Below are 144,179 nucleotides of genomic sequence, written 5' to 3'. Positions count from 1 at the left end.
CCCATTGGCCCGGGACGGCAAACCGCGGCGTGGGGGCCGCGATCAGCCGAACCTGCCGCGTCAGCAGGTAGATAAACTGGCCCAGCCCGCTAGGGTGCTTACCCTGGCGAGCCGCGTGCCAAATGTTGACGACCCCTGCCTTAGTTAATAGAGGGAAAACAACATCTGTAGTGGATTAAGTTTTCTGCGGGAAAGGGACGGGGAAATCTGTGTGGGTACATTCACCACCCCAATATGCTGTAATTTTGCTGGAGCAAAAAGCTTGAAACAGGAAATTGTGCCTCCTCACCATATTGCTGTATAATTGTAAAACAAATTACAGGAACAAAAACTATTGGCAGATGGTGCTTTAGCTTTCATTATGTGCCTTTTAAAATTGTGACATTATTCAAATAATCACTGAAGCAAAATAAACAGAACAAGATACCCAACTAAACAGAACACCAGCAAAGCAACATGTATTATTTCCGGCTTTTTGAGTAGAGCTGTGCAAATAACATTTTTTTTAGTTTGCTGGCAATTCTAAGAAATTGGGGGGAAATGTTTCATATCTGATTTTTTTTTTTAGTGAAATGAGAAGTTGGGGGAAATATTTTGGGTCGAACAAAACATTTTGCTCAATCAAAAATGAAAGGTTTCATTTAGATATAGATGAATATACATGTGTGTATTTCAAGCTTTTTTTAAAGTTTTGTATTTGAAGAAATAAAATTGAAGAAAATTTCAACCCAAAGTGATTCAATAAGAACATATGAATGGCCACACTAGGTCAGACCAATGGGTCATCTAGTCCAGTATCTTGTCTTCTGACAGTGCCAGCTGCTTTGGGGGACCCCGTTGTCCAGTCATAGCTTTTGGCTGTTGAAGGTATAGGGACACCTGGAGCACAGGGTTTCAAACCAAAAAAAGCAAAACAATTCATCTGAAAAATTTCAAAATTTTGATGTTTTCAGTTTTTTCTGACACAAATGTGCAAAATACTTGTTGCCAAATCTGCATTTTTCACCAGAAAACATTTTGACTGAATTTCCCCCCCAACTTCTGTTTTCAAGGAATGGGAAACATACATATTATAATCTGAGGAAAGGTAGATGATGATTCAGTGTCTTGTCTTACTATCCTCCATTTTACTTATATATGTAAATGGTCTCTAAATATCTTCTGCACCGCTATATTGCAACTTTTCACAGCTGCAATACTAGCACCCTGTTACTGAGGTTTCCTTCACATACCTGTGATTTGCCTAGAAGCTAATTAATAAAATATTAGAAATAGGTATAGAATCCACCCACACAGATGATTTCCAACCAGCCAGTATGGATCTAGCCAAGCATTAACATCAAATTAGTCATGTGGGTGCTACAGTACTTCTCTGTAAACTGTTGTATAACTATCAGGGCGAGATTAACGAGATTGGAGGCCCAGGGTTTGTTTTTTCATAGGCCCAGTTTTCATGAGCACTATATTAATGAAAGCAAAAATAAGTACTCATAACAATCAACAAGTCATGTATATTATTGAATAAACATGAAAATAATATCAAAGACAATGAACAAGTTACTGTTCATACTACCTGCATAAACATAAAACAGTGAGTCAAATGGAATGGTGCACATTTAAACTGGCATTGCGTATATTGCAAATTCAGTTATTGTTTCCTCAAATGCAGAGATGAAAGTAAGCCTGTTTGGTCTGGTACAATGTACTGGCCCGGACCGGCTCACCCAGGCTGGCAATTTAAAGGGCCCTGGGCTCCCGGCAGCGGCCGGAGGCCAGGGCCCTTTAAATCGCCACCCGAGCCCGGCTGCCGGAGTCACGGGGTAGCGGCGGCAGGGCTCTGTCGGTGATTTAAAGGGCCCAGAGCTCCACTGCGGTAGCAGCAGCCAGAGCCCTGGGCCCTTTAAATAGCCCCTGAGCCCCGGGGTTCCCAGCCGCCTCTGCAGTTGGTAGCTCCGGGGGTGATTTAAAGGCCCCGGGGCTCCCAGCCACAGCTGGAGCCCCAGGGCCTTTAAATCTTGATTTAAAGGCCCCGCCTCTTCCAGCTGAGGACCCGCCTCTGCCCAGGACTCCAGCTTACCGGTAAGTCCTTTTACTTACTTTCACCCCTGCTCAAATGACAGTATATGAATTGCAACAAAGAATCCTGTGGCACCTAACAGATGTATCGGAGCATAAGCTTTCGTGGGTGAATACTCACTTCGTCAGATGCATGAGTGTGTGAATTAAATCCCATTCAACTGTAATGATGGTAGAAAAGAAGCTTAATGATCCTACTAAGTTGACCAAAGACAACTTTTTTAAGGCAAGCTTAGAGAACAATTGGTTGGCAATGGATAAAGTCAAATAGTCTCAGTGGCATGAAACTATTCAGGAAGACATTACTCAGATCTTTGTCATGCAAAAATCTGATGATTCCAGTAGCACTGTTATCCTGCATGTTGCAATAAATGCTGAAAATTGACAAATTTTGGTGTGAAGCTCAGATCTAGAGCGATCATTAGGGTGAGCGTTGAGCAATGCTTGAGTGCACGTTTTCATCTCTTCACTTTGTAGTTGATCAAGAGATGTAAGGAAGCCAAATCTTGCAGATAGTTCAGTATAACACTCACTTTTTTTAGTTCCAAACTTAGCTTGTTGAGGATAACATAAAAGCACTCGGCCTCGAATTTTCTTCTTCCTCAACTTATGTCACTTTTGCCATCTGGGAAATTTTTTTGCATGCTACTCAAAATCATCAGACTGAGACCATAAGCTTGTGGCAAACTTTTGCTAGGAAGTCCGCATATTAAGAGCAACAACAAGATCCAAACCTGGCTTTAGAAGCTTTCCACTAGTTTTGTCAAGCCTTTCTAGTATCGCATTCTATGAGATACTCATAAATGAAGTTTTCAGTTTGCACATTTTCATGTACAATGACTGTGCTTCCTTTTGAGTTTCACTGTTTTGTTTCAAACCATGCTGAATGCCCTGATAGTTCACTACAATTGTTTTACGAGATTCAGCAGGACAGGACCATCTCATATCTGACAGAATTTTAGGACAAGGAAAGTTCCTTGTTCACTCTTGGGAAGGTTGTGGCACAGAAGCTTTCATTGCCTGAGTGATGCCACAAAAAATCTAGTGTCTGAACAAAACTGAAAAAGTTTATGGTTTCCTGTGACAATCAGCATCGTGGCACTCCAGGGGGAGAACATGGGATCTGAACCCCAGAGAATATAAAGTTGAATCAACTGATTGTATGCAATATTATTCTACTATAAAAGTAGATTGAGCCAGGTTGGTTATGAAAGCTGGTGACCTGTTGATTATGAATATCCTTGTGTGAGGTGTATACAGGTGCCACACATGATATTGTGTTTGTCCAGTAAGAGGAATTGGATGCTACAGAAACATCTCTGGGGATCTCAGGAACTGGGGTTCACTGTTACCTGCAGGGCAAGGTTAAGATTGGCAGTGTCTGGAGGAATTTGCTGGTGAAGTAGGACGATTGGTATGGTAGGGAGTTGACACAGAGTCTAATCTCCAGCAAAGCTCACTTTTGCTGAGGCAGAGAGATAACACAGTGGCTTACAGTTCCGGGATGCCCTGAGGAGGGCGTCATGCTTCCATGCAAGAAGCAATTCTGCAGGTTTCAACTAAGTTTGGAGATTGAGCTCTGCATGCATCACAAAGCACAGCTCGTGGGGTTCGTCTTTTGATCTGAGCTTGAAGACCTTCATAATTTCCAGGCATGTTACTTGTATAAGCATATGACTGATCTCTGCAGTTTTCAATAGCAATGTTGTTTGCATCTGGAAGAGCAACTTGCCTGTGTGTGACTTTCATTTGGTATAAACCCAATGAAATGCTCATGTATGCACCATATGGCACCATGTAAGCGGTAATATAAAATGACAGATAACTGATCGACAAGAGCGATGTCTGGAGTTTAATCTACTATCAAAGAGTAGTATTTCACCTGTTTGAGGTCAGTTACAGTGAATTTCAAAACCTTACATCCCATTAGCTCAACAATGAACTCATCACAGATTTTTGACAAGTAGGAGGGGTTACCTTTCCCTTTTGTTCCCATAACATTTAATATGGTCACTTAGAAATGGGTCAAATTCAGCAATGGCTTCCTTCCTTCCTTTAAATTCTAATCCACGTTCAATAAGAAGTTTAACTACGGTCACAATACGCTTTAAAACTTCCTTCCATAAGCTGTTTGCGTTAGTACAGCTGCTTCCATCTTCCTGTTGATGTGATTCTTGCCTTGTGAACGTGCTAGCCATACAACCATGGCATTGCAATGTTCCACGCTGTTTTCATAAGAACAAGTTTTCTCCCCTGCATTTTCCAGTCAGAAAAGCCTGTGGTTATGAAGATGCTAAGACATTTAGGCGGCGAAAAGAGTTTACACACAAAACAGAATGCTGCTCCTGTGGATTTAGAATACGGCCAACAATGCCTCTGGCAACTCTCTCCCTTTGGTAGTTTTCGTTGGAAAAGAAGAGGTGGGAGATACCATTTCTGGTGTTAGTATTCAGGTGTTATAAATGTGTCATAGTGATTCTGAAAATAGAGCAGACCTTTCCTGATGCACTGTGTGTGAAACTCCTCTGTTATCAAAGAAGGCCATTTAGTCAAAGCTTGTCTGATGCTAACAACAACATTATCTTCTTTATCACAACTATTCTCTCCACCTTTTGTACAGACAGATGGTAGGAGAAGTGGGTTGTCTCTTTCACCATTACTTTGGTCCTGGATTTCAGGGATCCTTGCCTTTTCTCCTGCCCTCTCCTGAGGGAACACATTCATATCCATATCTTCACTTTGATGATCATTTCCTGAGAAAGACCTCTTTGGAAGATGATTCTGAAGCAGCACTAGCAGAGAAACTGTAAGTTTGGGTAGCTTGCTTACACTTTTCTCTCCTCCACTTAGAAATTGTCAACCGTACATCTTGTTGAAGTGAGGTTAAAACAATAGTAAAGAAGTACTAAGCTGTCATTAGAAGCCAGTGACCGGTGATTAGTACCACCCATTCGCACTCCAGTCATCAGCACCTGAAAATCTGAAAAAAAAATTAATTAAACTTTAACTGTGAAAGCTTAAGAAACTGCGTCAAAATCAGTGTCCGCAGGGGACATTATTGTTTGTTTCTTTTCTTTTTAGCATTAGCATGAATGTGATTTAAAAAAATCTCCATTTATATAGTTCCCTTTTCAAGGAGTGGAGGCGCTCCCAGAAAATCAGAGGTCTAGGGCTGCAGCCTCTAAGCTCCATCCCTCCCTCCCTCCCACCCACCCACCCCCCGCCGCTTTGATCAAGCACTGAACTACACTCATAGGTGAGGATGCTAATGTTCAGTTTAATGTTCCTTCACTGGCAGGGGCTTTAGGGTTAATCGTTATCTTCTGCTCCTTTAGAGAGAAATGTAAGCAGTGGCTTTTTTGCAAGGACACTTTTTTCTATTACTTTTAACATCTTCTGGATCCTGTTTAAATCTAATGTATACATATGCTTGCAGCAGGTTGGCAATACTAATGATTTAGTTGTAGTAGAATTTGGAAGTTTGGTTCATTTATTCATTGTAGCTTCTGAGTTTAGAAGGATATCCTAATGCTGAACTGTAACCCATCCATCAGACATCACTAAAAGGTCATCAGTAATTTGTATCAAATTTCGCCCATTCAGGTGTTTGCAGGCATATCAGGAGGTAACAAAAAGAAAAGCTAAGTTAGGAAGAGAGAAAATCATAATGGATATATTTTGGAGAAAGAAAGTCATCCAAGGTTTAGTTCTGTGTATTGGATTTTATGCAAGGTGGACAAAAGAGCTACAGACACCAATATAAATAACTACCTCCTCTACAATGGAGTACTGCTTTCAAGTAGTATAACTAGATAGGTGATATGTTGCTGGGTTTGTAAGTAAGTAAAGTCTCATCAGGTTTGCTTTGGATGTAAAGTTTTTTACGCAGCTCAGGGCCCATCTGTGTTCTCACAAAATTCTCTGCTTAAGTAAAGTAAAGGCATCTTCATCTTTCTAGGGCCTGATCCAAAGTCCATTGAAGTTGATGGAAAGACTCCCATAGATTTCAATGGGTTTGGATTGGGCCTCTAATCAGCAAGACAGTGTTGCCAAGCAGATCTGCCTGAGACCTGAGGAGTTGGTCAACACGCTTTCTTTGTTTCTGATTTTCTAATAAAGGGGTTCTCCACATGAGTCATGACTCCCAGAGAAGGGGGAGACAAGCAGGTGTCTGAGGATCACAAGCAGCCTTCTCATACCCATAGGTTCCAGGTAGAGAGGAGGGGGATCCTAGTACAGAAAATGGAGTCATGGCATGGGAAGGATTGAGAACCTCTGTTCTAATGAAAATTAAAGCCTACTGTTTCCAACTTTTGCTTATACTATATACTAAAGGGAGTCTGGTAATTTTCAGCTAAAATCCTGGGATGAAATCCTGGTCCCATTGAAGTCAGTGGGAATTTTCCCATGACTTCACTGGGGACAGGATTTCCTCCCTGATCTTTTACATATTTATGGTGTTAGTATTATCTGTAATTGAAGGATCAAATATTATTTTAAAGTATGCCTAAAAATAAAGGTCCATATTCAGTTTTGTAGCAACTAATGAAAATGGTTTATAAATCGCTTAAGTATAAACCAAATTTTGTCCTCCAGTCTTATTCAGATTTTAAATTCCCATTTTCTTCTTTCTCCCATCGCAATATTTCTTTTTAACTGCAGTAGCTTTGTCGTCATTGTTTTATGGAAACCAAGTTGCATATGGCATCTCTTGCCGTCCTAAATGCAAATATACTGTTGTTAGAAGTTGTAAAGCCATCGGAGAATGTTTTTTGCCTGCCTGCTCTGCTGTAGCTTGTTACTTTGATAGAATGACAGTATTACTTGTAAGTATGTGCTTTTGCATCACATATTTGCATTAGATTCTGACTTTTAAAGGAAAAAAATTATAGTGTGGAATTCAAGAATAACATTGTTTAGTTTTAGAAAGAATATGGTGGGGAGGGATCTCTCAAATCTATTTTCAAGTCTATTTTTTGAGGGAATTCTTTTCTTTGTGGTAATAGTGTTACAGAAATCTAATTTTCTTCTCATCTGTTAGAATAATTTAGAACATTTGGAGGAAAGTATTAGATAAGGGTGCAATGAAAAAATAGTGTAGAAATATGGATTTATTTCAATTTAATATCCATACATACACAGTCCTTAAAAACCTCTGTTGGTCTTTCTTTTGCGATCGAAAGCCATTGTTCTAGCCTCAGCCACAGCTACGGTGATATAGGTCCTAATCCAACTCTCATTAAAGTCAGTTGAAAAGCTCCCAATGACATAATTTGCAGGGTGGGGTGGTGCAGGTGGATCACTACTAGAATAGTGTGCACGATCCTGAGCAGTTCCATTGCCTCCAGTCAGACTGCTGAGGGGCATAAGCACTATGCCCAGTAGAAAAATGTTTGCAGGACTGAGCCTTTGGTGTTCTTTCACTTATTTAAAGAAGTCATTTTGTCTTAATAAAAATTATATTGATGGTTATTTCCTTGCTTTATTTATAATCCCAGTGTTGAAACAGGAAACAGAATCCAAATCCTGTTCTGATTCACACCAGATGCAGTACATGGGTTTTCTTACACTTCAATTCCTTTAATTTGATAGGAGACCCAGCCTTCTGATGGAAGTGAGGTATGGGGCAGAGGAGGTGCCCCTTACTGTGCCGGAAATGAAGTAGATCTCACTCTCTGCCTGGTTAGACAGGGAGCCTAGAGGAATGGCAGGTGATGAATGAAAAGTGTGTGTAGGGAAGGAGTTCAGGTGTCTCAAACAGGGGGAGGGAGTTCTTGCAGTAAAGAGTCATCTTAGTGTCTGCAAATGCAAGATTGCTACTCTTTGAGGCAGCTGTTTTTCTGTTCTGGGGGGGAGAAAGACCTTGATGATTCAAAATGGGACGAAGTGCTGTCAGGTGTGGCTTAGTGTCTGAACTTGGGAGAAACTCAGTGAGGAAGAGCCTTGGTTCTCCAAATCAGGGAACTTTGCGGATGGCCTCTTCATCTCCTATCAAATGGGAAGCCCCATTTTGAAGGGATGGGAATGGGCCTACGCTTCTCAACTGATACTTCTCTCCTCTCATTAACCATCAGCCTCCCCAAACGACATTTCCTGGAGTACAGCTTGTATCTTCATTTTCTTTTGCTCCAGGATAGCAACAACAGATAGGTATCTGTGTTAGATGGAAGATCTGGTTTTTGCTCCCCTATAGTATATGAAAAACAAATCTGCTGATGCAGGGTGCTGGCCTATTCAAACCAGGTTCATGAACAAGCCCTGATTTATCCAGTTTAGCATCTGGTGGTTAGCATTGCAGCTATCTCACCCTCCCCCGGTTAACATTTGAAGCACCAATTCTCAGAGGGCAACATGACATAGCAAATCAGATGTCTGCCAAGCCCAAAGCAAGTTTGCTTTGATTTTTTTTTCCTCCAAAGCTTTGCAAATCAAATTGATGTTTTGTGGACATTTTCCTCCTGTCTCTGAAGCCATTATGAACATGAGCAGTAGGAAGCTGTCGTGTACATTTCAGTTTTCCAGTCCAAAAGGATGAGCCCCCAATTAACATTTCAGAACATAATCAAAGAAAAAAGAGAGAGAGAGAGAAACTTTTTTCCCCAGGAGGTAACTTTCAGACTATCCTTTTTACTGCTACTTTTTAAATCTGTACTACATGAAAAGTAAAGCTTATTAGTATGTGTTCTATATTGTTCTGCATAAGTGACTTGAATAAAACAGTGTAGTACAGTAATTAAATGATATTTAATGTCTGCTTGCATTTAATGATGGGGGATGTAAAATCAAACGGCACCTTTATTGGGCATTGCATTGATATACAAAACAGCTTTGCCAAAACCTTTATTTTAAGTTCATGACCTTAACTTATTTAATTTTCTTTCAAAAACCAACAAAGGAATTTTTAAGTCTCTGGAGGAGCAATCTAAGAAAATGTTCATTGTGGTTACTTAGGGCCCAGTCGTGCTCCTTTTGAAGTCGGTGTCAAAACTTCCATTGACTTCAATTGGAGCAGGCTCTGACTTGCTTTTACAGTTCTGGAACTGGAGAGAAGTACAAAACCTCTAGTCTAATATGGAAAAGAGCAGTACTGCTCTGTCGGAATGTGACTGCATGCTAATGTTTTAGATCTGCTTTGCAAAACAGAAACAACATTAACATTTTATCTGCAAAGCTAATTTGGACCCTAAAGCAACTGTTTCTGCTGCCGCTACAAATGACTTGTGAGCCAGAAAACTCCTTTTGTGTGCCATGCTCTGTACTTTATGATGTCATCATACTTCACCCCAAAACATGCCTATGACACAATGCAAATAACAATTAGCAACATAAAATGACATTGTGACATTGCAGCCATGTAAACATGTGCACTTTATTTCAGAAAGTGTTGTTTTTAAGTGTGGGGAGAGGGAGGGAGAGAATGTCCATCCACCCCTTTGGAGAACTTTCCCAGAAGTCCCCTCACATGGATTTGTTTTCTCACCAGTTGTTGGTTTTGTTTATTTTTGAATGTGTATGTGACTCTACTTGATAAGCTGATAAGAAAACATGGGCCAAGCTATCCTCTGTATGTTGGGGATTGCCAGATCTATATTTCTATTTCTTCTAATGAAGGTTATGAAGTTTTGATGCCACCCAAGAGTGTGGCCAAGATTGCAGACTAGGTGGGTGGGTGGATGGGGAGCGTGTTTGACCCTCAATCTGGAAAAGTTGTACATCTTATTTGTACAGTAGGAAAGTGAAAACCAAGTGTGAATCTCACTTGTTCGTTGGCAGCATTATCTGATGTTAGAGAGTACTTCAACAGGCTGACAAGGTGCATCTCTTGAAGGTGTGAGGGATTATTTATAACCATGAGCCAGTCAAAAGCCTAGGTTTCAGTAGTGTTCAAGAGAGGAATTTTTCACCTCTGAAATATTCAGAATTTGATGTTCCTTCTCACAACAAAAGTTCATAGGTTGCATAATGGTAATCATTGCATCAAAAGAATTAGAACTGTGAAGCTAATAACTTTTTTGAAATAACTATGAGACTGGAACCCATGTAAGGGGTTAGCAGCTATTGTAGGCACACCCAACCTGACACTCAGTTTAGTTAATTGGTAATGAGAAGATATGCCTTTGAACTGGACGTAGTGTTAGCGGCAAATGCCTAAGACCTTGTGTTTAAGATGAATGGTTGATAATATCTGATTTTGTGTGGATTTTTTCTGCTGTACAGCAGTGAAGGTCATATGTTGGGAGAAGAGGCCAGGCACTTTGGGAATTGGAGTGTCCAAAATCAGTGTTTGGGGAGAGAAGCAATCAAGGAAAATATCAGAGCTGTTCTATAGAGAACTGAGATATAAGTGGCATATTAATTTTGCCATCTAATATAACTGTCAAGGAGTATGTATATTTGTATATAGATTAGACAAGAATGTGGTATTTCTCTCCCAACAAGGAAACAACACATTCTGGAATCCAGCTGTACCAGACTACTTGGAGACCTCAATACACTCTCTATTTGGGATTGGTCTTGAAAACTAGGTTGTACCCTAAGTTCCCTCTAAGCTGCGTGGCCATGCTGCAGCCTATTAAGTGCGGTGCAGGTACTCAGGGCTGCAGCAGGGAGAGATGCCTCTCTCCCAGCCCTGGACCTGCCGCGGCCGGGGGAGAGGTGCCCCTCCCCCCCAGCCCAGGCTCTACTGCAGGGAGAGAGAGCTGTGAGGAGTCCTCTCTCTCCCCGCCATAGCCCTGGGGCAGCCTGCAATCCAAACCCCTCATCCCTGGCCCCACCCCAGAGCCCCCAGCCGGAGCCCTCACCCCTTGCACCCCAATCTTCTGCTCCAGCCCTGAGCCCCCTCCTGCACCCTGAACCCATCATCCCTAGCCCCAGCCCCAGCCCAGAGCCCACACCCACAGCTGGAGCCCTCACCCTCCCACACTCCGAACCCCTTGGCCCCACCCCCGCCACATTAATTTTGTTATGTTCACCAATACGGAGGTGATGTGTCACACATCACCTCCATATTGTTGCACATAACAAAATTCATTCCGCACATGAGTGGGAAAAATTAGAGGGAACACAACTTGTACCTACTATAGAATCTAGCAGCACAACTGCTAAAGGTTCCATGCATGAGAGCCAATGAACTTCATATCCTATTCCAAATTTATTTGAATTACCTTAGTGCCTAGAATGTTATCCATCAAGTGCACTATCCACCTAACTATTCATAATGTAGATAAAGCCTTAATAGGACCACTCTATCTGAGGGGCTGTCTGTTACCCTATTTAGAGCAGTTCCCATCAACACAGATAGAGCTACTGACCGTCCTACAGCATAGTCATGGGAAGGTGCTTTCCTAGTTTGTATGTGTAGAAGTGGGATGTGTGAGGTGGTGTAGTATTTTTTCACCCTGTACCAGAGTTATTAGACTCTAGCCTTTGGACATGAAGTGTGGTATACATAAAAAATGCATTCTTATTTTCATCTTGTTATTGTTTATATTTGCAGTGCCATAAGAGTGTATGCCAACTACAAACACAGGTTTATAACCTAAAGACCTGACTCTGATAATATTAAATCGAAAGTGGCAGAAATACTTCATACAACACACAAGGGAGGAATGAAGTTTTCACAAGTTAAGATCAGGGTAGTTGGTTGATTTTTGTAGTGTACATGTCAGTGCCACTTTTTCATCGTTTTTAAAATGTAATTTTGTTTTTAAATGTCTTTTCCCTATTGTTTTGAGGGAGGACGGCATGGCGTATCCACTGGCCTACAGGACTGGGGAAGTTGTTTAACATGAAGTGCGGGAGAAAAGAGCAGAGGCAATAAATGGGAAAAGACTATAAGAGTGAAAGGTAGTGGAGCTGTGCAGAGTGCAGGGCTCAAAAGGGCTAAATTCTGCTCCCAGTGACACCCACACATCCCCACTGAATACACTGAATACACATCAATATTATTGAGAGTAGAATTTCTCTATTATGAACAATGCACAGAGGAGCAGCAGCCCACACACACTCATAATATAGCACAATTATATGGCTATAATTTTTGAGAGCATATTCTGTAATTTTCCATTGAAAAAGTATGAGTATGAGAAAAAAAAGTTTGCAGTTTTTGTGTTGAATGTTGTTTAACTCCTAATTCAAATAGACCTGTTTTTCTCCTTGTTTTCACCAGATTTAAATGCATTTTGTATTAGCATTAATTAAATAAGTAAGCATGCAATACCTTTACCAATGCATTGTTTCAAAGGAAAATCAGCAAAAGTGCAAGAGACCATCACCTTCAACACTTTATGACTTTTAAAAGTAAATATAAAGTCAAGGGAATAAATTTTCATTTTGTTGTTATGGAGATTTAGTTTGATAGTGTCACAAAAAAGCTGAACAATCCTCATGAGCCGTCTCTGAGTTTCCAAAGAAGTTGTATCAGGCAAAATGGGTCTTTGCTTTAAGATCTGTATTAAAATTAATTTACATAAAATAGAAACATGGCAATAAACAATCAAACCACTAGAACCATAAGGTCGCAAGCTGGAGTCTCGGTTGTAATGTCCCTCAAGAGCATTAGGCATAATGCCAACTTGGATCTACTCTATGTTGTAACTCTAAAGACACATCAAAAATATTAATCAAAACATTAGAAAGGCGTGTGCTCTGAGTTTGGGACTTAGCTAAATTCTGTCAAACTGGTTCTAAGCCTCCTCCTTTCTCAGTGCTTTTCATGTCATCAGGATTAATTTTAAGTCCAATACGTTCACGGAAAATATAGTGCACATTTAAAACAAAAACAGCATTTGAAACTCACACGTTTACAAATATTCCAGCCTGGAATAAAAATAAACCATGTAATAATAGCTGCTATCTGCTGTGGTTCCGCTTGTCATTTTAATTATTGTAACTGATGTGCATGGCTGCCTCATTGCAAGGTACTATTGAAATCTATAAGGAAAAAAAAGTCTCTTTAAATACTATTGAGTTCTTCATAAGGCTGATAGAACCTCTCACTTAAAGGCTCATGTACATTATGCTGCCACTGATTCACCCTATAATGTGCCATATGAACAGAGATTCCCTATTTTCCATCTGAGGGGATCCAAATACCTAATGAACAGTAAGTAAGCCTCACAATACCCATTTTGAGATTGGGGGTAGGGGGTGGGATAGATTACTTTATACTCTAGGAGTGGGAATAGTTTGCTTCATTCTGCTAGCATTATTTCTTGTATATGCAGGGAACAGCAGGTTTACTCTGTGAATGGCTGACTTTGGTGGTATGTCTACACAGCAATTAGACACCGGCAGCTGGCCCATGCAGTGGGCACAGACCAGCCGTGGGTTTCTTTGCAGTGTAGCCATACTGTAAGAGTACACCAGAGACACTGTACCTCAGGCAAATGCTCAGGGAGCCATATAGTTTCTCTCTGAGTCTTGGCACATGTTTGGAGTCAAGTGACCACATGTAAGAGGGCAAACCTTGCCCTCTTCACTTAACTGACCAGTGGATTCAGCTGCATCTTCACAGTCTTATGTTTGCTGCTGTTATCCATATTATTTACCTCCTTACATCTTTCATTTAGGAGAAGGCTGATGCCAGGTAAGCCTTTTCTGTCGATAGTGGCTAATTGGGCCAATGTGTGACGGCTGCAGAGAGATGTACTTGTATGATTATTAGATTTAAAAATGCAGATATACAGTTCTGCAGTGCTTTTGAAATTTTAATCCACATCTTAACAGCTTCCTTTCTTCCTGATGAGTATCAGCAGGGCCGGCTCCAGGCACCAGGCACCCAAGCTGGTGCTTGGGGCGGCACCTGGAGGGGGGCGGCGCGGCGCTCCGGCCGCTGGGGAGAGCGGGGCCACAGCCGGGGCTCGCCGCCCTCCTCCCAGGGCTCCGGCCGCCCTCCCCTCCGGCGCCCTCCCCCTGGCCGCCGGGGGGAGAGCGGAGTCCCCATTGGGGCTCGCCGCCCTCGCCCCGGGGCTCCGGCCGCCTGGGGCGGCAAAAAAGCCAGAGCCGGCCCTGAGTATCAGGTACTGGAATGAAAACCGGAGAAGGAGAAAGTGAGAAGGCACTATTTTAAAAATGTATTCGTTTTAATGTACCCAAAGGCAGTTGTTCTCAAAGCATGGCCTGAGATTCAAGGGCCCCCAGTGGTCCATATAGCATTTGTTGGTGGGATCTGGCCTGGTTACATGATACTATCTCCTTATTTCCAGCTGGTAAATCATATTTTAAAAGACCACTAAAAATATGTTGCATTATTTCCTCAAACAACTTTCCCCCATAAGTAATTGCTGTAGTTGCTACTGGGATATCGTGCTCTTGTAAAAAGAAAGAGAGAAGGTTCAGGCCATTAGAAATCAGAGAGGAGTTGTTCTATGAGATAATCTCTCTATTAAGATGTGGCCTGCACTTATTAAAAGGTTAAGAACCCCTTCACTATGGTTTCAAGACAAGTGAAAAACCTATCTGGATAGCTGGCATTGTCTAGAATTGACTTTGCTAAGCCTCATTGGTCAGATTTATTTCAGGAAAGTGGTAAACAGGGTGGTTTTGTCCAGGTCTTGTTCCATTCAAACATTCCAATTTCAAGTTTGGTGGAGAGAGGTTTGGAGAAATAGTTCCAGTTTTGGCCCATATCTATTCTGAAAAGAGAGGGGCAGAACTGGAGGACTGGGTTTAGTTTAGTAAAATCTCAGCAGTTAGATTTGCTTTGTAGAAGTAAATCCAGGGGAGATTGTATCTGGTTCTCATTTTATCTGAAAGCTCCAAATTTCAGGGGGAAAAGGCAGGAGTCAGATAATTTGTTCTTGTTTTGGCCCTGGCCCATCACTATTTTTATTAGCTCTGAATAGAAGTGCATAGGTAAAAGTTATTTCTGCATTTGTCACATGAAAGAAGAATAGAAGCTGAATATACTAGTCATGATATAAACAGACCTTGTACAATCCACAGGGGCAGCAAACAGTTGAACCATCTCTTTCATGGTAGAGCTCTCTGTTGACTTTATAAATGAAACGTGACTTGCAAGGAATCTAGTAAATGAAAATCTAACAATTCCCTATCAAGGTGTAATACTGGCCTTGCATTCTTTGCTATGGGATATAGCAGCAAATAATTTAAATAGTGCTTTTTAAATAGGAGAACTGTGAGGGGGAAAGAGTTTTCTCCTTCAAGTCATGTCCTAAAAAACTCACACTGGGTTTGATGCACTTTTTTGGCAGACATGTAAGTGGACCAAATATGCTCTAAAACTAGTCATTTGAATAATCTACAGCTAGTTTAAAACCATGGATAATTCATTACCCACATCTCTCTAGTAGTTAAACATAGCATAAGGATTACAAGTGAATCTGAATTGCTTACTGTCACTTCCACTTTACTACCTTTAGCTTTGGCCTTACTTTTAGGCCTTCACAATTAGCATGCATGCTGTCTCTGCACAAAGCAATTTAACTCACTCAGGATGCCTGATTACCAGTTGCCTTTCTGTTGAAGGCTTCCCTGTTGATGTGGGGCTGACAGTTCCAGGTTTTTGCCTCAATGCCTCCTATATTGTGCAGGTAATCTCTTCCGACATTCCACCTATTTTAAAATAATCTGCCTCCTTGTTTTTTCATCCTTCTGTTTTGACTCCTGACAAAAGCAAATATTCCTCTGAGGGGAAGTGGTAGGGCGGGGGTGGGGGAAAGGAAGCTCATTAGAAAGAGTGAAAACTTTGTTTAAACTGTATGAATTAATCCCATATCACACAAAGCAAGTGCAACAAAATTGCTTGTTGTTATCAGTCGTTAAGCCTTGAAAGCTATTGTGTGAGAGAAGTGAAAAGCACATAAATAATAGAAATGCACTCCTAAATGCGGTGTGTGTTTGTAAATCTATTATGAACCATGTTCTGGCGTCTCTGGAGCAGCCCCTCCTGTGATGCTCCTGCCAACATGGCAGCCGGAATGTCATGCCTTGTATGCTAACTAGGTGACACCCGTCACCGTACCACCTTGTAACCCCCCTGTGAGCTAGGGAAGTATTATCCCTGTTTTGCTGATGGGGAACTGATTCTTAGAGCGATGAAGTGATTTGCCCAAGGTCATACAGCAAGTTTGTGGCAGTTAGGAATACAGCAATGGTTTCCTGAGTCCCAGTCCAGTGCCTTAACAACAAGACCATCCTACCTCCTTCTGTTTGAGTGTATAGGGGGATAATAGCATCACCAGGGACACTAGGCACCCCAAAGGGGTAGCACATGGGCCACCATCTGGTAACCTGGAGTGAGGCTATAGTCAGTGGGATATGCTGCTTTCTCTCAGAGTGCGGCTGTTTCAGCTCCTGCATACCCAATGTCCACAGAAGCACTCTTTTCCTCACCTGTCTGCAGGCAGAATTCCTGGGGCTACAGGAGCTGCTGGTGCAGTGCCCACCCACATGCCCCTACTAGGTTAGTGGCTTCTTTGATCGTAATCAAACTGCAGGGATATTGCATTACTCCTGTGAAAGTCCCAAATTAAAATCAATCAAAAACAATGGATCTAAAACCATTCCTTAAGACCAGAGTGTCTTCAGCATATTCGTAAATATATATATTTTTCACCAGCTGGAATTATTAAATTAATTAAATAATTATTAAATTATTAAATTATGTGGGTGATGGGGGATATGATAGAGATCTATAAAACCATGAATGATGTGCAGAAAATGAATAGGGAACTGTTATTTACCCCTTCACTAAACACAAGAACTATTACATTAATAGGCAGCAAGTTTAAAACAAACAAAAGGAAGTATTTCTTCAAACAACACGCAGTCAGCCTGTGAAACTCATTGCCAGGGGATGTTGTGAAGGCCAAAAGTATAACTGGGTTCAAAAAAGAACTGGAAAAGTTCATGGAGAAGAGGTCCATCAATGTCTATTAGTCAAGATGGTCAGGGATGTAACCTCATGCTCTATGTCCCCCTAAACTTCCAACTGTCAGAAGCATCTGGCACTAACCACTGTCTGAGACTGGATACTGGGCTAGATAGACCATTGGTCTGACCCAGAATGGTCATTCTTGTGATCAATATGGGTTAAATTTTTCACAGGCAGGTCAGCAAGTCATTTTCCATGTAATCTCCGCATCTGCCTTTGAATATGAGGCAATACAGCTTGATTTTTTTCAAAGGTTTCAGTAAACATGCTAAGGGATTTGAAGACACTGAAGACAGCATTATAGACGTATGCTTATTTGTTTCTGCGTTTTTTCCTGCAGCCATACATCTTCTGCACGCTGATTCTACACTGCGATTTTCAGAGTTGATTAGCACACATTTTAGTTGCTCATTCTCTCCGGGTTGAATTATGCCTTGAGATATGTGAACACTACTTTTACTGAAGTCCGTGGCTGTTGCTCATGGCAGAAATGAGCTCTCTAAGTTGGATCACCGATTCTTCACAAAAAAATCTTTAGTAGGTAAACACTCCCTTGTAGAATGACTGGGCCTATGTGCATATGCTCATTGGATTGACTTACTTTGTAAAGTGATGCTATCATAAATATAATCACATTCAGTGCTGTGCATATTGTTTAACAAAATGTACACGTTTAGGATACATTAGAAAACTTCCTGACCTTTTTATAAATACTGTTTCTTTCAAGTCTGTCCTAAATATTGTAACTGTTATCTTCTGGATGACTAATTCTAGGAATTTGTCCATTTCATCCAAACTATGACATTTTTTCAGCACATGGTATTTGCAGCTTTGAACAATGAAATCATTTCAAATATTTTTTTCAACTGCTTTTTATTTTCAGTTTGAGCCAAATGGTGATATGGCTAAAAAGCTTATACATCATTTACTGGTGCTGATAATTAATAAAATCCATTCATGCTTTGCTACCTCCGTTGTATGTTGAAAAGATAACATTTCTGACAAGTTCTCAATAGAATATCATCAGAATGTTGCTGCTGTTTCAGCTAAAGACTTCTTTGCTAAAACATTACAGGTAATTGGCATCATTTCAGGTAATGCAAGGCTCTGCTCTGTTTGACTTTTAAAATCTTCTTTTAGAGATCCAGGATAGTCTGATTGTCATATCTCTATCTGAACTTTGTTCTTCTGTGAGGTGTAAAAGGAATTGCTACTATATTCCTAGCTATCAGTATTGCCCCAGAGAGAGATTATCATCCATCTAAGGGTTCTTCTTCATCTAATCTAACCCCCAGAGGCATTTTAGCAATTAAAATGAGTGACTAGATGCTTTCATGCTTTAATTTATACACTATTCAAACATTAGGCAATGCTTTCATTTGGCTAAATTTGCTTGAGCGTAATGGAAATTTCCCAGTATTCCTTTGAAAATTACAAACACACCACAATAATAGTCTCTCCATACACTCTCCACGAGTGATTTGCATGGTGCAGAAATAGCCATGCATCTAGATATGTGCATATTTACACTAGTGATGTGTAAAAGTCAAAAGGTCCAGACTTCAGGGTCAATACAAAAAAAAAAGTATTCAAACAATGGGATGTTTAGCTGGACTGTTCAAACCTTGCTGGTGTGCAATAGTGGGCTGGAAATCACATGAAAACAGCCTTTCCCATACTTCCACTTTCAGTCAGGCGGGTAGGTAATACTTTCTTGCTGTAATAGAACTTGCACACCATGGTCATTCAGAATTCCACAGCAACAGTGAAGATGGAAATCGGATGCTACTGCTCCAAAACATGGGTCCTTTCCATTTATTCCAATGGATATTAGCAGCATAGGATCTATGAGACACAATTGATCAATCCTGAATCTATACAGTAAAAGGCAGCAATAAAAAACCACACCAGGCTATTGTTTTGTCTTAAATACCACATTGGCAATATGATGGAAGAACTTGTCTCTCAAAATTATTGGTTATTTAGCCATCTGAAAGTGAAAATACTTGCATTTTCCAAAGGAAAGTTGAAGCCATGTCCCTCTCAATTATGTTGTCAACGAGAGCAAGAAATAAATCCCTACAGGGTAAAATATTGTGGGTCTTTTTCTTTGGCTCACCAAGGAATTGTATTTCTCAAGCTCAAAACTATATATTTTATGAATTAGTATCTAAATACCCACTGTATCGTGGGATCTACTCTAACCAAAATGTAGTTTTGTTGTATTTCTGCTGCAGGCTTCGGCTGTCTAGAGAGTCCAAAGGAGGACTATTCTGCACTAAGTCAAAAGGGACAGGACAGTTGGATAGGTTTTTGTTCCCCTTTCAAAAGAGCGAATACAAATTAAATCAGCTACTTGCCATCTGCATGTTAGAGATTCGGGAAGAAGTTAGCGGTAAAACTGCTTAGTATTTTTATATGAATTGTTTTACATATCGTGTTAATTCAGTTCAAATGAGCCAAATTATTTAGGCTGGATTTTCAGAAGGGATCATCATCCACACTTGGGCCAGATGTTCCAAAGCACTAGGTTCCCATTTAGGCACCAAAATGAAGTAGGTTTTTTTGTGAGAGCAGAACTTTGGCTGCTGGGCTCTTGAGAAAATCTGGCCACATGTGTGTCACAATGGGAGCTGCTGAGTGCTGAGCGCTTTTGAAAATCTGTCTCTTATTCAGGTGCGCAAATGGAAGCTGAGCTCTTCTGAAAATTAGGCAAAATACCTACCATAAAGAGGAAGTTAAGTCGAACCTAATGTTTTAGCAGTATAACTGAACTGTTTGAGGGGCATAAAGAGCGATAGTTTTTGCTCAGGAACGTGCAAAAAACCTTTTGTTCTGTGTTTGTACAGCACCTAGCACAGTGGGGTCCTGGTCCATGATTGGAGCTCCTAGGCATTACTGCAATACAAATAACAAACAAGTGAATACTACTGTTACTAATAAAAGGAGGTTATCACTTTTTACGTGCTCTAACAAATGCACGTCACAGATTGCTCTGAAAGACAGACTGCTGACAAATTGTGCTTGCATAGCTTTCATGATTTATATTTTCTTGTTATTCAAACATTCTTTTAAAAAGTAGACTTGGGTAGGGAAAATACAGTATGTGTGTGTCTATTTGTTTAATCTCATTTATTTTCATTAGTTTGCTTACTTGGATGTGTGATGTAGATATCTGAAAAATAAATGCTAACACTTTAATAGACGTTTCTGACCGTGCCTAACTATTGTGCACTGTCTGGTACACCTACAGAGAGACTCTGGATTAGCGACATTGGTGAGCATAGACTTATTAGATATGGGAGAGCAAGAGAGTGTGAAACAGATTTTGTGCAAGTTTCTGCTGTGTATCTGACTCTGCCCGGTTAATAGATTTTTCACTGGTGCTGGATCTTAATGATCACAACCTGCTGGGCACATCTGCTGCTCTTCTTGCCACTGGCTGACGATGGCTTTAATGACAGCCGATTGCCCTTCTGTGCTTTTACCTTGAGCTCTGGCCTACTCAATGAAGGGTGACACACGCACTCACTCTCTCTCTCTCTCTCTCTCTCTCTCTGAATTTTGCTGGTCTTAACAACCTGAAAACCTGGAATAACCTGAAAACAAAATCGTGAATTAATCTGCAAATGTGATAGGAGTGAAAGTCCCAAGTAGTGACAAAGTTAAGTTACAGAAACAGGAACTTCAAAGGCTAGGCTAAGTATAGGCAGAAAATCCACACAAAACCTAAATCCCCATACAAACAGGATTTAATTCAGATCAGAGAACACATTATTTACTTGTGTTTTTTTCCCTTAAAGAAAAACAATATAAAGACACTAATTAAAAATTAGCTTAGCTTCGAGGATATTTTAGACAACAACAAATAGCTTAAAGAGGTGACAGTTTGGGAGTTTATTTCTGCCAAGACAATGCATCCTCGATATGAGCAATTTACTCATGTTCCAGAGCCCCTCTGGGAATAGACACTCAAGTACCATGATGTGAAAGTAATATTCTCATATTGTTTTAAAAATTCATGTTTGTATATTTGGTTGAAAATGTATTCTTTTCTTCTAAAAGATTGAGTTTTAGGCAGTACAGTTGGCTCTCCCATTAAACACTGTTGGTTAGGTCCTCAGTGGGTGTAAATCGATATTGCTCCATTCACTTCAATGAAGGAAAGCACCCAAATTGTCAGTCGACAGGAATAATCACCCGAATTGTCATCCCTTCAAGCTATTTTTGGCAACTAAAATAGTCTCAAAGCTAACTCAATTTTTAATTAGTGCATTGATACAACAAGATTCTTCAACCTAGCTATGATGATTTACCCCAGGTGAGGATCTGGTTCTGGCTATTTGCTTGCTGAGAATGTTCTCTATCGCTCTGAAACACACAACAGTAACAGCCTGTAAATACCCCTGTGAGGCCCTGATTACCTCTTTACACTGCATTTGTGCTGAATTTCCCATAGTGTTTGCTGTTACAAGAGAGCTAAAAGGATTACATTTAATGTACTTTATTTTTAAACTCTCTTCTTTAGTACTGCTTTCCCACATTGAAGGATAACATACTCTTTTCACCTTGAAAATAGTTCAGGTTGGATTACAGGGCCTATACTCAGCATAGCAATGCCTAAATACATTTAAAAACCCAGCCCTTGGACTTTCTCCACTTGCGTTAAAGCTTGTTTTCATATTGTGGAAACTAATTCAGACTGAATTTTGCCTACATTTATGTGGAACCTAGGTTTGGTTGGAAACCAGTGTGTGTCAGAACCAGTTTTACATGAATTCAGAGGCCATAATGCTAAAAAATAGTTCAAGTTCAAGTTGTTATCCCTCTTAATAAGATCCTGCTGGTTTTTATTCTATTGGTATAAGGCAAAGATGCCACATTTATTGTAAATATAATAAAGCAAAAGATAAAAATAAATGTTTGACTACTTATTCCTTATATATATATATATATATAGATAGATAGATTCATTCACACAATTATTCATTCAAGTTCTGTATAGGTGTTATAGTTACCAGCCTAGCAGTTGCTCATGCCAAGTTACTGGCCAGGTATCTTGGTCATGAGGATGGAGCCGAGTCCGTGTCAGGTGCACCTGATGCTCCTGGAGGTTGGCAGCAGAACCAGAGACTCAAAGTCCTCAGTCTTTAGAGTCCATTCTTATAGGAATTAATTCCTACGTTAGTCTATGGGAGCTGTTTCATCCTGCTGTTGCTGACTCAGTCAGCAGATGGCACATTCCTGGTGGCTCCACACTGTCCAAAGTGGCACATTCCTGGTGGCTCCACACTGTCCAAATTTTGTGTTTCTCATCCTTCCAGGTGATGGGGTGGATCCCAGTTTACCCTCCGGGGGTTGTCTGGTGATCTACTTGACACATTCTTCGGCCGATGGATACTCCCTTTCTAGGCTGACACCTCCCTAACCATTCATGTACATCAAGCATTCATCAACATACATTCCATATCTTAACCATATTTTACTGTCTCCACCACTTTCGGGGTGTGTGCTAATTCATTTGAGACTCCTGGCCCTTTAATCACAGAGGGTGGGAGTCTGTTCCTAGGAGCCGTTGCTGTTACAATAAAGTGAAAGTCACTTAAAGGCTTATAGAGTTTGTTTACCTAGTATCAGGGGTGGTAACATAGTGTTCACTTCAAGAAAAAAGTCAATTAACTTGTTTGTAAGTTTTACATAGTAATAAAGTATTTTTCATAGGACAGATACAATCAATGGTTTCTACAGACAGTAGCTTACAAGTTTACTTGGTGAAACTGTTGGATTTTAAAGTATGGGGGACAAATTATGGGGGGTCACTGTCACTTGGGGGAATCACTGTTAGTACCTTCTTTAATATCCCTACAAAATGAATCTAATTTTCCCTCGGTGACTTTTGTTGCAAACCCATAGGCAAGGTTCAGTTTTGATGGGTTTATACCCAGGTTCACTCAGAAACCAGAAGCAAGGTTAGATTTCAACTCTTGTTTAACAGCAAAATAAAATGAGACCATTCCCAATAACACTGCTCTACAGCCAAAATGCTTCTGAAATAAATGTAGTCAAACTTTACTAATTCTGGGTCACTGAGAATGAAAATGATGCTTAAAATTGTTGATTGGCTCTAGTTTTCAAGATATGCTATTGGGTCAGTATATACGACCCTTAACTTGGGAATGGCGGAGGATAAGTGAGTTATAAAGGGAAGGGATCTCAATTTAAACCAGAAATGACTAAAATACATCTTTGACTGGAACTATGAATAAATCTATGACTGGGTTTGGACAGTACTTGCTTTTTAGGCAAAACAATGAATGATGCAATCTGAAGCTGATATTGCATCATACATGATATGAATTGCATCATGTTATTCCTAGAAGTCATGGATGATGCAATCATAACGAAGCTTACATCACTCTGCTGAACAAATTGCCCTATATCAGCTCTAGAAATCATACAGTGTCGTGCTCTCTTATTTGTCAGTGTTTGATTTTGCAAAGGGACACATTTCTGTTTAGCCAAAGTGAGCAGAGATGCCTCGTACTTGTGTGAACAGTGCAGATAACTTCTGCTATGTTTGTGGTGAAGTGACTTTTGCATCACAAAAGCGCAGTATAACCACTATGGTTAAGAAAGCCTATCACCTTTATTTTGGCTGCAAAATTGGAGATCAGGACAAGAGGTGGGCCCCACACACATGCTGCAACACTTGTGCAACAAATCTTCGCCAGTGGTTGAACAGGAAAAGGAAATCTATGCCTTTTGCAGTGCCAATGATTTGGAGAGAGCCAACAGATCATACCAGCAATTGTTACTTCTGCATGGTGCCTCCAGTTGGGAAAGGTGTGTCAAAGAAGAAAAAGTGGACTGTGCATTATCCAAACATTCCATCAGCTATATGCCCAGTACCCCACGGAGAAGGACTGCTGGTTTCTGATGCACCAGAATCATTCTCACTTGAGTCAGACGAGGAAGAGGATGAAACTTCTGGTCCTGAACCATCAATGTCACAGGACCCACATTTTCTCCCATCCTCCTCCTCTGAACCACACCTCATAACACAAGGTGAACTGAATGACCTTGTCAGGGATTTGGAACTACCCAAGAGTAAGGCAGAGCTGTTGGGCTCCAGACTACAGCAGTGGAATCTCCTGGCAGGTGATGTTAGGGTTTCCATGTTCCGTGACCATCGAAAGGATCTTGTCCCATTCATAGATTCATAGATTCATAGATTCTAGGACTGGAAGGGACCTCGAGAGGTCATCGAGTCCAGTCCCCTGCCCGCATGGCAGGACCAAATACTGTCTAGACCATCCCTGATAGACATTTATCTAACCTACTCTTAAATATCTCCAGAGATGGAGATTCCACAACCTCCCTAGGCAATTTATTCCAGTGTTTAACCACCCTGACAGTTAGGAACTTTTTCCTAATGTCCAACCTAGACCTCCCTTGCTGCAGTTTAAGCCCATTGCTTCTTGTTCTATCCTCAGAGGCTAAGGTGAACAAGTTTTCTCCCTCGTCCTTATGACACCCTTTTAGATACCTGAAAACTGCTATCATGTCCCCTCTCAGTCTTCTCTTTTCCAAACTAAACAAACACAATTCTTTCAGCCTTGCTTCATAGGTCATGTTCTCAAGACCTTTAATCATTCTTGTTGCTCTTCTCTGGACCCTTTCCAATTTCTCCACATCTTTCTTGAAATGCGGTGCCCAGAACTGGACACAATACTCCAGCTGAGGCCTAACCAGAGCAGAGTAGAGCGGAAGAATGACTTCTCGTGTCTTGCTCACAACACACCTGTTAATACATCCCAGAATCACGTTTGCTTTTTTTGCAACAGCATCACACTGTTGACTCATATTTAGCTTGTGGTCCACTATAACCCCTAGATCCCTTTCTGCCGTACTCCTTCCTAGACAGTCTCTTCCCATTCTGTATGTGTGAAACTGATTTTTTCTTCCTAAGTGGAGCACTTTGCATTTGTCTTTGTTAAACTTCATCCTGTTTAACTCAGACCATTTCTCCAATTTGTCCAGATCATTTTGAATTATGACCCTGTCCTCCAAAGCAGTTGCAATCCCTCCCAGTTTGGTATCATCCGCAAACTTAATAATCGTACTTTCTATACCAATATCTAAGTCGTTAATGAAGATATTGAACAGAGCCGGTCCCAAAACAGACCCCTGCGGAACCCCACTCGTTATGCCTTTCCAGCAGGATTGGGAACCATTAATAACAACTCTCTGAGTACGGTTATCCAGCCAGTTATGCACCCACCTTATAGTAGCCCCATCTAAATTGTATTTGCCTAGTTTGTCGATAAGAATATCGTGCGAGACCGTATCAAATGCCTTACTAAAGTCTAGGTATACCACATCCACAGCTTCTCCCTTATCCACAAGACTCGTTATCCTATCGAAGAAAGCTATCAGATTGGTTTGACATGATTTGTTCTTTACAAATCCATGCTGGCTGTTCCCTATCACCTTACCACCTTCCAAGTGTTTGCAGATGATTTCCTTAATTACTTGCTCCATTATCTTCCCTGGCACAGAAGTTAAACTAACTGGTCTGTAGTTTCCTGGGTTGTTTTTATTTCCCTTTTTATAGATGGGCACTATATTTGCCCTTTTCCAGTCTTCTGGAATCTCTCCCGTCTCCCATGATTTTCCAAAGATAATAGCTAGAGGCTCAGATACCTCCTCTATTAGCTCCTTGAGTATTCTAGGATGCATTTCATCAGGCCCTGGTGACTTGCAGGCATCTAACTTTTCTAAGTGATTTTTAACTTGTTCTTTTTTTATTTTATCTGCTAAACCTACCCCCTTCCCATTAGCATTCACTAGGATAGGCATTCCTTCAGACTTCTCGGTGAAGACCGAAACAAAGAAGTCATTAAGCATCTCTGCCATTTCCAAGTTTCCTGTTACTGTTTCTCCCTCTTCACTAAGCAGTGGGCCTACCCTGTCTTTGGTCTTCCTCTTGCTTCTAATGTATTGATAAAAAGTCTTCTTGTTCCCCTTTATTCCCTTAGCTAGTTTGAGCTCATTTTGTGCCTTTGCCTTTCTAATCTTGCCCCTGCATTCCTGTGTTGTTTGCCTATATTCATCCTTTGTAATCTGTCCTAGTTTCCATTTTTTATATGACTCCTTTTTATTTTTTAGATCATGCAAGATCTCGTGGTTAAGCCAAGGTGGTCTTTTGCCACATTTTCTATCTTTCCTAACCAGCGGAATAGCTTGCTTTTGGGCCCTTAATAGTGTCCCTTTGAAAAACTGCCAGCTCTCCTCAGTTGTTTTTCCCCTCAGTCTTGATTCCCATGGGACCTTACCTATCAGCTCTCTGAGCTTACCAAAATCCGCCTTCCTGAAATCCATTGTCTCTATTTTGCTGTTCTCCCTTCTACCCTTCCTTAGAATTGCAAACTCTATGATTTCATGATCACTTTCACCCAAGCTGCCTTCTACTTTCAAATTCTCAACGAGTTCCTCCCTATTTGTTAAAATCAAGTCTAGAACAGCTTCACCCCTAGTAGCTTTTTCAACCTTCTGAAATAAAAAGTTGTCTGCAATGCAGTCCAAGAATTTGTTGGATAGTCTGTGCCCCGCTGTGTTATTTTCCCAACATATATCCGGATAGTTGAAGTCCCCCATCACCACCAAATCTTGGGCTTTGGATGATTTTGTTAGTTGTTTAAAAAAAGCCTCATCCACCTCTTCCACCTGGTTAGGTGGCCTGTAGTAGACTCCTAGCATGACATCACCCTTGTTTTTTACCCCTTTTAGCCTAACCCAGAGACTCTCAACACTTCCGTCTCCTATGTCCATCTCTACCTCAGTCCAAGCGTGTACATTTTTAATATATAAGGCAACACCTCCTCCCTTTTTCCCCGTCTATCCTTCCTGAGCAAGCTGTATCCATCCACACCAACATTCCAATCATGTGTATTATCCCACCAAGTTTCAGTGATGCCAACAATGTCATAGTTGTATTTATTTATTAGCACTTCCAGTTCTTCCTGCTTATTACCCATACTTCTCGCATTTGTATATAGGCATCTAAGATACTGGTTTGATCTTTCCTCCCGGTTTTGTCCTGACCCTCCTTTCTCTCTGCCAATATAGCCCACACTCCCTCTCGTCTCCGACCCATCTCCCAGGTCTCCATGTTCCCCACTTACCTGCGGGCTTTGCTCACCTGTCCCCGTCGAACCTAGTTTAAAGCCCTCCTCACTAGGTTAGCCAGTCTGTGTCCAAATAGGGTCTTTCCCCTCCTCGAAAGGTGAACACCATCTCTGCCTCTAGCAGTCCTTCCTCAAATAGCATCCCGTGGTCTAGGAAGCCAAAGCCCTCCTGGCGACACCATCTTCGCAGCCAGGCATTCACCTCCATGATGCATCTGTCTCTGCCCGGGCCCCTACCTTTGACAGGAAGAATCGAAGAGAATACCACCTGCGCTCCAAACTCCTTCACCCGTACTCCCAGAGCCCTGTAGTCACTCTTGATCCGCTCAGTGTCACACCGCGCAGTATCATTTGTGCCCACATGGATGAGTAGCATGGGGTAGTAGTCAGAGGGCTGGATAATCCTCGACAATGCCTCCGTAACGTCTCGGATACGGGCTCCCGGCAGGCAGCATACCTCCCGAGATGAAATGTCAGGGCGACAGATGGGCGCCTCCGTCCCCCTCAGCAGAGAGTCTCCGACCACCACTACCCTACGTTTCCTATTCGCAGTGGTGGCAGCAGACCTCCCAGCCTTAGGGGTACGAGGCTTCTCCTCCTTTACTGTAGGGGGTGATGCCTTCTTTCCTGTATCAAGAAGAGCATAACGGTTACCTATTACCACAGCGGGAGGGTTCGGAGCAGGGGTGGAGCACTGCCTGCTGCCAGAAGTAACCAGCTGCCAGTGTCCACCCTGAGCCATCTCCTCCTCCACCAGTGGTGTATCAGCAGTCCTGTGTCCTGGGACAGCTACCTCAGCTGTCTCCACATGGACACTGTCCAGGAATTGCTCGTGGATTCGGATGCTTCTCAACCTAGCCACCTCCTCCTGTAGCTCTCCCACCTGCTGCCTGAGAGATTCCACCAGCAGGCACCTTTCACATTGGATGGTCCCCTCAGCCTGGATATCAGTAAGTGGAAATTGCAAGTTACAGTCTCTGCAAAACCACACCAGGATCTGGGTAGAAGCATCCATGCTCAGGCGCTCTGTCTGGCTACAGGCGCAGGTGGAGGAGACAGAAGCAGTGGTGGCACAGGTGTTGCGGGTCTTCCTAACCATCGTAAGCCTCCCTCTGTCAAACTCCCGTCTGCAGCCCCCTGTCCGCTGAAAGGGTTGTTTAAGCAAGAAGTTTAAAGTTTTAAGGGGAATAAAGGGAAAACAGATAGAACCGGCAAGGGACCCTCGCCCCTTCCCACTCCCCTTCCAAACTCCCTTGCGAAACTCCCTGTTAGCAGCCCCTGGTCGCAAACGCTCCCTGGTCGCTTGTGCGCTGCTTTATAAAGCCCTGGCCTGTATGAATGCCCCGCCCACTGAGTAAGGCTCAGCCAATTACCAGAGGCTTCCTGGTTTCAAACCTTCCTTTGAAGCTCACAGCTTCCAACTGTCAGCCACAGCACACGGTCCTTCAAACAACCAAACAAACAAACAGAGTGCCAAACACAAGCTCAGCACACAGCAAGTAACCCCCAAACACAAACAAACACACACTGCAGACAGTCACTTACCCCAAAAGGGTGCTGTATTGCTCCTCCTTCACCTGGAGAACTCCCTTGCGAAACTCCCTGTTAGCAGCCCCTGTTCGCAAAAGCTTCTTCATGGAAGATGATTTTGTAGCCTGCAACTACATCGATGGTGTGATGGCAGCCCTCAACATCGTTCACGATCCAGATGAGTGGAGACTGTTCATTGATTCATCGAAGACGAGTCTTAAAGCTGTTTTACTGCATAATGGCAATGTTTTGATCATGCAGTCCATATGAAGGAAACCTATGACAACATGAAACAACTTTTTAGGTGCATAAACTATGACCAACATCAGTGGCAGCTTTGTGGCGATTTGAAGGTTGCTGCTCTCTTGCTTGGTCTGCAGACTGGATACACAAAGTACTGCTGTTTTCTCAGCGAATGGGATAGTCGTGCAAGAGATTCCCACTACATCAAGAAAGATTGGCCACTCCGACAGTCATTGGAGCCTGGGAGGAAAAGTGTTCAGCATCCACCACTTGTTGAATCAAGGAAGATTTTGTTACCACCCTTACACATCAAGCTGGGTCTGATGAAGAACTTTGTCAAGGCCATTGACAAAACACAAGCAGCTTTCAAGTACCTCTGTGGAAAATTTCCAACGTTAAGTGAAGCTAAGATAAAGGAAGACGTCTTTGTTGGTCCTCAGATTCATGAACTTCTTAGAGAAGATGCATTTGACCATGCACTGCGTGGCAAGGAAAAGACGGCATAGAAAGCCTTCCAGTTAGTGGCAATAAATTTTCTCGGAAACAACAAGGCAGACAACTACAGGTTGTTGGTGGAAAACCTCCTCAAGGCATACAAAAGCCTTGGTTGCAACATGTCACTAAAGATACTTTTTTTTTGCACTCTCATTTAGATTTTTTTCCACCGAACTGCGGAGCAGTGAGCGACGAGCACGGCGAGTGATTTCACCAGGACATTGCAACAATGGAGAAACACTATCAGGGCAAATGGAGCCCATCAATGCTTGCAGACTATTGCTGGACAGTGACAAGAGATGCTCCATTTAATGAATACAAGAGACAAGCCAAGAAGCGCCGAGTAGACACTGAATAGGACTAAACTATGTACATAATAGTTTTTTGCCTTTTGTTTCATAATAAATTTTATTTATATAACCCTTTTGCTGATTTTTAAAGTGTTACATAAACAGGACAGGTGAAATATTATCATGTAAAGCAACCTTAAACACATGAAAAGACCTAGGTTTACAATTTATGATTAAAACTCTACTATCTACACAATATAATGTAAAAACTTAAATATCTTAGAAACAGTAGCCAATCAGTTGTTTTAATTGTCATATTTGAATTCAGCACATCAAAATACATAATAAATAGCACATTTTATCTCTGAAGCAGACAACTTCTCAAATTGTAGACCAGTGTAAATTGAGTAATTATTGAATGATTGTATAAACTATCCCATAAACAGAAAAACTAGGCATTATCTCTGATGCAAGAGATAAACGCTAATATCTAGGAAACAAATGTCCCCTTTTAAAACTGGGTTATAAATAGAGCTGTCAAAAAAAAAATGTGTCCAAACATTGTTTTGGATCAAAAATGTTTTTGTTTTACCAAAATGAAAATTTGAATGGAAATATTTTAGTGGAATTTTTCTCTTTTTGTCAGAAATGTCTGCTTATTTATGGAAAAAAACATAAATAAATAACCAAAACATATTTGGTAACATTTCTCCATTCTCCATAAAAAAAATTCATTTTGGGGGTTTCAAAACCTAATTTTTTTTTTGGTACAAAAATGGCTTTCAGAAACTGAAAATATTTTTGTTTTAAATTTGTTTTTCTTAGAGAAATATTTTTTTTTCACACGGTGGCTTTGAAAAAAAAATTTCCTAAAATTTCCCATAAAAATAATTGTCATTTTTCATACAGCTCTTGTTTTTAGCATGAGAGCAAAGCCATAAAATAACAAGGTGAAAGATCCCAATAACTGGTAATTATAGAAATGGATAGTGTATTAGGTCTTTGCCTGAAAGAAGCTTACAGACATAAAGTCAAGGAGATCTATCTATCTATATATTTTCCATATGCATAAACACCAATTCAACAAAGCACTTAAACACATGCTAAGTACTCTGCTGCATAGGGGCCAAAGTCAATGTTACTTAAGCACGTGCGTAAGTGCTTTGCTGAATCATGGTGCTAGAGAGCATAGTAATAACCGAGGCCCTATGTACTGTACTGCAAAGACCTAAATTCTTTGGCACTCTGGAAATTCTGTGATAGCTTTAGTTAAATTAAAACATGAGCTTTTAATGAATTAAATATGAAAGTGAATGATCCAATTAGTGCAGTGGTCCCAGTGTTTATTTTCATATTAAAATGAATTTATTTTACTCATCTCCACATTTTAACTTTTCAGTATGCTACAGATTTTTGCTTTGACAATATTCAACTGCCCTTAGAAGCTGATAGAGATCAAGCTGCAGATTTTAGCATCTGAGAAGGGCAGTTGGATCTTTTAAGAACATAAGAATGGCCATACTGGGTCAGACGAATGGTCCGTCTAGCCCAGTATCCTGTCTTCCTGTGCCAGGTGCTTCAGAACAGGCAATCATCAAGTGATCCATCTCCTGTTGTCTACTCCCAGCTGCTGGCAGTCAGAGGCTAGAGACACCTAGAGTATGGGGCTGCATCCCCGACCATCTTGGCTAATAGCCACTGACAGACCTATCCTCCATAAACTTGTCTAATTCTTTTTTGAACCCTGTTATAGTTTTGGCTTTCACAACATTCCCTGGCAATGAGTTCCACAGGTTGACTGGAGTTGACAGGGAAATCATGGTATGCAGGTTGAGATTGTGAGGTAAGCACATTAGCTGGATATTTCGGCCAAAATCATCAGTTGCAAAAACGTAAATAATGTTGGAATTTAACTCATCATCTTTAGATTTCAGAGTCAATGTCCCACTGGGATACATGGAGCAGTTCAGACCTCTCAGAGCTATTGTTTCAGGCTGTCTACATTTTATTAGTAATTATCAGCTTCAAGCCCATAACTGCTGATTGAACTAGAGCATATCTATGCTTGGATAATTTTTTTAAAGCTGAAATTAATAAGCACATTTCTGCACCAAGAAGTGAATTCTGTGGAGAATTCTTTCACCACAGAATCATGAAATAGGCTGCATTACTGTGAGGGACCCAACCTTTCTTATTTTGAGAAACCAAGTAAAAATAGCATCCACAATGAGGTAAAGATGTGCTGTTTCTTGAAAGAGATGTATAAAGCCTTGTTCAGCCCATAGCTACCTTGATCCTAGACACTAGGCTAAGAACCTTTAAGAACGTTAAAGTTTTAAATCAGCATCTTGTTCTTACGAAAAGAAAGTCTGAAGGCAAAATTTCCTCCTGCATTTCCAAATGGCTATTAGTGCTGACTTTACACATAAGTGGCTGAATGGATCTGTCAATAATTACTACAACTCTGAGCAATATAGGGTTTTTTTTTAATAATAAAAGAACACTTCTACCCTCAGCCGCCCTATGTTCATGGCTAATTTGAAGAGGAGTGCCAAGTGTGAGGAGAGAGTAGTCTCCACAAAAGATGAGTGAACGGACTCATGACATCCCTCAATTGTAATTAAACCTATCTTGAGGTTCAAAAATTATTTTCCTTTTTCTTTGTATTCACTGCTTTCCTTCCTTCTTTCAGTCAGGACACAAATTAGAAGTTACAAAAGAAAAGCTGTTTTCTGAACCAAACAGAATCAAGGCTTTATACATCTCTTTCAAGAAACAGCACACATCTTTACCTCCTATGAGCCCCTCAAAATCTTTAATGTAGTTATCCTCACAACAACTCTGTGATGCAAGGCAGTACTATTATCCCCATATATTTGTATATATTACAAATGGGGGAGCTGAGGCACTGAGAGAGAAAGTGACTTGACCAAGGTCATACAGCAAGCTTGTGGCAAAGAAGGCGATTGAACTCAAGTGACCTGCATACCGTATTAGTGCCCTGACCACTGGACTATCCTTCCAAGGACAACAGCTCTCATGAGATTTCTAGCCTGAATTTTCAAATAGTTATTTGGACTTTAGATTCTTTAAATGAAACTTTAAACCATTTGAACTTTGCCTGGCAATTTCAGTAAATGATCAAAATAGACTTATTATGTGTGGTTTTCTCTTTCTTCCAGTCAACAATAAGTTAAAGGAAGCATCTAGTGAAAATTAAGGGCCATATTTTTAGAAGTGGCCTTATTTTCTACCAAAGTTGTGCATACAAATAGAGTAATTGCTTGTTTTTCAGCTGCAAATTAGGGATGAGCCATCTCCATGGAGTTTGGGGTTTCGCAACCCTCACAAATAATATTTTGTACCTGTTTGGGCTTCATATAACAAGTTTGGGATTAGTAATGAAATTTGTTTGAAAAATAAAAAGCACCATTCCCATGGCTGTATGGACAGATCCCTGCTCAGCCTCTTCTCAGTGGCCAATGGAGGGGAACAGGCCAGGGGAAAGTATCCCTATGAATAAAGAATGAGGTGAGATTCCTGCCCAGGAAGCCAAAACCATGGGCAGTGGAAAAGAAGAAACCCTTCATATGTGCAAAGCGGACACTCCCAACATGAAAAGGAGCAGACTTCCTCACCTCCGGAATGTATCATGTGAATAGAAACACACCAGACTCCAGATGCTTAAGCAGAAAAACAGAGAATGACCTCTTCCCTAGAACCTACAACATATGTTGCAATTTCTTGATAACTGGAGGCCAAGAACTGAGTTCAACTCATTTCGACAGAATCCAAAACTCAGATAGGGCGACTAAAGGAAGACAGACATCCCTGGTGTCCAACACTGAATGGAGAGGAAAAGAGGAGACCCCCTTCTTCCTCACCCAGAGCAACTGAGCCTTGGGTGGAGGATTGGAAGAGGAATTTCTGCTCCCAGGAAGTAAAACAATCAGGTAGGAAGAAGAGGAGACAACCCTCCTCTCCTTCCTCAGAAGCCCAAATCCTCATCTTGTAGTGACCTCAAGAGTTTTGCGCATCTTTGATAACATTCAGATAAGCAATTAAAGATGAAGGGTGCCTGCTAAACTGAACCCAAATTGCAAATATATGAAGGTTTATCCGTCATTTAGTAATTCAGAGCCCCTGAAATGTCAGATACCTTCAGATGATTTGGGGAAATTATCAACAGCCAATTCATTACTAGTCACTTTTCTCTGCATGAATAATACATTAATTCAGAGAAAAAGCTAATAGGGCTAACAGATTTTTTTTTGGTCAATTATAAAGAACATGAACAAATTACATTTTTACTGGTGTTTTTTTTCTTCTCCTGCTATATATATGCAGAGAAAAGATCATGGATCTGGATGTTTTCCTTTGGTTTATGAGTAAAAAGACATAATCTGAGTGAAACTTGTGAATAAGCATGTTTTCTCCTAATATAGGAACACCCAAAAAATGTAGGTTCAGCTCTTCAACTAGGGTAAATCAGGGCAGCTCCTTTGACTTCAGCTCACCTCTGGACTTTGCAATACTGTTTCTGAAAGCACAACATTGCCCTTCTTCTCTACTAAGTATCCTCATCTGCACGTTTCTCTCTGTGTTTTAGCAGTACCTCCCCAGACACTTCAGGAACTGCACTTCTTTGTGAGCCTGTGTGAAGTGTTAGGTTGAGTTCATTTTCATATATGTTTTATGACTACAGGAATCCATGTTGGTTTCAAAATGGAATTTTATGCTCACATGAGCTATAGGTCCATTTTCCCGTTCTTTAATCTCTCCTGGAGTTGTAAACAACTTCCAGTCAGAACTGGTTTTCCTAAGGGGTTTCCCAGAAGGGGCTTCCTGCCTTTTCTAAAGGGTTTCCCGGGCAAGTGTATAAAAGGCTGCCCTGAACACGACCTCAGTGCTGTCCATCTGAGTGGCAGCCAGGGACAGTCACGGGTCTTACCTGCAGACATCTATCCATCCTAATGATAGAAAGGCTAGGGATTTTCCTCCAACAGCTTCCTCACCTGTAAAGAGAAGAGAGAAGGAGAAGAAACAACACTTACCTTTGTCATCATCCATCGCTGTTCTCCTGAGCGTACCATCTGTTCTGCTTCCCGTGGTCCCAAAGGAACATCAAGGGACTCCTTGGAGCTCCTCTCCAAAGGCTTGCCATAGCCAGAGGATTGAGGTCCCAAGCACCTGCCATCATTTTGATCTGTGAAGAAGGTTTTTATCTGTTTTGTAGGGTTGAGTTTGGGGGTAATCACTGTATTGTGCTATATTGCTGTTTATTCCCCTTCTTATTTGTCCTACTCTTTTTTTTTATAAACCCTTCAATATACTTTATTTGATTTTACCTTTACTGATTGACTCCTCATTATTTAGGGTGGGACGGGACCTCTTTGCAGGAGAAGGGATCCTACCAGATGACAGATGCTGGACAGGGAGGCCGAACCTAGGGAGACAGAAAGACATAAGGGTGTCTTGTCTTATCACACACACACCCCTCCTTTGTCTTTCAGTCCTTTCCCCCTTTAACAGAAGGCAATAGGACTTACATGTATCCTATGGTGGGAAAAATAGGTGTTCTGCTGTGTAGAGGGAGAGGGATATAGTAACTTAAGCACTCTGGGAGTACACATCTTTCTACTCTCAATAAGATGGGAATCAAAGAATATCATCACTTTGTACACATCTCTTAAGGACATTGCCTTAAACATTACAGCACTTAAACCATATTTTCTCATGCCATTTTTTTTAATGTGAGACAGCCCACACGTCTTTTTTACGGACAATTTTTTTTTTTTTAAAGAATGAGATAACAAAGTGTATCGCCAGCAATTGCCCGGGAAGAAGTGCACTTTCATAGCATGCGTAGTAACATTGATGGTAGGAGAATTTTTGGAGGTGAAGAGAATTCCCTGTGACACCTGTAAAAGAGATTTCCTTTCAATTGTGATCATTTTAAATCAGAGTAAAATGAATACAGCCAGGGCCAAGCTTTTTAAGCTGTCATGCTAGGAACAGCTTGAAAGAAATGCAAAGCACGTCAGAGGTCATTTAAGGTACCCAGATATCCAAAGTGTACAGCCACATAAGGCAGTGCAAAATGTACAGCACATCAGTAGGACTGTGATTTAATCAGCTTACTGGAATCATTTCCTATAAATGAGCCATTAATTTCTAATGCATGCTTATCATCATCATAGCTGCATCAGCCACCTTTATAATATTTTGTCAGAATTGCTGGTTGGAAGATGGTCCTTATGGGATATGAATACAGAGTAGGCAGACGGGTTTTCTCCCTGTTTCCAATGATCATATTGACACAAAACATAATACAGGATAATTAGCTGTGTGGACAATCTTTGGTACTGTAGGCTATAATTTTAGTATGGTTTTTGATTTAACATATTGTGTGTGCGTATTTATATATTAAGCCATATCATATATATATGGCACTGTTCATTATATCTTTTAAATGCCCTATCTTGATATAACACTAACCTGAAACTCGACCCAGCTCCTAATGAAGTCAACAGATAGATCCCCATTGACTTCCATGGGAGTTGTATAAGGCCCTTTGGGCTCAAACCTACTGGATACTCAGTTCCTCTTAGAGAATGAGATGAGGGTGCTGAGCATTTCCCAGAAGACAACTGGCAGAATGAGGCTCTTACCAAAATTAAGCAAAATGTTAGATTGGGAAAGGAAACTTCTTTGGCTGTCCCACATTAAGACATTGTGAGTCAAATCCTGTAGTCCACACCCAGGCTAAACTGCTAATGACTCCAATGGCAGCTTCACCCATGTAAGAAGGATTTATGGTCAGAAGTAGCAAGCTTTAGATACATAATCCTCACTTAAACGCATAGCTCTGTGGAAGTCAATGGGACTACAGACATTGAGCACAGATTATTCACGTGCGAGTATAAGGTTTTGCAAGATTAAGCCCTGAATAGAGCCTGCAGGGACTGGTCCTAAGGCATCATTCTTAATCTTCTCATTTTGTACTTTGTCTAGTGGGGAATATTAAGTGGTTGGATCCACCTCAATAGTTACAGGGTGAAAAGGGAATATGGCACCTGAGGAACATGCAGCAGGGAAGAACTTTGTCTGGGGTTATTTTTCAAAAAAGACCTTTAAATGGTTTTCTGAAGTATCAGAAGAGAGGGAAAAACATCACTTAAGGGACAATACTTGTCTCAACTCTTTATCCCTTGCCTTTGGCAGAAATCATACTTGTTTCTGAACTGCAACTCTTGGAATCTGTGAAAGGTGGATCCTCCAGCCATATGGCTTGAGGATGCTGTAAACTGACTGTAAGTGAGGAAAGTGCCTGGGACTAGGATTGTAACCTGTTAAATTTTAGACACTAGGAAAAAGTGTTTTATTTTTGTTTTATTTGTAACCATTTTCTGTTCTATTATCCTGGCTGACTATCACTTAAATCTCTGGTCTTTAACAACAAAGTTAATTTTTGGTTTTACCATAAAAACATCTCAGTGCTGTGTATTAAAGTAGAGTGGGTCTTCAGCTAACTAACAGGTTGGTGTATGCACTGTCTTTTGGAGGCAGTGAATGTAGTGACTTCTGGGAGGGTCCAGTGACAGGGGCTGGATACTGCAGAGGAATACTCCTCCAGGGGGTTGGGAACTGGGGTTCATTGAATGTTACCTGCAAGGCAAGGTGAAGACAGGCGAAGTCTCCGATTTTGCTGGCGAAGAGGACAGACTGGTGCAGCAGCTTAAACTCCAAACTCCAGCACAGCTCTCTCTTGCTGAGGCACAGGGGTAACACAATGGCTTATGGTTCTGTCACACACCCCACTTTCCCCAGAGCCAAATTCTCTTCTCCTCACCTAATGAGAAGAAGTAATCAACACTTCCTCCCTGCTCCTTCTGAGATTCATTTAAATTTCAGGTGACCAACCTGACCCTATAAACTGGTGGGAAGTTACCCTTACTCTCAGCATTTCCCCAAGCAGTGGCTGTACACTTATCTGGGACCTTTTCCATCCTCAGGCAAGTATCATATGTTTGGCAGTACTCTTTACCAACCTCAGTTTCTCTTCTCCCTATAGAGTTTTGACTCTCACTACTCTTCGGCTTCAAACTAAGGTATGTTTGTAATTTCTAATATCATAAACTTCAGAGTTATTTATACTATTTTTTTTGGTAGAACAAGGCTTGAAAAATCTACTTCTGTCCTAACGGGATGGTCTGAGGTTCCACAGAAGATTTCAAAATGTCTATAAAAGTAAAAGTAAAACAAACCATGGATCCAATTTGTTTAATGGCCCTCACAGAGATTTTTATTATTTATTTTAATGATATATGCACCTAAAAGCTCTAGGTGCTAATGGAACATTTCTTCAGTACTTGTCTCAACTCTTTATCCCATTCTTTTGACAGAAATCTTACTTGTTTTTGAACTGCAACCTAAAGCAACTTGTACAGTCCAAGAAAATGTTTTTAATCATACTTCATTAATGAGTCCCTCAAGAAGGGATGCCATAATGGGGTTTGATCCTACAGTCCTTACATGACAAATCACATTGAGTCATATTCATCTCTCCAGTTCATTGAAGTCAATGGGCTGGTTCCTCATTCGGAATAAATTAGTTATTAAAGCCAATTTAAACACCACCGTGACTCCCCTCAGGAGTGTGCAATTCAGGATTTTAAAAGATTCCTCAGCATTTTTGCAGATTATATAATATTCTAAGTATGCAAAATACTAGATATACCAGGTCAATTTGTGACTCTTAGCCTGCATGTGAAATGGCTGCTTCTTCAAATTCCCTCCCATAGCCCCTCTCACCCCCCCCCACGTGCCTGGAGTGAGGGAGTGTATATACTACATCATTCCTTTGGATGGTGGTCCCCTAGCATACCCAACCAATCCAGCTTCCCTAATGTACATAGCACACTCCGCTCTCCTTGCATACCCAACCAACTTCAAGGAGGAGGTGGTGCCACCTCCTCTACCCAATCTGTCCCTTTTAGAGAATGATTTAAGCATCTGAGGGAGCAGGATCTAAGCTCCACAAAGCCTAGGGACCATAACTGTACCTAGCCCATCTGCAGGGGTCAGAAGATTGGAGGAGAAGGCTCCTTGCAGCCTTATCATCCTAGATCATATATACAAAAGCAAAGGACAATTTTGCCAAGTGCTTCAATATTTAGAATCATTACCATACACATCCAGGGAAAAAGTGCTCACTTTGAAGCTGCTTTAACTTTCACTGACTTGCAACAGCCTTGTTGGGAGGATTGTCAGTGGGCAGTGTCAAAGCAGCCACGTTCCTTCCCACTTCTGGTATGCCCCTGACCTGCTGCCTATGCTGAGGGAGGAATGGCATGAAACCATCTATGCTGGTTCTATGCCAGGCCAGGGTAAGCCACATTTGGTGTCCCATTTATGAGCACTTAGCAGGGTCATAGATCTGGCCTTGTAACTTCATATTCATGGCATATGAAGTCAATGGAAGGACTTTGTCTTTTCTTCTATTTTTTTTTCTTTTGGTTGGCCTCCAAAATGGCATCTGTGGTTTTTGCATTTATGCACACTCAAATGTTTAATTGACATTTATGTGCACCAAGGTCTATGTCTGTCTTGCTACATAATTTGTATATGCAAATATTTATTTCTGGGACAACCAATTTGCACATTCAAAATATGGGCACAACTTTGGAGGCAGACTTGAAGCTAGCTGAAAACTTGGCTCTGTAAAAACACTTCTTGCCATGTATAAACTGACTTAATATTGCAGAGCATACGGTATGTAAGATCACACGCTGTTCTATGTCTCCTGCAGTGGCTAGGAACAGCAGGGTGAATTAAAGAGCAAGAGAGAGCATTTATTCTAAATTTCCTGGCATCTTTAGTTGAAGTCAGACCTCCAGACTTCATTAAATTTTACATTTAGTATTGTTTTAACCCAAGCTGACAAATGCCAGGAAGTTGATAAATGCTGTTCTTACTACACCTGCACCAGTGTGGGCAGATACCAGAAACTCATGTCCTTGTTGTAGCTAAGATCTTGAACCTCTCTTAATACCCCTGTATGATAGTGTGGCTTAGGGACAGAGTTCCTTAGAGTTATCTTCTGCGTTTATGTGTATATGGTGTGGAAGGTGAGAAATGAGAGAATCACAAAATGGAATTTTCTATCCAGTTCCAACTCTTAAATTATTTCTATCTGCCTAAATTAGTTGTATCCAAGTTAAAGCATATGTGACTTAAAAAAATCCTTTTCCACACTTTTTTCCCTGAAAGCCATTTTAATGTATAATATATATTTACAAATAGATTATCTACTATACCCTCCAAGTGATCTCAAACTACAGAGGTTAAATCTGAGAAAGCAGTGGATTTAAGGAATCTGCTTTTTAAGAACAAACAGATTTTAGAAATACATCACATTATTTCGTACAGAATTGTTCACACAAACGAACTCCCAAAACCTTTTTGCAGAGTTAAAATGAAAAATAATAGCAGAGGGAGTGAGAAATAAACAGACATGTTGGATAGTGAGAAAATGTTTGATTTCTGATGAGATCCAGAAGGAAATGGAGGGCTAATCACACAGACATAGTGAAAGCCTATCACAGAAGTCAGGAATTCCAGAGTAGAAAGCTAGAGAGGCGGCTGGTGTTAAATGATGAAGGAGCATATGCAGAAGTAAAGAGAGAGAAGGCCTAAGAGAATGTAAGCTTATAAAAACAAGGGTTGACAGGATTCTGAAATCAGTGGCCAGCCAATTGAGTTGTTTGATTAATTAATTTGGTTAATTTGGTTGCTCTCCTTTGTACATGGTAGAAGTTGGACAGCAGCATTTTGTGCATGCTGCAGTATGGGCACAGCTGCATCTTGGGAAGGCCAGAGATTCTGATTAGCAAACTACTAATGCTGAATGTTTAAGTCTCATTGACTTTGGACTGTCTCAAGCTGGACACCTACAGTCATTAGTCACTTTAGAAAATATAGGCCTTGGTCTTTAAGACTATAACAATAGTCTTTAAAATGTAAGATAATTTTATAATGATGCATCATGACCAAATGGCCCAATTTTGTGTTCTTCCCTTAGCATTATTTATTTTAAGTTGTTTTTTTGTATTTAATTTCTTTGACTGGGAGTTGGACTAACGACCTCCTGAGGTCTCTTCCAACCCTAATCTTCTATGATTGTGCGGGCTGCCTTAGGAGAGGCGTCACAGGTTCATGGGTCTGGAGGGAGGAAAGGATTGAAACGTGGTGCTGTGGGGAAGGAGGAGGCGAGATGGGCCGTTGAATACACTGCAGAGTCACCTAAAAGGGTTGGTTCTATTAAATAAATAGTTGCAGCATAGCAGATTCCTTTGGTCCTTCCTGACAAATCATTTCAGTGTTGTCTTAGGAGCAGAGGGTTAAGAAGATGGATTGGTGAGGAGAGCACACATTTTTGGATCGCACTGGTTTGATCTAGACCTGAGGGAATAATCAGTTTTCACAATGTACTTTATAATTCAAGTCCCTTTTAACTCCTCTAATTCCCAGGATAAATAATAATTACAATAATAATTCATAATACTTTGCACTTATACAATGCCTTTAATCTAAGACTCTCTCTCTCTCTGCCCCAGTATCCCTCCCTCTTCTGATCTCTCCACCTGCATAATCTATCACATTAACAAGGCACTATCAATGCACCATAGCCACAGTTTAAAAGCAAACATTCACTTGAAAAGACTGCACTCTCCATTCCTCCGGTGAGACATTGCTATCCAATGGGGTTTCTATTGTTTGCATGACTCCCCAAATCCCTCAGGATGTAGCATCGACCCTGCAAATAAACACGTGACTGGCTACGTGTTCCGCTTTGCTTCCCCACAGTGGGAAACTGGAACTGCTTGCGGACGTGCTGCTGTGTATTGTGAGAAACCCTCAAATTTATTGTGATGCAATCAGATACTAATTTGTGATGGGAATGTCTTTCAAGAGAGGACCTTTTCCCTCTTTCATCTTACAAATGAAAGTTTGTAAATTCATAGTAGAAAAGCTACAAATATGTAGCCTCACGCTATAGTTTTAAAGCTGTATATTAATACTATAAGGCCAAATGCTGTTCTCTCTTACACCTGTGGAATGTCATTGAAGTGAATGGTTACTGAGAACAGAATTTGACCCATTACTTATAGACATCTCTTAGGTGCCTCTCTTAGCCCTCCAGAGAAGTTACATGAACATGTACATTAAAGAACGTGTCTTTATCTGACTGTTATATCTTCCCTGTCTCTTTTTCTTTTGCATACTGTGAGTGAATGAGACTATGGGCCAGACTCACTGGTATAGTCAAGCTGATTTACATCAAACCGACAGTGCAAAGTAGCCATGAGCCGAGGCTAACCAGTCAGTTAAGTTGGGCTAATAGGCACTTTGATAGAATAGCTGTAACATATTGATGGATCTGATTCTCTATCGCCTGCAGTTTGCATTCCTGGTTTGTAACCATCTGCAGAGAACATGGAGGGGAAAACTCACGTTTTAGGAGGAAGTATTTATGAGCAACACAAGGAAGCAGAATGACCGCAGAGGGTACAGGAGAGAACTTGAGAAACTCAGATATAAATAAATTATTACCCAAGTTAAGTGCCTTGCAGTCTAGCATAAGGCGCATGAAACAGGTCTCAGACATAGTCACAGGTACTTTTCTTTTTCAGTAAAGATCAACAAATTACATCCATCAGGAGCCATCTAGATTATCTAGCTGTTCTCATCTGCCACCAAGAAAACATGTGTTTCTTCATGCTTAGAACTTTTCTATAAGAGTAACTGCAATATCATCATTATGAGAGTAACTGGAATACTGATCATCTTCCCCTGAAATTAAGATATGGCAACTGAATAGGGCAGAGGAGTTATTTGCTAGGCAGTATATTATACAGTCCTATGTTCTCCACTAGCTATTATTCAAACGAGGCACCCAGAAGAACTGATCACATGATTGGCCTGATATCTATCTTGGTATTATTTATTTATTTACTTTGAAGTTGAGGACTTTGGGTGTTGGATGTGTTATCCTTTTTGTTTGTTTGCTTTTCTTTTTCTTTTGAGAGCTGGTTTGGCTTCCTGGTTGAAGTCCTTCCTAGAAAATGATGATGATTCTTGAGTGCATCATGTATATCCACCAAGAGACACATCACTTCACACCACTGATGCACTTAGTATCAGCTGATCACTTGAGACATCAAAGCATTTGCTCCCTTTTTGTAAGTGAGAGACTACACCATGTCATTTGTATTCACCTCGGGCAGACGCTGAGCCTCTGCTCATTTCATCAAAGAACTATTTATGAGGCTGTAAAAAAGATGAGTTTCTCCGAATAGTCTCCAAATTAAACTTTTTAAAGTTTAATGTTGGCACACAAGAATAATTACAGTTATAAACCATTAAACATTTAGAGGAAATTTATAGGATTGGAGGGAGAAAATTTACAGCTGTGGCCTAATACAATAAATTTCCTCTGTAAAAGCAGTTCCACAGAAACATTTCTATCAGGGATTTTTTTAAAAAAGTGCTTTATTAACATGACTAAAATGCACAGGTAATATCTTCAGACATGATTTATACAGAACGATGAATATCTTTGCAAGATACTGTTAATTAACCCTGCAAGAAAAAGTCAATATTTTTATTTTTTTTACCTCAGCAAACAGCGTTCTGAGTTCACTTGTATGTACTGTGTAATCCTAGAAGGCCATCCTGTAGTCTATAATTTCCTTCTAAGACTTATGGTCTTGCAATTATCACATGCCCATGGGGCAGTGCACATCTGTGAACCTCATTCAGGGCTTTATTTTTCTCCACTTCTATGCCTGTGGTTTACTATCACCACGGTAGTCTCCCTTGGAAACTCTAAAACTTCCTTTTATCTTTTGGCAGAATTTAAGGGATATATCTCTGCTCGGTCCTCATATTACATAGCAGACCTACATTCACCCCAGATATCATCCATTATTTTAAAGGGTCTCCTCATTTACTGACCTGGGACCAGATCCAAAGCCTGTTGAAGTCACTGTGAAGATGCCCATTGACTTCAGGGGGCTTTGAAATAAGCTATTGTGCTGCTTCTTTCATCTGGCACCTAGTTGTCTTGGAAATGAAATATTAATGAAATCTAATTTTAACAATATTTAAACCCAAATAAATAAATAGAAACCCATAACATTTTTGAGAGATCCCTTGTTTTCATAGAGTCCTCACTTTTGGATATATAGGGCAAATTCATAGCCATGTTCCTCATTAAAATACTTTAATGTGAAAAGGAAAATCAGAGAGGCAATAACTATGTCATATCTTAAATGCAGAAGATTTGTACTGAATATAATAATTGTTTAGACTATGAGCTCTTTGGAACTATATGGACCAGGATCATATGTTTATATAGCACAGTAGGGCCCAACGTAGCTTTGGCTTTTAGTCCTACCACAATATAAATGTTAATAATATTAATAATAAATGTATTACCACAGAAACTCGTCTGATCACTGGATGGCTTGTGAATCCTAAAACCTGACTCTGCAATAATTTCAGTGGGAATTGAGGTGATTTGGCACCTCACGGGATCAGTCTTAAGTCTGTAATGCCAGCACAGAGCTATGTCTTTTATAGCCCCGCCAGTGTCATTGGGGTTCTTGAAGAGTAACTGAGAATGGAATTTTGCGCCAAACATTAGCAAGTCTGCGCTGCAAACACCGATGTGCTGAAACCAAGAAAGGCTGCTTGTGTGCATAAGGTTTCTCATGAGTCTAAGTGTTTGCAGATTTAGGGCCATAGACATGGAAGTTAATAGTCCGCCGTGTAAAGACGTTTAAACTGGAGCAGCTGGAACCGTGCTATTACTTACATGGCTGTTTGGTGACATAAAAAGGAAAATAGCTTGTTTTGGCAATACCAGGATTAAAAAGGAAGGTGAAATAAACCTGTGGTCTGAAGGTCTGTTGACAGCAGCTGTTGGTATGAGTGTTGGTGGGGAATGCCTGAGATAGGTGAATTAGAAATCAGGAAAGAATCATGAATACAGGGTAAAACCCTCCATTTGCCCTTTCCAGATTTAAACTCCTCACTCATTCAGAAGGGTTATTGTTCCATTTTACACCGCAGCAGTCTGCAAACCTTCCTGCTAAGATGCTTCCTGCTTTATGGGCCTCAGTCCATGTGCACAAGACGACTCAGCCATTAGTGATACGCAAAGTAATTTCTCCGTATACAACTCTTAGATACTTATGTCAGGTGGCAGCCAAATCTAAAATTAAGATAATTCCCAAAGAGACTACAGGGAGTAATAACTGTACTAGGCCACTGCTCACAGAGTTAAGCACAGCAGCCAGGAGACTTTTTTTTCCTCTTTATTTCTTCATTTTCCTGTCATGCTCTCCCAGTCTCTCACATATTTGCAAATTGTTATGATTGTTTCTCAGAGCGCTTAATTAAAACTCACCAGCACTCTAAGAAACCCAGTGGAAAATAGATTCTGCTGAGCTGACTCTCCTGCTCCAATTGGGTAGGCTCAGCCAAACAAAGACACAGGAGAAATATCATGAGACGTGCCCCATGACGTGTATCCCAACTATCCCAGCTTGAGGTCAAAATGCACCAGAAACTGCAGCCTGAAGGCATTTGCCAGTGTCCAGATTGAGCAAAAACATCTGTTTAAAGACACATACAACACACTCTTTTGCTGGAGAAACATTGTTCAAACAAACTACTGCTGGTTAGTGGCTATGGCTGGAATTCAAAGGTTGATTTGGAGTACTTTTACAGTTAGAATCAAACAGTCTCCACGGGGCTAAATGAAAAAGAGAGAGGAAATGAGAGAAGATATGAAAGAGAATGGGGAGAGTAGAAGGCTGATCTGTGGCCCGTTGAAGTGAATGGGTGGGAAACGCCCATTGAATTCAGCAGTAGAGGATTAAGCCCTGAAAGAGAAGAAGATGAGAGGGGGACTAGGAAAGAGAGAGAGATTTAGTGGCTTGGGCTCTTAATGCTCTCTCTTTTACAGTCTGCATGCCTGGGATTTGTTGGCTGGTGTAATCAGCTGAAGGAGCAATAGTGATGGATGTCAGATGATTATAATTTCTGTGTTGTTGTTCCAGCCATCATAAGTCTGAAATGTTTTCCGAATTGCTGCAGCTGCAACTGATGCCATCTCTGAGCAATAATCATAACAATTTGCAAATATATATGGATTAGCACGTTCCTAATGGGAAGCTTAGAAACAGGCAAGTTGTGCAGCTGCTCATTTGCAGCTTGTAAATGTCCAGTCTTCTGGGAATTGTGCCTTCTTCTGTATGCGAGGGCAGCTGCCAGAGGCCCTTTTGGAATGGTAAAACTATAAATAATACACGTATCTACCTGAAAAATCATGCTTTTACCCCCTCTCCCTCCCTATAATGCACAGAAAGCTGAAGGAAAATAAAATTTGGGTTTCAGTTTCTATCTTTGTGCAGTGTATGCATGAAACTGCTGATTGATTGACTGTGCTAAGCCAAAGGTAATAATTATGGCTTTTATCTTTATGTGATTGAAAAGCTTCCAGGAAATCTGTGCCCAATAAAAGTGAGTTTTGACTTTCATTGGCTCGATACATAGTCTGCATCAAAGTGTAATAACCCTAATTTCTTTCTTTTTTGCTTCTTTAGCCCAGATACTGCTCATGGAACGATTATAGTCTTTAACGTGTGAAGAAAAAAATATTTCTTTTGTTTCTTCATTTATGCATTGCACTAGCTCCTGCCCCTCTTAAATAACCATTCATGTATCGGGAGAGCATTGTGTATTTTTTTTTAAATAGGCCTAATTTAAGTACTTTGTATTAGTTTGCTGTTCAACCTCTAAATTGTTTCTCTAATTAAACAATCCAGAAGTATATTAAACTTGGAGTTATCTAAAGGGCTTTGGTGTTTCTTGTATCTTCACTTCTTAGAGCAGCAGAGAGAAAGGTACAAACTGATCTAAGTGCTAAATACTGTGTTAGAGAAGCCAGATGGAGGAAAACAAATGTGTAACAAATTCCAGTTGTAATAATAGCTTACCTTTGTGATAGTGACTGACTATTACCAGCACACGCACCATAGATCTGGTCCTTCAGCAGTTATTCATGCCAGTAGCCCTATCAACTTCAAGGCTACTATTAATAGGCAGCGGGTTTGGATCCCATAGGAGCAGCATTTTTGGACATCTAAGCATGTGTAAGGACCTTACTGGATGACTAGCACTATAGTTACAAGCATGGTCAGTTTGTTTGCTATCAGCTTTCCCCTCTCTTGATCACCCCACGCTTCCTGACCCATGGAAGGGCATTTTTAGTTGCCAGTGCTGCCAAGTCACCTGCCAGAGCATCATATTTATTGAGCATGATGCAAGTTAAAATTCTACAGTGATTGCTTAAATAAAAGTTAATTACTTTTTAAAAGTTTCCCCAGGGATGGAGTTGACCGGGATTGGAGCCTGGGAGAGAGGCTGCTCAGGAGGGCAGGTCAAACCTCCTGGCAATGGAAAGGAATGAATTGACCTCCTAAGATATAACTTGGATCAGAAGAGCATCGGTATTGACTCTATTCAGGACTTCTATTCAGCACTCATGAGTGCTGGCTCTCACTGTTAAACCCATTAGAATTGATGCAGCCTATATTTATATATTGCCTTGCATCTCAGAGAATCCCAAAGAACTGTACACGTGCTGACATCTATTTCTCTCTTCCCTTTCCCATTAACACTGGATTGTGAGAGGTTGCATCTGGTACGTGGGGATCTGGATGCAAGGGTGCTGGGACAATTGTTATACTGGGGTGTTGAGAGCCATTGAACCAAACTGTAAACCCTGTATATAAAGGAAGCCACTTGAAGCCAGGGGATGCAACAGCATCCCCAGTTCCAATACCTATGTCTGTATGTAAATCCTTGCACCCACTGCTGAAATGCTGCCACCTCTGGATGAAACTAGGCAGCTGTTTCAGCATCACACAGCACAGCCGGGTGAGGTGGGAAGTGAAAAGAATATTGCAGCCCACTGAAACTGAAGTAGCTGAATTTTAATATTCTTTCCTGCTTTAGGTAAAAAGTTATATTTAAAAATTATGATATGATATGAACTTGTGAAATCTTCTTTCTCACTTCTTATGCCGGTGTGGGGGTGGGAGGTGGGAAGGAGTATCAGGGTACTTTTTGGTTGGTTGGTTTTTATGTGTATTCCTGATCCTGAGGTGCAATTCTTGATATGCAGTCTACATGTTCAAACGGATCAGTTATATTTTATAATACATTGTCCCTGCCTCTGAGTTCTGGACAAATGAAGCTCGATGCAGCTAAGAGGGAAGGACAAAGGTGACTGCACACCATCTTTGTGACTGTGGATTCGGGAACAACTCTAACTTACTCTCAGATACCAAGGGTTCCCAGTGGGCAGTTATTACGGCCAAGAATAGATGGAGCATAGCAGCTCTCTGGCCACATCTCTCATACTAGAGGCTGCAAGTGCACGTGGCAGAAAGCCATTGTGCTGCTTGTACACTGGCCAAAGAACCCTCCTATATCATGCATATTTCCCCAGAGGGGTTGTTCCCACCACATTTTGGCTCCTTTGTGTGGCTGAGGGCATAATCAAGGCTAGTAACCTTAGACAGAATGTACTGAAATTACACTGTAATTATGCTCTGACACTAACTCATATAGTCACAAAGCTAAATATGGGACTGAACCACTTACTCCTGACCTGGGACCGCTGCGTATTGGAGGTGAAGAGGAACAGTGGCTGCTCTCCGAGCCCTTAGGCATCAATAAAAGTCTTGCCTCACTAAAGGATTCAAGAGTTGTCTTCATAGTGTTCCTGCCATGTTCTGAAACATCACTTAAAGAATTCCGTATGATCTGTAAAAGGCTCACGTTCCCTATGTTCTATGAAATCAAGTATTGGCCCAGATCTTCAGCTGGTGTAATTCAGTGTGGCTCTAACGAAGTCAATGGAACTGCTTTAATTTGGGCCAGCTGAGGCTCTAGTCTGTTTATTGTTTAGGGCACTGGCTTCCCGTGGATTCTGTTAGTTGTCTGAAAGGGTAACTTTGGCCTAGATCTCAAATCTATTTAGGTTGAAATCAATGGGTGTTAGGCACCTAAATACTTTTGAGGAATGAGGCCTTTCTATCCTTACTGATTTGGGAACAAACAACTTCCAGCAAGTCGGAGGCCTCAATTCAGGCATAAGCACTGGTACACTGATATTCCAGGCACGGTAAAGGGAAAAAATTATGTCTAAGAGTTCAGCTATTTATAAAGTAAAAAATAAGTCTGTGGTTTTATTAGACACTTGTGTCAATTAAGCATCAATTGACAGTTAAAAGAACATTTATTGAGATTTAATATCTCAATAAATGATGTGTAATCAAGTTAAAATTATAAGACACAAATATAATTAGATTTTCAGTACATAAAAATTGTAAGGAATATTTAGGCACTTAATTGGAATTTAAAAAGCCAGCAATATCGAGTTAATAATTGTGACAACTAATAGAGTATCCAACTAAATGTCAGTATTTTTGTTAATTGATATTTAATTTGCTGTAGACTGTCTTGGTAAATGTTAATTAAATGCCAGAAAATTCCTTATCATTTTAAACTTATTAATAATCTTAAATTATGCCTTTATTGCTTACATAATTGTGAGTTAATTACACAGCTACTAGACTTACTCTACCCATTATACAGTGCTCAGGAGAATCTGCCTTTTTACAGGTCAATAAACTCGCTTGCTTGTTGGCTACTCAAATGGAATGCGAAAAGCTGATCATGAGTAAAAGTGTTGTTACAGAGATGTAGCACAGATCACTTGCCAGACAATTCCCAGCTTGATCCAAAGGGCTTTGGATCAGGCATTATGTACATTTGTATTTTAGGGCATTTATAAAACAAGTATCTTAATTAATCAAGGCTCTAAAGGTTTGTAATTCAGAAAAGCAGTGAGAAGTTAGGGTGTTTACATTACTGGTACTTAAAATCTTGCCAAATGCTTTCAATGATTAAGCAAGATGTGCAGTTAACTTGCCTTAGTATTTGCAGAATTCATGTTATTTATGAATAGGGTAAAATAATTCAAGTACAAAGCAGCATGAATTAATTATATTCAGGTACTGTATCAGTTTATCTTTGGGGAAACTAGTAAGTGTTTATCAATACTGAATTTGAAACCATGGAGACTCCTCCAATCCTCTGTCCACAACAAATCTCCTCCCAACGCGGTGGCTGGTTACCTACTGTTATCCTCTTTTGGCCAAAATGCTTATTTCCCTATAGAGCTCCAGTTGGTGTACGTCAGCGTAAGTCACTGGAGTTGCCAATTTGCATGAGTGAGGATCTGATCCTCAGTGACCACTTACAGAAACAACTATTTATATGTTTTAATCATTTCCTTTTCCTTGTCTTCTTAGCTAAAAGCCACATTCCTCCCTATCCCATCTGTCTTGACACAAGGATAAAGGAGGCTGATTTGGTTCACATTTGGAAATTGTGGACAGATGCATGAGAAAGGAGTGCATGGATAGAGAGATTTTTCTTCCTTTAGAAGTTTAGATGACTGCTCCACATCTGCCTGCTTATTTATTTCCAAAAGTTTGGACTCTCCTTGTTTGCAGAAAATGGACAGTCCATAGATATTGAATCCTGCCATAATCTATTATGTAAGTATCTACTGTCTTGTTTTAATATGTTGATTGTTACCACCTAAATTGTTCATGAAGTCAGTGGGTATCTTTCTGCTGACTTCAATGGGCTTTGGGTTCAGGCCCTTAATGAACCATTTGTGCAATAATTATTACTGCCCTATGAGATGTGAAGGATGTAAATAACTAACAGGAACGCAATATAGTTGTTGAGATTCAACAGTTCAGAAATATCGACCCTGTTATCCCTTTCATGGATGCCCTGAAAAATAGTTCATTATGCAAACTACAAAGATCCACATCCTGCCCCATCCTCTTGCAGGAGTGGACAGCTTTAAGCACAATGGAACCACTTCTTCCATGCAGCGGGAAGGCATGGCCCGTGTGCTCGAGAGCAGTTGCCAAGTCCGGTGTATGTGCAGCAGCCTGGGGGGGGGGGGGGGGGCGGGGATCTTTATGCAGAAGGGAGGATCACGGCATGGCAAGTGGATCTGTGAATATGTGGATCCACTGACCAAACCTCCACGTATAGGGGGAGTGGAATCCTCTACTACAGTAATAGTGCCCTAGGAGCAGCAGTGCTGTTGCCCCATACCCTTCAGAGGAGGGGTTTTGTTCCCTTGATCTGTGCTGAGATTCCCTAGGCAAGGCCTGTTTACTCAAGCTTTGCTCATGAGGTCAGGATTTGAGCCAGAGATTCTACTCTGTATGTTGCACTGTCCAAATCAAAAGCAAAGCGGCCCAGTTGAGAAGGGCTTGATATCTGCCATGTGTTGTGGAAATCAGTGGGGGGGGGTGTTTAGCGACAGTGTGCACTCACACACAGGGGCTTTGCTCTCCTAAATGCCTGAAGATGTTCTGAGAAAGTATGTCAACTGAGTGAAAACTTTGCCATCTTGTTGGGGAAGGACATTCTGATAGCTCAGCAAAGGAACAGGTGCTTGTATTAAAAAGATAGCGGAAAGAAAGTCATCTGGATGAAGATGCTTTAATCAGATTAGTGGCTTATCCCCTGTCCTGCTGGCTTTTTTCGCACATGTTGTATTTTCTCTAATCACTCTCCTTCCACAAATACCTCTGAAAATTGTGCAGACCTGACCTCAGTCACTCCTCTTTCTTCTTCCAACCCCACCAGAACCCAGCAAGCACTTTTTGTGAGTGCTTCTCCTTTGCCTCCAGCCTGTATCTCAAATCCTCCTCCTTTCCTGCTGAATGAGATTTGAGACCAGATTCAGTGCGTGTTGAATACCAGGTATCTCAGCCCATACTAATTACATTACTGGTGACTGGTTGAGGAAGACTTAATGGCTCAGACAAATGGCTTCTTTTACATGCCAGCTCTCTTTTCTGTCTCAAGCTGACACTTTGGGATTCGCTTCAGAAGTCTTACAAGACACATTGGCCAAAAAGCAGAGAGAAGGAAGGCACATGGGGTTAGTTAACTGCCCTTCTGAAAAGCTAATTCAGTAAAACACATAAACTAAAAGACACTGTGTGCAAACAATATCTGATTGGGCAGCACACACACTGGGATTCTATGATGTATTAGGATACACTGAATGTGGTCTTGCTCTTTCTGAATTCAGTGGGAATTTTGCTACTAACATTAGGACTAGACTGTGCCTTTAGGTACAGACTTGAGTAAGGGATAGTGTGTAAACTGCACCACCCCAAGAGGAGCTCTGGGAGCCATCATGAATTAGATCCTTTGAATCACAGATCCTCTCATGCTCCCCTTTGCACTAGCCAGGGAATAATCGGTTACAGCAAAGGAATGTATTTTCCCCTCACACCCCATTCTCATCTCATCAAGACCAGCATCTTTGAGTGAGGGGGCAGATCTATGGCTCCAACTCTCCCTAGTAATTCCCTGCCCACATGCTCATGCAGGGTTGCATCAGGCTAGGGTGACCAGACAGCAAGTGTGAAAAATCGGGATGGGGGCTGGGGGTAATAGGAGCCCATATAAGAAAAAGACCCAAAAATCGGGACTGTCCCTATAAAATCGGGACATCTGGTCACCCTACATCAGGCAGCAATATGCATGGGGAATGCCGCATTATGAGCAGGTTTAATGTGACTTCAGAGGTGGAGTGGAGGGGATTTACTCTACACCCTTCTACATCCAAGTAAGAGCCAGCTACAAGCTAGACCTTAAATAGGAGCAGAGTCCCGAGTTCTGTCTCTCTTTAATTTTGCTTTTAAATGAATAGGAGCTCTAGAATTCCTGTTATGTATCTTTTTGGCTTCCAACTCTGCTGTACTAAAAAAATTGAAATCAATTCATTAAGTTTTTCTTTAAACTTTTTGGTGCATAAAACATAAGATAAAATGTGAAATTACTAAAGATCTAATTCCAGGGGACTGAGGCTACGTCTACAGTACTGAGCCTATATGGGCATAGCTATGCCAGCATAGCCCCCTAGTGTGGATGCTGTGTATGCAAACAGGAGTTCTGCTGACATAGAATATGTCTACACTACAAGGGACTCAGCTCAATGTTGCAGCTACACTACTGTTGCGCTGCAGTGTAGATGCTTATTAAAGTGACAGAAGGGGTTTTCTGTCTCTGTAGTAAATCCATAACCTTGAGAGGTGGCAACTAGGTCAATGAGAGAAGTCTTCCATTAATATACTTGAGTCTGCTTTGGGGGTTAGGTTGACCTAGCTGTGTCACACAAGGCATGAAACTGTTTCCCAGCCCTTAGCGATGTCACTAGGTTGACCTAAGTTTTTAGATGTCGACCAGGCCAAAGTAACACCACCTCCCTAAATGACATGAGCTAACCTGACAGAAGCACTCTTCTGTCAGCTTAGTTGTATCTATACTGGGGGTTCTGACAGCACAGGTATGTCACATTGGTGGTGTGAATTTGTGAATTTCGCACACTTCTATCTGACACAGCTATGCTGGTGGAACTCTGTAGTGTAGACCAGGCCAAAGCCTTATGCTGCTGTCCTTTAACCTTGCTGTCAGGATGATGCCTGTTCTGTTATCATGACGCTTCACTGTTATGTAACACCATCCTATGTACAAAAAATAACAGAGAGCACTGGTTGGTTGTTAACAAAGTTGGCTTTTAAATAAAAATATATTGTTTTCTTGTCTAGGAAGTCTGTTTATATTATCCAGCAGAGCTGTGCAAAATCTTCTAAACAGTATTTTAAAACCTCAAATATTTTCACATTTCATTTTGAATGTTCAAAGTAGTTCAATTTTGCAGGGGAAAAAAGTTTCAGGCTTTTTTTTGCTGAGATATACAACCATGTTTGCTCAAAAATTGTCCCATTTTTCAGGCAAAAATGGGATTTTTTTTGAATTTCTTTCACATAATGATTTTACATTATAATCATGAGATGTCAAAACTTACATACTTTGAATTGAGAATGGCCATCTTGTGGAGAGTTTGAGCAGGAAATCCATTCAATAGCTCCTTCCCAAAGAATAAGTTCTTCCAGTATTTTAAACTCAGGCAGCTGGGTTCTCCCTGCAGCATCCATCATAAGATGGCACCTGATACCAATGTTACCTAGTGCGTGCACCTTCTCTATACATGTCTGGATAGTGATACATAACAAAGAAAAAAGGATGGTTACCCTGATCCTGCAAACACTTATGCACATGCTTAACTTTAAGCATGAGTGACATCAGTGGGACTACTCACATGTGTTAAGTTAAGCATGTACATGAGTGTTTGCAGGATTGGGGCCCATGTGTACTGTGTATGCTGAGATGTTTATTTGGGTTACACCAACAAACTGAAAAAGGGGGGAATGCTAAATTACTGAATACCTGAATGGCATTGTATTGAGAGAGATACTAATGCTATGTCTGCCTTTGCTAGCACCAGCACAGTTCAATCTGCACTACAGCTGGGTGCCACTTTTATTCCTAACGCCCCCTTCAGAGAGGCAAAATGGGATGGCTTCAAGTCTCACTGACTTTATTGAAATAACTCATAGACTCATAGACTTTAAGGTCAGAAGGGACCATTATGATCATCTAGTCTGACCTCCTGCATGATGCAGGCCACAAAAGCTGACCCACCCACTCTTGGAATAATTCTCTCCCTTGACTCAGCTGTTCAAGTCCCCAAATCATAATTTAAAGACTTCAAGTTGCAGAGAATCCTCCAGCAAGCGACCCCTGCCCCAGGCTGCGGAGGAAGGCGAAAAACCTCCAGGGCCTCTGCCAATCTACCCTGGAGGAAAATTCCTTCCCAACCCCAAATATGGCGATCAGCTGAACCCCGAGCATGCGAGCAAGATTCTCCAGCCAGACCCTCCGGAAAATGTTCTCTGTAGTAACTTTTAATATCCCATCATTGTTACTAATTACCAGCGATAGCACGTTATTGACCTATTGACTAAAATCACGTTATCCCATCAAACCATCCCCTCCATAAACTTATCAAGCTTAATCTTAAAGCCAGAGAGGTCTTTTGCCCCCACTATTTCCCTCGGAAGGCTGTTCCAGAACTTCACCCCTCTTCAACTCCCATTGACTTCAATGGATTTAGGATCTGGTCCTAAAAGAAAGTGGAATTATAGGAAGTGGATTGTAAAAGTCCCTGGACCTGATGCAAATGAGTGACTAACAGCAATGATTAACTTCACTGACAGTGAAGCCATGACCATGATCTGTCCTCTGACACACAACCTGCTGTTTTTGTTTTCATTTTATCTTTCATCTGAGTGACATAGTGGCAGGGGAGGCATTTTATCCATTTCATTTTGCTCGCAATTATGATCATTCATTATGCCATTGGGGCTGCACATTTATGTCCTACTGACTTAAAGCCAGGGGCTCACCATTGACAGAGCTAGTGAAAGTTAGCTGAAAAGAAATATTGCATTGTTTGATTGTTTGTCTTCACCTACCACGTACATGGATGTTGCTCTATTATTTCAAATGTTATTGAATATTTAAATGGAGGGGAAAGGATTAGGTTTTGCCTCATGCCAAGATTGTAAAGGTTTGTCTTGTTTCCAGCTGTGATGGGATTATTTCTGTAGGCACTTTTTGCTATGATTTCTATAGTGCTGTAAATGTGCACAGCACTGTACTAAAGGTGAGATTGACCCAAACAGTTAATAGGCTCCTGTTCCATAGTGTTGACTATCTAGCGGTCCTTTTAATGTTTGAATTTTGAAGTTGCAGTACCTACAAATAAGGCAACAGAGAGAAAACAATGGATTTGTGTCCATAATAATGATTCGCTGGCTTTTTTTTTTCTTTATAAAACAAAATTAAAAATAGTGCACCTTTTGTGCTTGTATATCGTTGTCCACCATTATAACAGCCTGATCCGTCTAGTATTTAAATGTATGCAAAAATGCTATTGTCTTCAGTGGAAGCAGATTGGAACCATTAGAGAGCAAGGACAGTTCACAAAACTATAAACATACGGTCAGTCTGTAGAGATTAATTTGTCTTCGGTTCATAAACATTTCCTGTGGTGATGTACTGAATCTGAGGAGTTTCAGTGAGATGTGTTTTTTATAGAACTATTAATGCCGGTAAATGACATATGTAGTACCATTAATAAAGGACAGTATCCCCAGATCCATTGAAGTATTGATCAGAGTAGCGCTAGTAAAAGGGTAGCCAATAAAACTAAATTCATTAGGAGTACAAAACATATCAGGCCAGCACTTCAGCCGGCCTAAATCATCATAGCTCTATTAACTTGAATGGAACAATGTTGATTTAAACCAGCGGAGTGTCCAGCCAGTCATCTCTATAGTTTAACATCTAGATAGCCTTCTCTCTTTTGGACAGATGCCAAGTACATGGACTCTCCCACACTACATAAATGGGAATGAGAAATACTCAGCACCTCTGAGCATGAGTCAACAGCATAATTGTTCAGACACTGCTCTCAGATCTTGTGTTCAGATATTGCTGTGGTGGGTGCACAGGGCCAGGTCTTTCAGGACAGTTCCAGAGGCTTCAGTGGAGCTAGTCTGATTTTAAACCAGCTGAAGATCTGCCCAAGAATCAGTAAAGTAGATAACTAGGTAGTAGAGCTGGTTGGAAAACTTTCCTCAGAACAGTTGTGGAAACACACTTTTGTGATTGTTTTCTGACCAGGTCTAGCAGTGAGCAAGACAAGTAAAGAGCACAGATTTCATTGAATAGCTATTACTATAGCAGTCCACAGAAAATTGATTGGAGGGAGTTTTGAAACCTGAACATCTTCACTACATATCGCCCTTTGAGTTTTGCAGGCAATAGGAGTGTTGCTTGATGCGGGGCTAAGATACAAGAACTCAGATCAAGCATATTAAAATTCTAAAGTGCCTGTCAATAGGTTCCTGCTGCTGTTTGATTGCATCTGGTCCTAATCATGAGCATCTGATATTCTTACTGCTGGGTAGGGTTGCCAAGTATCTGGTTTTCAACTGGAACGCCCAGTTGAAAAGGGACCTTGGTGGCTCCGGTTGGCAGGCTGTTAAAAGTCTGGTCAGTGGCGCAGCGGGGGCCCGGGGCTAAGGTAGGCTCCCTGCCTGCCCTAGTTCTGTGTGGCTCCCAGACGTGGCTGCCAGGTCCCTGCGTTGGGGCGGCCAGAGACTGAGAGGCTCTGCACGCTGCCCATGGGAGCCGTAGTAAGCACCGCCAGAACCCCGCACCTTCTCCTGCACTCCTGCCCCAGTCCAGAGTCCCCTCCCACACCTAAACTCCCTCCTGGAGCCCGCACTATCCCCAACACCCTACCCCAGCATCCTCCTGCAACTCAAATCCCTCATCCCCAGCCCCACCCCAGAGCCCACATGCCCAGCTGGAGTCCTCACCCCACCTACACCCCAACCCCTTGCCCTAGCCTGGAGCCCCTTCCTTCACCCCAACCCCCTCATTCCCAGCCCCATTCCAGAGTCCACACCCCCAGCTGGAGCCTGCACCCCCTCCTGCACGCTGAACCCCTCAGCCCCAGCCCAGAGCCCCCTCCTGCACCCCAAACACCTCATCCCCAGCCCCACCCTACAGCCTGCACTCCCAGCCAGTGTCCTCACCCCCCTCCTGCACCTCTGCCCCAGCCCGGAGTCCTCTCCTGCACCCTGAATCCCTCATTTCTGGCCCCAGCTGGAGCTCTCACCCACCTCCCTCCCCCCTTACTCCCCTCCTGCACCCCAACTCCCTGTCCCAGCCCAGTGAAAGTGAGTGAAGGGGGGGAGAGCGAGCAACACTGGGAGGAAGGATGGAGCAAATGGGGGCGGGGACACAGAGAAGGGGCAGGGCAGGGGTGTTTGGTTTTGTGCTATTAGAAAGTTGGCAACCCTACTCCTAGGGCAATTCTGCACTAAAAAAATAAAAATTCTGCACACACTATTTCAAAATTCTGCAAATTTTATTTGTCAAAATAACTACACAATATAATCACACCAGTTTCAATTATGTTGGTCATTTATTTAGAAATACCTCTGCACCCCCACTCAGCCACTCCTCCTTCCCAGTCCCCCTGTGTCCCTGCACCCCCACTCAGCCACTCCTCCTCCCTAGTCCCATGTGTCCCTGCACCCCCACTCAGCCACTCCTCCTCCCCAGTCCCCATGTGTCCCTGCTCTAGAGCCCCACATGATTTTCAGATGTGACAACTTTATAATGCAGTTTTAAATTTTCTTTGTTCCTTTTAAGGTTCTCATGCTGTACATTATAATGGAGCTTCTTAAATTTGTCCTCAAAATTTTTATTTTCGGATCCAATTTGAATAATTTAGGTCGTCAGCTTTTCTATTCTGGCTTCAGCATTATTAACTCTGTCAGCTGGCTAGTTTATCTTCTGGTGTTTTATCAGTCAAATTATCTAAACATGGTCCCTGTTTGACCAGTTATGTGTATAAATAGAATTTTGTGCATGACAGATGAAGGATATGGATTTTGATGGGTTTGTGCATGTGATTTCTATAATTTGTATGTGAAAGTGAAAGTGGAAAAAAAATTGTGCATGCATAAATGCAGCCTGCAATGAGGCCTCTGAAACTTTGGCCCTGTAAAATATTGTGACATCAGCAAGGGTGTGATTTCCTGCCGAGTCTTATAACTTAAGACTGGAATGGAAAAGTCAGACATCCTTATTTGTGGCACATAATATAGGAATCTCAAACATATATGCAAGTACATGAGTTTCAAGAATGTAAAATGCATGTTTAATAGTCCCTATTAGAAATATTCGGAAGCATTTCCAGCGTGATTGTGACATCTAGAATAATGTAATATAATTACAACTATATGCCAGTGAATAGAAATTTTTATATATATATATAAAATCTCCTGCAGGCCAAATGTAATTATTGCAAATATTATCATTGTCAATGGACTCAGCTTCATTTCATTTATATTTGTATAATCTGTTAATGAAGTCACTTGTCATAACTCTTTATTTTTAACTAGGCAATGCTAATAGATTAGCTTGTATTTGTATATTTCAAGCCACTTTACCATATAACATGTAAATACTATAAAATACTAAAATGTTATACTGATAAATTTGTTTGAACCATATTCTGAATAATATTACAGTTGTGGGATGATCACTGAAGTGCTTTAGGACACATTTTCAAGTTAAACATTTATTTAAAAAACAGAGGACTGAAGTTTATATGTTTTATTCAAAACTGATATCTCCTTCAGGAAATCTGCAAATACTGTATATTTTCATTTTTTTTCCAGGTCAACTAGTTCTAAAGATGCAAAACCAAATATTCAGAGTTTTCAGCACTACACTCCAAACACCTCCTAGAAGGATGGTGTCAGTACACTTTACAGGAAAGAAAGTTGAAAAATTGACAACGCGACATCATGGGATAAATACACTGAAATGCATAAATAAGTACTCTTAGAAAACATGTTTCTCTCTTGCCAGTTCAGTATGACTTAGATATAAGTAGCTCAAGGACCTAACGGCACATCTGTACCTCTCTGTGGTTCCACAGACCAGTTGCATATTAAGGTGTGGTAGGCTTTTTGAAGGAGATCTTAAACAGACAAATGCATTTTAAAAGATTATGCCTCCTAGTTAGTGTGCCTTGAAAAGGCAGGAACTGGGTAGTGGATAGGTGGAGGCCACATCTCAGTACTCACTCACTGATCTCTTTGCAGCTTTTGACTCAACCAACCACAAGATGATTCTTACACATCATAGCTGGTGTAAACCACAAAGCAGTACACTAGCTCCAATCTGTCCTTTCTAAATGGACCCAGAGAATGGTGATGTCAGCTGCTTACCTTCTCTAAAGGCCCTCACCTATGAAGCTCCACCAGGATCTATGCCATTCCCCATCCTCATCAATATCTTAGAGAGGTGGCAAGATGCTGTGGGCTCCACTGCCAACAATAAACTAAAGGCACCCAGGTATATATCTCATTTTCAAGGGACATGATGAGCACCATCACAAAGATGCCACACAGGAGATCAGCATCTGAATGATGAACAGCTGGCTCAAACTGAACTCCGGCAAGATCAAAGTGATGCTGATATGAAGCACACTGAGGAACTTGCCAGGACACCACTTCCATCAGTGGAGTCTGTACTCTGGATATCCAAGTGTGAAGCCTTGGGGGTCTTGTTCAGCTGCTCACAAAGTCGAAATGATTGGGTGTTAGTAATGAAAAGCACCTTTTCGCCCTTCCAGCCATCTAGGAAATGTTGCCCCTTTGTCCCAACTGAGGATTTTGCCACAGTGACTCTTGTTATAATCACCTCTAAAGGATTATTTTCACTGACTGCATCCTGGCTGTTGCTCATGGAGCCCACCTCTCCAACAGGCCAGCCTGCATTGAGCCCCTTGCTGCGTTCCTTCCACTGGCTCCTACTTCTTTTCCACTCCCAGATCAAGGTCTTGGTACTGATCTTCAAATAAATCAACAGATCAGAATCCAGCTACATCAGCAGCAACCACATATCCATCCATGATCTGTGAGGCCAGATGTGATTCTCTGGGGCATTGCAGCTCTCAGTCATAAGCACATAGAATGTAAGAACGGCCATACTGGGTCAGACCAAAGGTCCATCTAGCCCAGTATCCTGTCTTTCGACAGTGGCCAATGCCAGGTGCCCCAGAGGGAATGAACAGAACAGGTAATCATCAAGTGATCCATCCCCTGTCACCCATTCCCAGATTCTGGCAAACAGAGGTTAGGGACGCCATCCCTGTCCATCTTGGCTAATAGCCATTGATGGGCCTATCCTCCATAAACATATCTAGTTCTTTTTTGAACCCTGTTATATTCCTGGCTTTCACAACATTCTTTGGCAAGGAGTTCCACAAAAATACTTCCTTTTCTTTGTTTTAAACCTGCTGCCTATTAAGTTCATTTAGTGACCCCTCGTTCTTGTGTTATGAGAAGGAGTAAATAACACTTCCTTATTTACTTTCTCCACACCAATCATGATTTTATAGACCTCTATCATATCCCCCCTTAGGCATCTCTTTTCCAAGCTGAAGAGTCCCAGTCTTATTAATCTCTCCTCATATGACAGCCATTCCATACCCCTAATCATTTTTGTTGCCCTTTTTTGAACCTTTCCCAATTCCAACATATCTTTTTTGAGATGTGGTGACCACATCTGCATGCAGTATTCAAGATGTGGGCATACCATGGATTTATATAGAGGCAATATGATATTTTCTGTCTTATTATTTATCCCTTTCTTATTGATTCCCAAGATTCTATTCGCTTTTTTGACTGCCGCTGCACATTGAGTGGATGTTTTCAGAGAATTATCCACAATGACTCCAAGATCTCTTTCTTAAGTGGTAACAGCCAATTTAGACCTATCATTTTATATGTATAGTTGGGATTATGTTTTCCAATGTGCATTACTTTGCATTTATCAACATTGAATTTCATCTACCATTTCGTTGCCCAGTCACCCAGTTTTGAGAGATCCTTTTGTAGCTCTTCACAGTCTACCTGGGACTTAACTATCTTGAGCAATTTTGTATCATCTGCAAATGTTGCCACCTCACTATTTATCTTTGTCAAGATTATTTATGAATATGTTAAATAGGACTGGGCCCAGTACAGACCCTTGGGAACACCACTATTTACCTCTCTCCATTCTTGAAAACTGACCATTTAGTCTTACCCTTTGTTTCCTATCTTTTAACCAGTTACCAATCCATGAGAGGACCTTTCCTCTTGTCCCATGACAGCTTACTGTGGTTAAGAGCCTTTGGTGAGGGACCTTGTCAAAGGCTTTCTGAAAATCTAAGTACACTATATCCACTGGATCTCCCTTGTCCACATGCTTGTTGACCCCCTCAAAGAATTCTAGTAGATTGGTGAGGCATGATTTCCCTTTACAAAAACCCATGTTGACTCTTCCCCAACAAATTATGTTAATCTATGTGTCTGACAATTTTGTTCTTTTCTATCGTTTCAACCAGTTTGCCCGGTACTGAAGTCAGGCTTCCCAGCCTGTAATTGCTGGGATCAGCTCTGGAGCCCGTTTTAAAAATTGGCATCACATTAGCTATCCTCCAGTCATTTGGTACAGAAGCTGATTTAAATGATAGGTTACAGATTGCACTTAGTAGTTCTGCAATTTCACATTTGATTTCCTTCAGAACTCGTGGGTGAATATCATCTGGTCCCGGTGACTTATTACTATTTAATTTATCAATTTGTTCCAAAACCTCCTCTAATTACACCTTAATTTGGTACAGTTCCTCAGATTTGTCACCTTAAAAGAATGGCTCAGGTTTTGGAATCTCCCTCACATCCTCAGCTGTGAACACTGATGCAAAGAATACATTCAGTTTCTCTGCAATGGCCTTATCGTCCTTGAGTGCTCCTTTAGCATCTCGATCGTCCAGTGGCCCCACTGGATGTTTAGCAGGCTTCGTGCTTCTGATGTACTTAAAATTTTTTTTTGCTATTACTTGTTGAGTCTTTGGCTAGCTGTTCTTCAAATTCTTCTTTGGCCATCCTAATTCTATTTTTACCTTTCATTTTCCAGAGTTCATGCTCCTTTTTATTTTCTTCATTAGGATGTAACTTCCACTTTTTAAAGGATGCTATTTTGCCTCTCACTGCTTCTTTTAATTTGTTGTTTAGCCACAGTGCAGGTTGTGGAATGCCAGAGGCAAAGTTTTCCAAGTCAAGGGACTATAGTTGTGAAAGCAACTCATAGAAGAGATTTAAGCGTAGGGTTTTCAAAAATTCCTAAGTGATTTAGTCCCATTACTAGCTCTGTGCTCCAGATTTAGGATTTATTGTGAAAGTCTCTTATGATAAACAGCATGGGCCAGATCCTCAACCAGCTTATATCAGCATAGCTTGATTGATTTCAGTACAACTGTGCTAATTCTTACACATAGACTTTAAGTGCCAAAGGGATCATTGTGATCATCTAGTCTGACCTCCTGCACATTGCAGGCCACAGAACCTCACCCACCCACTCCTGTAATAGATCCCTAATCCCTGGCTGCATTACTGAAGTCCTCAAACCATGGTTTAAAGACTTCAGGTTATATAGAATCCATCATTTACGCTAGTTGAAGCCTGCAAGTGACCCAGACCCCACCCTGCAAAGGAAAGCGAAAAGCTTCTCTTTTTACTTCTATTGGAAAGTTTATGGTGTTTGAAGAAAACTTATTTATGGTGAAAACTCATTTCCATTTGTTATAAGAAAAATAGCACAGTTCACCAATGAAATTAGCTTTAATTTGGTCACTCTGAACCTCCATGACATTGTTTTTGTTTTTTTTAAGCAAATAAACTGCCCTATTGAAACTAGTTGCTTTAAATTCAGTAGCTCAGTATGGTCCATCCTGTTCAGCAATAGGTAGACATATTTCCTCTACAGTAGTGCTATAAAGAATATCTAGTTAATAATGCAAATACCGAGGAAAATCAACTGCTTTAACAAGTCAGCTGCAAGTTAATAGTCAGCAGTATTTCTAACAGAATTGAGGCTCAAGTTCCTCAGACAATGAAGAGTGCAAAGAAAACTCTCAGCTGGTATAAAGCAATGTAGTTCCATTAAAATCAATGGTACATTGATTTATATCAGTTAAAGATCTGGCCCTATGTGTTTTGTTCTTTCATCTGTTTAATAGGATGGCTCAGGCACATAATATTATGAGAGTCTTTTGTAGGTATTTGTGTTTACAGCCATAAATCAAAGTTACAATCATTTAACCTGATATTAAGAGTTTTGTAACTTTATTGCAGCACTATAAAAAAAAAAGACATCATTGGAGATCAAGGTACAAGGATAAAGGAGAAGCTCAGTGACACTTCACAGCTATCAGGAATATAATGTGAATAGAAAAAGAAAGGTACTGTCTGCAGAATAGCCAACTGCAATCAGAGGTTGTTAAATTATAAAAGCACAAAGGGATTAAAACAATGTCTCCGGCAGGTTTGAGTGAAGAGGAAAAGGAAAAATATCGAACAGGTCAAGTAACATTGTAAAAGTAAGGTGGTCCAGTTAAAGATCTATCAAGACTTCTAAAGGAAAAAACAAACAAAAAAAATCTCATCGTGCCTAGCAAAGAGACTGGGAGCAGAAGGAAAAATAAATAATCATAGAAATGTCGGTCTGGAAGGGACCTCAATAGGTCATTTAGTCCAGTCCCCTGCACTGAGGCAGGACTGAGGTTTGTCTAACCTGCTTTTAAAAACCTCCAGTGATGGAAATTCCACAACCTCCCTAAGTAATTTGTTCCAGTGCTTAATTACCCTGACAGTTATGAAATGTTTCCTAATGTCTAATCTAAATCTCCCTTGCTGCAATTTAATCCCTTTACTTCTTGTCCTGTCTGCAATTCTTAAGGAGAACAATTGGTCCCCCTTCTCTTTATAACAACCTTTTATGTACTCGAAGCCTGTTCTCATGTCCCCCTCAATTTTCTCATCTCTGGACTAAAAAAATCCCATTTTTTTCCAATGTTTCCTCATGGGTCATGTTTTCTAGACCTTTAATCCTTTTTGTTGCTCTCCACTGGACTTTCTCTAATTTGTCCACATCTTTCCTGCAGTGTGGTGCCCCGAACTGGACACAATACTCCAGTTGAGGCCAGTCAATGCTGAGTAAAATAGAAGAATTAAGTCTAATTTACAACACTCCTGCTAATACATCTCAGAATTATGTTCATTTTTTTGTGCAACAGTATTATTACATTGTCGACTCATATTTATAATCCTCAGATTCTTTTCTGCAGTACTCCTTCCTAAGCAGTCATTTTCCATTTTGTATTTGCGCAATTGATTATTCCTTCCTAAGTGTAGTAATTTGCATTTGTCCTCCTTAATGATCATATTTTATTATAGGTCCTCAGGATGCAAGTGAGAGAAACCTTATTTAGTATCCCTTCCCCCTTTCATCCTATTTGTTTCTCCTCTAGCTTGCTTTCCTTTTGTTGTCTCATTATATTTTTCCTTAATTTCCCCATTATTCCTTTTGTTCCGTTTTCTTTTGACATAGGACAATATGTTACTAAAGTGATGTTCATCCTCTGGTGTGCACAGAGGGTGCTGTCCTTGTACTGTAGGACATGTAGTCTTCAAGTGTCCACAGCTTTCACTGGACTAGATCTGATATGTTGGTTCATGTTGAGAAACACTTTACTACACAAGTGGTCCCTCTGACGTCCCTGGGACTGTTTGGGCAGTAAAGTGCTACTAAGCATGATTCCGGCATCAGGATCCGGGGATAGACTTTCATATCTATCTAAACTACTGAAAAAGCGCTATAATAATAAACTGCATAGGTAGAGGGAAATAGCTAAAACAATTTACAGGCCATCCTAAAACATATATTAGTGTTGTAGCCATGTTGGTCCCAGGCAATTAGAAAGACAAGATTGAAGAAGAGTTCTTTGTAAGCTCAAAAGCTTGTCTCTCTCACCAACAGAAGCTGGTTCAATAAAAGATATTACTTCACCCACTTTGTCATCCTAAAAAATATACGTGTATGAGTCACCCAACACTAATCTAATCTCTGCTAGGGCTGAGCAAAACACTGAAGAGTAGGTGTTAAGGACCTGCTCATAAGTGTGCAGAAGTTGGGATTCTTTTTTGAACTATTAGAACATTCTGGGTCTACAAAATTGGGCTGGAAATCTTAGGAGCTTAGTGGTACTTCAGTCCCTCCTTAAACCCAGCAATGCAGAGATACAAAAAAAAAAAAAAAAAAACAAAAAAAAAATTATAAAATATTTTAAGAACAAAAAAAAAAAAAAAAGACTGAAATCAGGTTTGGTACTAAAAATTAGTCCAGGAGTTGTTCTTATTTTTCTGAGCCAGTTTTTGTCCCTAATCTGTGTTAGGCATTTATATAATTGTAGTTTGTTCTATATTGTAAAAGGATGTGATTAGGTTTTGTACAAATTAGCAGACCTCTTCCATGGCCTCATGGGGTAGTAACAAATGAAGTACCTCAGAAACTCTCCAGTGTCACCGCAGCTGCAAATGTTTCTCTCAGATGCTTTCACTCAGGTAGTTTTTATTTTTCCCTGTGTGCCTCGTTGCATGCCACAGTAGGTCTTGAAACTTCAGGCTTTTATTTTTAAACAAGTCACATGATGAAATGGTGTAGAGGAGGAAGTCAGTGGGGTACAGTGCAAGTGTGCTGTGAAAATGAGTAAGGCAGATGCCATCATCGCTTGAGCTCAGTTGTGGATGTATTCATTTTCCCATGAATCTGTGACCAAAGCTGGCAGGCATAATTGCTTGCCCCACACATATTGATGACACAACTCAGAGCCCATAGGGATCCCTGACAATTCATAAAACCATAGGGGAAACATGCAACAGCACTTGAAATAAGACAAATAGTTGGAAATTGTTATTGATTTTTTTTTTAAATGTACATGACATAGAAGCGAGTGTGTAGAAGTGAGTGCCTTAGGCTCCAGTCCTGCAAATACTCCTGCACTACTTAGTGGGACCACTCACATGTGTAAAGTGACATTTGTGTAACAGTCTTTCCAGGATCAGAGGTTTGCTTATTAATATAAGAATGAGCCTGATATACAGTCAAATTGTCTTTTCTTACCTTGTAATCTATACATTACTTACTCACTCTCTCACTCATATGAAGATGTTTCTATTAATATGATCTGTTTTTTTTCTAAGCTTTAAGACAGATTCTCCTCTTCAGTACTGTAGTGTAAATATAGAGCAAATCCACTGAAACCAATGGAGTTTCTCTGGTTTAATACTAGTGTACCAGCATACAAATTATATATAATTTTGTACTAATAGTTCTTGTATTTATTTGTAGTAGATGCAGTTTAGATAAACCTTGTAAGTTGAACACGTTGTGGAACAGACACTGTCGATAGAGAGAAAGAGAGAGAGAGAACAGGTATTGTATGAGTAGTAATGTGGCCAATTTCCTTTAGTATAGATTCCATATTTATTTATTATTTTCCAGAGGGGTAACCTCTAAACAAATATGTAGTCACAACCGCCCCAACATAGTGAATCTCTTTGGCCAACCCTCCATGTTTTAGATGGCATCCAGTGTAGTCTATCCACATGCTCACCTTGCCCAGTCTTTCATATAGACAGTGCATCTCTTTTACAGTCTTAACTCAATGATGTCCCTTCCACTATTTAAAAGAGCAATATGAAGTAGTTTAGGCCCAAAGTTTAAATATTGTAACATCTCCAAAAAAGGTTGGGATTTCTGATACTTAATATGAATTTTTTGTTTAAGTTTCAATGAAAAACGACAACTTTTTTTATTGTTGTTGTGCGGCCAGGCACAATAGCAATGTACTTGCATAGAGGATCTCTAACCAGGGTCCACAGACAGTTGATGTTCTTCAGAACACTTGCTGTTTGGTCACATACTGCTGACTAGCTTCCATGTTTACAGCTGCTAAATTGCATTAAAAGACAGATACAAATATATTTTAATGCCTTCCTAATATTTCTTTTTTCAAAGTAGAGTTACCGTGGGTTGTGATGTACCCATGAATAGGAGAGGCATTGGACCATGCAGCCATAATGTCAATAGAGTTACAGGGCTGTAGAATTGGGGTGTGAAAGCCATTATGTCTGTGTAGTCTGCTTCCCCAGCTCTTTAGTGGCTGCCAAACCAACCATATTCCTCATTATGGGCAGCCTGCATTCCAGTTACGCCCAACTTTGCTCATTGCTCTGCCACAGAAAGCTTACATCTCCCCTTTGTAACTGTGCCAACTTCCACTATTGCCTACAGACAGCACTATATGGCCTGTCCAGTCCCTCGGCTACATCACACACATATTACATCACAGCATCTGCTTGCGTTGCTGTCATTACCTGTAAATTAGCTTTTGGTTTGGTGCCGACAGCATATTTCCTTTAAACACTGCCCACTGCTTCCTGTGAAAACAAGTACCTAGGTGCTCTTTAAAAGGATGGTTGGCTTGAAGTCGAACTCCTCCATAGCAGCATATTTTGTGTGTATCTTGTATCATTCCATAATTTGGGCCAGACCCTTCGCTGATGTACATAAGGCTACCGCCGTTGACTTCAACGAAACTAGGCAGCATGACACCAGTTCAGGATCTGCCCTTCCCATTCTCCTGCCTGCGTAATGGAATGATACAATCAGGCCCCATGTTTCTAGTCTGAAAAGCGAGAGAGAGGGTAAGGATTTAAGGGAAGGGAGAAAGATGGTTATTGGATGGAAGGGAATCTTAAACTGTGACATTATTTGTTTGACCAAAACTTGTAAACCTTATTACAGCAGTTACACACTGTCAATAAAACAATTCTTTTTGCTTCCCTCACTGTATAAAGAGACCAGAACTCTAGAAAGTTTTTTTCTTTTATTGGATCCATTACACAAAGGGATAGCACACAAACAACAGGGCTCAAAATAAAACACTTTATTGAATAATAGAAGAAGGATGATATCAATATGTTTTTATCTGGTCAAGACATTTTTTCCATAACGGCCTTTTGGTGCCCAGTGCTCTAATACTCGTATGGCTACTAATGGCTTTCTAATCTCATCGTCTGTAATGCTAGAGTTTAAAATCTATTTACTTCAATTTCATGACATGCATCAGAGACAAAAGGGTGTATTTACTGGCTGTGTGTTACGTTTCTTTATTAGATTAGAAGGTGCCCAGACTTTTGCATCAGCAAGTTAACTTGAAGGTTCTTGGGCAGGGGTGGGTGTGGGGAGGTCACTTTGTAAGTAGATTCAGTGTCAAATAAAGAATCCAGAATCAAGATTCAGGTTTGTGTAACTACTATATCTGGTACTGAGTTTTAATCTTAGTTTCTCCCTTCCCTGGGCTGCAGATTGTCTTTGATCCTCGAGCATTTGATGGATCAGATTTTTACCAATAGAGGGTTTTGTATGATTTTTTTTCTTGCCTTTTCTTAGTTTAGGCCGGGTCATCCTCTTCACTTCTCTCTAAGGAAGGGATTCAGATCTGACCAAGGAATGTGTGGTGATGAGGGAATGGCACCTCCTGCATGTCATCTCTCTGGCCACCTGCCCCCAGTCCTACAGAACCCCTTCTATGGGTCCTCTGTGAGAAGCCACTTCATTGGGATTCCACTTCAGTGGGATCTTGACAGGTTGGGATTGTGGGTAAGGAGAGTCCGAGGCAGTCTCGCCCCCAGAGAACTGGATAGCCACTTTGCTTCCCCTTCCTTAATTACTGCTGCTTCAGTGCAGACTAGGCTACATGACTGCATCCTTTTCAGAGTGGAGGAATTTTGAACAGGCATAATGTGGGTGGCTCGTGACACTGCAGCTCACTGGCCAGGGAGTGTTATGTGTCCCCTTCTGTGCTTGACAAACAGAGGATGTGAGTCTGATACAGCCCTCACCAAGGGAGGTTCGCTCTTTAGCTTAAATTGTAGAGACTCATACTTTTAGGTCTGTAAGTATTCAGGTCAATCGCCTGGTGTCTGCCAAGGTGGCAACTGTTACACCAACACTGCTCCAGGAAGAGGGAAAGTATAGGAGCAGTAGTTAGGGCCAGACCATGGATAGGATTGGGTTTTCTCGACCCTGACTATCCCTTGCCTCCTCTCTGGACCTAAACCCTTCCAATAAATTGAAGAAAACTCCCTATATTCCTCTATATCTCACAGCGCCTCCTTCCTTATGCAGCTATTAGAGCAAGAGGGTAACATTTTGTTTATGGTCTTTCATGATTCTGCTCTTACTTCGTCTGTTCAAAATTTGCCCCCAACTTTAAAATGTGTATGTGAATTTTTGCCTGTCCCTTTCACAGTTATTTGAATCTTATTTTCCCAGACATTCCAGTCAACACAAAGACATTTTTTGGTGAAATCCTCCAGCATTTTGCTGTGCTTCCACATCTCATGTATAGCACTGCACAAATTATCTAATTGTAGTATACAGGTTTTTGCCTTCCACTTAAGCATCAGAGACAAGCCACTATCGTTAGATGCAGAACAGGTGATCCAATTGAGTATAACTCTTCTATATAATTCTGCTGTTGCTGTTAGTGAAACACGCAAATGCTGTGCTTTTTCACTAGGATGTACAATACATAACGTTTCTAAAATGTGTGAAAGAAGCTAAACTGTTAAATCATAAGGTGGTTCATTTATTAATAGATGTTAATACCAGAAGGGACCATTGGATCATATAGTCTGACTTTCTGTATATCACAGACTTTAGAATTTAACCTAGTTACCCATGTATTGTGTCCAATAACGTGTTTGATTTCAAGAAATGGTGAATCCACCACACCCTTTAGTAGTCTCTACCAAGTAATAATCAGCGTCACTGTTAAGAAGTGTGCCTTATTTCTAATTTGAATTTGTCTGACTTTAACTTCCAGTCACTGGTTCCCGTTGTGCCTTTCTCTCCTAGGTTGAAGACCCCTTTCATACCCAGTAATGTTTCCCTTTTGTGTGCACAACGATGATGCCTTGTTAGTCCTGGGTGTAAATGAGGTCAGAGTCAGCTCCCCGATTTCTCTGTGCACGTTGGCTTTTTGCATGGATTTGTTAGACATAGCAATGTGGTTGCTTGAATAAAAAAATTGGTATTGCTGAAGATCTTTTATAGTTGCTAGAGACGGTTCAGTAGCTGGGGTGGGGTGGGGAGACAAAATCAAAGAATATAATTAACGAAAAGCTATCGTTGTGTGAAATATTTGACTTGAACCTCAAAAGGCACTGGAACTGAGCCTCAGTTTATTTGATTTGCATTACTGAGTGAGCAGCAGTTCACAATTAATTTTGTTTGCATCCACAAACTTGTCATCAAAGATGGTACAGGCTTTTTTGCTCTATTTGAATATTTGTGAATATCCATAAGCTACAGTTTGCTAGTGCAATTCTAGTTGGAACCATATTCATTGGGAAAAGGTCATATGGTGCAACAAAATATGGCCACTGATCCCACTTCTGGTTCTGGCACAGTAGTGAATCAGTGCTGTCTTGTGAGAGTGGACAGAAATCTATCAAACCTCACCTTGCGTCAAACTTTGCTGTGATGTTCAGCCTGCGGGGGAGGGGAGCAGGTTTATTCCATCTTGAAACTCTCTAGGAACAGAGTAGTTAAATGGGTTTCCAGGAATCACTTGATATTGAAAGATTATCATGCAGTGTTTCACACACACAGTTTTTGCTGCTGTTTAACAGCCTCACGCAGACTGCTAAAGTATGTTAATACATTGTAATAGTTATTTAACCCACTGCTGCCAATTCTCACAATAGCTGGTGATTTTCTTAAACCCCAAGTTCCTGGAATCAGGTGAGTGGAGGAGAATCTTAGCTTGCATTTAAAATGTAAGCTTTTAGCCCTCCTGGTTGCAAAGAAAAGCTTGAAAATCTGTCCCAAGTGTATTCTAAAGCCTCAGACACCAGAAAGTAAATAGATAGAACCAACACTTGTAAGTCTTTTAAAAAAATTATTATGTTTAAGCCAATCTCATGATTTTGGGAGGACTAATTCATGATTATTTTTAATACTTGGGGTTGAAAGGTTTGGGTATTAGCCACACCCCTATAAACCTAAAGGATTACCATAGAACCCAGATAAAGTCCTCCTCCTACTCAGGCCTGTAGGCTAATAAAGGTTCAGATATATTCAGATGTAATGACTAGGAGGGGCAGAAAAAAGGATATTGTCTGATTTGGGCCAGAATACATGCACGTTTTGGATCTGCTAGAGAGTTGTTTCTGATCAGATTCCTGAATCCTGGAGCAAATGTAGTGGCTAGATAATTTGTCCTAGATTTATAAAAGAATAGCAGTAAACGTTGCTAGGTTGATTATTTTCTATTTATATGATGCTGACTGAATAGATTTCATTCATTCATTTATTTGTGAAAAACCAATAGGTGACAAAAGTAAATAGCTTGTTAATATTGCAGGGCCTGATCCACCAGTTTTACATTTAATTCAGCAGAGATGTACCCCTTTCGTACACTGAGGAAAACCAGGTTTAATTTTTACAAAAAGTATGAAAAAGGACATAAAGCCATCAAATATTCCAAACAGTATTTATCATTAGGTTGTTGTTTGCTTCTGTTATCAGTGTATGAAAAGGGTACATCTCTGCTGAATTATATGTAAAACTGGTGGATCAGGTCCTGCAATATTAACAAGCTATTTACTTTCGTCATCTAACATTGCCTGGAACCTGCCCCTTTCTATAGGAGTAGTAAGATAATGATGGAGAACATTTCCTAAAAGTTCAGTTTAGAAAGGCATCCAAAATACAGAGATTTATCCAAATATCTTTGGAATCCACACTTGAGGTCTGATTCTGATCTCATGCCAGGTTTACACCAATGTAACCCTGCTGTTGAACCATTCCCATTTTGACTGATTAGAGTTGAAATTAGACTCAGACTTGTGGCCTTGGACGTTTCCCAAAACCAGGCTCTCACGGGAGATTTTGGATATTTCCTGCATCCTATCTAGTTAGAAGTACTGTCAGGCACTTAATACTGTGAGGAAAAACTTTCTGATGCAATTTTGGTATTTTGACACTGGGTCCTGGTCAGAGCAGGAACTGCACAAGTGACCAGGGAAGAAAAGATAAAACCTTTGTATTCTCGTAAAAGGTTTAGTTCAAGAGGAGGGTAATGATTATGAGGGATTCCTACTTTATCCCCGGTGAAGTACAAGAAGAAAATGCAGTAAGACGTCTGAGCAGGAATGGTGACTGAGTTGTCTTTCCCTCCCTCTCTCAACTATTCAGTGTCTCTCTCTTTCTCTCTTTCTATTTTCATATTATTTAAATGAATAATCTATGCCCCAAATCCTTCAGACTTAATGCAGACAATACTCCCGTTGAAGTCAATGGTTGTTTTGCCTGATTATAGACTATGGGTCTGAGTCTCTGTTGCCTCACACCATGTGCAGTCACTTATACAACCACAAATTCAGTGTGAAACATCCCCATGGCAGAAAGATGGCACTTGCATGATGTTCACTTGACAATGGTGAAAATGACTACACACGATGTTTTGAGGTGACTAATTTGATCTTGGTTTTAACTCCTTAGAGTTGGGTTTTCAGCTTTTCCCATCTGTCCTCTTGTCCCCATCAATAATAATACTTGTATTAAGGGTTTTCTTTCTTCGTTTGTTGTTAGGAGCTATTTCCCCAAAGTATTTGCCTCTTTGATAGCACTAATACGCTAACTTAAATGACAACTTTAAAATAAAAACAAGGCTTATTTTTAAATCCGTCTGGCACATCTCTAGATACAAGTGCTATTGCTTAAATGATGTGGCCTTCCAGTACCCTGGCTCAAATTACAAGATAACTCTTAGGAATTCTTGTGAGTTGTTCAATAAATTCTCCATTGAAAGCTAAGGGCAAGTGGGTTAAATCACTCTTCAAGATGATTTACCTTACCCTGATACCCTTTTCCACATAATGAAGAATATGAAGCAAATACTTCTGCTTGTCCAAAATGCAACAATGGTTAAAACATTAAGACAATAGTAAAGTAAAAGATTCCTGTGCTTATCAACAGTGACAACAAAAGTAGTTAGTAGCCTGGGGGCAAGGATCATGTCAGAGTTTTACTAAAGAAAGAGATGGTTTTAAACACTTCAGCAGGCTGCAATGGGAAGAACTTATAAAATGAAATGCAGTTTGGCCATCAAATCATGAATTTTGCATTTCCTTGAATTACCTGTGAAACTGACTCTCTCTCTAAAAGGGGACAAAGAATGAGTGGGAAAGAGGACTTCCTCATTGTAGTGTCAGAATACACAACAAACAGGCAATGATGGAAAGAATTCAGAGACAGAGTGCTGAAGGTTAAAGTCTCCTCTCACACCAGTGGAGTTTTTCCTGTTCTACACCATAGACCCACTGCACTGAACACTAAGCAAGCTACAACATAAACAAGATAGAATGTAAACTTGTTAGTGCTAGGCAAACTCAAAACCAGCTAAACTTTATAACTTGTTATATAAAATGCCTGCTAAGAAAGGTGATTTTAAAGGAGTCACTAAAGGCTTGCTTATTATCATCCTATTTATTAACAGAGCTGAGCATAGAATTTGATGAAGTAAATCTTTTTTTCTGTTGCTTTGTCCCAGAACAGATCACAGATTTCTCCAGTTCATTCATTCCAAATTTGTTAATTTCTTGAACCAATTATTCTTAACCTACAGAATTATGAATTGCAAATATTCCAAATGAATATAAAATTCCATATTCAGGTTGACACTTATGTAACTAACTTCAATGTCCAGCAAGATATGAGTATCAAACTGTATCTTATAATGTTAGCAGTTCTTGCTGCAGTGCTCAGCTACATTTAAATCATCCAGTCAGGAAGCAGAAACAATACCGTGTGATTTAATAATAGTATAAAATGGGCACGCACATTGTAAAATATAAAATGTGATTTGTAGTGAATAATCAAACATTTGAGGTTAATGCAAAAATTCCCATTGATTTCAATGGCCTTTGGATCAGGACCTTACTGCATTAAATCAGCATAGTGATTATGCTGCCTTAAATTCTTGGATAACTTGAGAGCTTTGGGAATTTTTTCTTTTTGGGGGGGAAATAAAGAAAAATATTTGGGGCCATTTCATACCATTGACAATGAGGCAGGAATCCTCACAAATTTACATGAGGAGTTGAACTTAAAAAAATCATGGCCTTTTGCTAATGTGCAGCATTACGTTTGCACAGTTAATTTCTTTTCCTTTTTTCTTTTCTTTAAGACCAGCAACGTGCAAGTTATTCCCACAGCAGCACTCGCTTGCCCACATTACACACATGCCGAATTTTTTAGTCCTATTTTTCCTCTCATTATGTATTATTTGTAATGCAGTCACTCCTGCAGGAATCGAATCCCAATTGTGCTAGACACTGCACACACCAATAATAAAGAAGACAGTCCCGGATGTAAAGAGCCTACAATCTAAACATATGACAAAAGACAACAGGGGATAAAAAACAACCAAACTAAGGTGACAATGAAATAATTGTGTATGATAGAGCAAGCAGCAGTCATAGCATTCCCATTGCCGTGTCAAATATTTCCAAATAATACATCCATACAATGTAGCTGAGTTATCATTGCTGTAGGGATGTTCCATAACTGTTGATCTCTTGACTTTTTAAAATTTTATCTCTGCACACTTAACATTGCATTGGGCTTTCTCTGCATTGAATGTGCACAGTATTTAGAATATTCCTTTGTTAGATTCTATATTTTCCACCCAACTCAGTCATTCCAGGAGACCTCGTTTATGGCTAGTTAACAAAAGCCGCTCTTCCTTTTAGAATTCTTAAGAGTGGGTGATTTAGGTTTAATCAGGTTAAATATGAATCATTGGCTAGTTCACATCTGATGTACCCTACGGATAACTGGAGCCAGTTTTATCAATATCACTTTTCCAGTTCATTGACTTTATTTAGCCACAAGGGCTAGGGAGTATTTTCATGCACCTCTTCACCAACAGTCTGTTCTTGTGAAACTTTGTGGAAAATTACAAGGAATTGTCACAAAGTTGGAGTGGGGACCTTTTGGCTCCTGCGTTTCCTTCACCTGTCGGGCTCTTGTATTATGTTTGCCACCAGTACAGGAAGAGCTAAAACTTCAAAGCGGAGAAAACATACAGTGTGGGTCTCCTATTGTTTTACATCAAAGAGCTGAGCAAGACCCCCCTAATAATTCTGATGTCAGTAATTCATAATAGCAATGCGAGGGGTGCAACTTACTTTCCATAAAAATGCAGTGCAAGGTTCAAAGAAATTACTCATTTGGAATTGTGCATTAGAAAAATGAAAATTAAAATGTATACCTTAAAGTCAGACAACTTCAGGGGCATGTTTTAATTCTGATTGCACGGCTCCTCTGTATACTTGGCATTCAGCTACCCTTGACAACACACTGGCCTCTGTGATATTTGGTGCCCCTCAAGGTTTCACTATTCAGACTTTCACTATTCTGCAGCTCCTCATCCCAGACAAGTTTGGAGTCGTCAGATCCATTTGATTTAACAAAGGAGGACAGTAGCTACCTCAGTTGTATTAGTGGTAACGGGAGCTGAGCACCCAAGTATGCCTGAACAGCACTGCTGTTTGAAACCTCTTACAAGTTGGGCATGGAAAATGGATTATTCTGACCGCTTAATAGGAGTTCCAGTCATTAATAATATATAGAAAGTACCCACTTATACTCATTCAAGCATTCCCCTTTTTAAAAAATCCATAAATTGCACCATCACATTTCCTATGCACTTAAAAGCGTTCCAATTTCCTGCCCATTTTTGTTTTTATTTGATAGTCACTGGACCAGTTGAAAGGCAGCTTCACTGGATCTTTCCATTTAATATTAGAGCACCAGCTGCTGCATTCAAAATCATGGTAGCTGCCTAGTTTCCTACAGGGTTTTAATTTCTGTTATAAGAATCTAATTTGATGTTTTTTACTAAAAATCTGAAAGAAATCTGCCACTTAAAATGCTTGTGGATGTTTATAGGGCAGTCAGGCAGCTTTCAAGTTAAGTTTGTTTCCAGGAAGGCTATACTGAAAGCTGATAACCACTCATCAATTTACCTTTTACGTAAAAAGTAACATGAAAGCAGCTGATTCATCTCTGAAGTGCTGCAGTGTGCAGTGCCCAGGAAAGGGTGAGTGGAGAAATACTGTGATTTTCATTGATGTTTGGCCACCAGAGCTCAACAGCACTTGGCAAGTGGAGAGACATCTACAGGGAAGGCTGGGGGTCTCCTCCAGCCTAACAGTCTGCTTCAGAGGCAACTGAGCTGCTTTGGGGTTTTACTTTTGCCTAGAAATCAAAATTGGTAGCATTTTAACTGATTCTGGTTCAGTTTTCTTAAGTGGGAATAAAATGCATAGGATGGGAACCACTCTGCAACCCAAACTCTGTGGTTGAACAATAATGTCTATCATAATGTGGAAGCCAAGAGTTTCAAAAGTGACTAGTGATTTCAGATGCCTCAATTTTTGAGTGTCCGATCTGAGACACCTTAAATGGGCCTAATTTTCAGAAATTATGAAGCACCCACCCTTTGAAAATCAGGCCCCTTGTCTCAAGCTGGCCACCCAAAATCACTAGTCACTTTTGATAATGATCCAGGTCCTAGGCTGATGTAAATAGGTATAGTTCCATTGCAGATTTGGATTTTCAACGTTTAATTGGAAATGTGACCACCTTTCTGTTAAAAATGCAAAACTATGGATGTCAATCTGATAAGAAATCTATAGTAGAAGCACATAGTCCTTCTGATACATCCCTGGGTTTTGGCAATCTAACGGTAAGGTCCAGAAGCTCAAGCAGCCATGCTTCTGGGCCCTGCTCTTTGTGCAGCATTACAATTTCTTGTGCTTTGGGGCATGCAATACAATCTGGTGTTTATAGCCCCAGAGCATGCAAAATTTTAAGGCCTTGTTCCTGCAGATTCTCTCTCAAGCATCACTCCCCGTGAAGCCAATGGAAGACTTGTCTGAGTAAAAGACTTCAGGATTGAGCCTTGAATGAGGAGACATGGCTCCCATCAGAGAGGCTGAAGCCCAACTGACTCCTCCTGTGGCTACAACCTCAGGAGATAGGATTTTCAAAGAGAAGCTATATGGGTCTCCAACTGTCACCCAGATGAAGACTAACACTATGACCAGATCTTCAAAGAGAGAAGGGTAGGTCTGGTTACATGTATGGAAGAGCCAAGTCTGGTCTTTGTGGACAGAGAGAGAGTGGGGGGTCTGGAAGAGTCTCAGAGGGCTGTGGGGACAGTGGGAGTAGCTGTTGAGATTGCAGGGGAATTAAAAAAAATATGGACAAGTATCCAAAGTTGTGGATGCGTATCTGAATGTGACTTCCAATCCTTTTGAGATTTATTCTTTGTATCCCTTAAATACTGCCTGAACTAATCACCCTCAAAATTTTGGGAATTATGATACTCCAGAATGGTTTTGACTTTTAATTACTGAGTTAAGAAGTCACCACTAGCTACCATATGATATCTTTGCCAGTGGAAGGGAGGAGTGCATAGAATGGAGTTAAAGGGTAAAAAAAACACGTTTAATGAAGTGAGTGATGATTTGTAAATTCATGAACACATGAAGTAAAACTATTAGCCCTTTGAGTAAGACCAGGTGCTAAATCCTGGAACCTTAAAAATGGTATGTAGGTATAGTATAACAATTTGTGGCCTCAGCATCTCCCCCCGCTCCCACCGCCTTTTTTTTTTTTTAAATTCTTGGTCTTGCTTATTAATGTATTAACTCCAGTCCTTACAGACATACTGGGACTTTACAGATTCTGAAACAATAAATTGTAATATTAATATAGAAAAGATCATGAGTCATTAACAAGAAACAAGTGCCAAAGATGCTGCAGAGGGGAAAAAAATCTTTTCAACTTTTCTTTTTTACTATAAAAGGAGAGCCTAAATAAAGGCAGAAGATGTAAAAATAGTCATTTCTTAGTGCTGCTTTCAAAGAGGTCTTCAATGATGAGCGTAGTATTTAAATTCTTTTATAAGGTCTTTAATTTTTTTTTTTAATCTGAAAGTGGAAAAGAAGGCATCAACTGAGGCAAGGCATTTTTGGTGGAAAAGAAAGAAAGAAAAAGGTTTTGGGGCAGTCCAAAGTTTCAGAAGCTCTCCAACATTTCAATCTTAAATAGAGATGTTCAGACTTTAAAGTCTATTTTATATCTCTGTGAAGTGATGTTTTGTGAATAAGAGGGTTTTTTTATGTTAGCCTTTATAATTCCATTTATTACAGGTTCTGCGGCTCTGATAAAACATTTCTGAGGATCTGAAAAAAAAAAAAAAAAAAAGTGTGATACAAGCTCCTGCTCTGTAATTTAGTGGGACAATCCAGGGAGGGAAATAGAGAAAGTAAAATGCAATTAGGAGAGGGCGTTAGGGAATATTTTTGGACTCTAAAAAGGTGCAGGGTCCTGATTCACCTTTGCTTTGCCCCTTGGTCGTCTTGCACACCAGCAGTGGTAAACTGCTACCTACCTGATGTGGGAGCATTTCAATGGTAGAGTTCTAACTTGGTACAGGTATAAAGGAGTACACCAGGGGCTGGATAATAGTTAATCTGGCCTACAGTAATTAATAGGAACCAGAGAGGATCTCCCCCTGTCAACTGCCTAATACTAGAGATGTGTCCATTGGCCAAAACTGGAGAAGCAATGTGACAGCATACAGGGACACAGACAGAAATCATTACATGCAGAATAGCCACATTTTGGCAGTCACTGTTCATAGGCACCAGACAGAAAACCTGTCCCCAGCAGGGGAGATGACATTTTTCTACTGCAATTCTGTAAAAATAAACAAGTAAACAACAAACTTGGGTAAGGCAGCCTTTGGGTCCTCCATGATACGAGGAGCATTTTAGAGTAGAGTGTTAGGAGCCATGAGCTGGTGTTCTATCCATTTGTACATGCATATGGTCCTCCTCAGTGTAGAATCTGAGCACCTTTAGCATGACCTAGACCTACACATCCCCATCCTGATTAGGAGAGGGGAGGGGCTCTACATGATGAGCATGATCTGGCTTTTGTAGAACGTAGGTGCACCGGTTTACAATTCAATTTTATCTTGAACATATTTTCATGATGAAAAAATGTGAACATTCAGCACAGTACAAAAATGTGCTAAACAGATTCAAATAAGGATAATGGGAATCTGGGATTTGTAAGTACAATACTTATACTTGCTTACATGTCGTGGATGTGTGAAGTACAGTGGTTTAGGAAAAATGAGAACTGGACTTCACTTGCCTTGATTTGCACATGCCTTGATTTGAACAAAACAGGAACACTTTTGAGGTTCAAAACACTTATGGAAGATTTATTGGTTCATGTCTCTGGATTCCCTGTTTTGGCATATATCTGCTACCCCACCCATCTCACTGGGCAAGCTCTGGCTGTAAAAGCCAGACTACACTTCTAAAAGCTAGGCTTTGTCACATCGCTACAGCACATAGTAAGGGGTGGTATGTCTCTGTGCCACCCCCGGAGAATCCCAGGGAAAGAATTGTGGCCCAGAGAGTCCTTATTTCCTCACTGTTCCTGGTGTGTGAGGAATGGATAGTACAGGTACTGCTGGCCTAACCAGCCATAAATCACTACCTATATCCCTCAGTGCACTGGCTCAGCTGCACCGGCCGGTAATTAGATGGAGTGGAGAAAAGGCTCCCTCCCATTCCCCACTCCTTCCTGCCACCTGCTCTGGCATAGTCCGGCTTACTCCTGTGTGCCTGGCCAAAGGTCGAAGCACCCAGATGGGGTGTAAAGTGGATTCGTACTCCCTTACCTGCTTGCAGGGGGTTGTAGTACAAGTCACAATATAGCCTTAATCTAAGGTTCCATAATGAATTGCTGGTAAACCTAGGAATGAAACACAGATTTTCTGATTTCCTAGTCAATTCTCTAGACTAAACTCCCTCCACGAGGGTAAGGGAGTCTAGTCAGTTCTATTTCCCCCCCCCCTATAAGCTTGGATACTGTGTCAGCTTTGATGCTTTGAGGCTAGTGTTTGACTAGGTACTTGCTAATTTTGCTGTAAACAGAATCCAAGCCCAACATGATTAGCACATCCCCAGTGTTTTGTCTCATAGCTATATAGATACAGTGACCCTCTCACATCCCCATAATGATTTGGTATTTACTCTAACACCGAACAATGCTGAATTAAAATCTCTTTGGCTTCTCCAGCTACCAGCCCAAACTGCACCTTTCTTTTCTCCCCTCTCTCAACCCTTGCCTCACAGATATTTAATAAAAAGAATGAGGAGTACTTGTGGCATGTTAGAGATTAACAAACTTATTTGGGCATAAGCTTTCATGGGTTAAAATCCACTTCATCAAATGCATGCAGCGGAAAATACAGTAGGAAGATAGATAGATGTATATAGATAGATAGATAGATAGATATAGATATACAGAGAACATAAAAAAATGGGAGTTGCCATACCAACTCTAACGAGACTAATCAATTAAGGTGGGCTATTATCAGCAGGAGAAAAAAAACTTTTGTAGTGATAATCAGGATGGTCCATTTCAAACAGTTGACAAGAATGTGTGAGTAACCAAGAAGGTGGTTGTGTGACTGAGAGCAACGCTTCCTCAGCTCTCGTCCCCTAATGCCCCTACTCTATTTGCGCTACATTGATGACATCTTCATCATCTGGACCCATGGAAAAGAAACCCTTGAGGAATTCCACAATGTTTTCAACAATTTCCATCCCACCATCGACCTCAGCCTGGACAGTCCACACAAGAGATCCACTTCCTGGTCACTACAGTGCTAATAAGCGATGGTCACATAAACACCACCCTATACCGGAAACCTACTAACTGCTATACTTACCTACATGCCTCCAGCTTTCATCCAGACCACATCACATGATCCATTGTGTACAGCCAAGCTCTAAGAGACAACTGCATTTGCTCCAGTCCCTCAGACAGAGGCAAACACCTACAAGATCTCTATCAAGTGTTCTTACAACTACAAGAAGTGAACTACAACTACAACTACAACCACCTGCTGAAGTGAAGAAACAGATTGACAGAGCCAGAAGAGTACCCAGAAGTCGCCTACTACAGGACAGGCCCAAAAAAGAAAGTAACAGAATGCCAGTAGCCGTCACCTTCAGCCCTCAACTAAAACCTCTCCAGTGCATCATCAAGGATCTTCAACCTATCCTGAAGGACGATCCCTCACTCTCACAGCTTTTGGGAGACAGACCAGTCCTCGCTTACAAACAGCCCCCCAATCTGAAGCAAATACTCACCAGCAACCACACACCACACAACAAGAACACTAACCCAGGAACCTATCCATGCAACAAAGCCCATTGCCAACTCTGTCCACATATCTATTCAAGGGACACCATCATAGGACCTAACCACATCAGCTACACCATCAGGGGCTCATTCACCTGCACATCTATCAATGTGATATATGCCATCATGTGCCAGTAATGCCCCTCTGCCATGTACATTGGCCAAACTGGACAATCTCTACGCAAAAGAATAAATGGACACAAATCAGATTTCAAGAATTATAACATTCAAAAACCAGTCGGAGAACACTTCAACCTCCCTGGACACTCAATTACAGACCTAAAAGTCGCAATTCTTCAACAAAAACACTTCAAAAACAGACTCCAACGAGAAACTGCAGAACTGGAATTAATTTGCAAACTGGACACCATTAAATTAGGCTTGAATAAAGACTGGGAGTGGGTGGGTCATTACACAAACTAAAAACTATTTCCCCATGCTAATTTTCCCCCTACTGTTACTCACACCTTCTTGTCAATGGTTGGAAATGGGCCATCCTGATTATCACTACAAAAGTTTTTTTCTCCTGCTGATAATAGTCCACCTTAATTGATCTCATTAGAGTTGGTCTTGTTAGAGTTGGTATGGCAACCCCCATTTTTTCATGTTCTGTATATATATATATATCTTCCTAGTGTATTTTCCACTGCATGCATCTGATGAAGTGGGTTTTATCCCATGAAAGCTTATGCCCCAAAAAATTGGTTAGTCTCTAACGTGCCACAAGTACTCCTCGTTCTTTTTGCTGATACAGACTAACATGGCTACCACTCTGAAAGATATTTAATAGTTCATTCCATTTAGACTTTCTGGACATTTTCCATAGCCCCTCTCAGGCTTTGACCATAATATTAACTTGTCATGCAGTAATAACAGAAAGAGTTGGCGGGGGGGGGAGAACAAGCTTACCTGTGTATTACAACCCTTGGTTCACAACCACATTAAAACTTCATCAAATAAACAAATAAGAACTTGCCGTATGGCTGGAGAGTGGTTAGGGCAAGGCTCCTGTCAGTATTGGTCACACAGGATGGTATGAGCCTGATGAAAACGAGCACAGTGGGGTCGTGCAGAGTGCTACTCACCTTGCCGGAAGAGGCCAAGGGACCCCTGCAAATTAAATTTTGTTTCCATCACCAAATAGTTTCTTGCAGTGTGGCGAGAGAGCATGTGACTGTGCACTATAAAATACTATACTCCTTTTCCTTAGAAACCCCTCTCCCCCCCACACACACATACCTGCCCCTTTGCTACTATTGCAAAGCATTCCTATAAGGGGCTTTCCTGGAATGGCAGCTAATTATTTGGCATGGCAGCACTTGTGTAGTAATCTTAAACCCTACCAGGGAGAACTTTTCTAATTACAATTTCAGAGACTCTTGATAAGCACTAGTTTACTCAGATTGTACAGAGGGAAGGAGTTCCCGCCCCCTCCCCCTCCCCCTTGCAGTTAGAACTTTATTATGGCAAATTCAGCTACTAAACTACTTGATTCATTCATGAATAAAGAACATACAGCACTAAATAATTTAAAGAAATCTTGGGGTTTTGGGGAGGGGGGTAAGGGGGGAAACTCTTTGCTATGAAATCTCGATCCTGAGCTAAATAGAGCTGGTGCTGCATTAGAAGAGGAGTCTTTCCCCTGCTAAAGGGCAAAAATAATGAAGGGTTAAAAATACACACATACATACGCCAAGAAACCCCCCCCCCCCACAAAGCTGTTACTTAACTACAGCAACATGTACGTATGGCAGTTATCGTAATATACATATAGATTTGTGACATAAATTTGCCATGGTTGAGCAAAGTGGACTTCAGCACAGCTGGTCACATCACATCTCTGTCAAGTTCAATGTATTATATTCAATTCCCAGGACTGTCTGATGTATGGCACCTGTCCATTAAAATGTTATTTTTGGCAAGTTCTGTCATCCAGGGGAAAACAATACCATGCAGGCTGCACAACATCAGTTTTTATTCACAGGTACATTTTCATCGGCACATTTCTTTTGTTATTTTTATTCCCGGTGGCTTATTTTCCCCTGTTCATTTAATGCTCCAGCACAGTAGTTTCACCCAGATAAATTATTTGCAATTAAACCTGAGTCTAATGAAAAGGGAGACGTTATATTCTCCTGTTATCATTATTACGGCTCTTGTAAGAGATTTGAAGGCTCAGTGGATTGTTAATTGGACATGGTGACTTCCAGCTGTAGGTCACTGGTTTGAGTCGGGGGAGTGCGGAGAAGAGTGTCTGCATCACGTTGGCGCTCTTAATCCAGAAACCAAAAGTGAGTGGGTGTGCAAGTTGATCTACTATATAATGCTTGAGTTGATCCTTTCAGGCCTGCAGCACAGTGGCAGGGTGGTTATGGAAAAGGTGAGCATGTAATGCTTTGTCCCCTTCCACAGCATGTGATTTGGAAGATGTAGTCTGGTTAGTGAAAGGCTCTAGAGTTGCCAACTTTCTAGCTGCACAAACCCAAACACCCTTGCCTCGCCCCTTCCCCGAGGCCTGCCCGGCCCCTTCTATGAGGCCCCGCCCCCACTCACTCAGTCCCCCCTCCCTCTGTTGTTTGCTTTCCCCCACCCTCACTCACTTTCGCCAGACTGGGGCAGAGGGTTGGGGCGTGGGAGGGGGTGAGGGGGCGAGGGCTCTGACTGGGGGGCGCGAGCTCTGGGGTGGGGCTGCGGATGAGGTGTTTGGGGTGTAGGCTGGGGCTCCAGGCTGGGGCAGAGGTTAAGATGCAGGAGGAGGTTCACGGTGCGGGCTCTGGGAGAGAGTGTGGGTGCGGGAGTGGGCTCAGGGCAGAGAGGTTTGGGGTGCAAGCGGTCAGCAGTTTTCTCACCTCTTTACAAGTTTCAGCCTTAGGGCTTTGTAAATAGTTTTAATTGTTGTTAGTTGTCAGTCAAAGTTGTAAATAGGTAGCAGTTAGAGTCCCAGTGGGACTTTGCTCCAGGCAGGATATGCTCTGGTCCCCCGGGTTTAAGCCCTGCACGGACTGTAGCAGGCCTATGCCTGTCAGCAATCCCCACGGCAGCTGTCTCAAGTGCTGGGGCGAATCGCACGTCAAGGAGAAGTGTCGCATTTGTAAAAACTTTCAGCCACTGACTCAGAAGGAGTGGGATATCTGTCTATGGGCTATCCTTATGAAGTGTGCCCTTCGCCCAGTGTCCGAGCCTTCCCACCAAGACTCAGCGAGTACCCCAGCATCGTTGCATAGTGCACCGCTCCACGTCTCCAGTGTCTAAAAAGAAGACATGGAAGCACAGCTCCCTGACACCAGGCGAAAAGGCCCACATGTCCTCAGGCAAGGGACCCAGTTCAGCCCACCTGGCCACTCCAGAACCACGAATGTGCGCCTGACCAGTTGGAGCTCTTCGCTCCTCAAAAGGTCCATCACCAACTCAAGGGAACAATTTAGGAACCCAAGTCCCTGCCGGCATCGGCACCCACCCAGGCCTCCCCGGCATGAAGAGAACAAAGGCCTCCCCCAGTGCCGTTGACGCAAGAGGGGCAGCAGGATGCGGCAGATGCTCCCCAAGAGGGCAAGCCAGTCGCCAAGACTCTTCAGGGGTTAGTGGAGTGCCGACAGTTCCCTGAGACGAGACTGTACTCCCCACCTCAGCTCCACAAATCCCCAGAGCCGCAGCCCAGATCCTCTGGGGCTCACTCCCAATCACTGGCACTGCGATCGTGGTCACCACCACCCAAACGTGGATTGACTAGAGAAAGGCGTCAGTCTCCATATCACTGGCACTGCTCGCCCTCCTACCGTTCGGCCTTTCGTCGCAGTTCCCCATCACCTACCATGTGGGAATGCTCCCCATCTAGGCTCAGGTCTCCCCGGCACCGCTACCATTCACCCAGATACCCACACCACTCATCCCGCACCAGTCCCCGGTCCCCGACAGCAACCATCAGCAGGCACACCCCAGGCATCGATGGCCTCTCTGTGGTTGCCAGAAGTGGAGGCCTCTGGTACAGAAGGCCAGGTTATCCCCTCACCCCAGTCCCACCCGTGCAATTGGGGCCAGAGACCACTTCAACTTTGATGGTGCAGCAATGACATCAAGGCCAGTAGCCAGCGCAGTGGCCTTACTGGAGCACATGGGGAATGCCGGTCATGGCAATGCCTTCTTCTCAATGGTCATTGTCCACCACCTTGGAGCAACAGTGGCACCAGCAGCACCAGGCTTAGTGCGTGCAGATCATTCAGAGGTCGGGATTGAGGATGCGGCACCCACCCCTAACCCTCCCTCCCCAGTGGTGGATGAAGCCCTGGAACCTCCTCCGTTAACCCAGTCATCATCATCGTCCCCGGCTGAGGCAGTTGTGGGACTCTCAAGGGCCAGCCTGCCAGATGACTTCAAGGGGCATCAGGCTCTGCTCTGAAGGGTGGAAGAAAATTTGAGTTTGCATGTAGAGGAAATGGCCGAGCAGACAGACACACTGTTTAATGTTCTCTCGGCCACCACCCTTGCCCGGGTCGCTCTACCAGTCCACGAAGGTCAAAGCCCTATGGCAAACCCCCTCTTCCATCCCTCCCACTTCCAAGAGGGCTAGGAAAAAGTACTTTGTCTTGGACAAAGGGTTTGAGTATCTGTATACCCACCCACCTCTGGGCTCATTGGTTGTCTCTGCAGCCAACGAAAAAGACAAGCAGATACACTCCTCCTCCACTCCCAAGAATAAAGAGGTCAAGGGGCAGGATCTCTTTGGGAAAAAAAATTATTCGACTGCCAGCCTGCAATTCCGGGTGGCAAACCACCAGGCCCTCCACAAGTTCCAGGAGTCTCTCCCACAAGGGTTGGTCCAGGAGTTCAGCACCCTGGTGCAATTTACAGCCTCCCTTCCCTCCCAACCCTCCTCTTCCCCATCCCCGTTCAGGGACCCTTCTCATGAGCAACTCCTCATTCAGGAAGTCAAAAAGCTCCTCTGCCTGGGGGCTATGAGGATAGGGTTCTACACCCATTATTTCCTAATCCCGAAAGTCAAAGGGGGCCTAAGACCCATCCTGGACATGCATCACCTCTCTCAAGAAGTTGAGGTTCTGCATGATAGCCCTGGCCTCCATCGCTCCTTCCCTGGATCTGGGAGACTGGTATGCCCCTCTCAACTTAAAGAACGCTTATTTTCACGTCTCCATATTCCCAGGGCACAGGATTTTCCTCCATTTCATGGTGGGAGGGCACCATTTCTGGCCCCAAGGGTATTCACCAAGTGCATGGCACCAGTGGCGGTTTACCTCAGGCATCGCGGGGTCCACCTGTTTCCATACCTTGACGACTGGCTCATCAAGGGCAGGTTTCCGGATCAGGTTCGAAGTAGCCTCGACCTGGTGAGTTCCACCTGCTGTGACCTGGGCCTGCTAATAAACATGGAAAAGTCCACCTTATTACCAGTCCAACGCATAGAGTTCATCGGAGCCATTCTAGACTCCACGCAAGCCATAGCCTTCCTTCCGGAAGAACATTTTCATACTATGTCAGACCTGATCTCACGTTTATGAAACAACCCGTTCACTATGACCCACACCAGCCTATGTCTCGTGAGTCACATGGCCGCGTGCACCTATGTGGTCAGCCAGGCTCGGCTCCACCTATGGCCCCTACAGGCATGGCTGGCCTTGGTCTACGTTGCCAACAGACATGCCCTGAATTGAGTGGTCAGGGTGCCGGGCCATGTCCTTTCATCCCCAAACTGGTGGCTGAATCCCCAGTCGGTGCTGCAGAGAGTTCCCTTTGTGACCCCATTCCCGTTGCTGACTCTGGTCTCCAACGCCTCGTACTTGGGATGGGGAGCCCACCTGGGCAAGCTCAGCACCTAGGGCCATTGGCTGTGGGACAACCTAGCCCTTCATATCAATGTCAGGGAGCTCAGAGCAGTTTGCCTGGCCTACCAGGCATTCTTACCCCACCTAAAAGGCAAGGAGGTTCAGGTCCTGATGGACTCTACCGCCATGATGTATTACATCAATAGGCAGGGTGGGGCCAGGTCTTCGGCCCTTTGTCGGGAGGCTCTCATCCTCTGGGACTTTTGTGTGCAGCATGCCATTCATATGGTGGCTGCCCACCTACCTGGCATCAAGAACGTCTTGGTGGATCACATCAACAAAGCTTTCTTGTCTTGCCATGAATGGTTGCTCCATCTGGAAGTGGTGAGCCTAAACTTTCACAGGTGGGAGACTTCCCAGGTGGATCTGTTCGCGTCCAGGCAGAGCAGAAAGTGCCACATGTTCTCTTCCCTACAGGGAAGGGAGAATGGATTCCTGTCTGACACCTTCCTAATTTCGTGGTCGGGAGCGCTGATATACGCCTTCCCACCGGTGCCACTAATCCACCAGATCCTGATAAAGATGAAGCAAGACAAAGAAAACATCAACCTCATAACCCTAGCGTGGCCTCACCAGCACTGGCTCAGCATGCTACTCAGTCTTTCGGCAGCTGCCCTGCTGCAGCTGCCACTTCAACCGGATCTGCTGTCACAGAACCATGGCAATCTGCCACATCCATACCTGGCGGTGCTGCACCTGACCACTTGGTTACTGGAAAATTATGGAGGAGATCCTCAAGGAATCAATTCTGAAGCACTTAGAGGAGAGGAAAGTGATCAGGAACAGTCAGCATGGATTCACCAAGGGCAAGTCATGCCTGACTAACCTAATTGCCTTCTACAAAGAGATAACTGGGTCTGTGCACGAGGGGAAAGCAGTGGATGTGTTATTCCTTGACTTTAGCAAAGCTTTTGATATGGTCTCCCACAGTATTTTTGCCGGCAAGTTAAAGAAGTATGGGCTGAATGAATGGACTATAAGGTGGATAGAAAGCTGGCTAGATCATCAGGCTCAACGGGTAGTGGTCAATGGCTCCATGTCTAGTTGGCAGCTGGTTTCAAGTGGAGTGCCCCAAGGGTCGGTCCTGGGGCCGGTTTTGTTCAATATCTTCATTAATGATCTGGAGGATGGCGTGGACTGCACTCTCAGCAAGTTTGCAGATGACACTAAATTGGGAGGAGTGGTAGATACGCTGGAGGGTAGGGATAGAATACAGAGGAACCTAGACAAATTAGAGGATTGGGCCAAAAGAAACCTGATGAGGTTCAACATGGACAAGTGCAGAGTCCTGCACTTAGGACGGAAGAATCCCATTCACTGTTACAGACTAGGGACCGAATGGCTAGGCAGCAGTTCTGCAGAAAAGGACCTAGGGATTACAGTGGACGAGAAGCTGGATAGGAGTCAACAGTGTGCCCTTGTTGCCAAGAAGGCTAACAGCATTTTGGGCTATATAAGTAGGGGCATTGCCAGCAGATCGAGGGACGTGATCATTCCCCTCTATTCAACATTGGTGAGGCCTCATCTGGAGTACTATGTCCAGTTTTGGGCCCCACACTACAAGAAGGATGTGGAAAAATTGGAAAGAGTCCAGCGGAGGACAACAAAAATGATTAGGGGGCTGGAGCACATGACTTATGAGGAGAGGCTGAGGGAAGTGGGATTGTTTAGTCTGCAGAAGAGAAGAATGAGGGGGGATTTGATAGCTGCTTTCAACTACCTGAAAGGGGATTCCAAAGAGGATGGATCTAGACTGTTCTCAGTGGTACCAGATGACAGAACAAGGAGCAATGGTCTCAAGTTGCAGTGGGCGAGGTCTAGGTTGGATATTAGGAAAAACTTTTTCACTAGGAGGGTGGTGAAGCACTGGAATTGGTTACCTAGGGAGGTGGTGGAATCTTCTTTCTTAGAGGTTTTTAAGGTCAGGCTTGACAAAGCCCTGGCTGGGATGATTTAGTTGGGAATTGGTCCTGCTTTGAGCAGGGGGTTGGGCTAGATGACCTCCTGAGGTCCCTTCCAACCCTGATATTCTATGATTCTATGATTCTGTGTGGCTGAGCACGGATGAACCGGCATGCTCTGCTGGTGTCCAACAGGTCTTTTTGGGCAGCAGAAAGCCATCCATCAGAGCAACCTACCTGGCGAAGTGGAAGTGGTTCATGTGCTTGGCCTTGGATCAGCAAATTTGAGCCGAGGTGGCCCTGCTGCACGACATCCTAGACTATTTGCTGCACCTCAAGCTCCAGGGCCTGTCGCTGTCTTCAATAAGAGTTCACCTGGTGGCCATTTTGGCGTTCCACCCTCCGTTCCAAGGCAGGTTGATCTTTGCTCATTCTATGACAGTGCGGTTCTTAACAGGTCTGGCACACCTCTACTTGTATGTCCGGGACCCAGTTCCCCCTTGGGACCTGACTCTTGTACTGGAAAGGCTCATAAGACCTCACTTCAAACCCTTGGCTTCGTGCTCCCTCCTGTTTCTCTCTTGGAAGGTTTATTTCTTGGTCGCTATAACTTTGGCCTGCAGGGTGTCTGAGCTCAGGGTGCTCACCTCGGAGCCTCCCTATATGGTCTTCTACAAGGACAAGGTCCAGTTGCATCCACACCCGGCCTTTCTGTCCAAGGTCGTCTCCCAGTTTCATACAGGTCAAGATGTATCCTTTCTGGTCTTCTGTCCAAAACCTCATGCGATGGATGAGGAATGCAGGCTACATACCCTGGATGTCAGATGGGTGCCAGCCTTCTACATAGATAGAACGAGGCCATTCTGTAAGTCAACACAGTTGTTCATTGCTATCACAGACAGGCTGAAGGGTTGCCCGGTGTCGGGCCAGAGAATTTCATCTTGGATTACGGCCTGCAGCTGTTACTGTTATGAACTGGCGAAAGTGCCCCTGCTGGCGATCGTGATGGCCCACTTGACTAGGGTGCAGGCGTCATTGACAGCCTTCCTGGTGCAAGTGCTGATCCAAGAGATCTGTCAGGCTGCTACCTGGTCCTCCATCCACACGTTCGCATCTCATTAGGCGATCACCCAGCAAGCACGGGATGGCTCTGAGCCTGCCTCCAAGGATTCTGCTTGTGAATCACCTAGAATGGAATTGACATGAGCACTTGAAGAAAAAACAGTTACCCACCTTTCGTAACTGTTGTTCTTCGAGATGTGGTGCTCATGTCCATTCCGTTTCCTGCCCTCCTGCTCCTCTGTCGGAGTTGCTGGCAAGAAGAAACTGAGAGGGTGTAGGCTGGTGGCACCTGATATACCGACACATGAGCGCAGCACTCAAGGGGTCGCCACAGCCGGCCCTACGGGTATTGCTAAGGCAAAAGTCTCTGACAACTGCCCACGTGGGCACGCGCATACCTAGAATGGAATGGTCATGAGCAACATGATTTAGGGAAATTTTCAATTTTTCGAGATTGTAGGAATATTACAAGATCAGTAGGACTTCTTTGGGTTCCAAAAGGAGCTTGATGTGCCCTCAGCAGGGAAAACTGCAGAACATATCTGGGTCGCCCCTTTTCTTAAAGCAATGTGCTGCTATTTAATTAATGTATTGAGTTTCAGAAATGTAATTCTAAGAATGATGTGGGGAATACTATGGCAATTCCCCCACAAGAAAATGAATAATTGTTTAAATGGGAGGTCGTTCAAAAATAGGCCCAATTTTCATATTGGGCAGTGAGCTTCCATGACTTTAGATGTACCCAAATCTTTCTTGAGGGTACACGTCAATACCTTAAATAGGTAGAGGAGTCACATGTAGTCCATACATTTCTGACTAGGGGTGGGAAGTGAACATCTATATTTCATCATGCCTGAGTGGGGGATGGACTAAATGACCTCTTGAGGTCTCGTCCAACCTTATATTTCTATGATTTCTATGTACGACTTTATGGTGATGGTTTTTATTTGCTCTCTGCCTCTATTAGTTAGATATGAAAAAAAAGTGACAAAAGTGTAAATTAATTAGAAATAGTACAAGTATATTCTGTAAAATCTGGGTACTTTAATATACGCATAACAGCTAGGCAGGTAACTCGCCCATCAATGTGCAGTGAGGAGTAACAAAATATGCCACAGCACTATCAGAGCAAGTTTGGTTACTTTGCACATTCCTGCAGTTTATCCAGTCCTAGAAGAGATACAAAGTTTAAATGAATACATTTGTATTTGGGTAGTGTGGTGTGGAGATCCCCAAACACAAAATTACACAGTCAAATTAAAGCAAAGAAATAAATTAACATATATCAAAGTTTAGCATATTAGAAAAAAAAAACAAAGCTCAGTCAGTGAGGAAGAAAAGGAAAAAGCACATCTGAGCTATTTTTATGAGCTATTAAAATTCTGTACCATGTAAGGCTTTGATGCAGCCATGTCAGATACAGAACAAGTGCTGTCAGGATTCTGTTCAATTTTTTTTCAAAGCTTTCAAATTGAATTTCTGACTGGATCTGAAAACCTTTAATCATGTACATCTAATCTATAACAGTTTAGTACCAGAGGTAAAAATATGAAATTATTGTGCAAAAGTAACCAAGGAAACTCCCGCTATGGTATCCATTATCTACTTTCCAAAAGTCATCACCTACTAGGTTCTCTACAACTCCATTTCGGCATATATTCCAGATCTTACTGTAACCCACTGGTGAGTGTGTGTTACACGTCCCCCTGTATGCCTGATCCACAGAGAAAATGAGTTTTTTACAGCCCCAGCTAGAGAGACTTGGCTCTTTAGCTCATGTTTTTAGCTCTGGAGGTCCCTGTCTCTTTCCCCAGTGTGTCAGTCAAGATGGCATCCATCACATATCTCATGTTTCAATCCTTCCTCCCACTTTGCTCTACCAGCAATCCCAGTCTGGACTCAGAGGCGCTCTTCATTTACATGCTACCTTAGGTGTGGAATGGTTTCCCTATCTCAGTTCACCAAGCTATCACCATCCCCTCATTTGTAGCCTTCCTGAAACCTCAGATAGATATAAATGACAGTAGCGGATATAGAACTGTGTGCTTTGGCACTTACAAAAGCATTTTGGCATGAATTTGGGATAGTCCCAGTATTAAAAGTGTCAGTGAAACCTTTGTATTGCACCATCGTGTATACAGCTGTCCACTCAGAGGAAAAAAACTTGGCAGCAGCTGCCCTCTTTGGTGACTGCTGATAATAATGACACCTCAGCTTGGCTCCACCTTGGTCAAACAGTCAGATGTACAGATGTACGAAACCTAGTACAGATCTTTCTGTCACCTCCCCAGGTGGAACTAGAATGCATAGATTCCTAGCCAGTTCCATTCCACCCTGATCTACTGTCTGAGTTTGTGTGTATAAAGCATCTGGGATGTGTGACTGGCTCGGTATGTTGCGCCCTATCTTCTCTCTACAAGACAAAATTGCCAAACAGGGCTACCATAGAACTTCCAGTTGAACTAGGAGTGGAATTCAGCAGCCAGTCATATGAAAGACTCTGTCCCTCAAAAGTGGGCACAGAGCAAAATTCTGAGGATGTGAAAACTGGTTTCAAAACCCTGGCATGATATAGGAATTTAAAACACATTTTTGCCCATAATTTTTCATCCGTTTGACACTGGGCTAGAGTGGAAAGTTTAGAGGAGAACTAGTATCATCATCTTCCAGAAGAGAAAAAAACATTTCTAGGAAGTTGAGTCATTGTTTTGCCTGGAGAGGCAAAACTGCCCCCTTTTTATATTATTTATTGATAGCAAAGAAAGAGAATAAAACTGTACAAAAGGAAAAAAGAAATCACAGTTGTCCTACTGAAACAAACAAAGGAGGGTGTCTGACCTTGTTTCTGCCCACTCCTCCTCCTCTACTCGTGACAAAGAGTACTGCATTTTTGGAACTTCTGCTGAGGCTGTATAGAAGGCCTCAAATTTGCTTTTATCATTCTTATTTACATTACAGCAGCACCTAGAAATACCAACAAACATCAGGGTCCCACTGGTCCTGGGTGTTGTGCAACCATGTTCTGAAGAGTCTACAATCTAAATAGTCATTGGGTATAAGAACGGATAGTATTGTTATCCTCATCTGATAAAGGGAAGCTAAGGCACAGAGAGAGAAAGTCACTTGCCCAAGGTTACATAGGAAGTCTTTGGCAGAGAGAGAAACTGAACCTAGATCTCCTGCGCCCCAATAAGTGCCTTTTGATCATATTCAAAAGCACAAAACCACCCTTCCTCTCTGAAGTGGCCCTGATCATCGGGAATCATCTACTACTCTGTCTCTATGGGTAACTGTCATTGATATCAGTGGGTTTTTCTTGTGTTGCTAGAGCAAAACATATGGCTTTGGATGGTATTCTACTAGGCAACAGGCCCCTACTAACTGCATGCAGCTTTTAAATTGCTTTGAGGGGTTTAAAAATGAAAAAGACACTTGAATCATTATACTAATCGTTCATGTTGGGGAATGAAGGATTAGTGAGGACTTAATGAAAAGCTTAGGTGGGCCCAGTTAAATTCCTACATCTGAACACCCCTGCAATTTGGAAAATTTGGATCTAGATTCTAGTGTGCCCAGATCCATGTAGCACAGGAGATGGGAGGAGGTTGAAAGCAGAGGGGATCTGATTCACTGATTTTCATGGTGCAGCTGTACCAACCGCATCCTGGGGCAGGATAGAGCAGCATAGGAGCTGCTCTAAGTTCTGCCAGTTAGTCTCTGTGGAGCCATAAAACTAGAGGGGTTAGTACTCTGGCACTATGCCCTCCCCATCGAGGGCCAAGTCATGGGAGATGGCACAAGCAAGAGTACACCAACTCTGTCACTAAGAATTACCCTGCCCCAGAGCACTTAGCTGGCCAAATCCAGCTGCTGTCCAACCCCTTTGTGCTGCCTGAGTGAACAAAGGAGCTGGAAGATGATAAGCAACTCAGACTTTAAACGTTATGGCCGATCCCAAATCGATACAAGGTTGAACCATAACTCTGGCTTACCACATCCTCAAAGTTTGGACCTGGAGTAATATTCAAATTTTGCAGCTCAGACATCTCTTTCATAAGCAGAAATGCATTAGGTAGCAGGGTTTTTACTATCTCTATATCGCTGAGAATACTGAAGCGCTCACTTTTTTAAAAAGTCTTCTTTAGTATTTACAGTAAACTATATTTATGAGCAAACTCATTCAGATCTTAAAATTCTACAGTGTCCATAAATATGGTAATTTTAGCATTTGCCACCTCTTTTCATCCCAGAAGTGATGCTCTCAGCAGGCCCACCACTTCTGACATTTTCTTTCATTTCACAGAGATAAGTAGCAACCTGGAAGCAACTTCCCCCCAGTCCCCATGCCATTAGCATTCATAATATTAATTGCCAAAAATTTCCAGCTGCAAGAAGTTTTATCTAACAAAGCTGCTCTGTGGCTTTCTCAAGACAATTTAATACCATTTATGTCCCAAGCAAACACTTAAGTATGTAAATAGGAAGAAGCCCACAATATAATTAATATTTAAAAAGTAAAATGTCAGGCTCAGCTAAGCAGTTTTTCAACATCCATCTCTCCCCACCCCCTCTTAAATCACAAGTTCCTCACAGAAATGTGTTTTGGGACTTAACTGAGCAAGTTACAATGGATCAGCGCTAAGTGTTTACTGCAAAGTGCCAACAGGTCCCTAGCTTGGTAGAAGGTGGATCTAGGGTTAAGGGGAAAAAAGACATTTAACTCAAACTACCAGACACTTATATACATACAGTATTATTTTTTTAAAGGAATAATATATACACATACATAAATCAAGACAAGAGAAACATGTTACTAGATGCCATGAATAGCAGAGGGCACATGTTGATTAATTGCATGCCAATACAAAGCTATATTTTGCCTTCTTCTGGAATCTAGGATGAAATCGCTTCTATTGCCTTAATGATCTTGCATATATAGCTGCTCCACATCAGTCTCCTTTTTCTCCAGTGAAGAAAATCTTAAGTCAAGAAGCGCCTAGATTTCAAAAAGTGAATTAGAAACAGTTTTTACATAATGGGTCCGGTCCGGCATACACTTAAGTACATGGATAAGTAGTCCCATTGAAGTTAGTGGAACAACTCATGAATAAAGTTATATGCATGGGTGTTTGTGTCCCCGGGACCAGCTCTTGTGGGCAGGCACCATCTTTTTGTTCTGTGTTTACACAGCACTTAGCTCAGAGATGTCCTAATATGATAAAAATAGCTGTGTACACAGTGTTTGGACGTTGGAGCACAGGCTCTGACGCCCACCTCCTCTCCAGGCTTCAGAGCCTGAGGGCCAGTCTGAACTGCAGCTTCCAAAGACTGTTTACACAGCTGTTTTTTAGAGAGCTAGCGTGAGTCCCACAAGCCCAAGTCTTGTATGTGTAGACATACCTTTAGGTGCTGCAGCAATATCAATATAAAATCACTTTCCCTCTGAAGATCTCCAATGTTAATAGCTTAAACCTTACAACACTCTACAGAGGAAGGTAAATATAATTAGTCTCATTTTACAGAAGAGGAAACTGAGGCACAGAGCTTAACTGACCTGCTCAAGGTCACAGACAATGTTACAAATTCTATACCAAAACCTGCAAATGAATGCAGTTCTTCTGATGCCCAGTCTTCGGCTTCAGCCATAGGAATATCTTTCCCTTCAAAAGTCTGACAAAACAATTACATTTCCATGACCTCATAATGAAATCTAAGGCTACACTAACTGGAACGTACGTCTGTTTTGCTTTTTTTAAAAAAAAGATATGATTTACTTGAAAGTCCAATCTATATATCAGAGGTCATTTCTTTTGAGCCTTTTGACTGGCTAAAAAAGCCAAAGAAAGAAGACAATAGAAGTTGGCATAGTGATAATGTGATAAGAAACAAGCTTTTGATCTCTTTAGTGTGTCTTTGGGTAAATGGCCAGTCTCATCTACAAGTATCAAAAATACTTGGAAAAAAACACTGGAAAAACTTCTGGAAAAAAAACAAGGCAGTTTTCTGTAAATAAATAAATAAAATAAATCAAACAAACACAAAAAGACCCGAACAAACAGACTAGCAATGAAGAGGGAACGAGAGATTACAACATACTGAGCATCAGAACCCGAATATTTTCCCACCCCTACCTAGGACATAGAGATATGGATTCAACTCCCTACTCTGGCTCAGACTTCCTGCATGACCTTGGGCAAGTCACACTTTGTCTTTGCCTCAGTTCCTTTTCTGTATAATGGAGTTAATAACTCTTTTCTACCTCACAGGGAGTGGTGAGGATGAACACATAAAAGATCAAGGCCCTCATTACCATAGTACATAAGTACATTAGATAACTTTTGTGTGGAATGCTAAATATCAATAATGGGGCAGTCCCTTTAAAAAAGGGACCATTGACAAACATACAGTGCCTGGGCTTGCCTTCAGGTACTTAGGAAACATCCATGAAGGTTCCATTAGCTATATCCTCTCAAGAGAGGATTTGTTTACAATGATGACATGCCTACTGCAATGCACTGCAATGTCTGTTTTGTTTGTTCTTTGAAGTAGCTTCCACAGGTAACACACTGATATTATTCAGGAGGTTTTCTATTGTTCTCCACTCTCTGAATTAACAACAACAGATAGCTTGGGAACATTTGTTTGATGGAATGGAGACAGCTACTGCTGATAAATTGCTTTGTTTCTAAACTATGTGGGTGGCTTTTGTGCTTTATAAGTATGATTTCCACACCTGTGGATATTTGCTAGTCAGTAGGACCATTAGCAAATACAGATACTGTGTAATTTTAGGTACATTTTGGCCACATTTCATACATTATGGGTCAGATCCTTAGCGGGTATAAATCAGGGTCAGTCAATTTACAGCAGCTGAGGATCTGACACTTGCTCTTAATTTGTGAAGTACCTTCCCTGTATATATTGCACTGCCTTTGCAATAATTCTCAGAGGGTGCTTACTACAGTGAGGTGAAGCATGAATAGATGCATATAAAAGAGTTTGTTTTAGCTATACAGTATACTGGCTTAAAAAGACAATCTGGCCCATGACCTGCAATAATTTATGAAGTCTCCACAGGCCCAAGAAATAATTAAAATGTGGTACCAAAAGGCAGTGTTTATACTTTAAAAATGTACAGTGTATGTAAGGGGGAGATCTTGACAACCAGCAGACTGCCTAATGCTTTTAGGCCACTGCCAGTAACTGGAATATCAATTAATTTTCTCATTGCTAAAAGCAGCTAAGCTAGCCACTAGACCTTTGCAGGAACTTTAGCATTACCAAGGCAAGCCAGAGGAGGGGGCAACCACTCAAAGACCACTGCAGATGTTAGTAATTATTGTTTTTTGAGGTGTTCTACTAACCTATTGCGGACATGTGTAAGTGCTTGGGACTAAATTAAGTAAAAACTTTAAATGAAAACACTCTTGTTGGTGTTATTTAGACCAACCACGTATCAGATGGACGTGCTGTGCCCAATTGATTTACTTCCTGACACCACCTTGCAAAGAGTAAAGTTGCCAAGAGCTTTGGGTTTAGAAAATGCTGGGTAATGTGCCAGAAGTGGCTGAAGGTGAATCAATGATGAAAAGGTTTAACTACAACAGACAGGACCAAACTGCATTTCAGCACCACTGCAGATACTAGTGTTGAGCCTTGCTTGAGAGATGATGAGAAGGACTTTTTCCTTAAGGAGTCAATATTTTTGCAAGGTGTGTGAAATGCTAAACTAATGGTCTGTGGTAACTGGAGAGGTGCCCTGTAGGTCCAGCTCAGTTTATGCATATATTGAGATTATTTCTTTATCGTTCCAAACTCCTGCCCTCGGATATTATAAACAAAAAGTGTATGTCATTTAATTGTGAATGTATTGAAAAAGATGTTTTAAGGCTCAAGGACCTTTCTGTCATCAAGAATATTAAACAAGGTGCACCAGAGAGGTGGAACTAGGAGACAGAAGAGTGCTATTGCTCTGTAATCACAGACCAGGTGCAAAGTAAATAAATCCACAAAAATGTTCACTGGAACAGTTGTGTTTAATGTGCACCCCAATGTTCTCTCTTCCCACACACAGAGCATATATAGGATGGGAGGAAGGGTGGCCTTGGGGTCAAGGCATTAGACTGGACTCAGAAGAACTGGGTTCAGTTCATGACTCTGTGTCAGACACCCCAGGTGGTCTAAGTGAAAATAGAAATCTCTGTGCCTCAGTTTTCCCTCTGTGAAACAGGGATAATAATCCTTCCCTTGTAGCTAATTCTTCAGGGCAGGGACTTAAAAATGTGTGTCTTCCTAGCACAATTGGGTTCTGATCTTGGTTGGAGCCTGTCGGTACTCCTGTAGTGTGAACAATAACCACTAATAACCCATGTGTCTGACGAAGTGGGCATTCACCCACGAAAGCTTATGCTCCAATACTTCTGTTAGTCTTAAAGGTGCCACAGGACTCTCTGTTGCTTTTTACAGATCCAGACTAACACGGCTACCCCTCTGATACTTAATAACCACTAGTAATAGTCAGTGAGAGAAAGGGTCAGCTGGGGTGCAAAGTATGCTTCTGTTGTGTCAAAGCATAGCAAAAATAAGTGAAAATCTGGCTGGGGATGGGGTGGGGCTCATGTTGATGTGGTTCAATGACTAAGATAAATACCTCAGGTTCTCTTCTCCAGAAGAAAAATGAGACAACAGGTTGCAAGGCAGCCTTCTGCACCATTACCCAGCCTGACTGTGCAAGTGTTAACGGAAATAGTCAATGCTGTGCACTATGCACATTTAAAAAAGAGGCAGTGTTTGGAAAAAAAATAGTACCCCCAGAATGCTAAGGTCAGAGTTACAGGGTTAGTTGCACATTTGTCCCCTTTCTGGTCTCTCTGAATGCATCCCTTTAGGTGCCTTTGCCTATCCGGGGCTACTGTGGGTCAATGTGATTACCCATTAAGTCATATTGGATTCAGGTACCTGTGGTTCTTCCCTTCAGGAGTCTGTGACCAGTGGTGAATACTGTGATAGACAGCCTTCTTAAAGCATAGCAGTGTTTAATCTCAACAGTAGAAGTAAAGCATGATGATACAAGGATTTTAAAACAATGAACAGTTTATATGCATGTCTATCTTACCTAGAGAGTTACCATCACCTGATGGAAACCTAGGCAAGCTTAACTTCTTCAGACACCCCAGCAGATTTCTGTGTGTGTCAGTCTTTTCCCCTTGAACAACTCCCCAATAACTGCCTCCCCCCACCGAGAGAGTGAGTCATTTTTTTATCCAGCCAGAGTCCTTTGTTTTTTCAGTTTCCAGGCTTTTGGGCCCTGTTGTCGTAAAGCAGTTTGATAGGCTCAGTGGAAGGTTAAGCCAATCTCATTGGGGCCAGCTGCTCTCCCTTGTCCTGTAAAAATACCCCCAAGTGTTTTCTGGGGGAAAGAGAGTGCCTTATCTGGAGTTATTGTTTTGCCTTCCTGCTTGTTCCCCCAACTGCCCAGGATAGCCGTACTGCAAACATCCCCAAAAGTACTGACACTATTCAGACATTATCAGAGCAGCTCCACATCCATCACAGTTACTGCAAAGAGTGAATCTTTGTCACATTCTCTCACACATTGATATAATTCCTTTCATACCAAAGGATCCCAAGTCATGTTACAGCCTTGGGCCCCAATTCCGCAATGACATACACACGTTTAACTTTAATTCTTGAATAGTCACAAGGACTTGAAGGGGGTGACTTCACAGATGACCCAGTGATGTTCATAATTCTTAGCAGGATTAGGTCCTTAGAGTACCATAAGCAAACTATAGTAGAGGTCACTTCATCCATGAGTGACATGCAGTCATCTCTGGGAAGAAATACAAATATCTGTTTAACTACACAAAACAGTACTATGCAAGAGTTTAGGCTAAGGCAGTGAAGAATACCTCATCCAGTGGAAACTGACGATGGAATTGTAGGGAGGTATATTAGAGTTACCCATATTGGAACCTAACCAGCTAGAGGTGAACAATCAGGGAGTGAGTGAGATGGGATTATTGTTAACAATAATTTCTATTACGGTAACACCCAAAGCCCACAATGATAATCCTGTCCCCACTGCGCTAAGTGCTGCACAAGGTTTGGCGGAGTTGGTTTGGATACGCATACAAAATATCAGCTACTACTTTGAAGCTTTTCCTTTCTTCTCCAAACCTCTTTGGTTTGAAAGTCAGGCCGGAATTCTTTCAGAGCAAATCCCTGATCATAGGGCTGTATGTGAAATACTTCAACATGGTATTTTCCACAAAGGGGCTGTTGCTGCCTACCTGCCCAAGCCTGAGCTGCACAGTCAATGGCAGTAACCCTTGCTTACGCAGCACTTAAAGTAATTGCATCTGATTCTGTATTATCTATTTTGTTTATATAGCATTATCAGTCTGTATTGTTGTCCAGCAGGGAAACTACAACAAAGTAAATCCATTACCCAAAGAGCTTATATGTTAAAGAATCCACAAATGCAAATGAAGTCAATGGGATCTTCAGGTGCTCAGCTAGAATGTTTAATGAAATAGGTATAGTTTTAAAGGTTTTTCTAAGGTATTTTGTAATGTCTATTCCTGACCAAAACCTGGTGGCATGGAGGCATGCACAAAAAATTTCAACTGTTCGCCCTTGTAAGATTCAAGTTCAGTTTGAATTTGAAGCAAATTTTTGGGCTGGCTTTTCTTTTCCCTGAATTAGTTCACCTGTCTCAGTAATCTATACAGATAGGTATGTTTGAGTTTTGCATTTGTGAACTGGCATTTTCTGCCAGCAGTTCTCTTTTCCATATGTTCTTTAACCTAGCTGGGGACAGCTGCAACGTGTTTAGGCTGATTGTCCCATTGCAAGTTGAGTAACCCGTATTCAAGAATATGCATCTACTTGCTGGGGGGAAAAGTAGACAAGGTAGCATTCAGAGTAAGTAACATTGTTAAAAGAGAAAATCTGTGTAATATACATAATTTATTTCTGGTTAGGGTTCTAAATCAGTATCTATGAAAGTGACAGATTAATTGCAAAACAACTATAATGCAGGAGTAGAAACTTTAGTGTCTTCTGAACTGAGGAGCAGGCTCTGTATGTGTTCGCCAAAAACTGATATTCTGCTGATAATGATGTGTGGTCAGTTTGTTTATGTCTTACCCTGTTTTGTATTATTGTTATGGTGCACTGGCAGACAGCTGCCACACTACACTTCAGAGGAGGCAGCATTTTGTTAACTGATTTCTATATAAAGGACCAAATTCTACTTTTTCTTTCATTCATGCAACCCCATTGCATTCAGTGGTGTCACACAGCTGTACTTGAGGGCCGAATTTGGATCAAAGTCTGAAATGCTTTGATTATGTGAAATTAGTGTCTATTTATTATTTGTATATGCACTATGAACAGTGCAGGGATCTAGAATTTCTTTTCCCGTTTGAGAATATTACTGTCCAAAAGTTACCTACCAAGATTATGAAAATATCTTCATTTCACTTTACAGCTAGGGTAACTATCACGGCTGGGCGGAATCTTCCTAACAGTGGGGGAGAGGGGGCCCCATGGGAACCCAAACTGTGGCCCCACCCTGCCATGCCGCCCTTCCCTCTGAACCCCTGCCCTTGTGCTACCCTTTCCCTACCCTCCTTCCCCCCCATCATTCATCCTTACGGTCGGTAAAAAGTGGTAGGGCCATGGCCTCCTGGCCCCCCCCCATTCCAGCGCCCCTGGTAACCATACATGCTGATTTTGAGAATTTAATTTTAAACCTTCCCAAGGGGATGAGACAGTTGAAATATCCAAATGGAAAGTACCTGGATCTTACTTAGCTGCCTATCACTTCTCTGTGTCACCTCCCAACCTGTGCTTCCTCAAAGGGAGAATCTGTGTCAGACTGTCAATGGAGTTAATTATGATTTGGCACTAAATATTTATTAGGGGTCTCCAGCCAAGCTGCTGCAACATGAATAGATATTGGAGTCAAATCAGTCAACCTGCTGTAGGGCTGACCCTTGATTTGAAGCCAACTGATGAATCAGGAGCTGGACTAGCATCCCTTATCATTTGTGCCTACCCAAAGCCTGATTTTCCTACACCAGAATCAGTTGTTGCAGCTTTGATCAGCAAATATTTCAGGTCATTCCATGAGTGAGAAGGAACAGCAAGCACACAGGCAGGTATCCTCAGTTTAAGAAGGACTGGCTGACATGCAAGAGACGAAGACTGAATTATTAGAGACCATAGAAGGCAAACAAGATTTGTACATAGAAAGGAGAATGCCTTCTGATCCAAGGGAGAGTCTAAGTCAGAAGAGTTAGGAGAGATACTAGAAAGAGTGTGAACACACCCGTCTAACACAAAGAGCCAAGTTTACTCCCCTGCTGGATAAGCAATTCCCAATAACTTTAATGAGAGTTACTTCTATCCTGGGGGCTGTAATTGGGCCCAAGCCTGGAAGAGAAACAAAGAAGGAAAGCCATCTTTCACACCCACATACAACTGAAAGATAGATCATTTAAAGAGCCAGGTAAACTTCATAGTCAGCAAATACCAAAAGGAGATGAAAGACCAAACAAAATAAACACAATCCTAGCACAAAGGGAAAATAACTTAGAGCAAAAACCAGAGCAAAACCACAGGAAACATAAGAAAAAGAATAAATAAAGAAGCAAACTCTCGACAAAAGAAACCAACACTTAAATTGCCCATCTACTCTATGGGCCAGATCCTCAGTTGGTGAAAATCTGCATTGACTTCAGTGAGGCGAGGCTGCTTTACACTAGCCGAAACTATCATTCTAAATGTGCCAGTGGACAGTTCGGCACAAGCTTGTTCTTACCTGCCCTTGTTTGGGTTGTAATGTTTATGGGTAACATTAATATAGAAATGCATTCGGGGATTCCATTAAAGCTTATTGTATCTTAACAGAATGAAAAAGTAAAGGAAAAAATTAAGACAAAGCTTATGGTAAAGAAACCAAAAACCAGGAAAGAGAAGGAGAGAGACAATGAACGTTTAAGGCAGTGGGGAAAAAAAAAAACAGGAAAGAAAAGGGGGGAAATCCCATCAGAAACAGACAAAGGTTTTCTCTTTGCCTTTGTGATGTTTAATTGTCTGACACTGAACTTCTACCACCTTTAATCACCTTTATAGCAGCATTTTGCTCTTTTCCAGTTGCATCACTATTTATTTTATTTATGAGGATACACCTTCAAACCATTCAGAATTTGAAGTAACCTTTGACTTCTCTGACACTGAGGCCAAGATGAATTTAGGGAGAGAGACCTATACTATCAGAAGTTGCTGTGGTGCATCATTCAGACCGATGGGTATTGTTTTAAATGATTCAGAAATTCTGAGGAAGAAATAGTGAGATAGTTTCCATGAGTTTAGTATCGAACACTGCATTGTGATCTGGTGAAGTGGGCTGAAGGATCCTTGTGCTTTTTCCTATGTTCAAGCACATAACAAAATAAATGTGACTTCTTCCTTCAGCTCTTGAATGCTGTATTCATAGCAAAATCTGCCATCACCTTGCTTTCACTGAACATAAAAATGAAACTTCAAATACAACTGCTCAAGTGACCTCAAGGCACTTTTAATGAGCATGGTCTCCACTTGATGGCTGCTTATTGTGTGCATTCGGTCTTCTGTGAATATTACTCTAAGTACCATGTCACTTTTTGGAAACGAAACAGAGCAGCATCACATGCCTGTAAACTGTCTACAATTCAAGCTTTGAATTGAGCAAAAATTCCAATTGATAAAATGGTTAAAGTTGTGGAAGAGAGATAGTTTGGGGCAAAAGGACGGGGCTACATTTCTAAAGGTGTTTATGTGCCTAAAGATGAAGATAGGCAAGTTTGAAAATCCCACTAGGTACCTAGGCACCTAAGACCCATTGAAAGCACATAGATGCTTTAGAAAATGCTGCTACGCACCTATATGCCATATCAAGTGGAGACCAGTTAGGTGTCTAAATACCTTTTAAAAGCTGACCCTAAGTGATTTACCTTGTGTCACACAGGAAACCTATAGTAGAGCAGGAATTTGAACCCAGTCCCTCCAAGTCCTTGGTGAGTGCCTTCCCTACTAGAACATCTTTCAAATGTTACCTTTGTTTTCAATGGGGGCAGAATTAGGCCAACGCTTGAGTGCTTTTTGAAATCCCATCCTAAATGTACAGCAATAGAAACAGCTCAACAAAGAGTCTGAATATTAGTTATATTAGAATTAAAGGGCTTAATCCTGCTCCCAACTGTGCCTTCAATGGAGGCAGAATTGGGACCAAGGAGGTGGTTATACGGTACATAGTTTTCCAAAGCATATTACTTTCTCTTCACAGAGTTGGAACATTTTGTATGGTTTCAGTTCATAGGGGTTTTCACATCCAGTTTCCACTTTGAGTTTGGGGTTGAAATTAACCCAAAATTGAAAATCCAAACTTAGTCCTAACCTTTTTCTTCCTCTTCTCGTCCCAAAGCATCTTTTGCAGACACAGGGAGCAGGGCAGCATCACTGTTCATTGCTGTCCATGGCTCATTCCTCTAGTAAGCCCTGCCTGGTCATGTCCCCGTGTACGATGTTCCGCCATCTAATCAGTGGTCAGCCTCGAGGTCTGACTGACCTTGGTTGTGTTTTACATTATTTTCTTTGGCATCTTATCATCTGTTGTCTTCAGCAGTGTCCCCACCATCAGACACACAGATGAACATGATTTATTGGAGAAGAGTGAACACAGTTTTTGTAAAGGGAAATCATGCCTCACCAATCTATTAGAAGTTCTTGAGGGAGGGGTCAACAAGGGTCATCCACTTGATATAGTGTACTTGGGCTTTTAGAAGGCCTTTGACAAGGTCCCTCACCATTGGTCTGACACACTATGGTCATTTTTATGTTCTTATAATCTTTTTGATTGCAGCCAATCCCGTATCCTGACTTCACATCCTATTCTCCTTCTAACTTCTTCATTTGTCTTAAAATCATTCCACTTTACACCTACCATCTTCTGAAGAACTCTCATCTCTACTGCCTCCAACCTTCTGATGTCACCACTGCTGCATTTCAACACTTTGATATCCCTTTTTTCATGATGCAACGACTTTGTCTTTTTGGTATTTATTATAAGTTCAAGTCAACAATACCAATTTTCTAAGGTAACAAACAGTAGCATGATTAATTCAAATCATCCAATGTCTAGCCCTGCAACTAGTCTAACATTCTTAATGTCCAGTTTAAAACCATGCTGAAAAATGACCATGATTTCATGCCCCCTTGTCTTATACCAAACTGTGACTTGAACAAGTCACTTAATTGTCCATCAGTTCTTATGGTACAGCAAAAGTCTTCATCCATACATTTTCTAATTGCAATTATCTTATCTGGAACTCCATATGAGTTTGCTACTTTTCCATAATGCTTCCCTCCACACCAAATCAAGTCAAATCCATTTAATTTGTCCTGACCATTGAGTTTAAAAATCCATCTGAACCTACACATTTGGCACAAATTCTAGGTTCATACAGAATACTTCTGTACCCTAGATCACTTTTTGACAATGAAACCATAGGCTACACTAGGCAAATTTCACCTGGTTTGGGGTTTCATTCTGAAGATTTCTCCCAGGTCTCATAACATGTACACCTCAGTGTCAAGGAAGCACCCTTTGGAGAGCATATATAACATGCCTGAAGGAAAAGTAGATTAAAATCAGATTAAAAAAGATAACAGTAAAAGGGAAGGGAGTCCTAGGAGATTAAACAGGGCTAATAAACTCACGGCTGATTTGCTATTCCACATCTGAGCTAGGGATGCTTTCAATTACATTTTGTTTTAGGTCTTGTGCACATGTGCAATCATTTTAATATCTGTGATGAACAAGATAACACTGAAGGATTCAATTTTTTTTTTTTTTATTTTAAGGCCGGAAATAACAACTTCTCCATGACCCCAAACATTGCCCACTTATTTCAACAATCATATAATTGATTGGAATTGCATCTAGAGCATTTGAGAGGTGAAAATTGAAAAAGATTGAAATAAATATATAATCTATGCAAATGCATTACAAGAGGTCAGCGAGAGAGAACCAGAGAGGGCTGAATACCTCACCAAGCCTAAAATTGTACATTTCTCCCTGGAGAGAAGTTGTCATGTTTATATTAAAATGGCAGGCCCAATGGAAACATTCAAGCTGTGGACTCAAAAATGGCCTTAAAGTAGTTACAGGAAGTAAGACAACTACAATGGATGAACAGAGACTAGATGTCTTTGTAAGAGTTTTGGATTATTCAGACAGAAACAATTTGACTTAGCATTGTCATTAACTTCAGAAGGGTCCTTTGATGCTATCTGAGAGGAAGCAGAAGCTTTGAAGTTGAATGGTAGAATAGATATGTATAAATTGTACTCTGCATACGCTGTTATTGCACCGTTATTGTCAGCAATTATTTCAAGAAGTGACCTTAGAGAGAGAAAGTGGCCTGCCTTGCTGCAAAAAGCAACCTCGGCAGCAACACATGGAAATGCATTAGATTTTGCAAACCTCGGCAAGCTCATTAGCTGTGCCCTTAGTTTTCCCTCTTCAAAAAGCCTATCTTGAACCTAGTGTTCATTTTAATGAATCACACAACAAATGAAGGAGCTTTATGGTAAGCGGAGTGACAGAATCACCCAATTTTGCCACTAGGCTATGAATGCCCCAAAATAAGTTCTGCTCCTTGATGGCGCAAAATCCAAAAATCTAATTTAAAAAATAATAATGCAATGAGCAGTAATAATGCTCATAACAAATAATGATAGTGAGTAAAACAGTCTCCAAAGAAAATATAGGGAAAAACCCTACAACCCAAACCAACCAAAACCCCTCAAACAAAACCTTACATAGAAATACTCAGTCAAAGCTAGCCCCCGCCCCACAAAAAAAAAAAAAAAGAAAAAGAAAAAAGAGAACAATGGTTTTAAGAAGATCCTAAAGAAATCAGGCCACCAAAAGAAAGGTGATGCTTACCACAATACAAATCTCGTGGACTGTGCACTAGGCAGAGACATGGGACATGTAGATTCTATTTCTGGCTTTGTCACTTACTGTCACCTTTCTGTTCTCAGCTTCCCCACCTCCAAAAAAGAGAATAATGAAACTTGCCTCCTATATCAAATGCCTTCAGATCTATGAACGGAGAATGATTTATAAGAATGAGGTATTTCTTTTATTATAAAATGTTTAACGTTGAGTCTTTCAAACCAAAGATTCAGGGAGTGCAAAGTAGGGCATTTATTTGGATTGATAAGAGTCTATAGGACTCATCTTATGCTCTGAGTGCCTATTACATACATTAAAATACATAATACAAATAATAGCTTATGGGTTTTATGGCACCTTTCATCATAGTACAGGAATTGTTTTATTAGCAAAATGGAAAATTATAAATTGGAGGGGGGGGGGGGAGACAGACATTCCAGCCAAAGCCCACCTACTCCCTCATAGAGGATGGCAGTGACTTTGTCACTACTTGTACATAGCTACCAGTAAGAAATATAAACTTGTACTGTGGTTGAGTTGTCTGATTACGATATTTTTTGAACCCAAATAATAAAATTGGATAAGGATTTAACTGGCTAGAAAGAAAGATCCTTCTTAAAGACACTGGTGCAGCAATTGGACATCACCTGTGCTAGGCTGTCTTTCTTTATGTTGCCAGAGCCTTCAAGCTTGGTAGCTCTTAAACTTCTATAGATCATCTTAATTTTCCTATAAGATCATCTATTTTCCTACAAGAAAGCTGATGTGTTTAGAACAGCCTTAGTGTAGTGTTCATTAGTCAACGAGAGGGTGTATTTTCAAAGTGCTGAAGGGTAGGTATGTGTGAGCAGAAATCTCATTATCTGTTAATGGGATTTGTGCATCTATAGCCTTTGAAAATCCCCCACACAAAGAGGACAAAGATATTTCAATTTCATATTCTTTGTTTTCCAAGACTTCTGAACTATTCTTTTGCTGATATAGGTCTTTGGTGAAACAAAATAACACTCTGTACAGTACACCTTCATTCACATAATAGAAACTTGTTTCTTGCCAGATCCTTTTATCCTGTCCCTCACATAAATTTTGGCATGGTTTGGCACAAACGCTAGAAGGAACTTGGAGGGAGAACGTACCAGGAACAGTCACCTAAAGGCTTCTAGGAAGTATTTAAAAATCTGATCATGCTGAAAGCAAATGATCATAGGTCAATGCATTGAACACTTCTTTTTAACAGAACTCTTAAGAATTGTCAGACAGTGCTGGTCCATCACGAACCTGCATGAGCAGGAATTGGAATGACAGATACGCCTCGTGGTGTTGACAGCAAGAACCTCCAGCTGAAAATGTGAATATGTCTCATGTCATTTTGATGCATAGATGTTGAGTGTGTATAAATTATGCCATGATAGGTGTTGTGTGTTCATAATGAAAGTGATGGTTTAATTAAACTAACCACTTCCAGTTCACTCAGAGAGGCGAACTTTTCAGTGTTGTGGGGCATAACACATTTTCCACCTGAAGTTTTATTTTTCAAGCTACTGTTTTACTTTTCACCTGAGGCTCAAATAAATGTGCCTCAGTGACAACTCAATCCTCTGCAGCCACTGAAGTCTTACATCAGAGATTTTGGGGTCTGCAACAGAGAGAAAATGTCTTCAGCCCAAAGAAGGGGAAACAATATACAACATAATCACATAGGTTTAGTTTGGGTTATACTTGCGGATGGATATGGGTGCCTATTTCTGGTAGGGAGGGGGCACATGTTCAGTATCATCCGATTTTAACCTGCAGGGAGTGGAGGGGAGGGCAAACATATCAGTTCAAAAAGATCAAGGTGCTCCAAGCAATACTCCAGAGCAGAGTTCCTGCCTTGTCATGCTCCTCTGTACCACTCAAGGTTGTGTGGAGGGACAGCGGCTGCAGAATGCTCTGCTCTGACTATCCCCAGGGGATTGCTGCCAGCTGGCACAAGCTTGGGAGCTTCTCTAACCTGAGCTGTGTCAGAAAAATCAGAACCAACAGGTTGTTGGTTCTCAGCTTCTCCTCTTTAGCCACTCTGGGCTGCTCCGTGTGTGGGAGGGGAGCCATCCTTTGCTAGTTGAGCTCCTGTCTTGCTTTTTTCTGGGCCTCTCACATCTCAGGAGGGAAGCAGGCAATGGAGCAGCCAGAGCTACTCTTTCCTGCCTTCTCTGCGATGCAGCAGGTGGTCAGCAGGGACGCTGATGAGCTAGAGGAAGGAAGGAAAAGACAGCAGCTGCTCTGAGTGCTCCCAGCTCACATGAGAGGCAGAGCTGCTCCTGGGACTGCAGGGGAAGTGGTAGGGAGCAAAGGAGGAAGCTTTGGCCCTTACTCCCCTTCCATAGCAATGCAGCTGAATTACATACTTCAACAGTACAAGGCAAGGCTCGGGGGCACATTTTCTTGTGAGAAAGATGAGTGGCAACAAGCAGCAGCTGGTACTGGCTGGACATGGAACTTGGTTTCAGTGCCTAAATATCCTGTTATATGCATGACAACCATGTGAGGTTCAAGAGTAGAACTGGTTGAAAAAATGCTACGTAGAATCATAGAATATCAGGGTTGAAGGGACCTCAGGAGGTCATCTAGTCCAACCCCCTGCTCAAAGCAGGAGCAATCCCCAACTAAATCAAAATTTATTTTAAATGAAAATGTTTTAAAGGAAACCAAAAGCAATTCTAGACAGTGCAATTCAGTTTTTTGCCCCTTTTCTCCCTTTAACCCATTTTCTGTTAAAAATGTACATTGCAGTCAAAAAGCCATTTTTGGTCAAAAATATATTCTGCTTAAGAGATGGATCCTGAGGCTTAGAGTCTCAATAAATCAAATCAATAGGAATTGGAGGTCAATGGAACTACCCCAGTTGAGATTCTGACCCTGCATGTGGTTAAATCCTACTCACACATATATATATATATGCATCTTAGAACTGTAATGTGAAGAAAACACTGATACGTTTCACAATAGCAGAAGTCTTTCCTAATCACACAATCATTGATGTGAAAAGCAAGGTATCACCTGTTTTTACAAATATAACAGTACCCTGCTACATAATACTTTCCTTATATAGTGATGGTCTGTAAATATCAGCTGCTTCATAAATGTAACTCATGAAACACATGACCATGACCAGGGAACAAGAATACAACATGCTATCTTATCCTGTTTTGGATCTAAATCTTCCCGTTTTCAACAAGCTCCATAGCTCCATATCCAGGAAACAAGTTCTTTACTTCCCTCTATTCCAGGCATTCACAAGTCCTATTAACTTCCCAAATCAATAAAGACTGATGACAGGTAAGAAAGAGGAAGGGGAGCTGTGAAGATGTTCCTATAGATCATAATCAAGTAGTAGTGAGAGGACAGATGAAAGGGGCCTACCATGTCAGCTCTCTCCCATGACCCTGTTGGTCCCATTGCTCATACTGTAGCATTGCTTGTCGCCACTAAGTCCAACTCCTCCTTGGGGTCTGGGCCATTTGTAGCCATCATGAAGAAAGGGGAGCTCCTGCTCCACCTTGCTGGCAGGTTTTGTGGCCTATCAGTTCTGCTGCTCCCTCAGCGGCCAGTCTGGTTGAGACGCAAAGAGGCAATTTCTCCCTAGTCCCACTTACTCCTTTGTGCCCAGGTCCAAGGTCTGAGTAGCCTGCTTAGGGGTGTAAAATGAGTTCTTACTCCTTTGTGTGGTATGTGTCCAAATCTAGCCCTGTTTATATTGCAGTAGAACATAGATGCCCCAATCAGGGCTTTATGATAAGTGTCATACAAACACAGAGTATAATTCACTCTATATCCTCTACTGGGGTCACTAGCATTGAATAATCTGATTACAATATTATGTATAATTGTATATTTACAATCTAGTGTATCTGTGTAGTGTAGTTTATATGCAATAAACTAAGTAACAAAACATTAAGATTTACGGTAGGCACTGATTATCTCAAGCTCAGTTCAGCTAATGAGCAAGCCAGTCACAGTCAACAAGCTCCTAAATTCTGCTACAGACTAACAAAGCAGCTTGAAATTATTTTGGAATATAATGAGCTCTGATCAATTACAATTATTCATTGCTGGACATCTTGGTCTATTATGCAGTCCAGTGTAAGTGTAATTGTCTTATTATAATGATATGAGTAGAGGTTCATAGAGATAAGAAGACTAATGTAGCTCTCTGGGACAATTATAGTCTATTGTCCATTAGCCAAAATGAAGTAAGCTCAGTTTTCATTAGTAAGAACCTCAGACTACAGCATAAGAGGGTGAGAGGGGAAGAGGAAGATGATCTGATGCACGAGTCATCCTGTTTGTCCTCTTTTGGCTGGGCTCCAGCACTTAACAGACTTGAAACCTTATCACTGCATAAGACCCCGTTTCTCTTCCCATCCAAAAAATCAATTACATGTTACTGATAATAAGCATGATGACTTGCTCTTTCCTGACTGGACCAGTGACTGTTTCCTTTCTAGATACATTTTCTTCACCGTCTACTGCTCATCAGTGTTGCGAATCTAATTTACTTTGTGCATGATATAAAAGTGACCTAATATGACTGGATAAAAAAATGCCTTGCACAAAAACTTCTTTACAATGTAGCTTTATTTAACGAGAAGATTTATTACATATTTGGCATCTTTAGATTTTATATATTTATTTTCTTACGAGGGAGAATTTTGTTACATGTTTTAGTACCTCATATTGCCTTTCTCTATATATGGTAGAATTGTTGAACAGACGAATACATAAACCCATGAAACAATGAAAAATCCATAAACACTGGTGATTAGATTAAAAAAACAATGCCATTAGTGTATAAGAACACACATTTTAGGACTGAGAGCCTCAGATATTTACTAGAAACAAAGACTTGTGTCTAAAATAACCTCACTGTGAGACTGTTCTCCAATGACTTGTACCCATTCTCTGGAACTGAAAAAAAAATGCTGCTTACCCCATAAAAGCCTTATGTGGAGCACAGCTGAACATAACCTGCTCAGATGCAATTATCCATGTTTCATTTAGCTGTGTGATCCTCCTGATGGCTTAGAGTATTTTCTCCTTTAATAAGAGAAAGCATTTACATTTCATTAACATGCAACTCCAAGATGGAGTTTCTTCTGAGCATTTTGTGAGAGAATGAAAAAACACTTCTTGTGCCCTATCTCAGCAGCAATAATAATAATACAGGGAGTTAAACGGTGGCCATTTAATGGAGAAGGCTCTTTTCAATTTAAGCTAACTGTACAAGGTGTGTTTTGCTTATGTAAATATATATAAACATAGATGTTAATTTAGATTAGAGACACACTGGCTCTGAGACCTCTATTACCCACATGCCACCTGAGACCATCTATAAGTATCCGTGAACCAGCATATTTAATGCTACAATGTGGAGATGCTACAGTATGGATTTTTGCTGGCATAGCTGTGGCAGTCTGCATTGTGAAGAAGAGTGGATCACTGCCCAACATAGCCGTGCCAGTAGATGTTCCTGGGTAGATACACTGGCAAAACTGTGCTTATACCAGTGTAGCTTGTTTTGCTCGTGGGAGTTGGTTTCACTATGCTGGTACAAAGTGAATTTTTGCTGATATAGCTGCATCCCCATGGGGAGTGCTTTGCTGGAATAGTATACCAGTACACAGGTAAAGTGTCCCTAGTATAGACATATCCTAGCAATTACTGAGCTTCTAAGGACCCAGGAGTGCTTGCACAGTCCCCAGTTTTGTGCACGGACCTGAGTGCTTAGATGCACAAAACTGCATGCTCAAAACTCAGCCACAAGTATGCTCAGGCCACTTAGAAAATTTGGTCTAGGATATAATCCCCTCCAGAAACTCAATGGGCCTGATTCTCAATTAAGTAGGTGACTTTAAGTCCTCTTTACATTGTCAGAATGCTATAAAGTAGGAGGAAAATTATATTTATATTCATTTTAAGATCTCTTTACATGACTAGAGCAGTGTGAAGGGGCCTTAGTATAAATGAAAATCAGGTCCAACAAATTGAAAGGGCTAATTCTGTTTTCACACTGAAGTAAATAGCAGCATGAGAGGGATTGAAGTATTGTCTAACCTGAATAATTCATACATCATGAAAAATGGTTGCTGGGGTCTGATAAGAAATACTTTCTCCCATTCCATGTTCTGGCCACCATGTTTTTTTTGTGTTAACTCCATTTGCTCAGTGGGAACAATTGGTGCAACCATGAGATCTTGACCAGCAGTTGTGGAATCAGTGCATGTCATGCCTGTAGGTGCACAAAGCCAGAGAGAGGCTGCAGTACCCCTTACATATTCCATTGCAAATGGAACATTCTGCTATGCAGTGGGCTCAGTTTGGACCTAAATGGCAACATGAAAGTAGCATCGTTCCTGCAATGCAATCAGACATGTGAGCATAAGCTGCTCCTCCTCTTTTTCTTTCCTGTTGTGCTTTGTGAGCATCATTTATGGGGAAAAGCTTGAAAACATGAACCCTGCAGTTCAAAAACCAGAAGGCAACTAAAAAGAACCCATTTATTATTATTATTATTATTGTTATTGTTATTTTATTATTGAAATTTATCAGTTTCCAAGCCATATCCTGATATTGGGGGCATTGATTGATGACCTGAAAATGTCTGGGGTTGGCCACAGTGAAACTGATCTTTTTGTAAAAAGAACGGGAGTACTTGTGGCACCGTAGAGACTAACAAATTTATTTGAGCATAAGCTTTCGTGGGCTACAGCCCACTTCATCGGATGCATGCAGTGGAAAATACAGTAGGAAGATATATATAGATATATATATATACACACACAGAGAACATGAAACAATGGGTGTTACCATACACTCTCTAACGAGAGTGATCAGTTAAGGTGAGCTATTACCAGCAGGAGAGAAAAAAAAAAATTTGTAGTGGTAATCCAAATGGTCCATTTGAAGCAGTTGACAAGAAGTTGTGAGGAACAGTGGTGGGGGGGGGAGGGAATAAACATGGGGAAATAGTTTTATTTTGTGTAATGACCCATCCACTCCCAGTCTTTATTTAAGCCTAATTTAATGGTGTCCATTTTGCAAATTAATTCCAATTCAGCAGTCTCTCATTGGAGTCTGTTTTTGAAATTTTTTTTTTTGTAATATTGCGACTTTTAGGTCTGTAATCGAGTGACCAGGGAGATTGAAGTGTTCTCCGACTGGTTTTTGAATATTATAATTCTTGACGTCTGATTTGTGTCCATTTATTCTTTTACGTAGAGACTGTCTGGTTTGGCCAATGTACATGGCAGAGGGACATTGCTGGCACATGATGGCATATATCACATTGGTAGATGTGCAGGTGAACGAGCCTCTGATAGTGTGGCTGATGTGATTAGGTCCTATGATGGTGTCCCCGAATAGATATGTGGACAGAGTTGGCAACGGGCTTTGTTGCAAGGATAGGTGCCTGGGTTAGTGTTTTTGTTGTGTGGTCTGTGGTTGCTGGTAAGAATTTGCTTCAGGTTGGGGGGCTGTCTGTAAGCAAGGACTGGCCTGTCTCCGAAGATCTGTGAGAGTGATGGATCGTCCTTCAGGATAGGTTGTAGATCCTTGATGATGTGCTGGAGAGGTTTTAGTTGGGGGCCAAAGGTGACGGTTAGCGGCGTTCTGTTACTTTCTTTGTTGGGTCTGTCCTGTAGTAGGTGACTTCTGGGTACTCTTCTGGCTCTGTCAATCTGTTTCTTCACTTCAGCAGGTGGGTATTGTAGTTGTAAGAACGCTTGATAGAGATCTTGTAGGTGTTTGTCTCTGTCTGAGGGGTTGGAGCAAATGCGATTGTATCATAGAGCTTGGCTGTAGACAATGGATCGTGTGGTGTGGTCTGGATGAAAGATGTATGTAGGTAAGTATAGCAGTCAGTAGGCTTCCGGTATAGGGTGGTGTTTATGTGACCATCGCTTATTAGCACTGTGTGTCCAAGAAGTGGATCTCCTGTGTGGACTGGTCCAGGCTGAAGTTGATGGTGGGATGGAAATTGTTGAAAACATGGTAGAATTCCTCAAGGGTTTCTTTTCCATGGGTCCAGATGATGAAGATGTCATCAATGTAGCGCAAGTAGACCAGGGGCCTTGGGGGACGAGAGCTGAGGAACCATTGTTCTAAGTCAGCCATAAAAATGTTGGCATACTGTGGGGCCATGCGGGTACCCATAGCAGTGCCGCTGATTTGTAAGTACACATTGTCCCCAAATGTGAAATAGTTATGGGTGAGGACAAAGTCACAAAGTTCTGCCACCAGGTTTGCCGTGACATTATCGGGGATACTGTTCCTGATGGCTTGTAGTCCATCTTTGTGTGGAATGTTGGTGTAGAGGGCTTCTACATCCATAGTGGCTAGGATGGTGTTTTTAGGAAGATCACCAATGGATTGTAGTTTCCTCAGGAAGTCAGTGGTGTCTTGAAGATAGCTAGGAGTTCTGGTAGCGTAGGGCCTGAGGAGGGAGTCTACATAGCCAGACAATCCTGCTGTCAGGGTGCCAATGCCTGAGATGATGGGGTGTCCAGGATTTCCAGGTTTATGGATCTTGGGTAGCAGATAGAATACCCCTGCTCGAGGTTCTAGGGGTGTGTCTGTGCGGATTTGCTCTTGTGCTTTTTCAGGAAGTTTCTTGAGCAGATGGTGTAGTTTCTTTTGGTAACCCTCAGTGGGATCTGAGGGTAATGGCTTGTAGAATGTGGTGTTGGAGAGCTGCCTAGCAGCCTCTTGTTCATATTCCGACCTATTCATGACAACGACAGCACCTCCTTTGTCAGCCTTTTTGATCTTTTTGTGGCAATCTCAGTAGACAGGCCTGGAAGATGAGCTGCCTTCACATCTCTAGGCTTGCCCAGCTGCTGTTGCTTAATGGGTTCATGAATACAGAGAGATCTTCAGTCTGCAGGGATAGCAATGTGGCACTCATTTAAATATGGCTTAGAAAACAAAACCAAAAAGGAAAAATCTGTGATTGAATGACTAAGATTTTATAACTAATTATGTGGCTTGTTTCAGATACAGAATTTCAGGACCTTTGTTTTGTTTGGTTTTTCCCTCTGCTACAAGAGTATGGACAACATCTGGGACCTGATCCTTCTAATGAAGTCACTGGTAATTCTTGGATCAAACCCTTAGTTTGCAGCCAAGAAATACAGGGAGGGAAAAGAGCTATAATTGACATGTTTCTGGTTTCTTCAGGAGGAAAGTTTACTGGGTTCGCTTTATTTAGTACTATGCAATCACAAAGCCATTTCTGTCTCTGTCGGTCTGTCTCTTTCTCTAGTGCACAACTCGTTGTTTACCTTTAACTCTTAACATTTTAATGCTTTTCCATTGCATCAATTGACTGGATGTTGGGAGAAAAGTTTCATTTTCTCGTGAGCGCCTTGGTGCTTTGAATCAAAGTTGCTTTCTTTTCTGAAACTGACTCACATGGCAATGAGAAGAGAACGTTTGAACTCATTCAGACAAATGACAGAGTTTGTCTTCAATGTAGTCTGACATCTAATGCACTTTGCGCTTCCTCTTCTGCAGCTGTCCTTTAGCCTCCTCTATCGAAAGGGACGTTTGATCCTGGCGTGGAGAAAAAATGACAGGAAGACATAAAAATAAAAAGTTACTTACACAAATGCTTGCTTACCTGCTGTTTCTTGATCCTGATGAGGTTGGAAAGCAACCTACTGCAAGATGTAGAATAAATATATTTTATTCCTGAAGTCCTAACTGATGACATCTAATGCCTAAAATACACTGCCTGACTGTTCGTTACCCTGTGAGGATCGTTAGGGAATGAGATTCTCTGTGATCAAACTTCCTTAGCGGAAATGATTTTTGTCAAAAACTTTTTTGGTGACTTTTCTCACTGTTAACTTTTCTTTTTATGGCTTTTCCATTGTTTGCTGATTTCACCTACCAGCCTGGGTGGCAACATTAGAATGCAACAGAGAGTCCTGTGGCACCTTTCAGACTAACAGATGTATTGGAGCATAAGCTTTCGTGGGTGAATGCCCACTTCGTCGGATGCATGTCACATGATCCAGACTAACATGACTACCCCTCTGATACTTGACACATTAGAATGGAGGATGCTGATCTAAAGCAAAACACTTTTTTTCACATTTGCCAAATATTCACATTTGTGCAAATGAGTTGTAGATGCCAGCCTGAGAGTAGTGCTTGAGGGCAGCCTGCACGATACAGTGGCACTAATCTACTTATTAAATACATCCCGGACAGCTTGATTTAAATAACAATAAAACTGTAATACAAATCAACAGAACAACCTGCATGAACACTTCCAAGAATTCAAAGTTAAGGCTGACAATTTGTTCTCATTCAGTTCTGACAAACAGGACAAACTGGCCTGATTTAAGCACAGGCTGCCTGTCTTAACTTTGAACTTTCAGACTTGTGGGTTTAGTGTTATTTAAAGATAGCTTTTTGTATTGCTCTTTAAAAGTAAAATCATACTATTTATAGAAGGTACAATTAACAGCTTCATGTATGTAACTGTCTGTGGGTAAATATTTAGGGGATCAGTTTTAAAAGGACCAGTGACTGGCTTCCTTCACCTGCAAAACATGTGTGTGTACGTACACACACTCTCTCTCTCTCTCTCTCTCTCTCTCTCTCTGCTGCTGAGCCCTCTCCTGTCTCACTACCTTCCAGGGCAGTCGGGGGCACTCAGCCTTGGGCCCAAAGTTACCTGATATGTGCCCATCATAAGGTGGTTAAAGCATAAATACTCAGATGTGCTGCTGCAAACTCACCCCAGGTGCAGAAAGGAGCAGAAACTACAGCTTGCAGAAGGGAAGTCATTCTTTTGAAAATGTGGCACGTAAGTGGAATTTTTGCTTGGTGTGGGATTTCAGGATCAGGCCCTTCCACTGTTGATAGTTTAAACTGTGTACTGGAGACTAGTTGGAATAAAATAGTTCTATTAGATAAACATATATTCACTGTCTTTTTTTATGTCTATTAATAACATGATCAACCAAAAATGAAGTGAGCCACTAATGTGTCTGTCTATCTAGAGGTCAATTTTTTTAAAAGTGCCTAAGTCCTATTGCCTAAGTCACTTAAGAATCTAAGTCCATACTGAGAAACCAACTCAATATTAACATGTATGTGAATCTTAGAACAAAAGTGAGGAAGAACAAGCTACTTTGGGTGCTCAATATCTGAATGTGAATAACTCCGTTTTATTTATTTCCTTATGGTTCAGCATAAGGGTTGTGGCCTGGGGCTGCCCTATCTTGTGTTTGATGCTAAACTAGCCCCTGGCTTGCCTGAGAATAGGGGACCCACCAGAATGGCTTAAAACCACTATTTCCTACTGTGTTCCTGTTCCTGGAATGAGCACAGGTTAGCCAGAACAGAGAATCAGGCCTCAAATGGTATCGATCATGTGGTATTTCCCTTAATACCACATGGGGGGAGGGATCGCTCAGTGGTTTGAGCATTGGCCTGCTAAACCCAGGGTTTTGAGTTCGAGGGAGCCACTTAGGGATCAGGGGCAAAAATCAGTACTTGGTCCTGCTAGGGAAGGCAGGGGGCTGGACTCGATGACCTTTCAAGGTCCCTTCCAGTTCTAGGAGATAGGATATCTCCATTAATTAATTAAAAATTAATTAAGCCGTCAATAAAAAACTTAGCTGTAGTCACTGAAATGCTGGAATCCATTGGCTAGAACCTAGCAGTTCCATTCCTGTACATTTATATCTCCATACATACGAACTGCCCCTTGTTTTGGAGTGAGAATTCCATTTTTCCCCATTTTTTAGTTACTTTTCTCCCCTGCTCTATCCCTCTCTTAACTCAATGTATTAATGTACATCAGTGTTGTTGCAAGGTATGTCCCTATTTTTCTCCACAACAGTCCTTATAGATTATGGAGGTTTGTAACAAATGCATGGCTACCTAAGACTTTGTGATTGTCACGGTGCTTCCCACAGCAATAGCAGGGGTAGAACTCAGAACGTCCTGCTACACAACAAGAAGCCCCTGCCATTTGAAGGTAATGCAGACTTTTCAGAGTTCTTAACTGTATGAGTCTAGAACACACAGTGCCGGATCTCTCCAATAGAGGTCAGTAATACAGACACACACTGGCTCGTTCATTACAGTATTCACAATTATTGTGGCATATTATGCTATACATTGAAGATGTTAGGTCTTCTGGAAGGCCTCTCTATGATTTATAGATAGAGACACATTACAGGGCTGTACTGCATGGTCTAGAGGAAGAGGCAGTCACATGTTTTAGGGTGCCACTGTAGCTTAGTCCAGTTCCAGCTGCATTTTCCTACTGTGTCTTGTGAGTCATTTGGGGACACGCCAAGCACTAAACAATCCTGATTTCTCTTCTTTCACCTACCTGCCAAGAGTAGCCACAACCATTACAAGCTACATTTCTGATGGGAGCTGCCTAAAACCAATGGGAACATTTTCTTTTACCCATGGTAGCTCACTTAATTTGTTTTGTTTTTTTTGAAAATAACTACAAACACTTCAGTAATTTTCCTCTTACAAGCAGCCCCACTGGGTCCCTCCGTTGGGAATAATCCCATGAGTACAGGCATTCACAGATATAAACATTTGTAGGACTGTGGTCTGCAATCAGTGTTCGGAAAGGTTCAGGAGTTCTGCAGTAAATTGTGACCTTCATATTTTATTATGCAGCTTACTTAAATACTGTAACATGTGTGAGCTAAGCATTCCTTCCTTTCAGACATACCACACAAGCATTCCTTCCTTTCAGACATACCAGGTGTGGAACCACTCTACTAGTCTCCTAGGTAGCTCCATATTTGCATGACTAAGATATTCAATTCTCAAGGCATATCCAACCCACTGCCCCTTCTCTTGCCTTATGATGGGTTAATGGTGTATGAACCAGCTCATTAAAAAGCTCTGTCTAATGCTGCTGCTAAATCCAATATCAGTTTTTTTCCTCAGCCTCAGGGCTTTTTTCTTTTCACATGAAAACCCATCTTCAGAGTCCAGCATTGTATAATGAATAACATAAGCAGTGGCAGGATTATCACACAAATTCATCGGTATAATGATAATGTTTCCTGAAGCTTTCAGAGACTTGTTCTGCCCTCACACTGGTCAAGGTACCTCTTGTCAATATTTAATCTGTATTGACCCATGGCTTGATTACAATGCATAATGCTGATTACATCTATCTTCCCATAAAGCCTGGTTGCTGTTTGTGACACAACTCTATTGATACATTTGATTTATCCTGACAGGGCAAAGCTGAGAAACTGCTGAGATTTCCACTTACCACTGAATTTCTTGTATTTTAGCACCGAGAGGATGCATGACAATGTCCTGCCAAGTTAGCTGCTGCTTCTGTTTACTCTTTCCTGTTTCACATGCAAAAATTTCCTTTAACTTTCAATTGTATGTTATATAAATATGTACATATATATTCATTCTAGAAAAAATATCATTTGTTGGGGGCAGGAAAAAACAACCCTCCCCCCAACAAAAACACACCCTCCTTCTACTAGTAGTCCCAATTCAGCTTTGCTGAATAGGTGCAGATTTAAGCACATGCTTAAGTGCTTTGTTGGATTGGCGCCATGATCATCTGTACCATAATTCTCCTACTTTGTAACCTGTGATACGGTAAATTGGTACATTAGGTTGCTATCTCATTCTCTGAAAATCGTCATAAAATTCTCCAGAGTAGAAATGTGTTTACTTCTCAGCCACATCCTGCTTGTACATTAAAAGCCTGACTTCCAGTCTCCAGACTCGATGTATTTGTATGAAAAACCGCACATACTCATACATGCACTTTGGGCCTCATCTGAATCCCACTAAAGTCAATGAAAAGTCAGACAGTATCTGCTGAAACAGTTGGTGAGTCCTCTAGTGACCCTCACTGTCTTCTATGTTCCAGAACCCTGCCAGAGTATGTAGCTAGGCCTTGTATGTTGTATATAATTAACAAACATCGTTATTAGGACACCACAGTACCCGTGTGGTTCCTTCATATTACATTTGTTGTGTAAAGAGGAAAAGACTGAGGTTAGTAAGAAACTTCCCTCCTGAGCATATTATAACTTAGGCTATGTTTACCCTTGGAACTAAGGGTGTGATTCGCACCTCGTGTAGACTCCCTTGTGATAGCTCTTATCGAGTTAGTGTGCTGAAAGTAGTACCTTAGCCATAGTAGCAGAAACAGCCTGGGCTGTGCACCCCAAGTACATACCCATGGGGTTCAGGCGGGTTTGTACCTGGGTTAGCTAGCCCATGCCCTGGCTCACCACTGGCTATGCTACCATGGCTAAACTGCTGTTTTTAGCTTGCTATCCCAATGAGAACAAGTTTGACTATGTTTGTGTGAGTTGGGAATTGCACCCCTCATCGTGTAGATGTAGCCTGTATGTTCCCTTACAGTGAGTTTATACCTTCCTCTGAAGCATCTGACACTGTCCATGCCCAGAGGGAAGATATCATTCTAAATGGGCACTAGCCTGATCCCATTTGACAAGTCACATGTTCCAATAACACCCCCTCCATTTTCTAATGCTCCATGTGGTGCTGATAACCGTGACTGATTAGAATTCCATGGATTAGAACAACATTTATAACACCCAAAGAGCTTATATCTATATTTTTCCATCTGCTTCAGGGACTAAGATTCGTACTACCTCCTGAGCAACCACCTCACATTCTTAAAAGTAGTTACTGTCACCATGCACCTATAAGGTTATAGATAACAGGGAGGCTAAGGCCCAGAATCTCCAAGATATTTAAGCACCTCACTCCCATTGATTTCAAATAACATTGAGATCAGTGGGAGGTAGACACCTAAATAACTTTGAGGATTTGGGCCTAAGCCCCTTGTCTTCATAAAACCAGGGCTTAAATTCAGCCAGAGCTTTCTGGTGCAGAGCTCTGGTAAATATTTCCAAACCAGCGGGGCAGAAACCCCGAGCCCCAGTGTGCCCCATGGGACTGAAGTCCCAAGCCCTGAATGAGTGGGGGGTGGTGTGGTGGCGTGGCTCGGAAAATACTACATGAGAATTTAAGCCCCGGATAAAATGAATTTGACAGTCATGATAAATGAAGAGCAAAATACAGTTGCTTGAGGGTGACTTGGAGCGGCGCAATAGTCCATCTTGCTTCCTATTATTCCTGACCTGTAACATACTTACAACAAAACAGGCCCCTCCTCAACAGAGGCTGCCAATCATGGCAGATCACGGATCAGATGCAGATATACATTTATTTTAGGTATGGGGGCGCAGTCAGTATAGAAATCATAGGCCAAGTTCTGTTCTCAAATGCTTGGATGGAACGCCTGACTTATTAAACAAGAGACTTTGAAACACTCTGTTTCTTTACATGTTTTACTTCTCTCAGCTTGGCTTTAGCATAGCTTGGGGGGACGGCACAAAGAACCTTCTCCTTTACACATCCCATGCAGGCGCTGAGGATAATCAAAGCCCTTGCACTTCAACTCCCCCTACGTAGCCACGGGGGTGCAAACGGACCCAAAGGAGAATAGAAGGAGGTAGGGACCTACTGGCCGTGGGAGAGCTGGCCAGTTGCCGTGGGAGGAACAAACTATACAGTCCCAAGCAACTGTGCAGTTTGTGCACTCCCCCTGCATGCCAAGGCACTGGATATGGGATTATGCCCCTTGAGATCCCATCCCTTATGGGGGGGTCCCTCTGAGGATGTGCAGCTGTTCAGCACTTCAGGCTGAGGGCTGTGACTAAATGCTACAGTCTAGCCCGATAGGCAGACTGGCCTCTTCAGTCAAATTCACACTGATTTTCAAGTCTCACCCCCTTACTGCATATTTGGAGGTTGGTTTGTTTTCATACTCCAAGGGAAAGTTCACATAGAAAAGAAAAACCCCTAGTTTTGTGAAGCTGTTCTAACTTCTTAGGGGGTTGGTTCACCCGCTGGAAACAGCTCATGGACGTGGAAGCAGGGCCGGCTCCAGGCACCAGCGCAGCAAGCAGGTGCTTGAGGTGGCCAACGCAAAGGACGGCATGCCCGGGTCTTCGGCGGCAATTCAGTGGTGGGTCCCTTGGTCCCTCTCAGAGGGAAGGACCTGCCGCCGAATTGCCGTGGAAGAATGAAGCGGCGGCGGTACAGCTGCCGCCGAAAAGCCGCCAATTGCGTTTCCCCAACCCCCACCGCTTTGGGTGGCAAAAACGCTGGAGCCAGCCCTGCGTGGAAGGGCAGCACAAAGTGCCTCCCAGGGCAACAAGCCCTGCTATGATGGCTCTAAGACTGTATTTCCTTAAGTGGCCATGTATTTTCTCATCTTAAAGAGAAATGACCTAGATCCTGGGCTATATCCTGCTGATGCCTCACTTTATGCCCAGCTGCCCACACAGTACCAAAGGCCCATTCTGGCATGCACGGGTCATGAGTGGGTGACGATGCCCTGACCATGCCCACTTGCCCCCTATAATGGTGGCCAAGCGGGGCTGGCCAAGGAACCATTACAGCAGCCCTATGCATCCAGAAGATTCCATCCTACATGAAGGAATCATTGATGTGCCAGTTAAGCTGGCTTTAATATGACTCCGTACTACTGAAGAGGTGCCTTAGTGGTAGGATCAAGATTTGGCCTGAATGTCTCAGTTGCAGTGAGAGCCAATAGATCAATGCTCCAAGCCATACTGAAAACAACATTAAAGACCAAACCTACCTTAAAATAACTCTGTGACTTACAGTAACCCCATAAAAGAAAAGCAAGGGTAATCAAAGTGACAGGCTCCATACATACCAGTGGGAAGCTATTTATTTCCACAGTATGACTTTAAGCATGTGGATAAATATAAATAGTTTATATATTGCACGTGCTCCTGTATTACCAGCTCTATGTAAAGAATCAGCCAGGATACAGAACATCTCTTAGTGCCGTGGGCGTTTTCGGGAGAGGTCTGTACCAGGTATGCTGCAATGCTTGCCCAGCAGGGGGCAGGTTTAAGGCTGGACAATATGAAAGCTTTAGTAGATTTTCCTAATTTTTGCAAGTTTAACTCTATCCCTTTCCCTTAATGTTAACGGAATATGTTACTCCCCTGATTTAAACTGATTGCAAGTTCCCCTTTATATGAGGGCCTCCAGGAAGGCAGCTCACTCCTATGTGAAGGAGGAGATGCATTCCTGGCAATCAGAGGATGCACTGGTTTTAGCACTAGATACAGTTGTCCCTTTGTAATTGCACTACATAACTTTATGAGCAGTATTATTTCTTGATCATAAAAAGGTAGGGGGAAATCCTGGACCCACTGAAATCAATGGCAAAACTCCAATTGAGTTCAGTGGATTTAGGGGTGTCACCCATTATTTCATTTCTCTTTCTGCTGCATGGGCCACTTGGAAGTGCATTGTTTGATCTGCACGGGTTTTTCCTGGTGAAAATAAGTAATAGATTTCTATGGTTACAATAAGCAAGTCCTACCTACATGCCCAGCCAATTGCTAGTTTAAACATTACTTTAAAATGTCCCGAAAGATGCTGGACACTCTGGCCCTTATCCAGCAATGCATGTGTTTATTGACTGCAGTGGGACTTAAGCACATGCTTAAGGATAAATGTGTGCTTTTGCTTAAGCACTTTGTTGAATCCGGCCAAAGTGCTTAGCCCCTTACAGGATCTAGCCCCGTGAACATCTGATTTCAGCTGTGGTGTGTGAAAACTGTCCCTACCAGTGCTCTTTATGATGGTCTTCCCCATCATCCCCTTATATCATTGCTACTGTCTGAAACCCCATAAACAAAGTGCTTTGGCATCGTTAGTTAACTAAGTAACAAAAGCAACTCACTGCTCAGGCAGGGCAATAAAATTCTGAAGCGCTATTTGGTAGTGTACAGAATAGAGCAATTATGAGAGGGAATGCACGTAATTTAGCTTAACTCGGTTCTTTATTTTACACATAAATGAATTCAACCCAAATATATGTGTCAATATAATCTTTTAATTTATACAATTAGCATAGTAATTGTGAAGTACTTTTTAAAAAAAAAAAAAAACATCCACAGACTAAGTATTTCTACTTATCACTATACTGCAGTGCACAATTTACATTTAAGGAGCCATTTATGCCAATGCCATCTTGATTGTTACCAATTTACTGTTTTTCCTGAAAATTATCAATTTAAGCAATTTGAATGCCCATCAATTCACCATAATGTTCTTCACTTGTGCTTTCAGTACCATAAAGCCATTCGGCAAATCATTCTCTTTGAGAAGGGTACATTCATTTTGCAGAGTCAGAGAGGAAGGGTTGCACACTCAGTGCCAACTCATGCAACATATAGGACTTTTCTGCCTAAGCAGAGGCTGATAGTGTGTGTGGGGTGGGGAGGGGGGAAGAGAGATATGCAAACACACACACAAAATGTAGAATTTCACCCTAGTGAAACTCTGCTCGTTTCTTAAACAAGCAAGGTCCCCAAATAACTAAGGACCACATCCAAAGACCACTGAAGTCAAAGAGAATCTATTGACTTCATCAATGGGTTTTGGACTGGGCCCTCAGTGCATTTCAGTAGACTTTCTCAGTTATTGCAGGGTCTGATCCCAAACCACTGAAGATTTTGCCATTGATTTCAGTGCACAGAGGACCAAGTCCACAGTGAAGGTTCATGCCTCTTGAAGAGCCAATCCTGATCCTGCTTCCCCAGCCATGGAGGCACCACTGGCAGTGAAACTAGTGCAGTCCTGCTGTGGAGAGTTGGGGAGCGTTGCAGACTGCACACTCCCTGCATGGTGAGTAGCTCTGCTCCATAAGGTCCCACCCCCTCCTGTTCTTTCCAACATCAGGGAAGGGGTGAGCAAGAGGCCATAGAGTGTACTCCAGCCCAATAGCTGGAGTAGCCTCCACAGAGCAGCTCTGTAGCCACTACATGACTTGAGAGTTGGGGTCATGCCACATATATCTGGGCAGCTACTTGTAGTAAGAAGAGGGCCTGAAACATAAGCCCATCTATCAGAGGCCTTGTATGAGGCCTGAGGCCTGGGCTAAAGTAGTCAAAACCTTGCTGATATAAAACAAAGTTAAGTTGTGAGCAAGAGGCAGGCCCTGCTCACAGAATCTGGCAAGAACAGGGCTGATATTGCAGAAACACACATTCCTCAGTAGTGCTAGGCACACAAGAATATATACGTAAACACATTCCAGAAAGGTGGTACCAGAACACCCCGATACCAAACACATCCCCCAAAGATAACAGGAACACACTGACCCATCTTAAGCATAAGGTCAGGATGACAGTATGATGGCTAGAGATGTTTTGATCAAACCAACAGGTACAAGGTGGATAGAAAGCTGGCTAGATTGTTGGGCTCAACGGGTAGTGATCAATGGCTCCATGTCTAGTTGGCAGCTGGTTTCAAATGGAGTGCCCCAAGGGTCAGTCCTGGGGCCGGTTTTGTTCAATATCTTCATTAATGATCTGGAGGATGGTGTAGACTGCACTCTCAGCAAGTTTGCAGATGACACTAAACTGGGAGGCGTGGTAGATACACTAGAGGGTAGGGATAGAATACAGAGGAACCTAGACAAATTAGAAGATTGAGCCAAAAGAAACCTGATGAGGTTCAACAAGGACAAGTGCAGAGTCCTGCACTTAGGACGGAAGAATCCCATGCACTGCTACAGACTAGGGACCGAATGGCTAGGTAGCAGTTCTGCAGAAAAGGACCTAGGGGTCACAGTGGAAGAGAAGCTGGATATGAGTCAACAGTGTGCTCTTGTTGCCAAGAAGGCTAACGGCATTTTGGGCTGTATAAGTAGGGGCATTGCCAGCAGATCGAGGAACGTGATCGTTCCCCTTTATTCGACATTGGTGAGGCCTCATCTGGAGTACTGTGTCCAGTTTTGGGCCCCACACTACAAGAAGGATGTGGAAAAATTGGAAAGAGTCCAGCGGAGGGCAACAAAAATGATTAGGGGTCTGGAGCACATGACTTATGAGGAGAGGCTGAGGGAACTAGGATTGTTTAGTCTCCAGAAGAGAAGAATGAGGGGGGATTTTATAGCTGCTTTCAACTACCTGAAGGGGGGTTCCAAAGAGGATGGAGCTCGGCTGTTCTCAGTGGTGGCAGATGACAGAACAAGGAGCAATGGTCTCAAGTTGCAGTGTGGGAGGTCTAGGTTGGATATTAGGAAACACTATTTCTCTAGGAGGGTGGTGAAGCACTGGAATGCGTTACCTAGGGAGGTGGTGGAGTCTCCTTCCTTGGAGGTTTTTAAGGCCCGGCTTGACAAAGCCCTGGCTGGGATGATTTAGTTGGGAATTGGTCCTGCTTTGAGCAGGGGGTTGGACTAAATGACCTCCTGAGGTCCCTTCCAACCCTGATATTCTATGATTCTAAGGTAATGGGTGGCACCCTAATCCATCAGAGGGTGGCACCCTGATACATCTGGGGTAATACGCAAGTTGTTTGTATTGGTGTATAAAGATGTATCTCAGAGGGAGTGTCTCTGGCCAGCCTAGGGAGCAGTGGAAAGTCCCGCCATTGACTGAGCTGCATCCATTGTCATGCGCATACATGTCTTAGTATCCTCGTAGAGTCTGCCAGGTGCTATTACTATGCTTTGTCAACAATAAACCTGGCTGGGCACTTTCGCTACTAAACAAGTCTTGTGATCTTATTGGGCAGTTCGACCAGAGCCTGCTGTATGGGCTCTCTGGACAGAGCCAGTGCAGCATGCAGAGAGAGAACATCTGATGACCCAATTATGTTGTTTCTCTGGCCACCCACCAACAGGAAAGTGCAGTATTGTTGCTTCCCCTCTGCAGCTGGCTAATGCTTCCTCCTTTCCCCTCTTAAATGTCTCACTGCAGAAGAAGAGAATTCATAATCCTGTGGTGGACTCTGGCCATAAACTCCAGAGCAGCTTTTATATTGCATAGTCAGATTAGCATAGGTCTTGTTGCTCCAAAGTGGGAGAGGATGACACCTGGTCATCCTTAGATAGGGAGATGCAATGAGGTATATTGCATTGGAATGGGCTAAAGAGATCTGATATCAGGGTGAGGGCTTGGCTTGCTGACTACTGTCTGAAGGCAAGACCAGTTGTTGGAGGAGGAGGAGCTGTTCACAGGGTTGCTGCAAGAGGTAAGAAGTTGAGGGAGTTGCTGGAAGGATACACGAGTCATGTTAAGGTACTCAGAACTGATGTTATAACAATGACATGTGACATTTGCTGGAAGTTGCCATCTTCCAGTCCAGAGGTGGATGCATTTCAATTATATTGTGGCGTGTAACATTCTGAAGCACTTCGGGATCCGTTGGGATGCAAGGTATCGTACACAATATCAGCTATGTTGTATTACAGTCTTACCTCTCAAACATTTCATATTTGTCTTCAAATCAAACTTAAAAACATCTCAACTACCCAGTAACAAACTGAAATATTTAAAAAAAATGTGTGGGACATAACTATATTGTGCAAACACCTTTAAAGAGAACTTAGGGAGTTCTTTGCAAATATTGTGTAAAAACGCAACACAGGTAAGATACTATGAAGCATTAGATGCATCATAGAGTTCTGGCAATATCACAAAACACTTGAATGTTGTTATTGCGCTATATTGTGTTATGTGTACATATAACTACCTAACACAATTACAATATGTAGGATTTTTTCTAATGCTCTCTCTCATCCTTTGCAATATTAATTTTTGTGAGTGAATTTTCTGGTGAGTAATTTTCTGGTAAAATGGTTATTTATCTATTTCTCACCCAACTTCTTACATTACTGTGCCTAAGTAGCAAATAGCTTTTTATTTTGGGCTGAGATTCCACATCTAGACCATTTAGCAAGATTAGTCTGGTCAATTCCCATATATATTTGAGCAGTCTAGTGGATATATTGACCTTTAATTCTACCGTTCCAGGACCTCAGTCCAATGATGTCCTTCCATTGACTAAAGTACCCTTAGTAGCAAAGTAGTTATAACACCCCCAATAATCTATCAGGCACTCAGGAGGGATGGTATTTTTTGAGCTCATGACTGATGCCGCAGGTCTGGGTCCCAGGCTAGGCAAGGCCAGCCTTACTGAGGAGGAGCCTTAGCTGTCCAGGAAGAAATGAGTAAAACTGACCATCAAAGACTTTGCCAGAGCATTTTATGGGTTATATGCATGGAATACTTGAAGAGAACTGCAAGGCAACCACTTAGGGGCTAAATCTCTATTTCTGGGGGAGATTTTGTCCCACCTAACCCTTGCATAGCACCCTCCCCACCCTCATTGTAAATCCCAGAGTACACAAAGGCCAGTAGAGATAGGGACTATCAGAAATGGCATCTGAAATTAGTTGAGGAGCAAGCAACAACAATACAAACAGCTCCCTGAATTCTTACAAACATCTTCATTGCAGTGAATCTGGCAGAACAGGATTAGCAACCCAGAAGATCACCATGGTCAATAATCACATCTAAATGAATAGAGTTCCACAGACACCAAAAACCAACTTGCAACCCCCTTCTAACAGCCTAGACCAGCCTCTGTATTCTAATCCTATGCATAGCCAGGCTTTCCTAAATCAGAGGCACCCAGAATGCAGTGCATGTTTTTAACCTGGGAATACCCTTTAGCATATGAATTTTGAATACAACAGCTGGCCTGGATCCAAAAGAGGCTGCCAGAACTGCTGGAAGCCAGGTACCTTACAATGGAGATATTTACATAATATCAGTCAAAACTATTTGGAGTCAGGGAGAAGTAAGGAGTTTATCATGAGAAGAAAACAAGGCCTATGGGTAAAGAAAATGACAGAACTCACTAGGGCCATGCCAGGAGAAAAGAGTATAATAATGAGCATAAAAAAAACAGCTATGTGTTTTGGGAAGGGCTATCAAACCTTTTGTTTCAGGGTTTAAACCAATCTCTAGCAGTTAGAGATGAGGATGAGAAATATATGGGGCGGGGGGTTGCGGGGTGATTTTCCCACATCTGCTTATTGCAGGGTTCTTACACCTTTGTTTCCAGCCACAGTCAGGGACAGGACTACATGGACCGAGTGTCTGATTCACACTGGCAATTCCTGTGTTAGCAATGAAGTATCCAGAACTTGTGACCACCTAAATTTGTCCATGCATTGTTTGGAGGTAAGTCTGAGGTTGATATTGGTTCTTTAATTTTTCAGACCAATTTGTTCTTCCTTAATAGATATAGAGACATAAATGATGTAGAGTAGAACCATGATTAGCCATTCCCCAGCTAACTGAAGTTATGTAACATCTATGTGTACTGTATACTGTATCCCTCCTTATCATTCCTCCGCCTCCCTCAGCCTTATGAAAAACCGAGGTTATAAAATATGTATTGGATGTCTGCAATATGCACATCGGTTACGATGAAAATGTACAAATTCAGGCAGACTGCAAATAAGTTTCTTCTGCTAACTTCAAAACTGCACAAAGTGCTCTAATCAGTGGAAATCCACCCAGAAGCCAAAATCGTGCCTTCTTGTAATATATGGCTTCCTTGGGACCAGGAGGCTCACAGTTCTTGCGTGACTGCATGATGCCAAATGGATATTTTTTTTTAAATGTAACATTAGATTCAGTCACCCATCATAAAGCTCCCTTTCGAGTATGTCAGTGACATAACATCCCCCAGGTGGGCATGACAGTAAAAGAAAATTAACTCTTGTCATTTAGTATCCTGGCGTTACCTTACATTGAGGCTAGGTGGAACAACTAGAGCAGCAGATGCTGCTATTGGAAACAAACATGCTGTGGTGAAAATAAAGAGAGAGGAGTACAAAAGTAATGGGATTATGCATCCTGTTTCCCATGTGCATAAAAAATACATGGAATTAGCCTAGTTCTGGGTATTTATATCTCCTTGTTAGAACCTGTCATACAGTATTCATGCAGGAAAGGCAGGTCAATTGAGGCTTTACACAGCTTGCAAGGCAAAAGCAAGTTGGGGGATGACAGAAATCTTTGCAGAGGATTCACATCCCTACTGTGGATGCTGTGGACTTCTGAGGGAAACAGGGATGGATAGAAGTTTTGGAAATTCTAGCTTTGCCTCGACTCCAAAGAAGACAATAAGACTCTGCCAAAAATAAAGGGGCGGGGGGGGGGGGGGGGATGGGGGAATGGGCCAAAACAATTTGGGAAAAAAAAATAAGAGGTTATTCAAAACAGAAAATAAACTATTTATAATGGGGTTGATCAGCTAGCTCTGCTGGGGAATTGTCTCTCGGGGGGTGGAGGGGAGAGAAGAGACTGGAAGCAAACATCTTTTAAAGGTAGCTGGGACAAATCATTTCAAAGTAGAATGCAGGAAACAATCTGACAGTGAGGTGGGCAAGATAGCTTGATGCTGTAGGACTTTTCTACCTCTAAGAGTTACATAAAAAAAAATAGATAAGAATCTGTTACTTCTTTTGTAGTAAAATGAGGAGCAAGGGAAGGTTGAGGGGTATTTGCTCATAATTTCTCCATCTGAATTTATTTAAAGCCTCTCCTGAAGCTTCTGATGGGATATTTTCCATTTGTATTTTGCATTACTGGTCAGTGTTCTCCATCAGGTCTATTATCGAGGCTCATCAATCAAATGAAGACACCACAGCATATTTGAATGAGGCTGGGAACAACATATCACACACACTCTCTCTCGTAACCTTCCCAGTTTGGAAATAAGCAAAAATAAGGACATTCATAAACTCTAGAGCAGTGGACATGTCCTTTGATCAAAGTTGCTTTTCTTCTTGCACAGAATAAGACTAAAGCACATAAATAAGGAAGACTGCAGCAAAACAAGCAAGTAAAATTGAATTCCTGATACTGATACTAATGTGTTATTTAGCATTTTTAATAAATTGGTTGTCTGTTAGTTAGCCGTGCTGCAAATAGTTGCTGGTCCACTTATTTCAATTCCATGAAGACTAGATTTGAGTCTTTAATGTGTGGTCTATAGTGGCATAATACCCTGTTGAGGGCAGACACAATTTATCTTAGTAACAAACTGGGTAAGCTGTACTGGTGCAATCATTGCAATGACTGTATCGTATTCAATGAGAGTTGATTCAGACTTTAAATGTGGTTAGAGCTGGTCAAAATATTTGGATCCAATTTTTTTCCCCCTACAAAACCCAGCTTTTTTGGCAAAATGGGAATTTGTTTTGTTTTCAACTAAATTGTTTTAGTTTTCATTGAAAAATCATTCCCCTGCCCAGAAAAAAACAAAAAAAAGAAAGAAATTTTTCAGTTGCTGAAAACAGAATAAAATTCAGCTTTTGCTACCTGAAACCTGAAAAACTTTTGAAGAAAAGTTTTGACAAAATCTTTTGCTTTCATCAAAATGCTCTGGCCACAAAAACATTTCCTGATGAGGTTCACTTGTGGTACTTGAGGAATTAGGGCAGGCCTTGAATCTCTGCTGTGTTGTACCAGTTTTATGCTATACAAGGCCATTCATTAATTCTATGGATTTAGATTAGCATATAAAATTGGATTAACAAAGTGGAGGATCAGACCCAAGAAGTTTTAAGCTTGTTTCCTTACAGTTTGAGGCTTATAGTTTACCATTAGTCGATTCACATATCTCACATTGGGTTTTGGGGAGTTTTGTGTTTGCATGAAGAGCTCCCTATGGCCCTCAAAATAGAAATCAGTCTGCAAACACTAGACCACACACCTACACACACACACACACACACAAATCACTTATCAAAGACAAATATGGTGCAGATCAAGAAATGTTTATTTGATATTGATATCCAGTTACATAACTGTTGAGCTTCATAATCAGTATGAAGGTAGGGTAAATAATATGGCTGCCTTTTTAACTGTGCACTAAATCCTTATTTGATCCTTGGGTGAACATGGGACTTAAAGGAGACATGTTGACAGAGATCAAACACTAAATCTTCACAGTGCATCGGCACCAAGTTATTTAGCACAGGGGTTTCTGTAAGTGTGATGTATTGGGACATTTCACTGTTCAGTGACCCTCACACTCACCCTTCAACCTGTGTAGGGTAAGTGGTCAAATGTCAGCACTCTAAACTGAGTGGTCATATAAAACATTTAGGACTGCTTGAGTTTTCAGATTTATTACTCAATCCTTGAAATCCTTCTTGCAGCCAACAGGAATTTTGCTTGAGTAAGGACAGCAGAATTTGAGCCTAAACATTTGTTTCCTTATTATGTATGTGTTCTTCTTTACTCTACACATGCTGCTCTCCTTCTGCATTTCTAACATATTTAGGGACTAAATTGTTTTTTTTTCCAAAAGGGAACCAATAGCTTTGAAGTTGAAAGTCTCTTTCTCTTGCTCACACACATACTCACTCACCTACCTCTAACTCCTTAACAATTTGTTGTGTGATATTATATGGCTGAATAAATCATGGCTTCCTTTGTTTGCCTATATATTGGCACAGATGGAAATTTTACAACTAAAGATGTATGAAACATTAAACTCAAAAGTCAAAATTACTAATAATCAACTTCCCCCCCCCCACACTGGAACTGCAGTTTTTCATTAGAGGTAGTTTTCCAGATGTAAAACGTTTTCCAAAAACAGACACCTTTCCCCCTCCCTTTACCCCCAGTATCTAGATATGTAAGAACATTCTGAAACTGTGTTTGTGATACATTGTTTGAGCTTTTTTGAGATGGTTGGATTTGGTCACATAGTTAGGATCAGGTGGAATTTCTTCTGGTCTCCTGATTGGTTAAACATACACTGTATAATCACGAAATTTAGTAGAAGCAATTTTGATTCATTTTCTTAGAAGGAAAGGCTGTAATTTGTCTCCTATTTCTGACCCCATTGGGAAAAAAACACAACCTAGCCTCTCTCTCTCTTACTGAGTTTTGCACTGCCATGGGCTACTGTCCTCTGGAACTGCCTCGTATGTACAGTCTCAATTTATTGTCAGTGAGTCAATATGACGTTAGGATACCTGTCTTGTAGGTCTTTCTTCATTGATTATCCTACCACGTCAATTGCACTTATGGTAGATCACGAATATTGCTTTTTAAAAGATAATGCAAAAGAAACAATTGCGAAGTCATTTTGGCTATACCGCCATTGTGCAACTCTTGTGCTGACTGACAGAGACACTTCTGCTTGTCCCATACGGCTGCAATGTTTAAGTTTTGTAATAAGAAATGTTGTGCTGACCCATCAGTACTGCTTTGTCTTTTTTAGGTTTAGGAATCTACATTCACGCATACAGGCTATGGAGATCAGCCTGTCTTTATTCATTGGGTTCATGCAAGCACAATGCAGAAGTGGCTCTGGAAACAGTGGCATGAGTTTTCCTTTAAAGTGAACTATACATGATAACTATTATATTGAGACATCAATCTGTGTATGAAGGGAGACATCGCCTCAAGCACTTCAGAGACGTGAACGTACAGCGCGACTGTGCAGCTGCACCACTGTAGCGCTTTAGTGAAGAGGCTCCTACACCAATGGGAGAGCTGCTTCTGCCAGCACAGTTAATCCACTGCTCCTTTTGACATAGCGCTGTCTACACTGCGGGGGTTAGGTCAGTATAACTACATCACCTAGGGGTAGGGATTTTTCACATCCTTGAGCGATGTAATTATACCAATACAAGTCTGTAGTGTAGATCTGGCCTGAGGATACTGATTAATTATTATTTGCACTGGGCTCTATAGTACAGTTTATAGGTATAGCTAGAGGGTCACCATGTAACTTGTGTACCGGTTGAGTAACTGAGTATTTTGGATTGCTTTGGTCCATAATGGTTACAAAATCTCTTTTGGTTCTTTGTTTCCCTTGGTAGTTCTCTTGCCATCAGAGGTTTCAGCTCATTCTCCTTATTCTTTGTTGATAGAAACACTGCTCAAATGTCTTTACTTTTGTAACATCTTTTGTCTGTGTTTCATGTGACCTGGTGTGTTCTACTGGCATCAGAACTGTGGCTGGGAACCAATGACCATATTATCCCTGCATCTTTATACGGTTGTTTATCAGAAAAGGTCTCAATGGCTTGGCAATTCCTATCATAATAGGATTTCTGTCTTCTCATTCACCTTGTCTCAGTTTATCATGTCTTTTGTTTCATTTGCTGCTGCCTCACTTTAGTGGGTTTTAGAGCATACCTTCTGCTTGTCATCTGTGCTGGTGAAGCCACTGCCCCACCCCGATTCACTCTACTATTTGCTTAGTTATGTGAATGTTTTTCAGCCATGCCATTCGTCTGTCCTTCCAGGTGGTTGGCAAGGGTCCAGTTCTCCACACCAGGCGAAAGGTGGCCAGAAATGATTCTGCTACAGGATCAATAGCACATTTTAGCAGCTCTGCGGGGGTGCCATCAGCGCCGTCTGCATGTCCATTTTTCAGTTTGCAGATGGCGCGCTTCACTTCATCCAATGTTGGTGCGTCAGTACAAGTGTCTGGGTCTGACACCACAGTGGCTGCCAAACTGTCCAGCTCTCAACAAGCGGCAGCTGAAGGGTGGTTCAGGGCACTGTGATAATGTTCCACCTAGCGTGAAAGGATGTCATCATCTGATTTACATAGATGGCCTTGGCTGTCATTCAGGGTGCTGTTCGTAGCGACCACCTCTTGACCACTGAGGTTGCAGATTGTATGGAATACTGGCTTTTAGTCTCCCCGGGCTAAGCCAAATTCAACATCATTGACTACTTGTTTATAATATGCCTCACAATCACGGAGTGCCAGGGTGTTGAACTTTCACTTCAGCTGATCACGAGCACACTTACTGCCATGCTGGCAGGCTGTGGCCTTTAATTCAATTGTCTGGAAGGCCTCCTCTGATAGCCATGGTCAGTGTGCTGGGCGCCTATAGCCAATCATCGACTTGGCGGATTGGTAAAGGATGGAGGTGAACAGAAACCAGGCAACCTCGACATCATCTGGCAGGTTGATAGAGCTAAGAATCATTACTGACGTTGATACAAAACCGGTGGGCTAAACCTGGCACATGGAGAAGTGCATCGATGTCAAACTTCTTCATCATCACAGAAGGCTTACTTGCTCATCGGAGCATCAATGCCATGTGGGCAACCACTAAGGCGTAGGTGTCCCAACCACTCTTGACTTGATTAGCGAACTGCATAATGGAACCACTGCCTGTGTATGTCTGGGGAATCAGATGTTGGCATCTTTTAAATCAGTATCTGGTGTCAGGTAGGGCTGTGAGTTGGCCCCTGCATTTTTTATCGGGCAATGGATTTCATAATGCAGCATTCTGTCAGGTCCATAGGCAATAAGATTGGTGATCTCTCGCTCTCAGACCTTGACTATGCTGCTGATGTTGTTGTTCTAGTACAGAGCCCCGACAAGTTTCACGAGGCACTCCAGCAAATGGAGGAGGAGTTGGCTAAGGTTGGCGCCCATGTTTCATGGTCAAAGACAAAGCTGCAAAATCTAGGACCAGGTCCACCCATGACTCCAATCTCTTTGAATAATTAAACTGTCAAAGCATTCTCCAACTTTTGCTATTTGGGTTCTATACTCACCAGTTCCTCCAATTCTCAGACGAGGTTCTTCCACTTGGCATCGCAGTATCTGCCATCGCTCATTTACAATCAGCATGGAATCAACATCATCTCAATACAACAACCAAGTTCAGGATCTCTTCGAGCAGTATCCTCTCCATACAGTTGTATGGTTGCAAAACATGGACACTGTGCCACTCAGACTGGGCAAAGCTGCAGGCTTTCCACATAAAATGCCAGTGTCGTATATTAGTCATAAAATGGAATGACTTCATTTGTAATGCAGAAGTTTATGGTCTATCCAGTCTTCATACTACTGGGGCCATTGTCTGCAGATGGAATCTTATGCTTTTCGGACATGTCATAGGAATGCCACAAAATGTTCCAGCGAACGCCATTCTCCGGATGGCTTATAATATCCAGGATAAAATTCCACCAACCAACGGATGGAGGCAGCTGAGAGGCAGACCCCTTATTACATGTGTTCATCAAGTTTGTTAAGATGTTGGACTCTCGGGCCGTCAAGCCCTGGCAGCTGCACAGAAACAGACTAAATGGTGAATAATCGCTATGGCCGACTTTTTGGCTAAGCGTTGAAGAAGATTAGTCTGTGATGAAACCCCATTCTTCTGCAAATTTACCAAATTCCTCAGATATAATTTGAGGTCTATTGTCAGAAAGAAGCATGTCTTAAATTCCGTATCTCGTACACGTTACTTAGGTGTAATTCACTGGCTAGGATATTAAAATTGTTTTATATGGGGAGGAAAATGACTGAAATAGTTTGCTAACATTGTGCTCAAAGAAGTCAGTTGCCCTTTTCCACCAGGTTGTGATATTTGGTATTGGTTGTTTCATATTTAGAGCTTCTGATTTCCAGTTTTAACCGATAAACATCCATAAACACCCCAAGAAAAGAAAAAGATCTGTGCTTATCCAGCTAACACTGGAAAAACACTGGAAATGCTTACTTGTATGCAAGAGTTTTTCTATATGGAACAGGAATGCAGGCTATGGAGGTGTGATATCTAAAGTGTACTAATGTGTTGTGCACTAATTTGTCTGAGTTGTACACTAAAGGTTCCTTAGCAAGCTTTAACGTATAGTGCTGTTTGAAACAATACCATGATAATGTGAACTAGGGAACATTACAAAGAGATTATTCATTACAGTATATGATTAATATACATTACTCATTAAAGTATATACAAAAGAGAGCCCTGAAAACCCCTGATTTTTGGACAACTACATAAAACTCAAACATTGCTTAAAATACCCCCCGCCAAATGATATTAATAACCCCCCCAAATAGAAGACCTATTTATATTGTGCTTAGCACAAATGCGATATAATTAAGTAGGTGCTTACATCAAAAAATACTCCCATTTAATTTGATGGGACTACTTGTAGAATAAGGCCAGATTTTAAAGGTATTTAGGTGCCTAACTTCCACTGATGTCAGTGAGATTTAGGTGCACAAATACCTTAAAAAACTGGGTGTAAGGTTCTTCTCAGTGTAAGGGTATCACATACTGGGCCCTTAGAAGGAAAAAAAATGTATTCTATTTCAGTGGATCCTAACTCTCAGAATTGAGTATTTTGGTTACTAGAAATCTTTAGCTATGACCAAACTGCTGATGTTATTTTAAAAGATATCCAGAATGAGGAACAAATTTCTAGCAGGAAGCCTGGTTTACAAACTCCAGAATTGTGTTTGTTTTAAGTATTCTTGTTCACATGGTCTGTAAGCTCCCTTCTATTTTGGGGAGAATATTTCCTTCTCTTTTTCCTAGATAAAAAAGAAAAAGCTTCCCCCACCCCAAACTAGAGTCTAGGGTACTCAACAGTTCTTCCTGGAGTTTTAAAATAAGCAGTCTGAGTCTGTGGGGAAGCAAACCATGTAGCAAATGCTTCAAGCCTGGGAATAAGCAGGAAGAACTTGAAATGCTAGTTAATAAACATAATTATGACATAGTTCTCATCACAGAGACTTGGTGGGATAATGTGCATGACTGAAATATTGGTATGGAAGGGTACAGCTTGCTCAGGAAAGACAGGCAGGGAAAAAAGGGAGGAGGTGTTGCCTTATATATTAAAAACTTGGACTGAGTTGAGATGGAAATAGGATACAGACACTGAAAGTGTAAAGATAAAAGGGGTAAAAACAAGGGTGATATCATGGCAGGGGTCTACTACATACTACATACCTGGAAGAAGAAATGGATGAGGCTTTTTTTAAACAACTAACAAAATCATCCAAAGCACAAGACTTGGTGGTGATGGAGGACTTCAACTACCCAGACATCTGCTGGGAAAATAACACAGCAGGGCCCAGATTATTCAACAAATTCTTGGAATGTATTGGAGACAATTTTTTATTTCAGAAGGTGGAGAAAGCTACTAGGAGAGAGACTGTTCTAGATTTGATTTTGACAAAGAGGAAGAAACTGGTTGAGCATTTGAAAGTGGAAGACAGCATACGTGAAAGTGATCATGAAATGGTAGAGTTCATTATTCTAAGGAATCATAGAAGGGAAAACAGCACAATAAAGATAATGGATTTCAAGAAGGCAGACGTTAGCAAACTCAGGGAGTTAGTAGGTTAGATCCCATGGAAAACAAGTCTTTCAAAAATACATTATTACAGGCATAAGAATAAACTACCCCATTGCGTAGGAAAGATAGATATGTATGGCAAGAGACCATCCTGGTTTAATCAGGAGATCTTCGATGATCTGAAACTCAAAAATAAGAGTTAAAAGTGGAAACTGGGTCAAATTAAAAAGGATCTATATAAATAAATAACACAAGTATGTAGGGACAAAATTAGAAAGGCCAAGGCACAAAATGAGATTAAACTACCTAGAAACATAAAGGGTAACAAGAAAACATTCAACAAATATATTAGAAGCAAGAGGAAGATCAAGGACATTGTAGGCCCGTTACTCAATGGGGGATGGGGGGAACAATAAAAGAAAACATGGAAATGTTAGAAGTGCTAAATGACCTTTTTGTTTGAGTTTTCCCAAAAAGGTTAGTAGCAATTGGATGTCTCACTTAATGAATGCCAATGAAAATGAGATAGTAGGCTAAAATAGGGAAAGAAAAAGCTAGATATCTTCAAGTCACCAGGGCCTAATGAAATGCATCCTAGAATACTAAAGAAGCTGACTGGGGAGATATCTGAGCCATTAGTGAGTATCTTTGAAGAATCATGGAAGATGGGAGAGATTCCAGAAGACTAGAAAAGGGCAAATATAGTACTAATTTATAAAAAAGGAAATAAGGACAACCTGGAGAATTACAGACCAGCTTAATTTCAGGACCCAGAAAGATAATGGAGCAAATAATTAACCAATCAATTTGCAACATCTAGAAGATAATAAGGTGATAACTAACAGTCAGCATGGATTTGTCAAGAACAAATGGCGTCAAACAACCAAATAGCTTTCTTTGACAGGGTAACAAGCCTTGAGGATGGGAGAAGCGATAGATGCGGTATATCTTGACTTTATTAAGACTTTTGATATTGTCTCAGGGGCCTTCTCATAAGCAAACTAGAGAAATACAACCTAGATGTAGCTACTATAAGCTACATAACTGGTTGGAAGCCCATTCCCAGAGAGCAATCATCAGTGGTTCACATTCAAGCTGGAAGGGAATATCGAGTTGGGTCCCACAGGAATCAGTTCTCGGTCCAGTTCTGTTCAATATCTTCATCAATGATTTAGATAATGGCATAGAGAGTACACTTATAAAGTTTGCGGACAATACCAAGCTAGGAGGTAATGCAAGTGGTTTGGAGGATAGGATTAAAATTCAAAAAGATCTGAACAAACTGGAGAAATAGTCTGAAGTAAACAGGATGAAATTCAATAAGGACAAATGCAAAGTACTCCACTTAGGAAGGAACAATCAGTTGCACACATGGAAAATGACTGCCTAGGAAGGAGTACTGAGGAAAGGGATCTAGGGGTCATAGTGGATCACAAGCTAAATATGAGTGAACTGTTTAACACAGTTGCAAAAAAAAAAAATCAAACATACTTCTGGGATGTATTAGCAGGAGTATTGTAAGCAAGACCCGAGAAGTAATTCTTCTGCTCTACTCCACACTAATTAGGCCTCAACTGGAGTATTGTGTCCAGTTCTGGGCGCTACATTTCGGGAAAGATTGGGAAAAGTCCAGAGAAGAGCAACAAAAATGATTAAAGGTCTAGAACAGGGGTCGGCAACGTTTGGCACACGGCTCGCCAGGGTAAACACCCTAGTGGGCCGGCCCAGTTTATTTACTTGCTGATGTGGCAGGTTCAGCCGATCGCGGCCCCCACTCGCCGCAGTTCACTGTCCCGGGCCAATGGGGGCAGCGGGAAGCGGTGCGGGCGAGCGATGTGCTGGCCGCGGCTTTCCGCCGCCCCCATTGGCCCGGGACGGCGAACCGTGGCGAGTGGGGGCCGCGATCGGCCGAACCTGCCGTGTCAGCAGGTAAATAAACTGGCCCGGCCCGCTAGGGTGCTTACCCTGGTGAGCCGCATGCCAAACGTTGCCGACATCTGGTCTAGAAAATATGACCTATGAGGGAAGATGGAAAAAAATGGGTTTGTTTAGTCTGGAGAAGAAAAGACTGAGAGGGGTGATGATAACAGTTTTCATGTACATAAAAAGTTGTTACAAGGAGGAGGGAGAAAAATGGTTCACCTTAATCTCTGAGGATAGGACGAGAAGCAATGGGCGTAAATTGCAGCAAGGGCGGTTTAGGGTGGCAACTGGGAAAATGTTCCTGTCAGGGTAGTTAAGCACTGGAATAAATTACCTAGGGCGGTTGTGGAACCTCCATCATTGGAGATTTTAAAGAGTAGATTAAATAGACAACTCTCTAGACAGATGGTCTAGATAATACTTAGTCCTGCCATGAGTGCAGGTGACTGGACTAGATGACCTCTCCAGGTCTCCTCCATTCCTGTGATTCTGTGATTGTCTTTAATCATGAGTTACTAAAGGTCAAACAACCAGATTCTTAAAAGTTATCATACTCTTGTTTTTTTCACAGACACATTATCAGGTGACCACTGTACAATACACAGAGAGAGAGAGAGAGAGAGAGAGATGCTGTGTATCAAACTATGCTCCTGGCAAAGCCGCTGGGAATTTGGGCACTCCTGCCAAGAAGAAATGCATTGACTTAAGCTATCCCTTCAGTGAATCCATCTCTACTCAATCAACAAAAAGGCCCGCCACATAAACGAGCCTAAACTTTGAAACATTTCTAAAGAATTATAATTTTTCAGGTGGGTACTCTTTCCAACTAAAAGTATCTCATCATTTTCACTGTAAAGTCTTTCGGGTATTTTTCTCCTTTCTGTATACAATGACACGAGTGCAAACCTATTGTCTTTGAAGTTGCACATATGTACTTGGGAGCAGAATTTGGCCAGGTTGTTGGGGCTCTTATATTATTCCCAAAAATATTGTTATTGTTGGAGGCTGGCTGGGTGCAATATTTCTGGCAATGATACAGTAAACATGTCACTACTGGTAGGTATCCATTATGGAAAAGTCTTACAGAATTTAAATGATAACGTTTCCATAATGTTTTGAATTATCATTACTATTATTTATGATATAGTAGTGCTTGGAGTCCTCAACTAACATCAGGGCCCCATTGCACTAGGCGCTGTACACACACATATAAGAATGGTACCTGTCTGGGGAGCTTACATTGAAAACAGATGAAAAGTGAAAGTGGAACAACATACAAGCAGAAGGCTGGAAACTGAGGCATGGGTTGAGTGGCAGAGATGGGAATTGAATCCAGGTATCCTGTCCAGTGCTGCAACTGCAAGACCATCCTTCCTCCCTTCTGTAAAACAGAAATGAAGGCAGATTTATATCCCTCCTATTGAATTCCATGGCATGGTTCAAAACACCATTAACATTTTCCATTAATCTCTATAGGTAACAGCAGTAATTTATGTAGAATCCTATTGGTTTGAAACTTTCCCAACACACAGGCCTCTGAATAATAATGGCAATAGTTAACTGTAGTTATTGAACCATAGTGGCAATATGAGTATAATAACTGGCATTTAGCATCCTTCACCCAAAAAGTGCTCCTCAGCTGTTACAAACCCTGGGCAAGTTGTGGCTGCTGCTGCACAGTCACACCAGAGAGGAGTAGGCACAGACTGTTCAGAAGCAGCTCTAACTTTATTAATTATATTATTATTTATATTAGCTTGTAGGAGCCCTAGTCATGAACCATTATGCCAGTAGAGGATTGGATGTAGCCGAACTCTACCCCTTCACACCCCTACTCCACCCCCAGAACATCTCCAACACACATTCTCCCTTCTCTTACCATAGGGAGATGGACACCTATACTGCGTTAGCCATCTTTACACCAGGGGAGAGCTCCCATACACATCTGTCTCATGGATGCTCTGTGTCTGCTTTTCTCCTCATAGTCCCCAGTGTAAATCAGGAGTAATGCCACTGATATCCATTGAGTTACACTGGTGAACAAAGAGTGCAAGTCATCTCAGACACAGTCCCTCTGCCTATAACTGACTGCTTCACAACAGCAAGATGGGTTTTAAAAACAACCGCCACCACCCCGCCCCATTAAAGGGAATCCATTTAACTAACTCCTGGCAAATGCACGGATGTTCTTCTCTTAAACAAACAATTCCAAGAGTAACCACACAAACATTAGCTATTTCCCCCCTCCCCTCTGCCCTGACTGATAGGAATGAAATGTGGTTATTATGCATCCCGAAGCTATTATTAGAGCAATGCTGGAAACACAGGAAGTATGAAAGATGTTTAATAGACTTCTAAACAGGTTTTGATTAGCCTCTGTACAAGGAATGTTTGGTCAATGAATCAAACACCACTGTAGACTTAAATTACCTGCCAACCATCCCAAAATGCTCTAACAGCCCCTTTAACAATGTTTCATTAGCCATTATCTGGGAGTGCTTTTTATAAGGTTTTAATCGACATTTTTACAGAAGCAGGTCGAGTAAATAATAACAGCTCCTGATGACTATATTTAGAAACAAATTATCAAATAGATTAAAATGGCCAAATTTCCAAAATACCTCATTCCAGTAAAGCTTCATTTCTATCTATCTACTAAACTGTGTAACAGCTCACTGACTCAAATCATTTAGTTATCATTATGAGAGGGAATTTACTGTGGCAGATATCTAAAAGACACTCCTAGC

The sequence above is a fragment of the Terrapene carolina genome, unplaced genomic scaffold, assembly GCF_002925995.2.
Source record: "Terrapene carolina triunguis isolate 2854851 unplaced genomic scaffold, T_m_triunguis-2.0 Scaffold35098, whole genome shotgun sequence".
Taxonomy (NCBI): domain Eukaryota; kingdom Metazoa; phylum Chordata; order Testudines; family Emydidae; genus Terrapene; species Terrapene triunguis.
The sequence above is the reverse complement of the archived record's forward strand: the minus strand, read 5'-3'. Positions refer to the sequence as shown.